Genomic DNA, 144,179 nt, shown 5'->3' with positions numbered 1-144,179 from the left:
TTTTAACTGCAATTTTCTCAGGAACTACAGAACAGATTGTCTCCATATATGCAAAAGGCACATCCCTGACTTGAGGACTACCTCGCTGCCAAATTTCAAGTAATTCTGTTCAGCCGTTCGGGCTGCACCTTCGACTAAAGGTCCTATGGGAAAATGCATGGGGAAAACGCGTTTTGGGACCCCCCTTTTTTCTCGGCCCCCGCTTGACGAATTCTCCCGAGACTTTCAGGGTAGGAGCTGAGCGGAGCGCCCCATTAGTTTTGAAAACTTCGCGAAGATTCGTCAACCGGCGCCAAAGTTATTCAAAATAGAATTTTGAGATTTCTTATGGAAACACGGTCCTAACTATAACTATCTACTGGCGACCGCCAGTAGATAATATATATATTTAGTATACTATGAATACATGTGAAAATGTGTCGGTCCACCTGTTTACCTCAGTATCACGGAAAAAATGGGTAGAACTGACGTCAGCACGCCGACGAGGTCCTCTTATGGCTCCTATACGGTGTCTCAAGCGGAGCCGTGCTATTATGACGTGGGAGAGCTCCGAAAGATTTTCCGCAGAAATATGGCACATGGGATATCCACCTAAGTGTTCAGGCTAGTCCTTTGGGAGCAACTGTTTATGTTGCCACTCCAGAAACCGAAACCAGTGATCCGAGGACTGAGGCCCTGCAGATGGCACATGAGGTGGGGAGCCCAGTCTTGTGCACCGGCGGGGCAGCGAAGTGACAAGCACCACTACCCACAAAAAAGGTAACAAGGGCACTGAATAACACAGGATCTTCTCTTTGTAACTGGCAGGAACAACAAGGTTAAAATCCCCTAGTTCCAAAATGTAGAATTAATGCTACAATGGTCTTCAAGAGGACCTGCGATGGATGCTGCCTCTGCCTTCCGTACACTGGAGGCGGCACATGGGTCACGCGGTACGGTCATACTGCGGTGGGACACACACTCGTTGACCTCTCATGGCACTGCTCAACACTTTGGGGACAAAGCTTTCCATTAGCTATGTTTTCTGATGACGTGTAGCGCCGGCCCCGTCCAACAACAGAACCCCTTTAGATCCAAACAGACTCTTCCACTCTCTCGCTGGAAGTGAAACCAGGCCACGCCAACACTTTCACAATACAACAGCAGGGAATGCAATTTTCGGTAAAAAAAAACACATTCCTTCCTCCTAAATTATCAAATAAACGACTCACTGAAGAACAGGGGCCAGCTTTGATCAGTAAACAGCCGTTACAACGACTTTTTTACTTTGCGATACCATTACAACGCATGCATTACCATGCATGCATTATACATCGCAAAGTCATTACTACGCAATTTTTTAGAACACATGGTCATCTACCACGCATGCCTTCACAACAAATTTTGTTGCAAAGGTATGTATGGTAAATGACCATGAGTTCTAAAAAAATGTAGACGATCCATGTCGTTGTAAGGAAACAGAAGCTGTTCTGTTTCCTCACATCAACGTGCACCGCCACTCAGAGACGACATGAAGCAAGAACCACGAGGTCAGAGGAAACACAAGGAGTGAGAGGTAAGGAGGATTGGGCATGGGGCTATGGTTACTTTTATAGGGTTTAGGGTAGTGCAGTGGTGTTTTGGTAGTGTAGGGGGTCATGCTGGTGGTAGTGTTTTAGGGTTTAGGGTAGTGCAGTGGTGTTTGTGTAGTGTAGGGGGTCATGCTGGGGGTAGTGTTTTAGGGTTTAGGGTGGTGCAGTGGTGTTTGTGAAGTGTAGGGGGTCATGCTGGTGGTAGTGTTTTAGGGTTTAGGATAGTGCAGTGGTGTTTGTGTAGTGTAGTGTGTCATGCTGGGGGTAGTGTGTTAGGGTTTAGGGTAGGGCAGTGCTGTTTGGGTAGTGTAGGGGTCATGCTGGGGGTAGTGTTTTAGGGTTTACGGTAGTGCAGTGGTGTTTGGGTAGTGTAGGGGGTCGTGCTGAGGGTAGATTTAGGGTTTAGGGTAGTGCAGTGGTGTTTGGGAAGTGTAGGGGTCGTGTTGGGGTAGATTTAGGGTTTAGGGTAGTGCAGTGGTGTTTGGGTATAGTAGGAAGGCGTGCAGGGGGAGTGTCTTAGGGTTTATGGTAGTGCAGTGGTGTTTGGGTAGTGTAGGGGGTCATGCTGGGGGTAGTGTTTTAGGGTTTGGGGTAGTGCACTGGTGTTTGGGTAGTGTAGAGGGTCGTGCTGGGGGTAGTGTTTCAGGGTTTAGGGTAGTGCAGTGATGTTTGTTTAGTGTAAAGGGGCCTGCTGGGGGTAGTGTTTTAGGGTTTGGGGTAGTGCAGTGGTGTTTGTGTAGTGTAGGGGGTTGTGTTTTAGGGTTGAGGGTAGTGCAGTGGTCTTTGGGTAGTGTTGGAGGCTGTGCTGGGGGTAGTGTTTTAGGGTTTATAGTAGTGTAGTGGTGTTTGGGAAGTGTAGGGGGTCGTGCTGGTGTAGTGTTTTAGGGTTTAGGGTACTGCAGTAGTGTTTGGGTAGTGTATGGGGTCGTGCAGGGGGTAGGGTTTTAGGGTTCAGGGTAGTGCAGAGGTGTTTTGGTAGTGTAGGGGGTCATGCTGGGGGTAGTGTTTTAGGGTTTAGGGTAGTGCAGCGCTGTTTGGATAGCGTAGGGGGTCATGCTGGGGGTAGTGTGTTAGGGTTTAGGGTGGTGCAGTGGTGTTTGTGAAGTGTAGGGGGTCATGCTGGTGGTAGTGTTTTAGGGTTTAGGATAGTGCAGTGGTGTTTGTGTAGTGTAGTGGGTCATGCTGGGGGTAGTGTGTTAGGGTTTAGGGTAGGGCAGTGCTGTTTGGGTAGTGTAGGGGTCATGCTGGGGGTAGTGTTTTAGGGTTTACGGTAGTGCAGTGGTGTTTGGGTAGTGTAGGGGGTCGTGCTGAGGGTAGATTTAGGGTTTAGGGTAGTGCAGTGGTGTTTGGGAAGTGTAGGGGTCGTGTTGGGGTAGATTTAGGGTTTAGGGTAGTGCAGTGGTGTTTGGGTATAGTAGGAAGGCGTGCAGGGGGAGTGTCTTAGGGTTTATGGTAGTGCAGTGGTGTTTGGGTAGTGTAGGGGGTCATGCTGGGGGTAGTGTTTTAGGGTTTGGGGTAGTGCACTGGTGTTTGGGTAGTGTAGCGGGTCGTGCTGGGGGTAGTGTTTCAGGGTTTAGGGTAGTGCAGTGATGTTTGTTTAGTGTAAAGGGGCCTGCTGGGGGTAGTGTTTTAGGGTTTGGGGTAGTGCAGTGGTGTTTGTGTAGTGTAGGGGGTTGTGTTTTAGGGTTGAGGGTAGTGCAGTGGTCTTTGGGTAGTGTTGGAGGCTGTGCTGGGGGTAGTGTTTTAGGGTTTATAGTAGTGTAGTGGTGTTTGGGAAGTGTAGGGGGTCGTGCTGGGGGTAGTGTTTTAGGGTTTAGGGTACTGCAGTAGTGTTTGGGTAGTGTAGGGGGTCGTGCAGGGGGTAGGGTTTTAGGGTTCAGGGTAGTGCAGAGGTGTTTGGGTAGTGTAGGGGGTCATGCTGGGGGTAGTGTTTTAGGGTTTAGGGTAGTGCAGCGCTGTTTGGATAGCGTAGGGGCTTTTGCTGTGGGAAGTGTTTTAGGGTTTAGGGTAGTGCAGTGGTGTTTGTGTAGTGGAGTGGGTAGTGCTGGGGGTAGTGTTTTAGGGTTTAGGGCAGTGCAGTGGTATTTGTGTAGTGTAGGGGGTCATGCTGGGGGTAGTGTTTTAGGGTTTAGGACAGTGCAGTGGTGTTTCTGTAGTGTAGGGGGTAATGCTGGGGTAGTGTTTTAGGGTTTAGGGCAGTGCAGTGGTGTTTGTGTAGTGTAGGGGGTGAAGGGAGTCGTGCTGGGGGAGTGTTTTAGGGCTTAGGGAAGTGCAGTGGTGTTTGGGTAGGGCAGGGGTTCATGCTGGGGGGTAGTTGTTTAGGGTTTAGGATAGTGAAGTGGTGTTTGGGGAGTGCATGGGGTCGTGCTGAGGGTAGATTTAGGGTTTAGGGTAGTGCATTGGTGTTTGGGTAGTGTAGGGGTTGTGCTGGGGATAGATTTAGGGTTTAGGGTAGTGCAGTGTTGTTTGGGTAGTGTAGGGAGTCGTGCTGGGGGAGTGTTTTAGGGTTTAGGGTAGTGCACTGGTGTTTGTGTAGTGTAGTGGGTTGTGCTGGGGTAGTGTTTTAGGGTTTAGGGTTGTGCAGTGGTGTTTGGGTAGTATAGGGGTCATGCTGGGGATAGTGGTTTAGGGTAGTGCAGTGGTGTTTGGGTAGTTTAGGGGGTACTGCTGGGGTTAGAGTTTTATGGTTTATGGTAGTGCAGTGGTGTTTGGGTAGTGTAGGGGGTACTGCTGGGGGTAGTGTTTTAGGGTTTAGGGTAGTGCAGTGGTGTTTGGGTAGTGTAGGGGTTACTGCTGGGGGAGTGTTTTAGGGTTTAGGGTAGTGCAGTGGTGTTTGGGCTGTGTAGGGGGTCGTGCTTAGAGTTTAGGGTAGTGCAGTGGTGTTTGTGTAGTGTAGGGGGTAGTGGTTTAGGGTTTAGGGTAGTGCAGTGGTGGTTGTTTAGTGTAGGGGGTCATGCTGGTATAGTGTTTTAGGGTTTAGGGTAGTACAGTGGTGTTTGAGTAGTGTGGCGAGTCGTGCTGGGGGAGTGTTTTATGGTTTAGGGTAGTGTCCTGGTGTTTGTGTAGTGTAGGAGGTTTTGCTGGGCGTAGTGTTTTAGGGTTTAAGGTAGTGCACTGATGTTTGTGTAGTGTAGCAGGTTGTGTTGGGGGAGTGTTTTAGGGTTCAAGGTAGTACAGTGGTGTTTGGGTAGTGTAGTGGGTCGTGCTGGGGGTAGTGTTTTAGGGTTTAGGGCAGTGCAGTGGTGTTTGTGCAGTTTAAGGGGTCGTGCTGGGGGTAGTGTTTTAGGGTTTAGGGTAGTGCAGTGGTGTTTAGGTAGTGTGGGGGTTGTGCTGGGGGTAGTGTTTTGGGGTTTAGGGTAGTGCTGTGGTGTTTGGGTAGTGTAGGGAGTCGTGCTGGGGGAGTGTTTTAGGGTTTTGGGTAGTGCAGTGGTGTTTGTGTAGTGTAGGGGGTCATGCTGGGGTAGTGTTTTAGGGTTTAGGGCAGTGCAGTGGTGTTTGTGTAGTGTAGGGGGTGAAGGGAGTCGTGCTGGGGGGAGTGTTTAGGGCTTAGGGTAGTGCAGTGGTGTTTGGGTAGTGCAGGGGTTCATGCTGGGGGTAGTGTTTTAGGGTTTAGGATAGTGAAGTGGTGTTTGGGGAGTACATGGGGTCGTGCTGAGGATAGATTTAGGGTTTAGGGTAGTGCATTGGTGTTTGGGTAGTGTAGGGGTTGTGCTGGGGATAGATTTAGGGTTTAGGGTAGTGCAGTGGTGTTTGGGTAGTGTAGGGAGTCGTGCTGGGGGAGTGTTTTAGGGTTTAGGGTAGTGCACTAGTGTTTGTGTAGTGTAGTGGGTTGTGCTGGGGGTAGTGTTTTAGGGTTTAGGGTAGTGCAGTGGTGTTTGGGTAGTATAGGGGTAATGCTGGTGATAGTGGTTTAGGGTTTAGGGTAGTGCAGTGGTGTTTGGGTAGTTTAGGGGGTACTGCTGGGGTTAGAGTTTTATGGTTTAGGGTAGTGCAGTGGTGTTTGGATAGTGTAGGGGGTACTGCTGGGGGTAGTGTTTTAGGGTATAGGGTAGTGCAGTGGTGTTTGGGTAGTGTAGGGGGTACTGCTGGGGTAGTGTTTTAGGGTTTAAGGTAGTGCAGTGGTGTTTGGGCTGTGTAGGGGGTCGTGCTGGGGGTAGTGTTTTAGAGTTTAGGGTAGTGCAGTGGTGTTTGTGTAGTGTAGGGGGTAGTGGTTTAGGGTTTAGGGTAGTGCAGTGGTGGTTGTTTAGTGTAGGGGGTCATGCTGCTATAGTGTTTTAGGGTTTAGGGTAGTGCAGTGGTGTTTGAGTAGTGTGGCGAGTCATGCTGGGGGAGTGTTTTATGGTTTAGGGTAGTTTCCTGGTGTTTGTTTAGTGTAGGAGGTTTTGCTGGGGGTTGTGTTTTAGGGTTTAAGGTAGTGCATTGATGTTTGTGTAGTGTAGCGGGTCGTGTTGGGGGAGTGTTTTAGGGTTCAAGGTAGCACAGTGGTGTTTGGGTAGTGTAGTGGGTCGTGCTGGGGGTAGTGTTTTAGGATTTAGGGCAGTGCAGTGGTGTTTGTGCAGTTTAACCCCTTCAGTGCCCATGACGAGCTGGACTCGTCATGGGCTGCGGTGGCGCTGTGCCCATGACGAGTCCAGCTCGTCATGAACTCCGCCCGCTAATACAAAGCGCGGCACTGGGCGGGGAAAGGGGCGGGCATGCAAGGGGTTAAGGGGTCGCGCTGGAGGTAGTGTTTTAGGGTTTAGGGTAGTGCAGTGGTGTTCAGGTAGTGTGGGGGTCGTGCTGGGGTAGTGTTTTGGGGTGTAGGGTAGTGCTGTGGTGTTTGGGTAGTGTAGGGAGTCGTGCTGGGGGGAGTGTTTTAGGGTTTTGGGTAGTGCAGTGGTGTTTGTGTAGTGTAGGGGGTCGTGCTGGGGTAGTGTTTTAGGGTTTAGGGAAGTGCAGTGATGTTTGGGTAGTGTAGGAGTCATGCTGGGGTAGTGGTTTAGGGTGGTGCAGTGGTGTTTGGGTAGTGTAGGAGGTACTGCTGGGGTTAGTGTTTTAAGGTTTAGGGTAGTGCAGTGGTGTTTGGGTAGTGTAGGGGATACTGCTGGGGGTAATGTTTTAGGGTTTAGGGTAGTGCAGTAATGTTTGGGTAGTGTAGGGGTACTGCTTTGGGTAGTGTTTTAGGGTTTAGAGTAGTGCAGTGGTCTTTGGGTAGTGTAGGGTGTTGTGTGGAGGTAGTGTTTTAGGGTTTAGGGTAGTGCACTGGTCTTTGTGCAGTGTAGGGGGTCGTGCTGGTTGTAGTGTTTTAGGATTTATGGTAGTGCAGGTTTGTTTGGGTAGTGTAGGGGGTCGTGTGGGGGTAGTGTTTTAGGGTTCAGGGTAGTGCAGTGGTCATTGGGTAGTGTAGGTGGTAGTGCTGGGGGTAGTGTTTTCGGGTTTAGGGTAGTTCCGTGGTGTTTATCTAGTGTAGAGGTCATGCTGGGGTAGTATTTTAGGGTTTAGGGCAGTGTAGTGGTGTTTTTGTAGTGTAGGGGGTCGTGCTGGGGGTAGTGTTTTAGGGTTTAGGGAAGAGCAGTGGTGTTTGAGTAGTGTAGGGGGTCATGCCTGGGGTAGTGTTTTAGGGTTTAGGGTAGTGCAGAGGTGTTTGTATAGTGTAGGGGTTGTGTTTTATGGTTTAGGGTAGTGCAGTGGTTGTTGGGTAGTGTAGGGGGTCATGTGGGGGAAAGTGTTTTAGGGTTTAGAGTGGTGCAGTGGTCTTTGGGTAATGTAGGGGGGTGGTGGGGGTAGATTTAGGGTTTAGGGTAGTGCAGTAGTGTTTGGGTAGTATAGGAAATGGTGCTGGGGGAGTGTTTTAGGGTGTAGGGTAGTGCAGTGGTGTTTGTGTAGTGTAGGGGGTCTCGCTGTGGGTTCTGTTTTAGGGTTTAGTGTAGTGCAGTGGTGGTTGGGTAGTTTAGGGGGTCGTGCTGGTTGTAGTGTTTTAGGATTTGGGTTAGTACAGTGGTGTTTGGGTTGTGTAGGGGGTACTGCTGGGGGTAGTGTTTTAGGGTTTAGGGTAGTGCAGTGGTGTTTGGTTAGTGTAGGGGGTACTTCTGGGGTTAGTGTTTTGGGGTTTAGGGTAGTGCAGTTGTGTTTGAGTAGTGTAGGGGGTCGAGCTGGGGGTAGTGTTTTAGGGTTTAGGGTAGAGCAGTGGTGTTTGGGTAGTGTAGGGGGTTGTGCTGGGGTAGTGTGTTAGGGTTTAAGGTAGTGTAGTGGTGTTCGGTTAGTGTGGGGGGTCGTGCTGGGGGTAGTGTTTTATGGTTTAGGGTAGTGCAGCGGTCTTTGGGTAATGTAGGGGGTCATGTGAAGGATAGTGTTTTAGGTAGTGCAGTGGTCTTTGGGTAATGTAGGGGGATGCTGGGGTAGATTTAGGGTTTAGGGTAGTGCAGTAGTGTTTGGGTAGTGTCGGGAGTGGTGCTGGGGGAGTGTTTTAGGGTTTGGGCAGTGCAGTGGTGTTTGTTTAGTGTAGGGGCTCTCGCTGTGGGTACTGTTTTAGGGTTTAGTGTAGTGCAGTGGTGTTTGGGGAATGTAGGGATCGTGCTGGTTGTAGTGTTTTAGGGTTTAGGGTAGTGATGTGGTGTTTGGGTAGTGTAGGGGGTACTGCTGGGGTAGTGTTTTTAGGTTTTAGGGTAGAGCAGTAGTGTTTGTGTAGTGTAGGCGGTACTTCTGGGGGTAGTGTTTTAGGGTTTAGGGTAGTGCAGTGGTGTTTGCTTAGTGTAGGGGTACTGCTGGGGGTAGTGTTTTGGGGTTTAAGGTAGTACAGTGGTGTTTGGGTAGTGTAGGAGGTCAGCTGGGGGTAGTGTTTTAGGGTTTAGGGTAGTGCAGTGGTGTTTGTGTAGTGTGGGAAGTGTTTTAGGGTTTAGGGCAGTGCAGTGGTTTTTGGGTAGTGTAGAGAGTTGTGCTGGGGGTGGTGTTTTAGGGTTTAGGGCAGTGCAGTGGTGTTCGGGCAGTGTAGGGGGTCATGTTGGGGGGGATTTTTTAGGGTTTAGGGCAGTGCAGTCGTGTTTGGGCAGTGTGGGGGGTCGTGCAGAGGGTGGTGTTTTAGGGTTTAGGGCAGTGCAGTGGTGTCCGGGCAGTGTGGGGGGTCGTGCTGGGGTTGGTGTTTTAGGGTTTAGGGCAGTGCAGTGGTGTTTGGGTAGTGTAGGGGGTCATGCTGGGGGTAGTGTTTTAGGGTTTGGGGTAGTGCTCTGGTGTTTAGGTAGTGTAGACGGTCGTGCTGGGGGTAGTGTTTCAGGGTTTAGGGTAGTGCAGTGATGTTTGTTTAGTGTAAAGGGGCCTGCTGGGGGTAGTGTTTTAGGGTTTAGGGTAGTGCAGTGGTGTTTGTGTAGTGTAGGGGGTTGTGTTTTAGGGTTGAGGGTAGTGCAGTGGTCTTTGGGTAGTGTAGGGGGCTGTGCTGGGGGTAGTGTTTTAGGGTTTATAGTAGTGTAGTGGTGTTTGGGAAGTGTAGGGGGTCGTGCTGGGGGTAGTGTTTTAGGGTTTAGGATAGTGCAGTAGTGTTTGGGTAGTGTAGGGGGTCATGCAGGGGGTAGTGTTTTAGGGTTTAGGGTAGTGCAGCACTGTTTGGATAGCGTAGGGGGTTGTGCTGTGGACAGTGTTTTAGGGTTTAGGGTAGTGCAGTGGTGTTTGTGTAGTGGAGTGGGTAGTGCTGGGGGTAGTGTTTTAGGGTTTAGGGCAGTGCAGTGGTATTTGTGTAGTGTAGGGGGTCGTGCTGGGGGTAGTGTTTTAGGGTTTAGGGCAGTGCAGTGGTGTTTCTGTAGTGTAGGGGGTCATGCTGGGGTAGTGTTTTAGGGTTTAGGGTAGTGCAGTGGTGTTTGTGTAGTGTAGGGGGTCATGCTGGGGGTAGATTTAGGGTTTAGGGTAGTGCAGTGGTGTTTGGGTAGTGAAGGGAGTCGTGCTGAGGGGAGTGTTTTAGGGCTTAGGGTAGTGCAGTGGTGTTTGTGTAGTGCAGGGGTTCATGCTGGGGGGTAGTGTTTTAGGGTTTAGGATAGTGAAGTGGTGTTTGGGGAGTGCATGGGGTCGTGCTGAGGGTAGATTTAGGGTTTAGGGTAGTGCATTGGTGTTTGGGTAGTGTAGGGAGTCATGCTGGGGGAGTATTTTAGGGTTTAGGGTAGTGCACTGGTGTTTGTGTAGTGTAGTGGGTTGTGCTGGGGGTAGTGTTTTAGGGTTTAGGGATAGTGCAGTGGTGTTTGGGTAGTCTAGGGGTCATGCTGGGGATAGTGGTTTAGGGTTTAGGGTAGTGCAGTGGTGTTTGGGTAGTTTAGGGGGTACTGCTGGGGTTAGAGTTTTATGGTTTAGGGTAGTGCAGTGGTGTTTGGGTAGTGTAGGGGGTACTGCTGGGGGTAGTGTTTTAGGGTTTAGGGTAGTGCAGTGGTGTTTGGGTAGTGTAGGGGGTACTGCTGGGGTAGTGTTTTAGAGTTTAGGGTAGTGCAGTGGTGTTTGTATAGTGTAGGGGGTAGTGGTTTAGGGTTTAGGGTAGTGCAGTGTTGGTTGTTTAGTGTAGGGGGGTCATGCTGGTATAGTGTTTTAGGGTTTAGGGTAGCGCAGTGGTGTTTGAGTAGTGTGGCGACTCATGCTGTGGGAGTGTTTTATGGTTTAGGGTAGTGTCCTGGTGTTTGTGTAGTGTAGGAGGTTTTGCTGGGGGTAGTGTTTTAGGGTTTAAGGTAGTGCATTGATGTTTGTGTAGTGTAGCGGGTCGTGTTGGGGGAGTGTTTTAGGGTTCAAGGTAGTACAGTGGTGTTTGGGTAGTGTAGTGGGTCGTGCTGGGGGTAGTGTTTTAGGGTTTAGGGCAGTGCAGTGGTGTTTGTGCAGTTTATGGGGTCGTGCTGGGGGTAGTGTTTTAGGGTTTAGGGTAGTGCAGTGGTGTTCATGTAGTGTGGGGGTCGTGCTGGGGGTAGTGTTTTGGGGTTTAGGGTAGCGCTGTGGTGTTTGGGTAGTGTAGGGAGTCGTGCTGGGGGAGTGTTTTAGGGTTTTGGGTAGTGCAGTGGTGTTTGTGTAGTGTAGGGGGTCGTGCTGGGGTAGTGTTTTAGGGTTTAGGGAAGTGCAGTGATGTTTGGGTAGTGTAGGGGTCATGCTGGGGGTAGTGGTTTAGGGTGGTGCAGAGGTGTTTGGGTAGTGTAGGAGGTACTGCTGGGGTTAGTGTTTTAAGGTATAGGGTAGTGCAGTGGTGTTTGGGTAGTGTAGGGGATACTGCTGGGGGTAATGTTTTAGGGTTTAGGGTAGTGCAGTAGTGTTTGGGTAGTGTAGGGGTACTGCTGTGGGTAGTGTTTTAGGGTTTAGAGTAGTGCAGTGGTCTTTGGGTAGTGTAGGGTGTCGTGTGGAGGTAGTGTTTTAGGGTTTAGGGTAGTGCACTGGTCTTTGTGCAGTGTAGGGGGTCGTGCTGGTTGTAGTGATTTAGGATTTATGGTAGTGCAGGTTTGTTTGGGTAGTGTAGGGGGTCGTGTGGGGGTAGTGTTTTATGGTTCAGGGTAGTGCAGTGGTCATTGGGTAGTATAGGTGGTAGTGCTGGGGGTAGTGTTTTAGGGTTTAGGGTAGTGCTGTGGTGTTTATCCAGTGTAGAGTTCATGCTGGGGTAGTATTTTAGGGTTTAGGGCAGTGTAGTGGTGTTTTTGTAGTGTAGGGGGTCGTGCTGGGGGTAGTGTTTTAGGGTTTAGGGAAGAGCAATGGTGTTTGAGTAGTGTAGGGGGTCGTGCCTGGGGTAGTGTTTTAGGGTTTAGGGTAGTGCAGTGGTGTTTGTGTAGTGTGGGAAGTGTTTTAGGGTTTAGGGCAGTGCAGTGGTTTTTGGGTAGTGTAGAGAGTTGTGCTGGGGGTGGTGTTTTAGGGTTTAGGGCAGTGCAGTGGTGTTCGGGCAGTGTAGGGGGTCATGTTGGGGGGGATTTTTTAGGGTTTAGGGCAGTGCAGTCGTGTTTGGGCAGTGTGGGGGGTCGTGCAGAGGGTGGTGTTTTAGGGATTAGGGCAGTGCAGTGGTGTCCGGGCAGTGTGGGGGGTCGTGCTGGGGTTGGTGTTTTAGGGTTTAGGGCAGTGCAGTGGTGTTTGGGTAGTGTAGGGGGTCATGCTGGGGGTAGTGTTTTAGGGTTTGGGGTAGTGCACTGGTGTTTAGGTAGTGTAGACGGTCGTGCTGGGGGTAGTGTTTCAGGGTTTAGGGTAGTGCAGTGATGTTTGTTTAGTGTAAAGGGGCCTGCTGGGGGTAGTGTTTTAGGGTTTAGGGTAGTGCAGTGGTGTTTGTGTAGTGTAGGGGGTTGTGTTTTAGGGTTGAGGGTAGTGCAGTGGTCTTTGGGTAGTGTAGGGGGCTGTGCTGGGGGTAGTGTTTTAGGGTTTATAGTAGTGTAGTGGTGTTTGGGAAGTGTAGGGGGTCGTGCTGGGGGTAGTGTTTTAGGGTTTAGGATAGTGCAGTAGTGTTTGGGTAGTGTAGGGGGTCATGCAGGGGGTAGTGTTTTAGGGTTTAGGGTAGTGCAGCACTGTTTGGATAGCGTAGGGGGTTGTGCTGTGGACAGTGTTTTAGGGTTTAGGGTAGTGCAGTGGTGTTTGTGTAGTGGAGTGGGTAGTGCTGGGGGTAGTGTTTTAGGGTTTAGGGCAGTGCAGTGGTATTTGTGTAGTGTAGGGGGTCGTGCTGGGGGTAGTGTTTTAGGGTTTAGGGCAGTGCAGTGGTGTTTCTGTAGTGTAGGGGGTCATGCTGGGGTAGTGTTTTAGGGTTTAGGGTAGTGCAGTGGTGTTTGTGTAGTGTAGGGGGTCATGCTGGGGGTAGATTTAGGGTTTAGGGTAGTGCAGTGGTGTTTGGTAGTGAAGGGAGTCGTGCTGAGGGGAGTGTTTTAGGGCTTAGGGTAGTGCAGTGGTGTTTGTGTAGTGCAGGGGTTCATGCTGGGGGGTAGTGTTTTAGGGTTTAGGATAGTGAAGTGGTGTTTGGGGAGTGCATGGGGTCGTGCTGAGGGTAGATTTAGGGTTTAGGGTAGTGCATTGGTGTTTGGGTAGTGTAGGGAGTCATGCTGGGGGAGTATTTTAGGGTTTAGGGTAGTGCACTGGTGTTTGTGTAGTGTAGTGGGTTGTGCTGGGGGTAGTGTTTTAGGGTTTAGGGATAGTGCAGTGGTGTTTGGGTAGTCTAGGGGTCATGCTGGGGATAGTGGTTTAGGGTTTAGGGTAGTGCAGTGGTGTTTGGGTAGTTTAGGGGGTACTGCTGGGGTTAGAGTTTTATGGTTTAGGGTAGTGCAGTGGTGTTTGGGTAGTGTAGGGGGTACTGCTGGGGGTAGTGTTTTAGGGTTTAGGGTAGTGCAGTGGTGTTTGGGTAGTGTAGGGGGTACTGCTGGGGTAGTGTTTTAGAGTTTAGGGTAGTGCAGTGGTGTTTGTATAGTGTAGGGGGTAGTGGTTTAGGGTTTAGGGTAGTGCAGTGTTGGTTGTTTAGTGTAGGGGGTCATGCTGGTATAGTGTTTTAGGGTTTAGGGTAGCGCAGTGGTGTTTGAGTAGTGTGGCGACTCATGCTGTGGGAGTGTTTTATGGTTTAGGGTAGTGTCCTGGTGTTTGTGTAGTGTAGGAGGTTTTGCTGGGGGTAGTGTTTTAGGGTTTAAGGTAGTGCATTGATGTTTGTGTAGTGTAGCGGGTCGTGTTGGGGGAGTGTTTTAGGGTTCAAGGTAGTACAGTGGTGTTTGGGTAGTGTAGTGGGTCGTGCTGGGGGTAGTGTTTTAGGGTTTAGGGCAGTGCAGTGGTGTTTGTGCAGTTTATGGGGTCGTGCTGGGGGTAGTGTTTTAGGGTTTAGGGTAGTGCAGTGGTGTTCATGTAGTGTGGGGGTCGTGCTGGGGGTAGTGTTTTGGGGTTTAGGGTAGTGCTGTGGTGTTTGGGTAGTGTAGGGAGTCGTGCTGGGGGAGTGTTTTAGGGTTTTGGGTAGTGCAGTGGTGTTTGTGTAGTGTAGGGGGTCGTGCTGGGGTAGTGTTTTAGGGTTTAGGGAAGTGCAGTGATGTTTGGGTAGTGTAGGGGTCATGCTGGGGGTAGTGGTATAGGGTGGTGCAGAGGTGTTTGGGTAGTGTAGGAGGTACTGCTGGGGTTAGTGTTTTAAGGTATAGGGTAGTGCAGTGGTGTTTGGGGTAGTGTAGGGGATACTGCTGGGGGTAATGTTTTAGGGTTTAGGGTAGTGCAGTAGTGTTTGGGTAGTGTAGGGGTACTGCTGTGGGTAGTGTTTTAGGGTTTAGAGTAGTGCAGTGGTCTTTGGGTAGTGTAGGGTGTCGTGTGGAGGTAGTGTTTTAGGGTTTAGGGTAGTGCACTGGTCTTTGTGCAGTGTAGGGGGTCGTGCTAGTTGTAGTGATTTAGGATTTATGGTAGTGCAGGTTTGTTTGGGTAGTGTAGGGGGTCGTGTGGGGGTAGTGTTTTATGGTTCAGGGTAGTGCAGTGGTCATTGGGTAGTATAGGTGGTAGTGCTGGGGGTAGTGTTTTAGGGTTTAGGGTAGTGCTGTGGTGTTTATCCAGTGTAGAGTTCATGCTGGGGTAGTATTTTAGGGTTTAGGGCAGTGTAGTGGTGTTTTTGTAGTGTAGGGGGTCGTGCTGGGGGTAGTGTTTTAGGGTTTAGGGAAGAGCAATGGTGTTTGAGTAGTGTAGGGGGTCGTGCCTGGGGTAGTGTTTTAGGGTTTAGGGTAGTGCAGAGGTGTTTGTGTAGAGTAGGGGTTGTGTTTTATGGTTTAGGGTAGTGCAGTGGTTTTTGGGTAGTGTAGGGGGTCATGTGGGGGATAGTGTTTTAGGGTTTAGAGTAGTGCAGTGGTCTTTGGGTAATGTAGGGGGGTGGTGGGGGTAGATTTAGGGTTTAGGGTAGTGCAGTAGTGTTTGGGTAGTGTAGGAAATGGTGCTGGGGGAGTGTTTTAGGGTTTAGGGTAGTGCAGTGGTGTTTGTGTAGTGTAGGAGGTCTCGCTGTGGGTTCTGTTTTAGGATTTAGTGTAGTGCAGTGGTGGTTGGGTAGTTTAGGGGGTCGTGCTGGTTGTAGTGTTTTAGGGTTTGGGTTGGTACAGTAGTGTTTGGGTTGTGTAGGGGGTACTGCTGGGGGTAGTGTTTTAGGGTTTAGGGTAGTGCAGTGGTGTTTTGTTAGTGTAGGGGGTACTTCTGGGCGTAGTGTTTTGGGGTTTAGGGTAGTGCAGTTGTGTTTGGGTAGTGTAGGGGGTTGTGCTGGGGTAGTGTGTTAGGGTTTAAGGTAGTGCAGTGGTGTTTGGTTAGTGTGGGGGGTCGTGCTGGGGGTAGTGTTTTATGGTTTAGGATAGTGCAGCGGTCTTTGGGTAATGTAGGGGGTCATGTGAGGGATAGTGTTTTAGGTAGTGCAGTGGTCTTTGGGTAATGTAGGGGGGTGCTGGGGTAGATTTAGGGTTTAGGGTAGTGCAGTAGTGTTTGGGTAGTGTCGGGAGTGGTGCTGGGGGAGTGTTTTAGGGTTTAGGGCAGTGCAGTGGTGTTTGTTTAGTGTAGGGGCTCTCGCTGTGGGTACTGTTTTAGGGTTTAGTGTAGTGCAGTGGTGTTTGGGTAGTGTAGGGGGTCGTGCTGGTTGTAGTGTTTTAGGGTTTAGGGTAGTGCTGTGGTGTTTGGGTAGTGTAGGGGGTACTGCTGGGGTAGTGTTTTAGGTTTTAGGGTAGTGCAGTGGTGTTTGTGTAGTGTAGGGGGTACTTCTGGGGGTAGTGTTTTAGGGTTTAGGGTAGTGCAGTGGTGTTTGCTTAGTGTAGGGGTACTGCTGGCGGTAGTGTTTTGGGGTTTAAGGTAGTGCAGTGGTGTTTAGGTAGAGTAGGTGGTCAGCTGGGGGTAGTGTTTTAGGGTTTGGGGTAGTGCAGTGGTGTTTGTGTAGTGTGGGAAGTGTTTTAGGGTTTAGGGCAGTGCAGTGGTGTTTGGGTAGTGTAGGGGGTTGTGCTGGGGGTGGTGTTTTAGGGTTTAGGGCAGTGCAGCGGTTTTCGGGCAGTGTAGGGGGTCGTGCTGGGGGTGATTTTTTAGGGTTTAGGGCAGTGCATTGGTGTTCGGCCAGTGTGGGGGGTCGTAAAGGGGGGTGCTGTTTTAGGGTTTAGGGCAGTGCAGTCATGTTCGGGCAGTGTGGGGGGGTCGTGCAGGGGTTGGTGTTTCAGGGTTTTGGGTAAAGGTGGGCGTAGTGGGCGTAGTGGGGCTACGTGAAGCAGTGCGTAGTGTGCCCAAATCTACGCACACTTGCGCGCTACGCGTAGCCCCACTACGCTCCACCCTCCTCCCGCCCGCCTTCCTTTTAAATCAAACTCCGCATGTAAAATAAATAAGAAGTAAAAAAACTTACCTGAAGCGCGGCGTCTCCGGGGCTCCCTCTTCCGTTTCCAACTTCTTCTGACAAATGCGCATGCGCGGACGCCCGCGCATGCGCATTTCTAAAAAAAAATGCGCATTCGCGGGCGTCCGCGCATGCACATTTGTCAGAAGAAGTTGGAAATGAGGAAGAGGAAGCCCCGGAGACGCCGCGCTTCAGGTAAGTTTCTTTACTTTTTATTTATTTTACATGCGGGGTTTGATTTAAAACGAGGGCGGGCGGGAGGCGGGTGGCGGCGGCAGGTAGCTACGCTTCGCCCTGGCGTGTGCGTAGCGCTAGCCTGCTTCGCCTACTTCAAAAACTGCGAAGCAGGCAGCGCTACGTACACTACGTGGGCGAAGCGTAGTGCAACGCCCAGGGTTAGTTTAGGCCAGTGCAGCGGTGACGGGCAGTGTGGGGGGTCATGCTGGGGGTGGTGTTTTAGGGTTTAGGGCAGTGCAGTGGTGTTTGGGCAGTGTAGGGGGTTGTGCTGGGGTGGTGTTTTAGGGTTTAGGGCAGTGCAGTGGTGTTCGGGCAGTGTGGGGGTTGTGCAGGGGGTGATTTTTTAGGGTTTAGGGCAGTGCAGTGGTGTTTGGGCAGTGTGGGGGGTCGTTCAGGGGGTGGTGTTTTAGGGTTTAGAGCAGTGCAGTGGTGTTCAGGCAGTGTGGGGGTCATGCTGGGGTGGTGTTTTTGGGTATAGGGCAATGCAGTGGTGTTTGGGCAGTGTAGGGGGTAGAGTTTCAGGGTTTAGGGCAGTGCAGTGGTGTTCAGGCAGTGTGGGGGTCGTGATGGGTGGTGTTTTAGGGTATAGGGTAGTGCAGTGGTGTTTGTGTAGTATAGGGGGTCTCGCTGTGGGTACTGTTTTAGGGTTTAGTGTAGTGCAGTGGTGGTTGGGTAGTTTAGGGGGTCGTGCTGGTTGTAGTGTTTTAGGGTTTTGGGTAGTACAGTGGTGTTTGGGTAGTGTAGGGGGTACTGCTGGGGGTAGTGTTTTAGGGTTTAGGCTAGTGTAGTGGTGTATGTGTAGTTTAGGGGGTACTGCTGAGGGTAGTGTTTTAGGGTTAAGGGTAGTGCAGTGGTGTTTGAGTAGTGTAGGAGGTCATGCTGGGGGTAGTCTTTTAGGGTTTAGGGTAGAGCATTGGTGTTTGGGTAGTGTAGAGGGTTGTGCTGGGGTAGTGTGTTAGGGTTTAGGGTAGTGCAGTGGTGTTCGGGTAGTGTGTGGGGTCGTGCTGGGGGTAGTGTTTTATGGTTTAGGGTAGTGCAGTGGTGTTTGTGAAGTGTAGGGGGTTGTGATTTAGGATTTAGGGTAGTGCAGTGGTTTTTGGGTAATGTAGGGGCTCATGTGAGGGATAGTGTTTTAGGGTTTAGGGTAGTGCAGTGGCCTTTGGGTAATGTAGGGGGGGTGCTGGGGGTAGATTTATGGTTTAGGGTAGTGCAGTAGTGTTTGGGTAGTGTATGGAGTGGTGCTGGGGAAGTGTTTTAGGGTTTAGGGTAGTGCAGTGGTGTTTGTGTAGTGTAGGGGCTCTCGCTGTGGGTACTGTTTTCGGGTTTGGTGTAGTGCAGTGGTGTTTGGGTAGTGTAGGGATCGTGCTGGTTGTAGTGTTTTAGGGTTTAGGGTAGTGCTGTGGTGTTTGGGTAGTGTAGGGGGTACTGCTGGGGCTAGTGTTTTAGAGTTTAGGGTAGTTCAGTGGTGTTTGTGTAGTGTAGGGGCTCTCGCTGTGGGTACTGTTTTAGGGTTTAGTGTAGTGCAGTGGTGTCTGGGTAGTGTAGGGATCGTGCTGGTTGTAGTGTTTTAGGGTTTAGAATAGTGATGTGGTGTGTGGGTAGTATAGGGGGTACTGCTGGGGTAGTGTTTTAGAGTTTAGGGTAGTGCAGTGGTGTTTGTGTAGTGTAGGGGGTACTGCTGGGGGTAGTGTTTTAGGGTTTAGGGTAGTGCAGTGGTGTTTGGTTAGTGTAGGGGGTACTTCTGGGGTTAGTGTTTTGGGGTTTAGGGTAGTGCAGTTGTGTTTGAGTAGTGTAGGGGGTCGAGCTGGGGGTAGTGTTTTAGGGTTTAGGGTAGAGCAGTGGTGTTTGGGTAGTGTAGGGGGTTGTGCTGGGGTAGTGTGTTAGGGTTTAAGGTAGTGTAGTGGTGTTTGGTTAGTGTGGGGGGTCGTGCTGGGGGTAGTGTTTTATGGTTTAGGGTAGTGCAGCGGTCTTTGGGTAATGTAGGGGGTCATGTGAAGGATAGTGTTTTAGGTAGTGCAGTGGTCTTTGGGTAATGTAGGGGGATGCTGGGGTAGATTTAGGGTTTAGGGTAGTGCAGTAGTGTTTGGGTAGTGTCGGGAGTGGTGCTGGGGGAGTGTTTTAGGGTTTGGGCAGTGCAGTGGTGTTTGTTTAGTGTAGGGGCTCTCGCTGTGGGTACTGTTTTAGGGTTTAGTGTAGTGCAGTGGTGTTTGGGGAATGTAGGGATCGTGCTGGTTGTAGTGTTTTAGGGTTTAGGGTAGTGATGTGGTGTTTGGGTAGTGTAGGGGGTACTGCTGGGGTAGTGTTTTTAGGTTTTAGGGTAGAGCAGTAGTGTTTGTGTAGTGTAGGCGGTACTTCTGGGGGTAGTGTTTTAGGGTTTAGGGTAGTGCAGTGGTGTTTGCTTAGTGTAGGGGTACTGCTGGGGGTAGTGTTTTGGGGTTTAAGGTAGTACAGTGGTGTTTGGGTAGTGTAGGAGGTCAGCTGGGGGTAGTGTTTTAGGGTTTAGGGTAGTGTAGTGGTGTTTGTGTAGTGTGGGAAGTGTTTTAGGGTTTAGGGCAGTGCAGTGGTTTTTGGGTAGTGTAGAGAGTTGTGCTGGGGGTGGTGTTTTAGGGTTTAGGGCAGTGCAGTGGTGTTCGGGCAGTGTAGGGGGTCATGTTGGGGGTGATTTTTTAGGGTTTAGGGCAGTGCAGTCGTATTTGGGCAGTGTGGGGGGTCGTGCAGAGGGTGGTGTTTTAGGGTTTAGGGCAGTGCAGTGGTGTCCGGGCAGTGTGGGGGGTCGTGCTGGGGTTGGTGTTTTAGGGTTTAGGGCAGTGCAGTGGTGTGTGGGTAGTGTAGGGGGTCATGCTGGGGGTAGTGTTTTAGGGTTTGGGGTAGTGCACTGGTGTTTAGGTAGTGTAGACGGTCGTGCTGGGGGTAGTGTTTCAGGGTTTAGGGTAGTGCAGTGATGTTTGTTTAGTGTAAAGGGGCCTGCTGGGGGTAGTGTTTTAGGGTTTAGGGTAGTGCAGTGGTGTTTGTGTAGTGTAGGGGGTTGTGTTTTAGGGTTGAGGGTAGTGCAGTGGTCTTTGGGTAGTGTAGGGGGCTGTGCTGGGGGTAGTGTTTTAGGGTTTATAGTAGTGTAGTGGTGTTTGGGAAGTGTAGGGGGTCGTGCTGGGGTAGTGTTTTAGGGTTTAGGATAGTGCAGTAGTGTTTGGGTAGTGTAGGGGGTCATGCAGGGGGTAGTGTTTTAGGGTTTAGGGTAGTGCAGCACTGTTTGGATAGCGTAGGGGGTTGTGCTGTGGACAGTGTTTTAGGGTTTAGGGTAGTGCAGTGGTGTTTGTGTAGTGGAGTGGGTAGTGCTGGGGGTAGTGTTTTAGGGTTTAGGGCAGTGCAGTGGTATTTGTGTAGTGTAGGGGGTCGTGCTGGGGGTAGTGTTTTAGGGTTTAGGGCAGTGCAGTGGTGTTTCTGTAGTGTAGGGGGTCATGCTGGGGTAGTGTTTTAGGGTTTAGGGTAGTGCAGTGGTGTTTGTGTAGTGTAGGGGGTCATGCTGGGGGTAGATTTAGGGTTTAGGGTAGTGCAGTGGTGTTTGGGTAGTGAAGGGAGTCGTGCTGAGGGGAGTGTTTTAGGGCTTAGGGTAGTGCAGTGGTGTTTGTGTAGTGCAGGGGTTCATGCTGGGGGGTAGTGTTTTAGGGTTTAGGATAGGGAAGTGGTGTTTGGGGAGTGCATGGGGTAGTGCTGAGGGTAGATTTAGGGTTTAGGGTAGTGCATTGGTGTTTGGGTAGTGTAGGGAGTCATGCTGGGGGAGTATTTTAGGGTTTAGGGTAGTGCACTGGTGTTTGTGTAGTGTAGTGGGTTGTGCTGGGGGTAGTGTTTTAGGGTTTAGGGATAGTGCAGTGGTGTTTGGGTAGTATAGGGGTCATGCTGGGGATAGTGGTTTAGGGTTTAGGGTAGTGCAGTGGTGTTTGGGTAGTTTAGGGGGTACTGCTGGGGTTAGAGTTTTATGGTTTAGGGTAGTGCAGTGGTGTTTGGGTAGTGTAGGGGGTACTGCTGGGGGTAGTGTTTTAGGGTTTAGGGTAGTGCAGTGGTGTTTGGGTAGTGTAGGGGGTACTGCTGGGGTAGTGTTTTAGAGTTTAGGGTAGTGCAGTGGTGTTTGTATAGTGTAGGGGGTAGTGGTTTAGGGTTTAGGGTAGTGCAGTGTTGGTTGTTTAGTGTAGGGGGTCATGCTGGTATAGTGTTTTAGGGTTTAGGGTAGCGCAGTGGTGTTTGAGTAGTGTGGCGAGTCATGCTGTGGGAGTGTTTTATGGTTTAGGGTAGTGTCCTGGTGTTTGTGTAGTGTAGGAGGTTTTGCTGGGGGTAGTGTTTTAGGGTTTAAGGTAGTGCATTGATGTTTGTGTAGTGTAGCGGGTCGTGTTGGGGGAGTGTTTTAGGGTTCAAGGTAGTACAGTGGTGTTTGGGTAGTGTAGTGGGTCGTGCTGGGGGTAGTGTTTTAGAGTTTAGGGCAGTGCAGTGGTGTTTGTGCAGTTTATGGGGTCGTGCTGGGGGTAGTGTTTTAGGGTTTAGGGTAGTGCAGTGGTGTTCAGGTAGTGTGGGGGTCGTGCTGGGGGTAGTGTTTTGGGGTTTAGGGTAGTGCTGTGGTGTTTGGGTAGTGTAGGGAGTCGTGCTGGGGGAGTGTTTTAGGGTTTTGGGTAGTGCAGTGGTGTTTGTGTAGTGTAGGGGGTCGTGCTGGGGTAGTGTTTTAGGGTTTAGGGAAGTGCAGTGATGTTTGGGTAGTGTAGGGGTCATGCTGGGGGTAGTGGTTTAGGGTGGTGCAGAGGTGTTTGGGTAGTGTAGGAGGTACTGCTGGGGTTAGTGTTTTAAGGTTTAGGGTAGTGCAGTGGTGTTTGGGTAGTGTAGGGGATACTGCTGGGGGTAATGTTTTAGGGTTTAGGGTAGTGCAGTAGTGTTTGGGTAGTGTAGGGGTACTGCTGTGGGTAGTGTTTTAGGGTTTAGAGTAGTGCAGTGGTCTTTGGGTAGTGTAGGGTGTCGTGTGGAGGTAGTGTTTTAGGGTTTAGGGTAGTGCACTGGTCTTTGTGCAGTGTAGGGGGTCGTGCTGGTTGTAGTGATTTAGGATTTATGGTAGTGCAGGTTTGTTTGGGTAGTGTAGGGGGTCGTGTGGGGGTAGTGTTTTATGGTTCAGGGTAGTGCAGTGGTCATTGGGTAGTATAGGTGGTAGTGCTGGGGGTAGTGTTTTAGGGTTTAGGGTAGTGCTGTGGTGTTTATCCAGTGTAGAGTTCATGCTGGGGTAGTATTTTAGGGTTTAGGGCAGTGTAGTGGTGTTTTTGTAGTGTAGGGGGTCGTGCTGGGGGTAGTGTTTTAGGGTTTAGGGAAGAGCAATGGTGTTTGAGTAGTGTAGGGGGTCGTGCCTGGGGTAGTGTTTTAGGGTTTAGGGTAGTGCAGAGGTGTTTGTGTAGTGTAGGGGTTGTGTTTTATGGTTTAGGGTAGTGCAGTGGTTTTTGGGTAGTGTAGGGGTCATGTGGGGGATAGTGTTTTAGGGTTTAGAGTAGTGCAGTGGTCTTTGGGTAATGTAGGGGGGTGGTGGGGGTAGATTTAGGGTTTAGGGTAGTGCAGTAGTGTTTGGGTAGTGTAGGAAATGGTGCTGGGGGAGTGTTTTAGGGTTTAGGGTAGTGCAGTGGTGTTTGTGTAGTGTAGGAGGTCTCGCTGTGGGTTCTGTTTTAGGGTTTAGTGTAGTGCAGTGGTGGTTGGGTAGTATAGGGGGTCGTGCTGGTTGTAGTGTTTTAGGGTTTGGGTTGGTACAGTAGTGTTTGGGTTGTGTAGGGGGTACTGCTGGGGGTAGTGTTTTAGGGTTTAGGGTAGTGCAGTGGTGTTTTGTTAGTGTAGGGGGTACTTCTGGGCGTAGTGTTTTGGGGTTTAGGGTAGTGCAGTTGTGTTTGAGTAGTGTAGGGGGTCGAGCTGGGGGTAGTGTTATAGGGTTTAGGGTAGAGCAGTGGTGTTTGGGTAGTGTAGGGGGTTGTGCTGGGGTAGTGTGTTAGGGTTTAAGGTAGTGCAGTGGTGTTTGGTTAGTGTGGGGGGTCATGCTGGGGGTAGTGTTTTATGGTTTAGGATAGTGCAGCGGTCTTTGGGTAATGTAGGGGGTCATGTGAGGGATAGTGTTTTAGGTAGTGCAGTGGTCTTTGGGTAATGTAGGGGGGTGCTGGGGTAGATTTAGGGTTTAGGGTAGTGCAGTAGTGTTTGGGTAGTGTCGGGAGTGGTGCTGGGGGAGTGTTTTAGGGTTTAGGGCAGTGCAGTGGTGTTTGTTTAGTGTAGGGGCTCTCGCTGTGGGTACTGTTTTAGGGTTTAGTGTAGTGCAGTGGTGTTTGGGTAGTGTAGGGGGTCGTGCTGGTTGTAGTGTTTTAGGGTTTAGGGTAGTGCTGTGGTGTTTGGGTAGTGTAGGGGGTACTGCTGGGGTAGTGTTTTAGGTTTTAGGGTAGTGCAGTGGTGTTTGTGTAGTGTAGGGGGTACTTCTGGGGGTAGTGTTTTAGGGTTTAGGGTAGTGCAGTGGTGTTTGCTTAGTGTAGGGGTACTGCTGGCGGTAGTGTTTTGGGGTTTAAGGTAGTGCAGTGGTGTTTAGGTAGAGTAGGTGGTCAGCTGGGGGTAGTGTTTTAGGGTTTGGGGTAGTGCAGTGGTGTTTGTGTAGTGTGGGAAGTGTTTTAGGGTTTAGGGCAGTGCAGTGGTGTTTGGGTAGTGTAGGGGGTTGTGCTGGGGGTGGTGTTTTAGGGTTTAGGGCAGTGCAGCGGTTTTCGGGCAGTGTAGGGGGTCGTGCTGGGGGTGATTTTTTAGGGTTTAGGGCAGTGCATTGGTGTTCGGCCAGTGTGGGGGGTCGTAAAGGGGGGTGCTGTTTTAGGGTTTAGGGCAGTGCAGTCATGTTCGGGCAGTGTGGGGGGGTCGTGCAGGGGTTGGTGTTTCAGGGTTTTGGGTAAGGGTGGGCGTAGTGGGCGTAGTGGGGCTACGTGAAGCAGTGCGTAGTGTGCCCAAATCTACGCACACTTGCGCGCTATGCGTAGCCCCACTACGCTCCACCCTCCGCCCGCCCGCCTTCCTTTTAAATCAAACCCCGCATGTAAAATAAATAAGAAGTAAAAAAACTTACCTGAAGCGCGGCGTCTCCGGGGCTCCCTCTTCCGTTTCCAACTTCTTCTGACAAATGCGCATGCAGTGCAGTGGTGTCTGGGTAGTGTAGGGATCGTGCTGGTTGTAGTGTTTTAGGGTTTAGGGTAGTGATGTGGTGTGTGGGTAGTATAGGGGGTACTGCTGGGGTAGTGTTTTAGAGTTTAGGGTAGTGCAGTGGTGTTTGTGTAGTGTAGGGGGTACTGCTGGGGGTAGTGTTTTAGGGTTTAGGGTAGTGCAGTGGTGTTTGCTTAGTGTAGGGGTACTGCTGGGGTAGTGTTTTTGGATTTAGGGTAGTGATGTGGTGTGTGGGTAGTGTAGGGGGTACTGCTGGGGTAGTGTTTTAGAGTTTAGGGTAGTGCAGTGGTGTTTGGGTAGTGTAGGAGGTCAGCTGGGGGTAGTGTTTTAGGGTTTAGGGTAGTGCAGTGGTGTTTGTGTAGTGTGGGAAGTGTTTTAGGGTTTAGGGCAGTGCAGTGGTGTTTGGGTAGTGTAGAGAGTTGTGCTGGGGGTGGTGTTTTAGGGTTTAGGGCAGTGCAATGGTGTTCGGGCAGTGTAGGGGGTCATGTTGGGGGTGATTTTTAGGGTTTAGGGCAGTGGAGTGGTGTTCAGGCAGTGTGGAGGGTCGTGAAGGTGGTGCTGTTTTAGGGTTTAGGGCAGTGCAGTCGTTTTTGGGCAGTGTGGGGGGTCATGCAGGTGGTGGTGTTTTAGGGTTTCGGGCAGTGCAGTGGTGTTCGGGCAGTGTGGGGGGGTCGTGCTGGGGGTGGTGTTTTAGGGTTTAGGGCAGTGCAGTGGTGTTCGGGCAGTGTAGGGGGTCGTGCTGGGGTGGCGTTTTAGGGTTTAGAGCAGTGCAGTGGTGTTCGGGCAGTGTGGGGGGTTGTGCAGGGGGTGATTTTATAGGGTTTAGGGCAGTGCAGTGGTGTTCGGCAGTGTGGGGGGTTGTGCAGGGGGTGGTGTTTTAGGGTTTAGGGCAGTGCAGTGGTGTTCAGGCTGTGTTGGGGTCGTGCTGGGGTGGTGTTTTAGGGTATAGGGTAGTGCAGTGGTGTTCGGGCAATGTAGGGGGTTGTGCAGGGGGTGGAGTTTTAGGTTTAAGGGCATTGCAGTGGTGTTCGGGCAGTGTAGGGGGTCGTGCAGTGGGTGGTGTTTTAGGGTTTAGGGCATTGCAGTGGTGTTCGGGCAGTGTAGGGGGTCCTGATGGGGGTGGAGTTTTAGGGTTTAGGGCAGTGCAGTGGTGTTCAGGCAGTGTATGGGGTCATGCAGGGTGTGGAGTTTTAGGGTTTAGGGCAGTGCAGTGGTGTTAGGGCAGTGTAGGGGGTTGTGCAGGGGGTGGAGCGTTAGGTTTTAGGGCATTCCAGTGGTGTTCGAGCAGTGTAGGGGTCATGAAGGGGGTGGTGTTTGAGGGTTTAGGGCAGTGCAGTGGTGTTTGGGCAGTGTAGGGGGTTATGCAGGAAGTAGTGTTTTAGGGTTTAGGGCAGTGCAGTGGTGTTTGTGTAGTGAACAGCGCATGCTCTGCATCGCTAGGCGAGACCTAAAAACCATTGTACCAAGATGGCTGCCAACACTTCCTGGATTGAAGTGTTGGCAGCCAATTAGAACCAAGCTTGTGCTTGTGTAGTTTGGTCCCGCCCAGATATATAAAGATGTTTTTCCTTTAATATCTCAAAAACTACTAAGCGGATTACGACCATTTAAAAAAAGGATGCTTTTTGAACCAAGCACTACCTTTTTGGCAAACTTGGTTTAATTCTGTTCAGCAGTTTGAGCTGTAGCCGTGTCTGAAGTTTCCCATAGGAAATTTATTTTCCAACCTCTATATTTTGAATTTCTTAGGAACTACTGATCGGATTTACACCATGTAACAAAAAAGGCTCTTTTTGAACCAAGGGCTACCTTTGAGCAAAATTTGGTATAATTCCGTTTAGCAGTTCGGGCTGTCGCCGTGTCTAAAGTTTCCTATGGAAAATAACATGGAGAAAACCACGTTTTGGGACCCCCCTTTTAACTAGGCCCCCGCTTGGCGAATCACCCCGAAACTTTCAAAACAGGTGCTGACCGGAGCGCCCCACTAGTTTTTAAACTTTCGCGATGATTCGTCAAATGACACCAAAGTTATTGGGAAACCAAAAAATGCTTTTCCTATGGAAAATAGGTTCTAACTATAACTATCTGCCAGTAGATAGTTATATATATATATATACATACCTAATGGCAGTCGCCAGAACTTCCGGACTGTAATCTCCAAGACTTGTAAGAAATTCACTTTATTCTTGGATTGATTTTTTCCAACTTTTTGACTTTTTCCTATTACATTTTTTAATACACTTCATTTGAACTATTTTCATGTAATAACTTTCTAAGTATGCTTAGGCATTTGAACTCTGTTTTCATTATTGGCCGTTACGTCTCCACACTAACCAGGGATGGATGATGTATGGCCTATGCAAATACGCTATTTACTAGCTAAATTAGCCTAAACCCGACATCCATTTTGAAACCATATCCATTCTTTGTACACACGTCTCTCTGCCTGCCTCTTATCCACGAAGCCCTTCTACACAAATTAGCTCATCCACAGCCTCTGCTCACGAGCTGGCGATCAAGTTAAAAAAACACGGCATTGTTTAGGAACTGGTTGGCACAGTGTGGTAATCGTATCCTACCTTTTTTTTCATCACTACCTATAATTTACAGTCATTCATGTCTAATAGGTATTGTTTATGTCACATGGAACTGCAATATGTAATGTGGAATTGACTGATGCAGCAACTTAGGTTTGAATACAGCAGAAGCGGTTGGAGTTTGCCTCAGCTGGATGCCTTGCTGTGGCAAACTCCAACCGCTTCTGCTGTATTCAAACCTAAGCTCCTGCATCAGTCAATTCCACATTACATGTTACAGTTCCATGTGACATAAACAATACGTATTACACATGAATGACTGTAAATTACTGGTGACTGCCAGTAGGTAATATATATATATATATATATACCTACTGGCAGTCGCCAGTAGAAAGTTATAGTTAGAACCTATTTTCCATAGGAAAAGCATTTTTTGTTTTCCCAATAACTTTGGTGTCGTTTGACGAATCATCGCGAAAGTTTCAAAACTAGTGGGGCGCTCCGGTCAGCATCTGTCTTGAAAGTTTCGGGGAGATTCGCCAAGCGGGGGCCGAGATAAAAGGGGGGGTCCCAAAACGTGTTTTCTCTATGTTAATTTCCATAGGAAACTTTAGACAAGGCTACAGATCGAACGGGTGAACGGATTTTCCCCAAATTTGGCAGGGAGAAAGGTCTTGGTCCGAAAATCATGTTTCTGTTTTTTTGGTGTAACTCCGTTCAGTAGTTTTGGACAAAATTCTGAAAATTACAGATATCGATATTTGGGAATTTTGCCTTTTGATTGGCTGAGGCGTTATGAGCACGAGCTTGCTGCTTATTGGCTGTGAGCGGTTGCAACTAGGAAGTATTGTCAGCCATTTTGTGATTTCGTTGAAGAGAGTATGGGGAAAAAAGGGCAAAAAGAGTAGGAAAGAGGAGCGTAGGAGCGCTGTGAGGTCTGTGGGGTGGTTAGGGTATGCTACACAGGGAGTGTGAAGTGATGTATTCACCCATACCAGTGTGAAAGTGCTGTTTTGCCCAGAGTGAGATGGTGCTGAGGTGAGGTGCCGGTACACTCGGGATGAAACCGTGAGCTGATTGCTGCAAACTGATATGCTCTGGGCGCTGTTGGATACTGACCGCTATAGCATAGCTGTGCAAGTGGTGTTAGTATGGGTTTAGAGTATAGCGGTGTGAACTCTGTGGGGTGGTTAGGGTGTGCTATACAGGGAGTGTGAAGTGAAGTATTCACCCCTAGCAGTGTGAAAGTGCTGTTTTGACCAGAGTGAGATGGTGCTGAGGTGAGGTGCCAGTACACTCGGGGATGAAACAGTGAGCTGATTGCTGTAAACTGATGTACTCTGGGCGCTGTAGCATACTGGCCGCTGTAGCATAGCTGTGCAAGTGGTGTTAGTATGGGTTTAGAGTATAGTGGTGTGAGCTCTGTGGGGTGGTTAGGGTGTGCTAAACAGGGAGTGTGAAGTGAAGTATTCACCCCTAGCAGTGTGAAAGTGCTGTTTTGACCAGAGTGAGATAGTGCTGAGGTGAGGTGCCAGTACACTCTGGGATGAAACCGTGAGCTGATTGCTGTAAACTGATGTGCTCTGGGCACTGTAGCATACTGGCCGCTGTAGCATAGCTATGCAAGTGGTGTTAGTATGGGTTTAGAGTATAGCGGTGTGAGCTCTGTGGGGTGGTTAGGGTGTGCTATTCAGGGTGATACAGGGAGTGTGAAGTGAAGTATTCATACCTAGCAGTGTGAAAGTGCTGTTTTGACTAGAGTGAGATGGTGCTGAGGTGAGGTGCCAGTACACTCTGGGATGAAACCGTGAGCTGACTGCTGTAAACTGATGTGATCTGGGTGCTGTAGCATACTGGCCGCTGTAGCATAGCTGTGCAAGTGGTGTTAGTATGGGTTTGGACTATAGCGGGAGTGGGAAGCAAACTACTCACCCCTACCGGTATGAAGACTCGAATGGAGTGTTTTAGCAAGCAGGAAGAAAGAAATAATTGTGAAGAATATAATGCAGAATGTTGCAATGCCACAGAAGACAAATGGTGAAATCAGGTGTGTTTAAGAAAGTGGCTGTGTGGGATAAAGCGATGGAGTCTGCAAGTTATATAAAAAGTGTCTTTAATTAAGTGCCATAAATGGACCCACTGGTGCAAGAGCTAAGGCATCCAGCTGAGGCAAACTCCATCCGCTTCTGCTGTATTCAAACCTAAGCTTCTGCATCAGTCAATTCCACATTACATGTTACAGTTCCATGTGACATAAACAATACCTATTAGACATGAATTACTGTAAATTGTAGGTAGTAATAAAAATAAAGGTAGGATATGATTACCACACTGTGCCAACCAGTTCCTAAACAATGCAGTTTTTTTTTTATCTTGATCGCCAGCTCGTGAGCAGAGGCTGTGGATGAGCTAATTTCTGTGGAAGGGCTTCGTGGATAAGAGGCAGGCAGAGAGACATGTGTACAAAGAATGGATATGGTTTCAAAATGGATGTCGGGTTTAGGCTAATTTAGCTAGTAAATAGCGTATTTGCATAGGCCATACATCATCCATCCCTGGCTAGTGTGGAGACGTAGCAGCCAATAATGAAAACTGATTTCAAGTGCCTAAGCATACTTAGAAAGTTATTATCTGAAAATAGTTCAATTGAAGTGTATTAAAAAATGTAATAGGAAAAAGTTAAAAAGTTGGAAAAAATCAATCCAAGAATAAAGTGAATTTCTTACAAGTCTTGGAGATTGCAGTCCGGAAGTTCTTCAGCAGCTTGAGATGCGTAGTGTTCCAAGAGACGATTGTTGCCATTGTGTGAGAAAAGCGAAGCGATCCAATTCATATTCTCGTAGGTACAGTAATGTTCCTCGAATGTTGGAGCAGCAATTTGAATTGGCAGGCAATCTGCGATGTTGTCGAAGGTCGCACGTTGCAGGAGATCTTTCGCAGCTGCACAGGAATCCCATTCCGCCAGGATACCTTTTTGCGTTGAATCCGCCATTGCTCCACTGCCCGAACAATCAAGTTCATGGTTTTCAAGATACTCCATTACCTGCTGGATATCGGGAGGGTTTGCTGGGATGTTGGCAAGTCATAGATCCATTTGCCAGTGGAATGGGCATATTTTGCAATAAAAAGATGGTTGCACGCAGATTGTATATGTGTAAATAAATGTCATGTTGTAGCTGGCTCCGATAATAGATAGAGGCAGGCAGCCGAAAAGTTGTTCCATTTTTTCACGGTATTGATGTAGCTTCACGTAGGGGCGTACTCTGTCGGACATGCTTGTTACCACAAGGGGCATAGCTATTTTTAACAAGCTAAAATAGTAGTAGGATGGCCACAAACAGAGCGAGAATTATAGAAAAATAAGTCTGGTATTAGATTAAAAACAGTTTGAAAGCCTGTGAGAAGGCCGGAAAAGACAATGTTAAAAAAGTGTCCCAGACCATAAATGTCAGATGTGTTGAAATTTGTGTAACAATTCACAAAGTGTAATGGGAGGTTCGTATTTAAAAGGGAGTGTATTTTACTTGAAGTTCGTGCTATCTGCAGTCGATAAATTACTTTTGGAGAAGTGAGGGACACTTCTGTTTGAAACAAAAGCGCTTTCAGTTTGCTCCATTTAAGAAAATCTGTTTTCAAAGTAGGTATTAAAGGCCAAGTTGAACTTTGGGAGTTACTTTGTGTGGGTGGGAATAGAGATTGCCAGAGGAAGTTATCCAGTTTGAAACAGTAAGGACATCTGGTATGCCAGCTCACATTGCGTAGCAGTCCATGTTATTAAGAACCAGATAACTGCTGTTAGAAAGCTGTGTAAATGTTGGTATGATTGTGGGAGTTAGCGTGCTTTTAAGAAAGCAAGCAAGATTGGGGGCAGTAAGCTTAGAAGCGTCGTGCAGTCGGACATTCTTGCAAAGTAATGAATGATTGCCATTGTGGTCCCACTTTTCACCTGTGAGAAAAACTTTGGTATCCTCTTTAAGACAGCGATATGTAAATGGGAGAAACCACTGCTCGTGAATAAATGCGCTACCTTATATAATCACATACAACATGACAAACAACATGTACGCCTTGCAGACACAACGCCACTACGTACTGTGGGAACCGTGGCTAGCCATGTATACAAACCAAACATAGCACCTCTGCCACACAATGTAGAATGCAGGGAGAGATGGGAGCAAAGTATGTGGGAAGGTGGCAAGTGATTCTCGATTATAAAAGTATACAATGCAAAGTGTTGAGGGGATGTGCCCGACAGACTTGAGTATGCAGAGGACAGACATGTACATGTCAACATACACTGATGGTCTATTGAGTGAAGTGGACAGTGGACGCAACCATGATAGTACAGTCAGTAGGGAGGATTACGAAAACATAGCGCAAACATGCCCCTCCCACCCACCCCAAATCTTTAGCGTAGTGGGCTGGCAAGACGTACGCAAGGCTAGTGTAGGGGTATGAATAAAAGGCTTGTTTCTCTGGGTGTGGCTGTCTACCGGAATGGCGAACATGTCTGTCAGGTCTACGCAGCTTACACCGCCATGAGGCTGACACTGTGAGCGAAGGTGGCTGGGGGAATAATGCTCTCAGCCTGCTGCTACCCAGAAACTGTCATGACTGCTGCGACACACATATGCCCCACAGTTCACCTTTCGACATCGTCGTATGTGAAAGAGGGCCCATCACGTGCCGGCGGAAGCTCCTGGTCCGAGGTCTGCGAGCTGGGAAGGCTCCTGAGATCAAAGCTGGCTACTGCGACACAGGCAGACAGCGCCCAGCCTGAGGCCCAGCACCGTGGAGTGCTCTGTACCAACAGAGGAACGGTGTCTTGATCCCACAATGGACGATGTTAGAACTGCATCTGAGAGTGCAGATGAAGGTACTCCTTTCGACCAGCTGTAACCAACTCTAGGTCCCAACAGTGGAATGGTGTTTTGATCCCCCAATGGACGATGTTAGAACTACATCTGAGAGGGGAGATGAAGGTACTCCCTTCGACCAGGTGCAAGCAACTCTAGGTCTTATCAATGGAACTGTGTCTTGATCCCAGAATGGACAATGTCCGATATTACCTGCTGCTTGGTTTTCACAGAACTCCCTCCATTGAGGTGCATCAGACTCTGTGCTTGCGTAGCTAACTGCTGCAGATGATTATTGGGCTTTGCTGACTGCAGTCGGTTGAGTACACCATGGTACAGCAGGTCGGAACAGTGAAACAGGGTCTTGATTCTCTGATTGAGGATGTCAGAAGTTAAAGTTTGTGATGATTTGTGTGTTCCCCCTTCGATCAGGTGCAACTAACTGCGTGCTTCCGAATCCAACGGCACGTGGCTGTGAGGCATTAATGACCACTGCCTCTGGCATACACTGCGGTCAGCAGGGCTCACAATGCAGATCGAGTGGTGATTGTTCAATTTCAGAATCCAGTAGGCAACTAACTACAACGTCTATTGAAATATACACAATAGCCTTTTAGTATACTTGCTTGAAGAAGTTTTTTAAGATGACTTATAGGTCTAGTACAATGATCAAATTCTTCTTGGTAGTGGTAAAGAACACTGAATAACAGTGTACACAGAGGACAGAAGAGATCGCAATTCAAATTGTTTTGATTTATTCATTGCAGAGTTTTGTGTAATTTATGTTGTATTTTGTAAAGAGGAAGTGAGAAAAAGTTTTCATGGAAGACTGTGCTCACTACTGCCTTCAATTTACACGGCAGACATCAGTGTTCACAATTCAGATCGAGTCGCTATTGTAGATGACGCAGTCCTGTAGGCAAAAGACATTGCTCCAGTGCACTCTGTCTGCACCACGCATACGCATCATCACAGGGTCCAGACATGGTTTTTGTTGCTTCGCGTATGGCAAACTGGTCAGCTCAAGTCAACGCCACGTGGCTGTGGGCCCTTGCTGACCACTCTCCGGCCTATATTGCAGACAGCAGTGTTTACAATTCTGATTGAGTCGCTATTGCAGATGATGTAGTTTTGTAGGCAACAGACATTGCTCCAGTGCGCTCTGTCCGCCCCACGCATACGCATCATCACAGGGTCCATACACGGGTTTTGGTGCTTCGGTAACGGCAAACAGGAGAGCTCAAGTCAACACCACATGGCTGTGTGCCCTTGCTGACCGCTCTCTGGCCTACACTGCAGACAGCAGTGTTTACAATTCAGATCGAGTCGCTTTTGCGGATGATGTAGTGTTGTAGGCAACAGACATTGCTCCTTGTACGGCCCGCCCTCAGCGCACATCATCACTGGCTGTGCACATGCTGAATGCTTTTGATGTGGCTATCTAAGTGCACTAGACCTGATGGACCCTTTATGATACAATCTTTTTGTGTATTATTTCAGATCTGCTGTCTGTATCTTAGTATACCACAAGTTATGGTTCTTTTACGATAGAATCTTTTCTGTATTATTTCACATCTAGTGTAGCACAAACTATTGACCCTTTTATTATTTAATTTCTGTGTGTGATCCAATGATTACTGTTGTAGTTGATGCTAGCAGCAATCATTCCCTGAGGGCTGGTTTACACTCACCCCACACGCATATAGCACAGACACCACTGGATATGTGACCCTGGTAATAAAAAGAAGTCGAGCGCATGTGCCCGTACCCGCTTCCACTATCTATCTGTGTCTGTGTGTTCATTATCTATGCATGATACTGCCCCTGGGCCGTACCACATTACATTGTGCTGTGGACAGCGTATGCAACCATGTTACCTCTGGCAGTGGGGAAAAGTTCTGTTATGTAGCTTTTAGATGCATGGCTATCACAGGTGGAAGGCTACTTTACAGAGCATGAATATTGATGAAGATGATGGTTGCATGTTGTGTGTAGTGTCAGATATGTGTACACAGCAAAAAGTTTTCAAAAAAGCTCTGTAAGCAGAAGAGGAGTCTCTAATCAAACGCTGTAGAGAGAATGGCTAAAATGGGTGGGGTCCTCCAACTGTTACAATGGGAAATGTTATGAACCAATCAAATGGTTTTCTTTAAGGTAACATGGCAATCGCGCACCGAGCGAGTAAGGAGGCCACACCCGACGCAATTTTGAGAAAATATTACCATAAGATAAGTTTATTACAGTTAGAAATATATAAATGTTTAAAATATTTTAGATTATCGCTTGTTCTCATATACACTTTAAACTTATTTAAAATGGCGGGAATGGCGTTCCCGTCGTGACACCATACGTCTATGACATAACACAGGGCCTGGCAGCATGCACTCATCGCATACACAACGCGCAGTGGGCGTGAGCCCATACGTACATGACGTAAGGCGCGGCTTGGTACTGCTTACCCGTTGCATACCAAAGTAGCAACTGGCACGACCACATACGTATATGATGTTACGCGGGACATGGTGCCACGAACCCGTCGGATACGAAATGCGCATCCTTTATGAGTTTAGCAATATGGCGGATAGGATTCGCGTGCTGATGGTGCTTGGTACACTACTGGTACTTCAGTTTTCTCAACAACAAAAACACTATATACCTACTTTTTTTGAAGATATAAAATATTACATATTTTTCAAATTAAAAAAAGGATAATAGAATTCCAAAATATTACAAAATATGTGAAAAAATATAGGTTTTATAAATACTAAAATATGAAATTAACATTTAAAAAACCTTAGAAATTTACTGAAAAAAACACAGGTTTTAGGGACATTATTGTTATTTGGACATTTGACTCATATAAAACCAGAGAAATTCGCCCGTTATAGTTAGTTGAGCTAACTATTACTCGCGCGCCCGCAATGCACTGGTGATGAAGTCACATATTACATCACTCATGACATGGTCAGTGACATCACTGATGACATCACTGATGACATCTCGAATGACATCACTGATGACATCATCCACCTGATAATCTGATGCACATACTATGGCCTAATATAAACTTTGATACACGCACTCTAAACTACAGACTACTATTTTTGAAACCATACACACAACAATGCCAGATACTACATACCACCCACTATTTCCTAGGTCTATACTCACATCCACTCACTTATACATGCAGTTATTCATCAATACAGTAATATAATATACACTCATATGCCTATACATACAGTCACAGTCCACTACTCATCCATAGAGTTACTCTCACACCTAGTCAGTCAAGCAACAAATCAATAACATACCCATTTACTCATGTATACAGTTATACACACCAACTGTGTTATTTATACACACACAACATCACTTATTTATGCAGATACTAACACATACTTACTGTCATATACAATCACTGATACAAGCAGACACTCTTTTATACATCCACTCTTCAAATAACTTTCTCTCACATATAGTCATTTATATACTCCAACACTCACATATACTGCCTTAAAACATATGTAGTTACTCACACATATACCAGTGAGACATTCATTCACACACCCATACAGACACTAACTCACCCATACAGCCCTTCCTAGATGTACTTTTGAATCCATACAACCAGTGAATCACCCACTCAGACATGTATGCACAGAGTCACCCAACACAAACACTCAGGCACTCATACAGATACTCAGACAACAAATCAAAAACTATATAGACACTCATGTAGCTACTCACCAACCCATGCAGCAGCTTATACACCAACTGAGACACTAATACAGACTTTCACACAGTTATGTCACTAAACCATACATTCAGTAACACATGTTCAATCACTCACTTATACAGTCAGTCACACACCTACTAAATAATCCATTCAGGGACTTGTAAATTCACTCTTTCTTCAATACACCTTGGCATAGATATATATGAAAAATATTTAAACTTTACAGAAACACACATTCACTGTATGATGTCATCAGTGATGTCATTTAAGATGTCATCAGTGATGTCATCAGTGATGTCACTGACCATGTCATGAGTGATGTTATATGTGACATCATCACCAGTGCATTGCGGGCGCGCGAGTTATAGTTAGCTCAACTAACTATAACAGGCGAATTTCTCAGGTTTTATATGAGTCAAATGTCCAATTAACTCTAACGTCCCTGAAACCTTTGGTTTTTTCAGTGAATATATGTATATATATATTACCTACTGGCGGTCGCCAGTAGGTAGTTATAGTTAGGACCCCTTTTCCATAGGAAATCCGCAACATTCTATTTTGAATAACTTTGGCGCCGGTCGATGAATCCTCGCGAATTTCTCAAAATAGGTGGGGCGCTACGCTCCGCTCCTACCCTGAAAGTCTCGGGGGGATACGTCAAGCGGGGGCTGAGATAAAAGGGGGGTCCCAAAACGCGTTTTTCCCATGCATTTTTCCATAGGACCTTTAGAACGAGCTACAGCCCGAACGGCTGAACAGAATTACTAGAAATTTGGCAGAGAGGTAGTCCCTATGTCAAGGAAGTGCCTTTTGTAGGTTTGGTGTAAATCTGTTCAGTAGATTCTGAGAAAATAGCCTTTAAATCAATATATATATCTGAGCCCGCTTACGGTACGCTTACCGTACGCTTACGGTAAGCTTACGGTACGCGTACGGTGGCGTGCGCGAGCGCGATTCTGATTGGCTGTTAGATCTTAGTAAACATTCGAATCGGCCGAAACCAGGAAGCGGCGGCCGCCATTTTGTGTGTTTCACTCAGAAAAAAAAGAGTGAAAACAAGAAAAGGGGGCAATGAGGAGAGTTACAGACCCCCTTACATTTGTGAGGGGGTCAAAGAAGGACTGTAAAGTACAAAGAAAACATTTATTGATTTTTTAAAAAAATCACGGGGTACGCGTACGGTAAGCTTACGGTAAGCGTACGGTAGAAAAAAAAATAAAAAAATAAATGAAATTCAGATTTAAGTGTTTAGATATTAGGGGGCTCTAAAAAGAGCCGTTGTGTTTATGAAATGATTTTTTAGTGGTACCTACAAGTAAGTACCGATGCAGAGTCTAAGGTTCAAGAGGAAGACTCTGTTCCCTTTATCATTGAAGTGCACACCATCTCCTCTATAAATGTCTTGCATGTCAAAACGCAAGTTGTTGTGGTAAATGGCACCCATACCATAGTCACGGAGGAAAGCAGAAACAGATTTGTTGACGTGCTTTCTTGCTTTGTCAATCTGCGGACAGAAATGATTGGACCAGTTCCATTTTTGCCTTTGGCATATGTTGGAAAACACAAAGGCAGTTTTAGGGAAAAGTGAAAACAGTTGTGCAAAGGTGTCCTTCATAAGCATTTCCAGACCTACCCCAGTCAAAGTGCCTAGGTCATTGCCACCACAGTGCACTATTATGAGGTCAGGGTGTTGGATTTGCATGAAGGATTTCACCAATGGCATCAATTGGTGCCACTTTAACCCTCTCTGACCAATCCATTTAATGTCTACATTTGGCAAAGCAAGGTCTCTCACCATATCTGTTTTCTCTGCAAACTTTTCACTCCAGAAGACATAGCTGTGCCCTACAATCCACACTGTGAACATCTTCAAAGGAGAACTGGATGCACTCAGGAGGTGTCTTTCAGTAGAATGGCAATATGAAAAGAAAGACAGTTTGGAAATGGAGGCATACATATTTTTTTCAAAACAAAAAGAACTGATTGGCTGTTTCATACCATTCTAGAATAAAAACTAGGCTGTATGTGTAAACTAATAGAAGCATGTTTTGTATTGGTACAAAAAAATGTGTTACCAAAGAACAGTACTATGGATTTGCTGTTAGGTTTGAAAAGTCAAGCACTCTTGCTCTGTGGAATTGAAACATTGTGTGGCGAACTTCTGACCTAACTCCACACAGCAGTGTTCCATGAGCTGTTGCTATGGTAGCAGGCAGAAGTCAAGTTGGGGGAAGGGTACTAGGCAGAAGTCAAGTTGGGGGCAGGGTACTTTTGGAAAAGGGTTGGTTTTCAACCAATAGAAATGTGTGATTACATTTGAAAAAAAGGGGGAAGCACTGAGATTTGAAACTTACATGTATATGTGTGGAAAAATAGAGGGAAAGTTTGCCATTATCTGGTTCTGCTGAGAGGAGAGAGGTGAACACAACAGAGATCCTGGCTCTGATAATCTGCTGTTTGAGTGTCACATTTCTTTCACAACTAACTAATTTTAAAGGTGAGTTTAGAGTTTGAGAGGGGATGTATGTGGTAACTTAAGAAATGAATAATAGAAATGGAAATTCTTTTTGTTGTAGTTGCGTTTATCATTTTCTGTTTTGGGAGAAATTTAAATGTGAGGAACATGTAAAATAATATGGAGTATGTTTTCACAATAAATTAAGGTGTACTGGAAAAAAAAAGAATAGTTTAAGGGTTTGAGGTTGGACTCAGTAATGCAAATACATTCAGCATCACTAAGGCTGGTTGCCCTTGCTGGAGTGTAGGCAGCCACCCAGGTTACACATGGAGGTGGTCTGAAAAAGAAGTTTGGACATGTGCATTTAAGAAAATCGAAAAAAGTGGTTTCATAATGTGTCAGTCTGTAAAAGTGATTTTCACTTGCCCAAAAAAAAAAGAGCAGTAAGTGTGCTTTCAAATTGGCAAAGAAATTTCGTTTTGGGACTAATGTGAAAACATGACTCTGTGTGCAGAGAGGAATTATAGGCAGAGATTTATTGCGTATTGCTCTGGTGATTTCACAGTTGCATTAGATGGAAAGGGGGAGCGACTTTTTGGGGGAAGAAGCAGACTCTTAGCACACACCCATGTGCTTGCCATGTATAATCATGCACAGTATTTACAAGCGAGTGGGGTTTTCAGGTTTCAGTCTGTAATGCAAATACATTCAGCATCACTAAGGCTGGTTGCCCTTGCTGGAGTGTAGGCAGCCACCCAGGTTACACATGGAGGTGGTCTGAAAAAGAAGTTTGGACATGTGCATTTAAGAAAATCGAAAAAAGTGGTTTCATAATGTGACAGTCTGTAAAAGTGATTTTCACTTGCCCCAAAAAAAAAGAGCAGTAAGTGTGCTTTCAAATTGGCAAAGAAATTTCGTTTTGGGACTAATGTGAAAACATGACTCTGTGTGCAGAGAGGAATTATAGGCAGAGATTTATTGCGTATTGCTCTGGTGATTTCACAGTTGCATTAGATGGAAAGGGGGAGCGATTTTTTGGGGGAAGAAGCAGACTCTTAGCACACACCCATGTGCTTGCCATGTATAATCATGCACAGTATTTACAAGCGAGTGGGGTTTTCAGGTTTCAGTCTGTAATGCAAATACATTCAGCATCACTAAGGCTGGTTGCCCTTGCTGGAGTGTAGGCAGCCACCCAGGTTACACATGGAGGTGGTCTGAAAAAGAAGTTTGGACATGTGCATTTAAGAAAATCGAAAAAAGTGGTTTCATAATGTGTCAGTCTGTAAAAGTGATTTTCACTTGCCCAAAAAAAAAAGAGCAGTAAGTGTGCTTTCAAATTGGCAAAGAAATTTCGTTTTGGGACTAATGTGAAAACATGACTCTGTGTGCAGAGAGGAATTATAGGCAGAGATTTATTGCGTATTGCTCTGGTGATTTCACAGTTGCATTAGATGGAAAGGGGAAGCGATTTTTTGGGGGAAGAAGCAGACTCTTAGCACACACCCATGTGCTTGCCATGTATAATCATGCACAGTATTTACAAGCAAGTGGGGTTTTCAGGTTTCAGTCTGTAATGCAAATACATTCAGCATCACTAAGGCTGGTTGCCCTTGCTGGAGTGTAGGCAGCCACCCAGGTTACACATGGAGGTGGTCTGAAAAAGAAGTTTGGACATGTGCATTTAAGAAAATCGAAAAAAGTGGTTTCATAATGTGACAGTCTGTAAAAGTGATTTTCACTTGCCCCAAAAAAAAAGAGCAGTAAGTGTGCTTTCAAAATGGCAAAGAAATTTCGTTTTGGGACTAATGTGAAAACATGACTCTGTGTGCAGAGAGGAATTATAGGCAGAGATTTATTGCGTATTGCTCTGGTGATTTCACAGTTGCATTAGATGGAAAGGGGGAGCAATTTTTTGGGGGAAGAAGCAGACTCTTAGCACACACCCATGTGCTTGCCATGTATAATCATGCACAGTATTTACAAGCGAGTGGGGTTTTCAGGTTTCAGTCTGTAATGCAAATACATTCAGCATCACTAAGGCTGGTTGCCCTTGCTGGAGTGTAGGCAGCCACCCAGGTTACACATGGAGGTGGTCTGAAAAAGAAGTTTGGACATGTGCATTTAAGAAAATCAAAAAAGTAGTTTCATAATGTGTCAGTCTGTAAAAGTGATTTTCACTTGCCCAAAAAAAAAAGAGCAGTAAGTGTGCTTTCAAATTGGCAAAGAAATTTCGTTTTGGGACTAATGTGAAAACATGACTCTGTGTGCAGAGAGGAATTATAGGCAGAGATTTATTGCGTATTGCTCTGGTGATTTCACAGTTGCATTAGATGGAAAGGGGGAGCGATTTTTTGGGGGAAGAAGCAGACTCTTAGCACACACCCATGTGCTTGCCATGTATAATCATGCACAGTATTTACAAGCGAGTGGGGTTTTCAGGTTTCAGTCTGTAATGCAAATACATTCAGCATCACTAAGGCTGGTTGCCCTTGCTGGAGTGTAGGCAGCCACCCAGGTTACACATGGAGGTGGTCTGAAAAAGAAGTTTGGACATGTGCATTTAAGAAAATCAAAAAAGTGGTTTCATAATGTGTCAGTCTGTAAAAGTGATTTTCACTTGCCCAAAAAAAAAAGAGCAGTAAGTGTGCTTTCAAATTGGCAAAGAAATTTCGTTTTGGGACTAATGTGAAAACATGACTCTGTGTGCAGAGAGGAATTATAGGCAGAGATTTATTGCGTATTGCTCTGGTGATTTCACAGTTGCATTAGATGGAAAGGGGGAGCGATTTTTTGGGGGAAGAAGCAGACTCTTAGCACACACCCATGTGCTTGCCATGTATAATCATGCACAGTATTTACAAGCGAGTGGGGTTTTCAGGTTTCAGTCTGTAATGCAAATACATTCAGCATCACTAAGGCTGGTTGCCCTTGCTGGAGTGTAGGCAGCCACCCAGGTTACACATGGAGGTGGTCTGAAAAAGAAGTTTGGACATGTGCATTTAAGAAAATCGAAAAAAGTGGTTTCATAATGTGTCAGTCTGTAAAAGTGATTTTCACTTGCCCAAAAAAAAAAGAGCAGTAAGTGTGCTTTCAAATTGGCAAAGAAATTTCGTTTTGGGACTAATGTGAAAACATGACTCTGTGTGCAGAGAGGAATTATAGGCAGAGATTTATTGCGTATTGCTCTGGTGATTTCACAGTTGCATTAGATGGAAAGGGGGAGCGATTTTTTGGGGGTAGAAGCAGACTCTTAGCACACACCCATGTGCTTGCCATGTATAATCATGCACAGTATTTACAAGCGAGTGGGGTTTTCAGGTTTCAGTCTGTAATGCAAATACATTCAGCATCACTAAGGCTGGTTGCCCTTGCTGGAGTGTAGCAGTCTGGACATGGGCTTTTTAAAAAATCTGAAAAGTGGTTTCATAATGTGACAGTTTGTAAAAGTGATTTTCACTTGCCCAAAAAAAAGAGCAGTTAGTGTGCATTCAAATTGGCAAAGAAATTTCGTTTTGTGACTATTGTGAAAAGAAATGTAGTAATATATTTAAATAAAATAAAGGAATTTTTTTTTAGTTTTTTTCAGGTATTGCTGAAGAGCAGTGAACAAAATTAAAGATGCCTACAAAATCCAGAGTTCAAAAAACGCAAAAAAAAAAACTATATTTGAAGACAACTAGAGGATCAAAGTTAGTAGAAGATGCTGATGTTGGAAGGAAGAAAAAATCTTCTGGTAAGCAAAAAAAAGATTTTCTAAGGAATATATTCAAAAAAAGGAAAAATGTACAAAATGTCTGTACAGGAAAGAATGATTTCAAACAAAAAGGACAAGAAAAAATTGAGAATTTAGTTAATGCAAATATACCTTCTGCAACTAAAAAGTTAAACTTAAACAGAAAAACAGCGTTTAAAGAGATACGTAGAAAAATGTTTCAGAGAAGAGTTATGTCCAATTTGATAAAGGATGTGAAGAAATATAAGCAAAAGGCTAAGTTTTTTAAGAGAAAAAAAGAAATTGAAGCCATTGCAGCAAAGGCATTAGAATTAAAAAGGAAACTATTCATTTTAATTTTGAATAGGATGCGTACATTAGACAAAATGGTTAATGTACTGAAATCACATAGCAAAAGGAAAAGAGTAGTGAACAGATCAAACTTTTGTAAAGTGTTTTTAGGAAAGTGGATGCATAGTTCAAGTAGTGAACCTTTTTTTAATGAAGAGAGCTATTTTCAAAGTAATAGTTTGCTGCATGCAGTTGACACCAGAGGTCGTTCATACGAAGTAAAAAATGGTTGCATAATGGAGAAGGAGATAATGGTTCCAAGAGATGAGGTACAAGTGATGGCAGATGAGGCAATGGGGAGACGTCCTAAAGCCCCAGTGTACACTTGGAATTGTAGTAGTATTTGCACTGTGCGTCAGGAATCTATTGACAAATTTCGAGAGTTTCTAAGAGAATATAGTAAAAAAAGTGTAAAACAGAAGATTAAGGTGCTTCAAAGTCTGGATCCATGCAGAGTGAGAGAGAATACTGGTTTGCAGGGTCATTCTCTGGCTTGTCTATCTAGAAAAGTGTGCAATAGTGTTTTCCATCATTTTAGGATGCTGGCTGTTCATCATACTGAAATGAGAAAGTTTGTGAGACGGTTGTATTTTGCCAAAAGTCCAGCAATAAAGTTAAATGAATTGAATAGGGCTCTGTTCCGAGGAACGGTATCAGATGTAGAGAAGGTTGTTGATGAAATTCAGTTTTGTTACTTTGGTCCTGAACAAAACAGTGCAGAGAAGGACACAGTAAATGAGGAAGAAGTGGAAGAGAATGTAGAACCCTCTGTAAGTAACACATTTAATGATCACATAACAAAATTTGCAATAGTCTCTAATGAAAGACCAAATTTTACTTGTATTTGTTGCCGCAGAACTCATTATAGAAAACAAACTAGGAATGTTGATCTCTACAGAAAGAGTGAAAATGAAGATAATTATAAGTGGAAGGATTTTGCCACATATATATTTCTAGAAAATTGTTTTGAATTGGGTGAAGATCAGCGTATTTGTAAATACTGTTACAACAAGTTAGAGGAAAATAGAATGCCGACCAGAGCTGTACATAATAATTTAGAATTGGATGCTATTCCTGCTGAACTTTCTGAATTAAATACATATGAGTCTATACTCATTCAATGTGTTCATCCGTTCCAGACCATAGTACGTATGGAGCCGAAAACTGGTAAATTACCTCCTTCAGATTTACTGAGAGGTTTAAAAGGTAGAGTGGTGTATTTGCCCTTGGATTTGAAAAAAAATATGGAAACTATTGATGCGGATACTTTGGAAACTGAACCATTAATTATTCTGGTTAATGGTGTACCTACAAAGAATAAGAAGATTTGGCAGGAGCTGGTAGATGTGCGGAAAGTACAAAGAGCAAATTTGTATTTGAAAAAGAATAACAAATGGTATGAATCAATTTATATAGAAGAAGAAGAAGAAGAAGATTTACAAGAAGACACAGAAACACCAACTGGACAAATTGAAAAAGTGGACAAGTCAAAGGAAGAAGAAATTTATGAACATTTTAGCATACATCCTCTTCATTCGAAAGAAGTTATGGGAGACAATATTGATCTCTTTCAGATGAAGAAAGCAAAAGGAACTCCCGTGAGTGTATGGGAGGAGAGCTTGGAAGCTCGATGTTTTCCCCAGCTGTTTCCTAAAGGAAAAGGAGGACGATACGATGAACGTCCAGAACAGATTCCAGCTTCTGAGTATCGGACTACAAGACTATATGCTGAAGATCCCAGATTTCGACAAAGTATTCCTTATTTGTTCCATCTTTTATTTGAAAGCGACTTGTCTGCACTGTCTTATGCAGTAAATCACATTTTAAAAAGTGGAGTACATTTACAAAATGTGTCTGCTAAGGATTTTATGGAGAAAGTGCAGCACCGAGATGATCATTTGGAAACACAACTGATCAATCTGATGGCTTGTCAGCGTGGGACAAATGAATATTGGTACAGACGCCATGGTGAACTAAAATGTATGTTACGGAATTTAGGAACACCAACATGGTTCCTTCCCCTAAGCTGTGCCGAGTACGCTTGGGATGATTTACTGGATTTTCTACGAGAGGCCAATTCAAACATAAAAAACATCGAATACAAGACAGCAGGAGAACTGTGCTCATTGGATCCGGTTAATGTTTGCAGATATTTCAATCATAGATTTGAGGCTATGATGTCCTTCATCTGCAATAAAAAAAATCCACCCCTTGGAGAAGTAGTGGATTTCTTTTGGAGAAAAGAGTACCAGGCAAGAGGTGCTCCTCATATTCATATGCTGTTGTGGATCAAGGATGCCCCAAAGTTTGGAACAGATACTGATGAAGCAGTGTTATCTTACATTGAAGAATATGCAACATGTGCTATACCAAAAAGCACAGAAGAGAACAAGTTAAAGGAGCAAGTTTTACGTTTCCAAAGTCATCGGTGTGGAAAATACTGTCGACGGAAATACAAGAGCAAAGAAAAATACTACACTAAATGTCGATTTGGATTTCCTAGACCTGTTCTTTCAAATGGAAGAGTAAACAGTTTTATGTCAGCTGTGAGACATACTATCACAAGAAAATCACCTAAGAATACCTACAACCTTAAAAGAAAAGAAGAATCAAAAAATATAAATGACTACAACCCAGTCATTTTATCCATGTGGAACGCTAACATGGATATACAGTATGTTGCTGACAATTCCATTGCTGTTGCTCGATATGTAACGTCTTACATTACAAAATCAGAAAAAACAGAATTGAAGGAAATGTGGGAAGAGATTTCTCACGAGAAGACTGTCAGTAAGAAGCTGTACAGTTTCAGTTTGAAGATGTTATCGCATCGAGAAATTGGATCCTACGAATGTTCAGATAGGTTATCTTCTGCAAGTCTCTACTCGAAGTCAAGAAGAATAATTTGGGCAAGTTTAGGCCTTGCAGCAATGAGAAATCGGGTACTGAAATCTGTAGGAGAAATTGAATATTTGGCCGAGAATGACCCAGAAAGTACAGATATTTTGAAATCAAACATGTTGGACACATATTATCCCAAGAGAAGTCATCATCTGGAGAACATGTGTCTCTATGAAGTGCTGCAGAACTACATTTATTCACGGAAAGCTGCAGAAGACATCAACAATGGAAAATATAAAGTCGTTGGTGAAGAAGGATGTTTGGTGAAGCAAACAAAAGGAAGTTTGATAAATCACCGGAAGCTGAGTTGCGACACTACTGACAAGAAGGAATTTTACTACTTGGCTCTTTTACAGTTGTTTAAACCATGGCGTACAGAGGATGAACTACTGGGAGAATTCCAGAGCTATGAAGATTCTTTTAATGCTTGCAAAGACAGCATACAATGCAGTACATTCTCAACTTATCTGCAAATGTTAAATGAAGAAATTGAACAGGAAACTACAATTGCAGCAGAAATAGCTAGAGATAGTTCTCAGGACAGCCAAAGTTCAGGAACACTCAGTCAAGATCCCCTAGGACAACCAATCGTTGAAAATGAAGCATCAATAGCCATGAATGAAGTGGAAACGGCTATGAATCAAGCTCAAGAAGAATTTATAGACTTAGAAAATTTGGAAAGACAACTGAATCAAGAGCAGCAACAAATTTATGAAGAGATCAAAAACAAAATTGATCACGGATTTCTACATGAAAAAAAAGAGTGCTCATGCACATCATTTTATCCAATCAGGATGTATGTAAGCGGACAAGCTGGAACTGGAAAAAGTTTCCTAATAAAAGTCATCAGAAGCTACCTAAAGCAAAAAACGGATTCTACTTTGTCTTGTGTGGTTACTGCTCCAACTGGGTTAGCAGCATATAACATAAAAGGAATCACTTTACATCGTTTGCTAATGTTACCAGTGGAGCATGAGAACAAAATACAATTCAACAAGCTAACTGGAGAAGCATCCTTGGAAGTTTCAAGAGTATTGAAGAAGATGCAAGTTCTCATTATTGATGAGGTGAGCATGGTATCAAACTTAATGCTTGCCTTTGTGCATTTAAGAATGCAGCAAATTTTGAAGACAGACTATGACATGTTATTTGGTGGAAAACACGTCATAGTTTTTGGAGATCTTTTGCAACTTACTCCAGTTAAAGGACAACCAGTGTTTAATACTGTCACACATGAAGACACGAAGAAGTCATTGGGAAGCATCGGAAATACAAATATTTGGTCCTTCTTTGAGTACAAGGAACTTACTACTAATATGAGGCAAGCAAACGATGAAGAATATGGAAGTATTCTGAAAGATATCAGGATTGGACTACTCACAGAAGTTGGCAAAAAAGCATTACAGAGTCGGCTGCTACATAATTTATTTCCAAAGGAAGAAATAGTTGCAGAGAAGATATACAAGAACATTGCAGAAAACAAAAGTGTCATCTGCTTAATGCCAACTCTACGTGAATGCTCAATATTCAATGAGGAGCTTTTGAAATTGGAAAAGGAAGAGATCAGGAAATTGGAAGCAGTGGACAAAATTGAGGATGGAAGAATTACTGTCACAGTAACAGGCAAAATGAAAAATAAATTGGACTCACTAGAGAAGAACATCTCCAAAACAGCTGGATTAGAAAAAAATCTATATGTTTGCATGAACTGTAGAGTATTTTTAAGAAGAAATTTGGATGTTGAAAAAGGTTTAGTTAATGGAGCGATGGGAAGAGTTGTGGGTTTTATTAATTATCAGAAAAAAGGAGTTGAATGTTTAAAAATAAAATTTGATCAGTTAGAAGAAGTTAAAGATATTTGTCGTTGTACAGTTCGTTTCATGCTTGTGAAAGACTTATATGTACGTAGGAAGCAGTTTCCGTTTTCTCTAGCATATGCTGTAACTATTCACAAGTCTCAAGGATTGACTGTAGATTGTGCATTTGTGAACATTGGTTCAACTGTGTTCAAAGAGGGTATGGCATATGTTGCTTTGTCACAAGTGAAAACATTATCAGGTTTATTCATGATAGACTTTGATGACTCAAAAGTTAGTGCTGATACAAACTGTGTAAAGGAGTATAATAGATTAAGAAGAAGCTATGCTCCTCATTTAGGTCAGTATCCTGTGTTAGAGAAACGTGTAGTTTCTCGTAAAAGAAAAAATGAGAATATCTGTAATGAAGATGTAGAGAAGAGGAAAAAAAAGAGGAGTGATGTAATTGTAAGCAAAAAGAAAAAGGAAAATGAAGAACAGGTTGTAGGATGTCATTTTGAAAATAGCTCTGGTGTCAACTGCTACGCAAATGTAGTGCTGAATGTTGCATTTTATCTGGAAAGTTTGCAAGAGCAGATAATAGTAAATCAGGGAAAAAGATTCTGTTCAGAGCTGACTCTCCTTTTTCAAAAGCTAAGTAAAGATAAAACTCAAATAGAAAGTGTTACTGAAATTAGAAAACTTTTAGATGTATGTTCAGGACGAACACAGTTTTCTCAAAATGTACAGCAAGACGCACAGGAATTCTTGTTGTATTTTCTTCAGGTAGTGGAAGAAGAAGGAGTTCCCATTGAAATTTTTTTTGGTCTCTCTTATAAATGGGAACATAGTTGTGAAAATTGTTATAATATATGTGGCTCTAATGTTGATAATGAAAGGTTTATTTATTTGACATTGCCAGAGAGTAAAACAGTTACTTTTGCAAAATTAGTTAAAGATGCTAATCATAGCATGAAATGTGGTGAGTGTAAATCTGACATGTTTTCAACATTAATTTTAAAGGAATACGGACAGTATGTAATTTTAATGATGCAACGATGTAGAGCTGATGGTTCAAAATTGGATACTTTAATAAAGAAGTTTACAGGACAGCAATTATCAATTTCAGGAAAAACTTTTGTAACTGTTGCAATAATTTTCCATGATGGACCTACTGTTACTTCTGGACATTACACAGTTTATCTTAAATGTGAAAAAGGCTGGACACTGTGTAATGATTCCCAATTGATTTTCAAGCAACGTTTGCCTTTTGATTTAGCAAATTCCTATCTAATCTTCCTGAAACCTAAATTTTAGACAGATTTGGCAAGATCTCGACAAAATAATTTTACCATTTTACTGGATTACCATTGCAATTTTATAGAAAAAAGATTTTTTAAATTATCATTTGGCCTAATGGAAAGATAACCAATTGTAATGTGGACTTTTTAAATTTTAAATGAAACTTTGAAAAACCAATAATTTAGAGATAATCGGTAACATCTGCACAATTTAAATTTTGGAATGTTATTGGACTGCCATTGGAAATGTTTTCAAAAAAGATTTTAAAAATTACTATTTGGCCATGCGGAAAAGTAACCAATTCTATTGTGGACTTAATAAATTATTCAAAAAATTTTCGTGAACCAAAATGTTACAGAGAATCGGTGAGATCTGGACAAATTAAACTTTAGAATTTTATTGGATTACCGTTTGAAATTTATTCCAAAAAAAAATTTAAAATTACTATTTGGCCTAAAGGAAATGGAATCAGATGTATTTTGGAGTTATTTGAGATATAATATTGTGATTATACTTCTGAAACAAACATATCAGACGGTATTTTAAAGAAATAACTATTGGTATTAGATGATATTTTTTTAGAATATTATGCATTTCTATAATGTTAAGTTTAAGTAAAAAGAGATTCTGGGCTTTTTTATTACAATCTTTGTGATTGTTATTTTTTTTTGCCCGCTGTAAAATGATGAATGCAATTGCTTTCACAATTTATAGTGAAATGCAATATATTCTGAAAACAGCAAAAATAAGGCAAAAATATTTTTGGGAAAAAAATGTAAATATGTGTAATGTATTCTAAATTGTTTTAAAAATATTAATACTTTTTTCTTTTTTTTCAGATTGATATAGAAAATTTTCGAAAACTAGAACCATTTTTAAAACTATTTTTTAAAAAAACAAATGAATAAATATTTTTTTGAGTGAGTATGGTAAGTCAATAATAATAATTGTAGTCTCTCAAGGACCTTGTAATGTGATAATTGATTTTTAGTGTTTTTTTTTAAAAATAAAAAAAAAGTACGCGCACCGTACGCGTACGGTAAAAAAAAAAAAACGTTTTTAAAAACATATGTAAAAAAAAGATGAAAGATAAGGTTGGCTCTTAAAAGAACCGTTGTGTTCATGCAGGGACAGAGGAAAGAAAGCATGGAAAAATTAGTCTCTGTGACAAGTGTGCTGATCTATTTTGTTGTTCACTAGGGAAACACTGGTCTCCCTATGACAAATTAGATCATGACAAGAGGCACATCGAATATCAACCCTCAGAAAACGAGGGTTAATTTCCAGAGGGCCAGCAGAAGGAGATGCTCCCCCCACAGATGAAGGGCTCACCTGACCTGCAGAAGAAGGAGTCAGCCCTGCAGATGATGGTCCAGGCTGAGCTGCTGTGGATGTACTTGCTTGTCTTTCTGAAGAGTTACCTCCAAAAAGATGACCATGTGTCCTTCTGTGTACATCCTGGAGGTGTCTCTTCATGGTGTGATTCCCAAAGGAATACTTCCTGTCCGGATTACCTCTAGAAAGTACACGCTGACACAGCCTGCAAGTTACTAAGGGTGCATTCACCTTTTGCTGGCCTTCAGGAAAAGTAAAATAATCCCATACATAGGAGGGCTTTTGTTTCCTCGATCTCTGCCTCAAGACAGTGCTGCTAGTGCTAGCCTCACTCTCAGAAGAGCTCTGCTGTTCTGCCATCGTATCCCAAAGACAAACCAGCTCCTTCTCCCAAGGGATCACAAGCAGAAATGAGGGGAATGGGTGTGGTGTAGGAGAGTTCTAGAACTGAAAGTAGTTTCAACCAATCAAAAGTTGTGTTTCATGATCACATGACCTACCGTACGCTTACGGTACGCTTACGGTACGCTTACGGCAAAAGTGCGCATGCGCGTAAAAAAGACACGCGCATGCGCGCATGCGCATAACAGTCACTACCTGACACTTCCGCGTAACGTGCGCGTGTAGCGTACACGCGTACGCGTCCCACGCGGAGGACGCGCGGCTACGCAAATTGCGTAACTATACGTAAACAGCGTAGATAAATTACGGACGTTGCGTAAACCGTACGCTTACCGTAAGCTTACGGTACGCGTACTAAAAAAAAATTTAAAAAAAAGGAAAAAATGTATTGCTAATAAATTTTACATGTTTATTTTATAAAATATATTAAAAAAAACATATTATAGAATTTTAAAAATTTAACCATAGTCTTTAAAAAAGGATAGAAAATTGAAATAAAAATATGTTTAAAAAAATAGAAGAAAAAAACAAAATTAGCATTTAAAAAACCTTGCAAATTCACTGAAAAAACCATGGGTTTCACACACGTTATAGTTAGGACTTAGCATTTAAAAAAACCTTAGAAATTCAGTGAAAAAACCATAGGTTTCACACACGTTATAGTTAGGAATTAGCATTTAAAAAACCTTAGAAATTCAGTGAAAAAAACCATAGGTTTCACACATGTTATAGTTAACTGGACATTTTACTCGTAAAAAACCATTGAAATTGCCCCGTTATAGTTAGTTCAGCTAACTATAACTCGCGCGCCCGCAATGCACTGCTGATGACGTCACATATTACATCACTCATGACATGGTCAGTGACATCACTCATGACATCACTGATGACATCTCAAATGACATCACTGATGACATCACTGATGACATCATCCTTGTGATAGAGTGGCAGACCTCCTCTTCCCCTAATATAACCTTTGATACACACAATCAAAAATAGAAATTAAAATTTTAAAAACAATGGACATACCAATACCAGTTACAACAACCTATACAGTAATTCTAAGATCCAAATACACATCCACTCATTCACCAACAGTCCTATACAGTCACTCATACATGTACTCACTCATCATATGTACTCATACACGTATACATCCTGTTACACAATGCCACTCATCCATAGAGGTACTCACACACATAGTTAGTCATGCTAATAAAGAATCAAACATACATTTACTTGCATATACAGTTATACACACACCACCACACTTACTTCTACGGAAACTTACACATACTTAGTCTTTTAAACAATCACTTATAGAAACACATACTTATTCATACAGGAACTCTTTCAATCTCTCACTCTCACATATACTCACATATATACACCAATAGTCACATATACTAGTTTAAAACATATGTAGTTACACATAAAGACACTATTGAGACAGTCATTCACTCACTAACACACCCATACATACACTCATCCACCCATACAGTCCTGCACACATGCTGTCTTCAACACATACAAACAGTGAGTCACTCATTCATGCACCCATGCACTACGTAATACCCCTCACCGAACCAGACACTCACACTCATACTGATACTCAAAAAACCAACTAATAACCTATTTAGACACTCATGTAGCTACACACCAACCCATGCAGCCACTTATACACAAAGTGAGAGACTGATACAGATATTTACATATTTAAACATTACTCACTAAGCCATGTATTCACCAAGATACACTTAATCAGTCAGTAATACAATCAATTTTTCAAAAACAAATCATCCATTTAGACACTTATATACCCATTTATTCTTCCATCGACCTTGAGATATACATATATAAAACATATTTAATTTTCAGAAAAACACACATTCACTGGATGATGTCATCAGTGATGTCATCAGTGATGTCATTTGAGATGTCATCAGTGATGTCATGAGTGATGTCACTGACCATGTCATGAGTGATGTAATATGTGACGTCATCAGCAGTGCATTGCGGGCGCGCGAGTTATAGTTAGCTGAACTAACTATAACGGGGCAATTTCAATGGTTTTTTACGAGTAAAATGTCCAGTTAACTATAACATGTGTGAAACCTATGGTTTTTTTCACTGAATTTCTAAGGTTTTTTAAATGCTAATTCCTAACTATAACGTGTGTGAAACCTATGGTTTTTTCACTGAATTTCTAAGGTTTTTTAAATGCTAAGTCCTAACTATAACGTGTGTGAAACCCATGGTTTTTTCAGTGAATATATATATATATATATATATATATATATATATATATATTCACTGAAAAAAACATAGGTTTCACACATGTTATAGTTAGCGGAAATTTTACTGATAAAAAACCAATGAAATTCCCCCGTTATAGTTAGTGCAGGCAACTATAACTCACGCGACCGCAATCCTCTGCTGATGCTAATACTGTATTTAGACACTTATTTGCCCATGTCTTCTTCCATACATTTTTAGCTATACATATATTACAAATATTTTTTTTTCATAAAGACACATATGTCATCAGCAGAAGATTGCGGTCGCGTGAGTTATAGTTGCCTGCACTAACTATAATGGGGGAATTTCATTGGTTTTTTATCAGTAAAATTTCCGCTAACTATAACATGTGTGAAACCTATGGTTTTTTCAGTGAATTTGCAAGGTTTTTTAAATGCTAATTCCTAACTATAACGTGTGTGAAACCTATGGTTTTTTCAGTGAATTTGTACGTTTTTTTAAATGCTAAGTTACTTTACGCCATTCGTGGCGTGCGCGCCCACTTAACGCAGTTCGTTCCGTGCGCGCACGGTGCGCTTCGCGCACCGTGCGCGCACAGTGAGCACGCGGTGCGCTTCGCGCACCGCGCGCCCACTTTACGCAGTTAGTGCCGTGCACGCACGGTTGGCACGCGGTGCGATGACAAAGCAAGAAAGCACGTCAACAAATCTGTTTCTGCTTTCCTCCGTGACTATGGTATGGGTGCCATTTACCACAACAACTTGCGTTATGACATGCAAGACATTTATAGAGGAGATGGTGTGCACTTCAATGATGAAGGGAACAGAGTCTTCCTCTTGAACCTTAGACTCTGCATCGGTACTTACTTGTAGGTACCACTAAAAAATCATTTCATAAACACAACGGCTCTTTTTAGAGCCCCCTAATATCTAAACACTTAAATCTGATTTCCATTTTTTTTTTTTTTTTTTTTCTACCGTACGCTTACCGTAAGCTTACCGTACGCGTACCCCGTGATTTTTTTTAAAATCAATAAATGTTTTCTTTGTACTTTACAGTCCTTCTTTGACCCCCTCACAAATGTAAGGGGGTCTGTAACTCTCCTCATTGCCCCCTTTTCTTGTTTTCACTCTTTTTTTTCTGAGTGAAATACACAAAATGGCGGCCGCCGCTTCCTGGTTTCGGCCGATTCGAATGTTTACTAAGATCTAAGAGCCAATCAGAATCGCGCTCGCGCACGCCACCGTACGCTTACGGTAAGCGTACGGTAAGCGTACCGTAAGCGGGCTCAGATATATATATTGATTTAAAGGCTATTTTCTCAGAATCTACTGAACAGATTTACACCAAACCTAGAAAAGGCACTTCCTTGACCTAGGGACTACCTCTCTGCCAAATTTCGAGTAATTCTGTTCAGCCGTTCGGGCTGTAGCTCGTTCTAAAGGTCCTATGGAAAAATGCATGGGGAAAACGCGTTTTGGGACCCCCCTTTTATCTCAGCCCCCGCTTGACGGATCCCCCCGAGACTTTCAGGGTAGGAGCGGAGCGTAGCGCCCCACCTATTTTGAGAAATTCGCGAGGATTCATCGACCGGCGCCAAAGTTATTCAAAATAGAATGTTGAGGTTTTCCTATGGAAAAGGGGTCCTAACTATAACTACCTACTGGCGACCGCCAGTAGGTAATATATATATATATATATATATATATATATATATATATGCACACGCAATCCGTCGCAGTACTCCACTTCCCAAGCTCTGCACAAAAGACGGTACGGACCCAAGTGTAGGTGCTAATTAATTTATTTTCTTTAAACCGGCACTGCCGCCATGACGCGTTTCGGCTTCAGAGAAGCCTTGATCACATGACGCCATGAGGTGTGACCATTGAATTTAAAGTGCCAGTGCAACAAACATGTGATTATGGGTTCATAAACATCGACAACATACTTTGGAATTTCTCAAATGTGCAAAATACAGCTTTTTTTGTGCAAATTTGGGTACATTCAAAGACATGTCTATTATATTCAAAAAACATGTTTAGACCTATTCCTCAACGATGGACATCCACAACATATTTTGACTAGTGCAAATAATGTTTCACGGATGTGCAAAATACTGCTTTTTTGTGCAAATTCGCGTTGATTCAAAAACATATCTATTATATTCATAAACACGTTTAAGTCAATTCTTCAAAAGCAGGAACATATGCATACTGCTTCTGCTAGTGCAAATTATGATTTACACATGTGCAAATTGCTGCATGTTATGTGCAAAATCGCATACATTTTAAAATCATGTCTATTAAATTCATAAACATATTAAAACCAATCCTTTATAGTTGCTGCAAACATTGCTTCAGCCCGCATTGGTCAATAATCAAAACCGTACTATGCAAGTAATGGCTTTCTTAGAGTGCAAATAACGTTCAATAAATACAACAGTATCAGTTTATATTATATTGTATCACCATTAATGGAGAGAACGTTATGGTTAAGTTAAATTCTTTTATACACTACGTTCAAGAGAAATCTTGACAAGAGTCGATTTTAACCAATACTGCAAAATTTGTTTCATGAACATTCTGGTGTAGTGGACATATCTAAAATACGATAATGCCAAGATCCAATACCGTGCCAATCAAGCCCATGTGGGCTCTCATTCTGCTTGACACATACAAATGGCCATGTATGGATTATTAATAACATTCACCAAAACTTTCCTCATTTCATGCATCATATGTGCGGTACCCATATACTCTATGCAATGCTGCTGAATAGTATATATGTCTTATGTTTTGTGAAGATTGTAATATTTTTTGTGTCCCTATACTTTTACTTAATAAACCATTGTCGAAAGACAAAATAAGTGCGTAAGTGCAATGATCCACTATATATCCACAAGTGTTAAAAACATATAGTAACTCATTTCTTCACATATAAAAAACATCATATTAAAAATTATATTGCAGAGGAGGTGGTTAACAAAATATTGTTAAATCCAGAAAACAAACTCTACAGGAAACATTATTTGTTACTTTATAAACATGTATACAGATCATTACTGGAATTGAATCCAGGATGTATTTGGTATATATATATGCAAATAGAGAGAGAGAGAGAGAGAGAGCGAAAGAGAGACGGAGAGAGAGATAGATACATATAGCTATATATAGAGATATACAAATAGATAGTTATAGTTAGGACCTATTTACCATAGGAAATCCGCAACATTCTATTTGGAATAACGTTGGCACCGATTGACGAATCTTCACAAATTTTTGCAAACTATTGGCCAGCTCTGCTCCGCTCCTACCCTGAAAGTTTCGTGGTGATTCGTCAAGCGGGGGCCGAGAAAAAATTTCCCATAGGATATGTTGTCGCAGCTACAGCCCGAACTGCTGAACGGAATTACACCAAATTTGGCAAAGAGGTAGTCCTCAGTTCAGACTCGTGCCTTTTGCTTAAATGGTGTAAATCCGTTCAGTAGTTCCTGAGAAAATTAGAGTTAAAAGTTAGTGATATCTATGGCCGGGGAGGATCCGCGGATCCTCCCCGCACCCTCCCCGAACCCTCCCGAGCACGAGCTGAATGCTAATTGGCTGCCAACAATCTGAATCAGGAAGTGTTGGCAGCCATCTTGTGCCTCTGTAGAACCGAGGCACAAGAAAGCACAAAAACAAAGACGCAAAACGCGACAAGGGGGCAGGGTAGAAACACCCTGACCCCCTAGGCCTGCCCAGGGGGTCCCACAAGGACCCCCTATTTTTAAATAGCGGGATGCGCCTAGGGTCCGCGCATTTCGCTAATGAAAAAAAAACGAAGCGCGGACGTCCGCGCTTCGTTTTTATTTAGCCCCCGGGGGGCCAAGTCCCGGGGGCAATGTGTTTATCATAATGGGGGGCCCAGAGGGGCCCCCCAGCCCCGGGGACCGCCACCACCGGGGCTTAACTGAATGTATGCGGGGGGCTCATGGCCCCCCGCATCCCCGGGGACCGCCACACCCGCCGGGGCTTGTTTTAAAAAAAATAATAAAATACCAGTGTGGGGGGGGGCTCGAGCCCCCCCCACACGCCCCGGGGACTGCCACCTCCCCGGGGCACTAAATATTTAAATAGGGGGTCAGTTACGGACCCCCAAGCCCTGGGGACCACCACCCCCGGGGCTTAAAATTAAGTGGGAGGGGGGCTGCGCGGCCCCCCTCCTGGAGCCTTGTCGTGGCCCTGGTGACCGCCACCCCCCAGGGCCGGCTCCTGCAGTGTCCCAGGTTGCCCACCCCGGGACACTGCTGTTTGCTATGGCAGGGTGGGAGCCTTGCGGCTCCCATCCTGCCATTGCAAACTGCTTTGGTATTTGGAAGAGAGAGCAGGGAACCTGCTCTCTCTTCCAAACACCAAAGACGATTGCTTTTCCACACGGGGAGCAGCATGTTAGCTGCTCCCCATGTGGAAAAGCAATGCCGGCTCCCGCAGGATGCGGGGAGCTGGCGGGGCTGTAGGGGGATTGGGGACCCCCCCACGGCCCCCAACAGAGGCCAGGCCCTGGGGTCAGTAGTGGCCTGGGAGGGGGGCCACACGGACCCCCTCCACAAAATATTTAAATAGGGGTCCGTTACGGACCCCCAAGCCCCGGGGACCACCACCCCCCGGGGCTTAAAATTAAGTGGGAGGGGGGCTGCGCGGCCCCCCTCCTGAAGCCTTGTCGTGGCCCTGGGGACCGCCACCCCCCAGGGCCGGCTCCTGCAGTGTCCCAGTGTGCTCACCCCCGGGACACTGCTGTTTGCTATGGCAGGGTGGGAGCCTCGCGGATCCCATCCTGCCATTGCAAACTGCTTTGGTATTTGGAAGAGAGAGCAGGGAACCTGCTCTCTCTTCCAAATACCAAAGACGATTGCTTTTTCACACGGGGAGTAGCATGTTAGCTGCTCCCCATGTGGAAAAGCAATGCCAGCTCCCGCAGGATGCGGGGAGCCAGCGGGGCTGTGGGGGGATTGGGACCCCCCCACGGCACCCAACAGAGGCCAGTCCCCGGTGGGTGGGATCCCCGGGGCCAGTAGTGGCCTGGGAGGGGGGGCCACGTGGCCCCCCTCCACAAAATAAATAATTAAAAAATAAAAAAAAACGGCCCCAGGGGAAGTGGTCCCCGGGGCCAAAATGGGCCACAGGAGGGGGGCTACGCAGCTCCCCTTCATAAAAAAATAAAAATAAAAATGGCCATGCCCCGGGGGATGGGGTCCCCGGGGCAAATTACGGCCTCGGGAGGGGGGCCACGTGGCCCCCTTCCCGATTTTTTTTTTTTTTAAATAAAAAAACCAAATTGGGGGCAGGCCCTGGGGGATGGGGTCCCCAGGGCCAAAAAATGAGAGACCCCCTACACAGCCCCCCTTCTTAAACGGGAGAAAAAAAATGGGATCGGGAGGAGGCCACGCCCACTCCTTTCATCACTCTGCAAATGCGCCCCCTGGCGCGTGTGCAGAGGGGGAACGAATTCCCCTTCAATACTGGGGGTCCCTGGGAGACAATTAGCCCACCAGGAACCTCCAGTATGCGCCAGGGGGCTGCATTGCAGAGAGGTGTAATGAGGCCACGCCCCTTTTTACACCTCTCTGCAATGCAGCTCCCTGGCGCTTACTAGAGGTACCTGGTGGGCTAGTTGGCCGCCAGGGGACCTCAGGAATCAAGGGGACTTAATCTCCCAACTTAAAACACGCCACGGGGTGTGTTTGCACAGTGGTGAAGGTAGGGGGCAGGGCCTGAGGTGATACTGTGCAAACACGCCCTGTGGCATGTTTTAAGTTGGGCAATTCATTCCTCTTCAATCCAGAGGTCCCCTAGGGGACAATTAGCCCATCAGGTACCTCCACTAAGCGCCACGGAGCTGCGTTGCAGAGTGTTGTAAAAAGGGGTGAGGCCTCTGAACACCTCTCTGCAACACACCTCCCTGGCACATACTGGAGGTACCTGGTGGGCTAGTTGGCCGCCAGGGGACCTCAGGATTCAAGGGGACTTAATCCCCCAACTTAAAACACCCCACGGGGTGCGTTTGCACAGTGGTGAAGGTAGGGGGCGGGGCCTGAGGTGAGATCTGTGCAAACACGCACTGTGGCGCGTTTTAAGTTGGGGAATTAATTCCTCTTCAATCCTGAGGGTCCCTGGGGACCAACTAGCCCACCAGGTACCTCCAGTAAGCACCACGGAGCTGTGTTGCAGAGTGTTGTAAAAAGGAGCGTGGCCTCTGAATACCTCTCTGCAATGCAGCTCCCTGGCGCATACTGGAGGTACTTGGTGGGCTAGTTGGCCTCCAGGGGACCACAGGTTTTAAGAGGAATTAATTCCCCAACTTAAAACGTGCCACAGGGAGTGTTTGTACAGGTCACCTCAGGCCCCTCCCCCTTCCTTCACCATTGTACAAATATTCCTCTAAAATCAGCCGAACTACGAATTCCGATTTACTCACCTGTAATCAGGAGAGAACCCAGTGCTGCATCTTTTAGCCCAGCACTGACCCTGAAAAGGAATTCTAAGCGTACTTACCAGTAACTTGTATTTCCTTCCATAGGATCCATTGTGTGGTTTTCACCAGAAAATTTTCAAAGTGTCCATTTTTTAAACGTACAAATATTCCTCTAAAATCAGTCGAACTACGAATTCCGATTTACTCACCTGTTATCAGGAGAGAACCCAGGGCTGCATCTTTTAGCCCAGCACTGACCCTGAAAAGTAATTCTAAGCGTACTTACCAGTGACTTGTATTTCCTTCCATAGGAATACATTGTGTGGTTTTCATCAGAAAAGTTTCTAAGTGTCTATTTTCACAAACTAAAAATATTCCTAAAAAATCGTCTGAATGACTTAAACACATTCTTTCAACTGTTTACAGGAGTTTGGCCAGTGCTGGATCCAGGATCCACCACTGAGTAAGAAAAAGTAACAATAACACTACTTACCTGCTAAGTGAATTTTCTGCCGTAGGATAACATTGGTGATTCTATGGGAAAAAGTTTCTAAGTGTCAACTTTTAAAATACAATAATATTCCTTAAAAATTACTCTTGTAACCAAAGCGCTTTTACTCAACTGTTTACAGGAGATGTCCAAGGACTGAATCTAGGGTCCAGTCCTGTGGTTAGAAAAGTAATCCATAAAGTAACTAATTGCATTTAAGTAGAAATTCACATTGAGCTCAATGTTGCTTTGTGTTTGAAATTGTGTTGCCCATTCCAACAAATGTAACTACTGTACTTAAAAGTCTGTTGCCTATTTGCCAAGTATTTAAACTAAAGTAATTCATTCTGAGAAAGTATATTTTGTATTGTAATGTATAATGTAATTATAATGTAATTAAAAAAAATATATCTAAATATAAATAGTTTAAAAAATGTAGTAAATCAGTCTAAAAAAAATCAGTATAACAATGAATACATTCAAAATTGACATTTACAAAACCTTTGAAATTCACTGAAAAAACCATAGGTTTCAGGCCTGATGTAGTTAGGAATTAGCATTTAAAAAACCTTTGAAATTCACTGAAAAAACCATAGGTTTCAGGGGCGTTATAGTTAGGAATTGGCATTAAAAAACCTTTGAAATTCACTGAAAAAACCATAGGTTTCAGGGGCGTTATAGTTAGCTGGACATTTCCCTCATACAAAACCCTTGAAATTCCCCCATTATAGTTAGTTCAGCTAACTATAACTCGCGCCCCCGCAATGCACTGCTGATGACGTCACATATTACATCACTCATGACATGGTCAGTGACTTCACTGATGACATCTGAAATGACATCACTCATGACATCACTGATGACATCATCCATGTGATAAAATAGTGCACCTTCTCACACCCTTTGATATACTCAATCAAAATTTCAGACGTCCATTCTCAAAACCATAGATACTCCAGTACCAATAACTACATACCCACTCATTGACTCTTAGATCTACACACACATCCACTCACTCACCTGTACAGTCACTCATACTTACAGTCACTGAGTACAGGACTATCATATGCATTTATACACCTACATAGACACTCACACACCACCAATCATCCATAGAGGTACTCTCACACTTAGTCATTCATGCAAATAATTAATCACACTCCCATTTACTCACCTATGCAGTTATACACACACAAGTTCACTTACTCATAAAAATAGTACCATGTTCTTACGCTCTTATACAATCACTGATACAAGCACACACTCATCCATACAGCCACTTTCACAATCACACACTCTCACATATACCCACTTATATACTCTTACACACATATATATTGCCTTTCACATATGTAGTTACTCACACATTTACCACTGAGATATACATTCAATCACTAACACACCCATACATACACTCACCCAACCATACAGCTGTAGAATCACCCATTCACACATGTATGCACAGAGTCACACACACGGAACCCACACAAACACTCAGGCCCCCAAACACATACTCAGACAATCAATCAATAACCCATAGAGACACTCATATAACCATGCAGCTGCTTATACACCAACAGACAGACAGATACAGACATTCACACAGTTTAGTCACTAGTCTGCAGTAAGATACGTTTAATGACTCACTTATAGAGTCAGTCACGCACCTACTAAATCATCCATTCACACACTTATACACCCACTCATTCTTCCATAGGTTCTTCCCTATATATATATCTTAAACATATTTAAAAGTTATGGAAACACACACACACTGGATGACGTCATCAGTGATGTCATCAGTGATGTCATTTCAGATGTCATCAGTGATGTCATCAGTGATGTCACTGACCATGTCATGAGTGATGTAATATGTGACATCCTCAGCAGTGCATTGCGGGGGCGCGAGTTATAGTTAGCTGAACTAACTATAACTGGGGATCTTCAAGGGTTTTGTATGCAGGAAATGTCCAGCTAACTATAACGCCCCTGAAACCTATGTTTTTTTCAGTGAATTTCAAAGGTTTTTTAACTGCCAATTCCTAACTATAATGCCCCTGAAACCTATGGTTTTTTCAGTGAATATAAATATATATATATATATGTGATCAAGACCGCCGTGTCGGTCGAAACGCGTCTGAACCGAATCCTATTTGCACCAGCATATTGTGTCCGTGTCTTTTGGCAGTACCGGCTGGTACTACGGAAGGAGGATTTGATGTACATATATACATGTATATATATATGTGATCAAGTCCCCCAGCAGGGACGAAACGCGTAATGGCTGCTACTCTGTGGATGTAACCTAAGGACATTAAAAAACTTCGATCTTTAAGGATTGTGGTCCGTGCTCTTTTTCCGTGGCTGGTGGCAGAATCGCGGAGTGTAAGAGTGCTTGCAAATATATATATATATATATATATATATATATATATATATATATATATATATATTCACTGAAAAAACCATAGGTTTCAGGGGCGTTAAAGTTAGCTGGACTTTTCACTCGTACAAAACAATTGAAATTCCCCCGTTATAGTTAGTTCAGCTAACTATAACTCGCGCGCCCGCAATGCACCGCTGATGACGTCACATATTACATCACTCATAAAAAGTCCAGCTAACTACAACACCCCTGAAACCTATGGTTCTTTCAGTGAATTTCTAAGGATTTTTAAATGCTAATTCCTAACTATAACGTGCCTGAAACCTATGGGTTTATCAGTGAATTTCGAAGGTTTTTTAAATGCTAATTTCTAACTATGCCTACAGAGATAGGACATGTGAAGAAAGAAGAAAAAACGCACAGAAAAAAAAAAAAAGAAGTGCAGAAAGAAGCAACAGAAGTCCTCAAAGATGAAGAAAAGTGCAGGAAGAAGGATAACGTGCAGAAAGAACAAACAGAAGAGCAGAAAGAAGCCTTGTTGCAAAATCATCTTGTACCCTCAACTTTTTCAGACGGATACTGGTGGTAACTGAGTCTGACTAACCAGTCCTAGAGCCAGTGCTATATTAAAAGACACTCAGAATACAGTGAAAACGCCTACATACACTAGGGAACACTATGCGTTGGGGTCCCCCTGTGATTAGCATTACCTCCTCTGTAAGCCCCTAGTATATAATATGGCAGGGGATTAAAACTACCTCTTAAAACGTGCCGCAGGGTGTGTTTGCACACGTCACCTCAGTCCCCGTTCCCTCCCCCCCCACTGTGTAAACACGCCCTGTGGCCCTTTTAAGTTGGGAGATTAAGTCCCCTTGAATCCTGAGGGTCCCTAGGGTCCAACTAGACCACTAGGTACCTCCAGTAAGCGCCACAGAGCTGCGTTGCAGAGAGGTGTAAAAAGTGGCACAGCCTGGACCACCTCTCTACAACGCAGCTCAGTGGCACTAACTGGAAGCACCTGGTGGGCTAGTTAGCCCCCAGGGTCCCTCAGGATTGAAGGGGAATTATTTCCCCAACTTAAAACGCGCCATAGGGCGTGTTTGCACACGTCACCTCAGGCCCCGTCCCCTCCCTTCCCCACTTTGTAAACACACCCTGTGGCCGTTTTTTAAGTTGGGATATTAAGTCCCCTTCAATCCTGAGGGTCCCTAGGGGCAAAATAGCCCACTAGGTATGTCCAGTAAGCTCTATTGCAGAGAGGTGTAAAAAGGGGCACGGCCTGCACCACCTCTCTGCAACGCAGAGCAGTGGCGCTTACTGGAAGCACCTGGTGGGCTAGTTGGCCCCCAGGGTCCCTCAGGATTGAAAGGGAATTATTTCCCCAACTTAAAATGCGCCACAGGGCGTGTTTGCAAACGTCACCTCAGGCCCCGTCCCCTCCCTTCACCACAGTGTAAACGTGCCCTGTGGCCGTTCTCAGTTGAGAGATTAAGTCCCCTTGAATCCTAAGGGTCCCTAGGGTCAAAGTAGCCCACTAGGTACCTCCAGTAAGCGCCACAGAGCTGTGTTGCAAAGAGGTGTAAAAAGGGGCATGTCCTCAGAACACCTGTCTGCAACGCAGCTCCCTGGCGCATACTGGAGATACCTGTTGGGCTAGTTGGCCCTCAGGGACCCTCAGTATTAAAGGGGAATTAATTCCCCAACTTACATCTGGCCAGGCGTTTGCAGAGTGCTGCAAGGAGGGGGCGTGGCCTCCGGCGCGATGCCGGTCTTTTATTTCTTTTATTTTTTTTAAGAAGGAGGGCTGTGCTCTTTTTCTAATTTATTGGCCCTGGGGACCCCATCCCCCAGGGTCAGCACCCTATATTTTTTGTTGAAAAAAATAAATGTGGCCCTCTCAAGGCCTTGATCAGCCCCGGGGGACTCCAACCCCCGGGTCACTCGCATTTTGGAGTCCAGCGTGAGGAGTACGCGTATCGGCAGCTCGACCTTTCACCTAATACAGATTTGAAATCTTTCTGCAAAGTAAAGAAAACTTAACGGAAATTGGCCTTACAGTCCCTACAGGGTTTTCTCCTCACGCCACAGAACTAGTGTGGCTTGGAATTATCGCCTCACTTCAAATCTACATATACCGATTCTTTTCAGCCATGATCAAGTCGCATGTACAACTTACTGACGCGACGAAACACATGTTCGCTTGGGAACTGCATACTGACTGAAAACATGAAGTTCTATTAAAAATAAGAAAGAAAGGAACAGAAAGAAATGGATTGATTTTTTTGTGCCTTGCATGTTACTACGTCATAAAAAATGTCAGTGATAATTTATGTGTGCTTGGGTATTTAGTGTACCCCAACCCCTGGGTCATGGCCTTTTTTTTTTAATTCTTTAGTAGGGGGGCTGCGTTGCCCCCTTCCTCAGGCCACTTATGGCAACAGGGACCCCATCCCCCGGGGCTGGCCTTTGTTTTTTATTATTTAAAAAATATATATATTTATAGAAACACCTAGGACATGCTGGACAAACCGTATGTACCTATCACCATGACGATTTCCGTGATATTCATTAAAAGGCGACTATGCATACAATGAATCCACGTGGAATGTATTTACACCGCTAGTGAATCTCTGACATGTCTGACGCCCTACCGTGCCTAATCCCAGCACCCCCGCCGGTGGGTACTCTCCAAGTAGACACCCTTGTCGTTTATTTATACAAACATGGGTAGCTATTGACCGGCACACCAAGCCATTCAAAAAGACTTCGACAAAAATTCGACCAAACTATGCAAGAAACCCCCCTCACGGTTAATAAAACACACATCTGCCGCCGGATGTGTAATACTTTTTATTTTACTCTCTGGAAAGGAGACGAACCTCACTTGAGAGTCACAGCGGGCTCCTGGCTGAGCCCAATGCTGTGTTACACCCACCAGTGCCCGCCGAGTGCCACACACCTCTGTGTTGTATTCCACCAGCTAGTGCGTATGCTATGACACTCTCTAGCCCATGTGCACTGTAACACCACCCCGTGAATATGTCATGCCACACTTGCCTTTGCACGGGTTATATTTCCCCATCTAACGTGCCTTCCTCGATACCTATGTTATAACGCACAGCGCTATGCCATACATATTACAATCTGGGATCCATATCTTTGTCACAGTGCATATGCAACGTTACACTCCCCAGCACATATTTTATATTATAACTTTAGAGACTAGTTAGGTTACACAACACTGCCCTGTGCATATTACACTCCAAGGCGCATATCGGATAGCACATGCTAGTACCTGTGCTATCTCGCGCTCTCCAATGAAGCTGTCATTGCGCACAATGTAGTGCATATTATATTTCATGCCCTGGTTCATCTTATATCACACTTTTTGGTGCATAGTTTATACCATATACTATATCTAGTTTTCATTTTCAATCGTGCTCTCAGGACTATGTTCTATATAACAATGCGTCCACCTACCCTTTTCACGGGCATTACATTTTGCGATGAGGTGGAGGGTCAGGGGTTGTTTCTGCCAAGTGAGCCCGGAGTCACAGTCACAAACGTCCTCTTCTTCCTGAATAAAAGTGAGATTATGCTGCATACTTGTTCATATTTTAAGTAGTTCGCACAGACATACATTTTAAAATCAATAAAGTTCCTAATACCCACCTTCTCTGAACAGTTAGCTTGCTGCCCCATCCACCTCCTCCCTATCCTCTGTTGTCTGAATCCATGGACTAGCATCCTCCCTCCTGCCATGCATGGTCTGATGTGCTGCCACTGCCCTCCATTTAGCATGATGTACCAGTCCACTCCTCCTGCCCTCCATTGCCCAATTCTATTGCCCATCATTGACCTTCTGCTTAGCCTCTGTGCTTAGCTTGCTGCCCTTATTCTCCTTCCCCCTGCCCTCCGATGTCTTTGTGCATGCCCCTGCTCCATCCTCTTTGCCCACAATGTTTCATGGACCTGCTACTCCTATCTACTCTGAGTGTTCTGTTGAGCTGCCACTCCCCTCCCACCTGCCTAGCATTGTCAGATGACTGTAACCTGTCCCTGCCACTTCCACCCTGCCTGTCCACATGCCATGCCACTATCCCCTTCCTCCTGTCCTCCATGGTCCATTTTACTGCTACACCCTTCTGCCCTCCCTGGTCTGTTGTGCTGCAACTGCTCCTCCTGCCTGCCCCGCGTGGTCTGTGTGAGGCCCCTTCCCCTGAACTCTCTTGTCTGTGCCCAGGTCCTGACCCTCTCTTCAATCCTCCATGGTCCTTTGTGCATGCCCCTGGACCCTCCTTCTTGCCCATCATAGCCATTGTGCTGCCACTAACCCTCCCGCTTGCCATGCATGGACTTCTGTGCTGCCATGGCCCCTCACTAATTCCCTGTGTGGTCAGCTAGCTGCCCCTGACCCCCTCCCACCTTCCCTCCATGGTCTGTGTGTATGCCATCATAGTCTCATTGTTGCTCTCCATGGTGTGTCTTGTTTCTAGTGCCCATCCTGCCTGAACTCCATGGTCATCTTGCTGCTCCTGCCCTGCCCCCTTACCCCAGCCCTCTGTTTCCATGTGCAGACCCCTATTCCCTCCCTCCTGGCTTGTCTGTTCCATTGTAATGCCCCTGATCCGTCCCTCCTGACCTTTCTGGTCTGTTATGCTGCAGCTTTCTCTCCTGTCTGTCCATTATGGTCAGCTAGCTACCATTGCCTCTTTCCCCTCTGTTGTCCATGTGCATGGTCCTGTCCCCTCCCTATTGCTTTCGATGGATTGTTGTGCTGCACTCCCGTCCCGCATGCCCTGTGTGGTGTATTGTGCTGCTGCAAACCCTGATGCCTGCCCTGTAGGGTCAGTTTGGTGCGTCTCTCCATGTCCCTCCTGTCCTCTGTTATCCGAGTCCATGTCCCTACCCCAATTCCTCCTGCCTACCATGATCCAATGTACCATACTTGCGAACATTTTAAACTTGGTAAGAGGGAGATTTTGAAAAAAAACTGGGGTATTGATTTTCCACTTTGAGTTACATTGAAAAAGAGGAGATTGTAGACAGGAGACAGATCAAATAAAGCCCATTTGAGCTAAAAACATTGGACGTTTCCTGGCTGAAACGGGTCTGTTGGCATGTATGGTTGTACTACCACTGCCTCTTCCTTCTACTCACAATGGTCTATTATATTGCCACAGCCTCTCTTGCCAGTCCTGTATTGTTGGTTTGTTGCCCCTGCACCCCTTTCCACTGCCCTCCATAGTCTGTTGTGCTGCCACTGCCCTTCCTGCCTGCCCAGTGTGGTCAAATTGTTGCCTCTGCACTCTCCTACCTGCCTTCAATTTTCAGAGTCCGTGCCCCTGACCTCTGCCTCTCAACAGTATCCCAATGAACAACTAGATTGCTAACATTCTATATTTATTACAAAAGTGTGGAACGCCTGACGTCATCTTGATGTAATCAAAACTGTAATACCAAGAGCATTTCCTTTAGAAATTACATATATGAGAGGGTCTTATTTGCATCAAAATTATGGTTAGTGCTCTAAAAAACTAAAATGAGGACATATTTTCTGAGTTTTCAAATAGCGACAAAGAACTTTTAAATTATTTGTAATCTTTCTGTTTTTTTATCCAGTTGACCACTTGATTAAATGTTGCACCTAGGGGAGAGGATGTAGTGTTACTTCCAGAGCTGCAGACTTTGCAACTAGGGAACCAGGTTGGAGTTTCTGCTTCAGCTCAACATTCTGTGATTCTGGTCAAATCACTTAATCTCCCCATGTCTACAACCAAAATGAATTTGATCTTGTGTGATGTATAAACGAATGCTCATGTAAAGCACTGCAATACCTGACAAGTCTGCACTATATAAAACTGCAAATAAACAAAAAATAAGTGTTTTGCACACTTCTGTCATTGGGATACATGTGGGCTACATCTGGGTGATATTTGTGCTGCATTTGGACTCTTTTGTCTCTGGTGGCCTTCTTGGGAGATTTATTTGTTATGAAGTTTCCTAATTTCCTCATTTACTGCAGTCTCCTCAGTAGGAAATGCTTTCAGTTTTTTACTTTCATTCCATCAAGAAGGCATTCAGATGTGTCACACATTTGCCATAAATTCTGAATGTTAGCACTCTAGTTGCTTATTAGATCACTGTAGTAAAGCTACTGCTCACCAGGGAAGTCTGCTGCTGGTATTGAAAGTGCATGTTTCAGTCTGCATGCCAGAATTTTTTAATGAAATAGAACAGGATTTGAAAAGTCACTCAAAATGTGCCCTAATTTTTCTTTCTGCAGCACTAATCACACTTTCTATGGCAAAATGAACCCCCTCATTTTGTTCCTTTTTAAATTAAATGTTTTAAGAGTAACCACTTTATTCCAATCAAGATGGCTTCAGGTGTGCCATACTTTTGTCATATTTAAGAGAGTAAGCACTCTAGTTGTTCTTAAGAACACTCTGGGACATTCTATCATTGGGCTATACTTGGGCTACATCTGGGTGATATTTGGGCCACATTTGGGCTCTTTTGTCTCTGGTGGCCATTTTGGGAGACTTATTTGTTATGAAGTTTCCTAATTTCCTCATTTACTACAGTCTCCTCAGTAGGAAATACTTTCAGTGTTTTACTTTGATTCTATCAAGAAGGCATTCATATGTGTCACACATTTGCCATAAATTCAGAATGTTAGCACTCTAGTTGCTTATTAGATCACTGTAGTAAAGCTACTGCTCACCAGGGAAGTCTGCTGCTGGTATTGAAAGTGCATGTTTCAGTCTGCATGCCAGAATTTTTTAATGAAATAGAAGAGGATTTGAGAAGTCACTCAAAATGTGCCCTAATTTGTCTTTCTGCAGCACTAATCATACTTTCTATGGCAAAATGAACGCCCTCAATTTGTTCCTTTTTAAATTAAATGTTTTAAGAGTAACCACTTTATTCCAATCAAGATGGCTTCAGGTGTGCAATATGTTTGTCATAAGTAGGACTGTTAGCGCTCTAGTTGTTCTTTAGAACACTCTGGGAAGCTGCAGTAGAACACAAAGGAATCAACTGACAGTCTCTGCCTTTGTTGGATGTACATGTTTTACTGAGAATGTCAGACTTCATTCTCACATGACTGAGAAAGATAATTTGAATTTACAGAAAATTGCTCTCAGTTTAGCTTATAGATTACCTTCCAAACCTCTGTGGGAAAAGCATGAGAACATAGATTTCTCTCAAACATGATTCATGATATCACAGCAGAAGGCTTTTTCACATGGTAAAATCACCTTAGAACACACCACAATTCCTAAAATGAGTATGGTACCATCAACAAATGATTTATAATGTAACTAAAGTCTTAAAACCTTCTATTAGCTGCAATGCTTTTTAATGAGGTGCTATCATGTATATTGGTCCCAAGATGGCTGCCAACACTTCTTGGATGAAGTACTGACAGCCAATCAGATCTCACGATGAGATGTATGGTTGGGCTCCGCCCAGATATATCTATCTTTTTAACTCTAATTTTCTCAGAAACTACTGAACGGATTTACACCATTTAAGCAAAAGGCATGAGTCTGAACTGAGGACTACCTCTTTGCCAAATTTGGTGTAATTCCGGGGTCCTATGGGAAAATGCATGGGGAAAACGCGTTTTGGGTCCCCCCTTTTTCTCGGCCACCGCTTGACGAATCACTGTGAAATTTTCAGGATAGGAGCGGACCGGAGCTGGCCAAAAGTTTGGAAAATTTCGCGAAGATTCGTCAATCGGCGCCAATGTTAGTCCAAATAGAATGTTGCGGATTTCCAATGGAAAATAGGTCCTAACTATAACTACCTACTGGCGACTGCCAGTAGGTAATATATATATATATATATATATATATATATATATATATATATATATATATTCACTTATATATATATATATTCACTGAAAAAACCATAGGTTTTAAAGACGTTATAGCTAGAAATTAGCATTTAAAAAACCTTAGAAATTCACAGGTTTCAGGCACGTCATAGTTAGTTGGACGTATCACTCATAAAAAATCAGAAACATTCGGCCGTTATAGTTAGTTCAGCTTACTATAACTGGTGCCCCTGCAATGCACTGCTGATGACATCACATATTACATCATTCATGACATGGTCAGTGACATCACTGATGACATCTCAGATGACATCACTGATGACATCACTGATGATATCATCCAGTGACTGTGTGTTTGTTTAAAGTTTAAATATATTTTATAAATATGCACAAGTGTATTGAAAAATGAGTGGGTGCCGCTCGCAGCTGACACTTGGGCTGAACTTCTACGGATTATTGCGGTGTGGGACTGCGAGGCCCAGCAGTCCACACCACCTCCAGCTGGTCACTCTTCCCGCCCCGCCTCTCTGGTGCTTTGCCCCCAACGTCACTATATATCCTGATGTTTGTTGCTGCGCGGGACGCGCGCGGGACGTGCCGGGCGAAGCCCAGGCCAAGGGCGGGCCCGTTTGAGCCCGTTCGAGACCGAAGAGACTGGGCTGGGCCACCCCCTTTGTTTGTTCATTGAGGTAATACGCTTAGTGAAAACAAAGGTTGTTCGAGGCTTGCCCCTTAACAATGGCGGGCGGAACGGGCAGGGGAAGAAGTGCAGCAGCCGGTGCTACTATGGCAGGTACACTGGACAATTTCATTGTAAGAGCTGCTACCCTTCTTGAACGTGAAATTGATCTCACAGAGCGTCGCCTTTCCCTTGACCCTGTTTCCCATAAACGTTCATCATTGGGAAAAATCGCATCGTCTGTTACACCCAAGGTTAACACTAAAATTATTGCCCTACATGACTCCATCGTTTCTGATGAAGACAGTAATAATGCGACCATCGATACAACTATGGAAAGTAGGAGCGGTAAAGAAGGGAGAAGTACCACTAGGCATCTAACTTCCAAAGTAGACCACACGATTGCTCAAACAGAAGGGGTATCCACTCGGGCACAAACACACGCTGTTACTGAGGCTACCATTTCTTCCACAGACCAAACCTTGGGAGCCAAACCGAAACAGAAGATTGCCCAGCGAGGAAAAAAGGGCAGTAAATTGAGATCAATGAATTCGAAAAACATAAAATCGTTATCCAAGAACCAACCAAGTGCTGCTGACCAATCCTTGTCTACAGTGTCTGCAGATCCAGTTATTAATCTGGATGAGGGACTTTGCTCCAAAATTGGGGAACTTCTTGCCCTTTCTACTCGCCCTATTTTGGATAGACTCAAGCTTATCGAGGAGCGTCTTAAGAAACTTGAACAAATGGCTCTGTCGAACCTTGAACTCAACCAAATGCTAAAGTCGGGATTGTCAACAGGGCCTATTGTGCAGCTTCCCTCTGGTAGTCAGGCATCTAAGGCCAAGGGGAAAACTCCCGTACCCTTGGCTCTTACTTCTGAACCTCCGAAGGGATCTCACACGGATAAAGGTGTGGATATATTACGCACTAAAATTACCCCTGATGTAAATGGCCGTACAAATCTACCTTTAAGAGAAAACACATCCCCAAGACATAATGATGTCAATGAAAATGTAAAATGTGGTACGGTTCAGAATTTTAATAGGACAGAAAATAGCTCCGTTCATAACAATAGAAGAGGTTTTTTGTTACCTAGTTTATATTTGCCGCCAGAATCCTCTGCCTATGTTATTGTATTAGCAGGGGTTCCTAGTTTGGAAAATACCGCCACTGAAACATACCACGAGCTAAAAAACAAAACAATGCACTGGTTCAATACTAACCGACCACTTCCCCCTCACATACATAGTGAAATTTTGTTTGTTCGGAGAGTCAGTTGGGTGGGCAAGGGCAGCAAAGACATATCAGGGGATTGCATTGTTGTTAATTTTAAAGATACTCAGACCGTAAAACATATTCAGCAGGAGCGGCCATTCATGCCATATACAAGAATTTGGCCACTTCCCCTTGGTTATTTTTATGGTTTCAATCCCTACCAATCAAACAATAGTACTTGGGAAAAGGTTGGGAGGGGCAAAATAGCTATTGATACTCAGAGATGCAGGTTGGCTCCAGCAGATTATGGTTGGTTAGAGGCCTTTCCGACCAAGAACAGATTTAGCGGTCTTGATATGGTTGATTGACTGTGCCCTAAATTCATTGATCTTGAATCTACACGGGAGATGATAACTGATAATAGGATCATGCAAGCTAGTGAATATAATGTATCCTCTGGCTCCCTGGCAGTTCACTTACCGATTGACCCTAAGGTCAAAGCTACAAATGTTCTTTCTATCACTGAAGATGGGGAGTTATATAATTACCTACCATCGATTGAAAGCCCAAGAGGAGCTCCTGTTACCGGGGTCTCCTCCCAAATCTCAACTGTGAGATCACTCAAAGATGCTGATAGAGTTTCTGATTTAAGACTCCTTACCTGGAATGTTGCAGGGTTGTCTGCCAGGTTAGGGGACTTAAACTGTATATCTTTCTTACAACAGTTTTCGATTATCGGCTTACAGGAATGCTGGTCAGTGGATCCCATTCATATGAATGGCTACCGTACCTTTCACACGCCAGCAATTAGTACATCAAGGGGGAGAAATAAAGGAGGTCTTTGCACTTACGTATCCAACTGTATGAAAGAAACAAATATTCTTTTTGCCCCTGTATCGGATTTTTTCCAGATTCTGACAATTATGTACGGGGGCAAACAAAATATAATTCTGATACATTTTTATAATAATATCCCAAAAGGCGAACGGATCTCGACTTTCAATGAATTACACAATACCCTCAAAAACATTGAAGGAAAACAAGCTGTTGATACTTGTGTGATCTGCATGGGTGATTTCAACTCTTATTTATGCCCACATAGCAATCTTAATATTTGCGGGTTGAGCGAGGTTACAGACGTCCCTACAGCACATTTTTCCCATACGCCTTTGGGTAATCTTTTAAACGACTTAATATTTTGCTTGGATATCGGGTTTGTTAATGAACTCTGCTCCCCCTCAGTCCCCTTTAATACCACATTTATAGGAAGGGGCTGTAAATCAGTTATTGATTTTATGCTAATATCCAAACGGTACTCTAGCCATATTCGCTCATTTGAAAGATGTGAGATAGTAATGAGTGATCATTTGCCAATCAGTATGTCTATCTCCTCCTTGGGGGGTAATAGAAAGGCTAACACTGTGGTCCAAAACCTATATAATTATAGGTTGGGTCTCGCTAGGAAGAATGGTTACACTCTAAAATGGGATAAAGTGCAACCAGTGGCTATTTTTAGAAATCAGTTAAAAGAGAGGGAATTTGACATTTGTCTTACCGAGAATGACGATCCTACTAATGTACACGACGCTTTCCTTAGTATTTCAGAGGAAGTACGTAACTTGCTTTTAAAACCTCAGAAATCAAGGGAGACTAGGTTAAAGAGGTGGTTTAACAAGGAATGTAGCAAGACTCATGCTTGTTTAATGACACAGTTAAAACGAGATCCTGGGGATAAGGCTGAAGTCAGACTTGCTAGATCTGCATATCAATGTGCACTAAAAAAGAGAAAAGTACAGATAAAACAGGAGGCATGGCAGACCTTGCAGGAAGCCTCCCAGACAAAAGATAATATTGCTTTCTGGAGAGCTGTAAATGCTCCCTTTTTTAAAGATAATTCAACAGACACAATTGAGGTAGCAATTACGGAAGAGTCATGGGTGACCTATTTTGGGGAGCCCTACCAAGCTGAAATTGCGGAAGGCTCAGAGAGGGGGCTTAATTTATCTGGACAGGATATTGCTCCATACCCAATAAATGTTGAATTCCTTTTGGAAGATGTACTGGTAGCTATTGATAAAAGTGTGGCAGGGAAGGCCCCGGGCCCCGATGGAATTCCTGTCGACATCTTCAAGGCAAATACTGATTTGTGGGCCCCGCTTTTAACAAATGTTCTAAATAGCTTTACTAAAGTAGGATTTCCTTTTACTTGGCAGGAAGCAATTGTGGTTCCTATTTTTAAAAAAGGCGACCGAAATGAGCCGAAGTGCTATAGACCGATTTCTTTATTGGACTCGCTCATGAAGATTGCCGGGAGAGTTATACTCAATAAACTGCAACTATGGGTTGAGGATAAAGGTATTCTCTCACAGTTTCAATATGGTTTTAGGGAAGGTTTGGGAACAATAGAGCAAGGTCTGAACTTAGCTCTTTTAGTAGCCAAATATGTTGAGGCCAAAAATGAAAGCCTATTTCTCACCTTTGTATATCTAAGCTCGGCTTTTGATTGCCTCAATCACAACAAACTTTGGTCAATAATGCAGGATATGGGAGTAGACCCAAACCTCCTAACTTTTATTAGGGAACTATATCGAGGGGCAGGCGCCCGGGTTCGCTATGGGGATAAGGGGGATTGTACTTCCAAATTTGCCATAGGGAAGGGTGTGAGACATGGCTGCATATTAGCTCCATTCTTGTTTAACCTATATATTAATTCGGTAGCCTCTCACCTTTTGGAAGTCAAGCAAGATTATCCCAAAATTGGAAATTCCTATATCCCCATTCTTTTATATGCAGATGATGCAGTGATCATGGCTCGGACACAAGTGGGCCTTCAGAGATCACTTAAAAACTTTTCTGACTATATGGGCAACAGGGGCCTAAAGATTAACATAAGTAAGACCTTCAATATGTGTTGCACCAAAAAGAAGAACGTCACCTGTAAAACCTTTTTATCCAATATAAAAATTGATACGGTAAATACTTTTTCTTACTTAGGTATCAACTTTGAAAAAAAGGGTTCTTGGACTGTAGCAGGCGAAACAAGAAAGTTAGCGTTCTCACGAGCAATCGGGGCACTTAAAAATGTTGCCAATATATCTAAATGCGTGTTCATGGCGTTATATGGTGCAGGGATCTGGGGGATAGCGAAAAATCACAGTATACAGTCCTGTGAGAACGCTTTCTTGCGCTATCTTCTGGCAGTGCCTGGATCCACCTCCACTTTTGTATGCCATCAAGAGCTAGGCCTACCCTATATTATGGACCTTATTAAAGTTGACCCTATTTTACTGTGGTACAAAGTATGGTCCTCTAAAGAAACAGGCCTGAATAGGGACATAATCTTGGATTGTTTAGGTCTTGAGGGGGTTTCAAAGATTTCCTGGTTCAAGTACATAAAAAAATTTTGGGTGGACATGGGTCACCAGGAATACTTTGATGCACCGGATAGCATGGCTGGGATGTCAAGGAAGAAGCTCAAGGAATTATGTTTGCCTTTCCTAGAAGTAAAAAGGTGGCAGATAGAGAAATGCAAGAGCACTGTTATGACTAATTGTTTACTTATACAAAATCAAGGTATTCAGCCATACTTGTTGCAAGTGCCCTGCTGCTATTCCCGCATGTTATTGACTCGCTTCAGGGTGGATATCCTTTTTAGATTAGTTACCTTCCCGGAGATGAATTGTTGGTCAAAATAATTAATTCCGTGCCCATGTGACCTGGTTTCTGCTCAATCCTCCCTTCATTGTATCTTCTTTTGTAAATTTTACTCAGGACCTAGGAAAGGAATTTTACTTCCTGGTTTAAGAAAGTTTGGCTTGAGACAATGTAGAATGGCACTGTTAAGATTACAAATGCTTGATGATGATTTGCTCATGTTTTCGGTGTCAACATTTCTTAAAACCATTATTAGATTTAGGACCTCAATGAACTAAGCTTCTTATTGCAATTCTTAAATTGTTATTTAAAGGTTAACTATTTATTAACTTCGATGTATTTATCTATGAAATGTTTTAAAGTGTGCTTTTATGGTTTTTGATTTTAAAATCGAATAAAGCTATTAGAACGAACGAGTGGGTGTATAAGTGTCTAGAAGAAGGATTTAGTAGGTGCATGACTGACTGTATAAGTGAGTGATTAAATGTGTCTTAGTGAATGCATAGGTTAGTGACTAAACTGTGTGAATGTCTGTATCAGTTTGTTTGTTGTTATGTAAGCTGCTGTATGGATTGGACAGTAGCGACATGAGTGTCTATATGGGCTATTAATTGGTTGCCTGAGTATTTGTATAGAAGACTGAGTGTGTGTGTGTGTGTGTGTGTGTGTGGGTGGAAGGTGTGTAACTCTGTACATAGATGTGTGAGTGATTGATTCACTGGGTGTATGGGTTCAAGAGTGCATGTGGAAACAGCTGTATGGTGGTTGAGTGTGTGTATGGGTGTGTTGGTGAGTGAATGGATGTCTCAGTGGTACATGTGTGAGAAACTGCATATGTGAAAGGCAGTGTATGTGAGAGTTGGAGTAGGTACATGACTATACATGGGAGTCAGTGATTGTGAGAGTGGTTGTATGGATGAGTGTGTACTTGTATCAGTGATTGTATAAGAGAGTAAGTATGTGTTAGTATCTGTTTGAAAAAGTGATGTGGTGTGTGTATAACTGTATAGGTCAGTAAATGGAAGTGTGATTGATTCTTTACAAGACTGACTAGGTGTGTGAGTAAATCTGGATGAGTGGTGGTGTGTTAGTGTCTGTATAGGTGTATGATTGTATATGATAGTGTTGTATTGATGAGTGACTGCATGTATGAGTGATTGTATGGGTGAATGAGTGGATGTGTGTGTAGACCTAGGAATCAGTAAGTGCGTATGTAGTAACTTGTATTGGTGTGTTGATGGTTTCGAAAATGGTAGTCTGTATTTTACAGTGGGTGTATCAAAGGTTATATTAGAGTGTGAAGATGTGCATCAGATTTTCACGTGGATGATGTCATCAGTGATGTTATCAGTGATGTCATTTGAGATGTCATCAGTGATGTCACTGACCAAGTCATGAATGATGTAATATGTGACATCATCAGCAGTGCATTGCAGGGGTGCGAGTTATAGTTAGCTGAACTAACTATAACGGACACATTTTTTTGGTTTTGTACGAGTGAAATATCCAACTAACTATAACATGCCTGAAACCTGTGGTTTTTTTTCAGTGAATTTCTAAGGTTTTTAAATGCTAATTTCTAACTATAACGTTTTTTAAACCTATGTTTTTTTCAGTGAATATATATATATATATATATATACATATATATATATATATATATATATATATATATATATATATATATATATATATATATATATATATATATATATATATATATATATATATATATATATATATATATATATTATCTACTGGCGGTCGCCAGTGAATAGTTATAGTTAGGACCGAGTTCCCATAGGAAATCTGAAAATTCTATTTTTAATAACTTTGGCGCCGGTTGACTTATCTTCGTGAAATTTTCAAAACTAATGGGGCGCTCCGCTCAGCTCCTACCCTGAAAGTCTCATGGTGATTTGTCAAGCGGGGGCTGAGAAAAAAGGGGGGTCCCAAAATGCGGTTTCCCCATGAATTTTCCCGTAGGACCTTTAGTCGAAGGTACAGCCCGAACGGCTGAACAGAATTACTTGAAATTTGGCAAAGAGGTAGTCCTGAGATCAGGCATGTGCCTTTTGCATATATGGTGTCAATCTGTTCAGTAGTTCCTGAGAAAATTGCAGTTAAAAGTACATAAATATCTATATGCACGCACCGTGCGCGCACCAAATGTCCGCAAGCGTAATTCTGATTGGTGGTTAGATGTCAGTCAACATTCCAATCGGTCGAAATCAGGAAGTGTCGGACACCATTTTGTGTGTGACAGTGAAAAAGAAAGGTTGAGAACGTGAAAAGGGGGCAGGGTAGAAAGTTCCTGACCCCCTAGCCTTTGTCAGGGGGTCCCTAAAGGACCCCGAAGGGTGAAAAAAACATTTTATTTTTTTTCAAAAAATCGCGGGGTGAGCGCACAGTGCGCGCACCGTGAAAAACCCTTAAAAAAAAAAACATTTTAAACTTTTTATACGTTTATAGAAGATATTAACTATGCTGTTCAACTTTATCCAAATAAAAAAAAAAAGAGCTGAGCCATTCCATATTACAGGATACAGTCAATCTATAACTATATACATAGGTAGTTTGTTGTAAAATTAATATATAAAAAAATATAATAATACATACATAAATTAGCATTTAAAAAACCTTACAAATTCACTAAAAAAAACATAGGTTTCACACACGTTATAGTTAGAAATTAGCATTTAAAAAACCTTGCAAATTCACTTAAAAAACCATAGGTTTCACACATGTTATAGTTAGGAATTAGCATTTAAAAAACCTTGCAAATTCACTGAAAAAACCATAGGTTTCACACATGTTATAGTTAGCTGGACATTTCACTCATAAAAAACCATTGAAATTCCCCCGTTATAGTTAGTTCAGCTAACTATAACTCGCGCAACCGCAGTCCACTGCTGATGACGTCACATATTACATCACTCATGACATGGTCAGTGACATCACTCATGACATCACTGATGACATCTCAAATGACATCACTGATGACATCACTAATAACATCATCCAGTGAATATGTGTCTTTCTGAAAAATAAATATTTTTTATATATGTATATCTAAAGGTTCATGGAAGAATAAATGGGCAAATAAGTGTCTAAATGGATGTTTTTTTTGGTAAAATTAATTGTATAACTAACTTATTAACAGTATCTTAGTGAATACAGTGATGTAATATGTGAAGTCATCAGCAGTGGATTGCGGTCCCGCGAGTTATAGTTAGCTGAACTAACTATAACGGGGGAATTTCAAAGTTTTTTTACGAGTGAAATGTTCAGCTAACTATAACATGTGTGAAACCTATGGTTTTTTCAGTGAATAAATATATATATATATTCACTGAAAAAACCATAGGTTTCACACACGTTATAGTTAGAAATTAGCATTTAAAAAACCTTGGAAATTCACTGAAAAAACCATAGGTTTCTCACATGTTATAGTTAGCTAGACATTTCACTCATAAAAAACCAATGAAATTCCCCCGTTATAGTTAGTTCAGCTAACTATAACTCGCGCTCCCGCAATCCACTGCTGATGACGTCACATATTACATCACTCATGACATTGTCAGTGACATCACTCATGACATCACTGATGACATCACAAATGACATCACTGATGACATCACTGATGACGTCATCCATGTGATAAATTACCACATCTTCTCACACCCTAATATAACCTTTGCTACACTATGGTTTTTTCAGTGAATTTGCAAGGTTTTTTAAATGCTAATTCCTAGCTATAACGTGTGTGAAACCTATGGTTTTTTCAGTGAATTTCAAAGGTTTTTTAAATGCTAATTTTTAAATGTAAAAATTGTTATATGTATTTATTTATATGCTAATTCCTAATTATAACATGTGTGAAACCTATGGTTTTTTTTGTGAATTTGTAAGGTTTTTTAAATGCTAATTTATGTATGTATTATTATATTTTTTATATATTTATTTTACAATAAACTACCTATGTATATAGTTATAGATTGACTGTATCCTGTAATATTGAGTGGCTCAGCTCTTTTTTTTTTTTAATTTGGATAAAGTTGAACAGCATAGTTAATATCTTCTATAAACTCATAAACACTTTAAATTTTTTGTTTTTTTTGTTTTAAGGGTTTTTGACCGTGCGCGCACGGTGTGCACTCCACGTGCGCATGCGTACGTCGTGCGTGCTCCATGCGCGCGTCCTCCGTACGCGCATGCACGCGTAGTCCCTACGCGTGTGCTCCGTACGCGCATGCGTGCGTGCACCATGTGCGTACGGTGCGTGCACCGGCGTGCTCCGAGTGCGCATGCGTGCATGCTCCGTGCATGCTCCGAGTGTGCATGCGTGCTCCGTGCGTGCTCCGTGCGTGCACGGTACGCGTACGGTGCGCGCACCGTGCGAGCACAGCAAGTCATGTGATTACCAAACAACACTTTTCATTGGTTCATATTAGTTTCTGTTTCAGAATCTTCAAACACCACACCCACTCCCCTCACTTTTTCTACTAATTTCCTGGGAGAAGGAGCAAAACAACCTTATTAAAAATATCTTCTAAGAACAATAACTATTTGCAATAAATAACGTCTGTAAATCTTGTTGCTTAAGCACATACACCAAAATAATATCTGTCAAATAAGTCCACAATAGAAACAGTTACCTTTCCATGAGGCCAAATGGTAATTTTTAAATTCTTTTTTGGTGAAATATCCAATGGTAATCCAATAAAATCGAAATAATGGTTTCTTCAGATGCTGCAATTTGTATCTAAAATTTTGGTTTTAGAAAAATTAAGTAGGAATTTGGTAATTCTGCAGGCAAATGTTGCTTGAAAATCAATTGCGAATCATTACACAGTGTCCAGCCTTTTTCACATTTTAGATAAACTGTGTAATGACCAGAAGTTATACAAGGTCCATCATGGAAAATTATTGCAACTGAAACAAAAGTCTTTCCTGATATTGATAATTGATTTCCTGTAAACTTCTTTATTAAAGTGTCCAATTTTGTTCCATCAGCTCTACAACGTTACATCATTAAAATTACATACTGTCCATATATCTTTAAAAATAACATTGATAACATTTCTGATTTACATTGAGAACATTCCTTGTTGTGATTTGTATCTTTAACTAATTTACTAAAAGTCACTGATTTACTCTCTGGTAATGTTAAATATATGAACCTTTCAGAATCAACATTAGAGCTGCATGTGTTCAAACAGTTTTCACAACAATGTTCCCATTTATAAGAGAGACCAAACATATTTTCTATTTCTACCCCTTCATCTTCCAGTACCATAAGCATATACATTAAGAATTCCTGTGCATCTTGCTGGACATTTTCTGTAAACTGTATACATCCAGAACATACATCTAAAAGATTTCTAACATCAGAAGCACTTTCTATTTTAGTTTTATCATTACTCAGCTTCTCATGAAAGAAACTCAGCAGAGAACAGAATCTTTTTTCATGATTTAGTATTATCTGCTCTTTTAAACTTTCAAGATAAAATACAACATTCAGCACTACATTAGCGTAGCAGTTGACACCAGAGCTATTTTCAAAATGACAACCAACAACCTCTTCAGCATTGTCCTTTTTCTTTTTGCTTGCAATCACATCAATCTCTATTTGTTCACTATTCTGTACATCCTCATTACAGATATTCTCAATTCTCCTTTTCTGACAAACAACACGTTTTTCAAACACAGGATACTGACCTAAATGAGGAGCATAGCTTCTTCTTAATCTATTATACTCCTTTACACAGTTTGCATCACCACTAACTTTTGACTCATCAAAGTCTATCATGAATAAACCAGATATTTTTTCACGCATGACAAAGCAACATATGCCATACCTTCTTTAAACACACTAGATCCAATGTTTATAAAAGCACTATCTACAGTTAATCCTTGAGATTTGTGAATAGTTACAGCATATGCTAGAGAAAACGGAAACTGCTTCCAACGTACATATAAGTCTTTCACAAGCAAGAAACGAACTGAACAACGACTAATGTCTTTAACCTCTTCAATCTGATCAAATTTTATTTTTAAAAACTCAATTCCATCTTTTTTTTGGTAATTAACAAAACCCACAACTTTACCCATAGCTCCATTTACTAAACCTTTTTCTACATCCCAATTACGTTTTAAAATTACTCGACAGTTCATACATACATAAAGATTCTTTTCTAAACCATCTGTTTTTGATATGTTTTTCTCTAGAGAATCCAATTTAGTTGTCAATTTGCTTGTCAATATAATAGCTATTCCTTCATGCTGTATTTTATCCACAGCTTCCAGTTTTATAATCTCTTCATTTTCCAATTTCAAAAGTTCTTGATTGAATATAGAGCATTCATGTAGTGTTGGCATTAAGCAGATTACAGTATTTTTTCCTGCAATTTTCTTGTATATTTTCTTTGGAACTATTTGTTCTGTTGGAAACAAATTACATAGCAATCGACTCTGTAAAGCTTTTCTGCCATGTTCTGTGAGTAGTCCAATTCAGATATCTTTGAGAATACTTGCATAATCATCATCATATGCTTGCCGCATATTGGTAATGAGTTCTTTGTACTCAAAGTATATCCAAATATTCACATTACCTATACTTCCTAACGACTTTTTCGTGTCTTCATGTGTAAGAGTATGAAATACTGGTTGTCCTTGGAGTGAGCTGCAGTAGATCCCCAAAAACTATAACATGTTTTCCTCCAAATAGCACGTCATAGTCTGTCTTTAGAATTTGCTGCATTCTTAAATGCACAAAGGCAAGCATTAAGTTTGATACCATGCTTACCTCATCAATAATGAGATCTTTCATTTTTTACAATACTCTTGAAACTTCAAAACATGCTTCTCCTGTTAGCTTGTGGTATTTGTATTGTGTTTTCATGCTCTACTGGTATCATTAGCAAACGATGGAGGGTAATTCCGTGTATGTTATATGCTGCTAACCCAGTTGGAGCAGTAACAACACAAGACAAAGTTGAATCAGTTTTTTTCTGTAGGTAGCTTCTAATTACTTTAATTAAGACACTTTTTCTAGTTCCAGCTTGTCCACTCACATACATTCTGATTGGTTCAAATGATGTGCATGAGCACTCTTTATTTTCATGTAGTAATCCATGATCAATTTGTTTTGTGACTTCCTCATAAATTTGTTGTTGTTCTTCATTCAGTTGTTGTTCCAAATTTGGTAAGTTTATTAAATCTTCCTGAGCTGGATTCATAGCTGTTTCCACTTCAGTCATGGCTATTGCAGCTTCATTTTCTACGATTGGTTGTCCTAGAGGATCTTGACTGAGCGTCCCAGAACTTTGACTGTCTTGAGAACTGTCTCTAGCACCTTCAGCTGCAATTGTTGCTTCTTGTTCAATTTCTTCATTTAACATTTGTACATAAGTTGTGAAAGTACTGCATTCTATAGTATCTTTGCATGCATTAAATGAATCTTCATAGCTTTGAAAATGTCCAAGTAATTCATCCTCTGAATGCCATGGTTTAAACAACTGTAAAAGTGCTAAGTAGTAAAATTCCTTCTTGTCAGTAGAGTCGCAACTCAGCTTTCTGTGATTAATCAAACTTCCTTTTGTTTGTTTTACCAAACATCCTTCCTCACCAATGACTTTATATTTTCCATTGTTGATGTCTTCTGTGGTATTCCGTTTAAAAATGTAGTTCTGCAGCACTTCATAGAGACACATGTTCTCAAGATGATGACTTCTCTTTGGGTAATATGTGTCCAACAGATTTGTTCTTAAAATTTCTGTACTTTCTGGTTCGTACTCTGTAAATATTCAATTTCTCGAATAGATTTCAATACCCGATTTCGCATTCCTGCAAGGCCTAAACTTACCCAAATTATTCTTCTGGATTTGGAGTACAGACTTGCAGATGATAATCTATCTGAGCATTCGTATGACCCAATTTCTCGATGCGATAACATCTTTAAACTGAAACTGTATAGCTTTTAACTGACAGTCTTCTCGTGAGAAATCACTTCCCACATTTCTTTCAATTCTGTTTTCTCAGATTTAGGGATGTAAGATGTGACATACCGAGCAACAGCAATAGAATTGTCAGCTACATACTGAATATCCATGTTAGCATTCCACATGGATAAAATGACTGGGTTGTAGTCATTTATATATTTTGACTCTTCTTTTCTTCTTAGGTTGTAGGTATTTTTAGGCGATTTTCTTGTAATAGTATGTCGCACAGCTGACATAAAACTGTTTACTCTTCCTTTTGAAACAACAGGTCGTGGAAATCTAAATCGACATGTTGTGTAGAATTTATCTTTACTCTTGTATTTTCCACACCGATGACTTTGAAAATGTAAAACTTGCTCTTTTAAGTTTTTTTCTTCTGTGCTTTTAGGTATAGCACATGTTGCATATCCTTCAATGAAAGATAAAACTGCATCATCAGAATCTCTTCCAAATTTTGGGGCATCCTTGATCCACAACAGCATATGAATATGAGGAGCACCTCTAGCTTGGTACTCTTTTCTCCAAAAGAAATCCACAACTTCTCCAAGAGGTGGATTTTTTTTATTGCAGATGAAGGACATCATAGCCTCAAATCTATGATTGAAATATCTGCAAACATTAACCGGATCCAATGAGCACAATTCTCCTGCTGTCTTGTATTGGATGTTTTCAATATTTGAATTTGCCTCTCGAAGAAAATCCAGCAAATCATCCCAAGCGTATTCAGCACAGCTTAGGGTAAGGAACCATGTAGGAGTTCCTAAATTCCGTAACATACATTTCAATTCTCCATGGCGTCTGTACCAATATTCATTAGTCCCATGCTGACAAGCCATCAGATTAATCAATTGAGATTCCAAATGATCATCTCGCTGTTGCACTTTGTTCAGAAAATACTTTGCAGACACATTATGTAGATGTACTCCAGTTCTTAAAATGTGATTTACTGCATAAGATAGTGCAGACAAGTCAATTTCAAATAAAAGATGGAACAAATAAGGAATACTTTGACAAAATCTTGGATCTTCTGCATATAATCTTGTAGTCCGATACTCAGAAGCAGGAATCTGTACTGGGCGTTCATCATATCGTCCACCTTTTCCTGTAGGAAACAGCTGGGGAAAACAACGAGCTTCCAAGCTCTCCTCCCATACACTCACGGGAGTTCCTTTTGCTTTTTTCATCTGAAACAGATGAATAGTGTTTCCCATAACTTCTTTAGAATGAAGAGGATGTATGCTGAAATGTTCATAAGTTTCTTCTTCTTTTGACTTATCCACTTTTTCAATTTGCCCAGTTGGTATTCCTGTGTCTGCTAGTAAAACTTCTTCATCTTCATCCATATAAATTGATTCATACCATTTATTATTTCTTTTCAAATATAAATTTGCTCTTTGTACTTTTCGTACATCTACCAGCTCCTGCCAAATTTTCTTATTCTTTGTAGGTACACCATTAACCAGAATAACTAATGGTTCAGTTTCCAAACTATCTGCATCAATTGTTTCAATATTTTTTTTCAAATCTAATGGCAAATAGACAACTCTTCCTTTTAAACCTCGTTGTAAATCTGAAGGAGGTAATTTACCTGTTTTGGGCTCCATACGAACTATAGTCTGAAACGGATGGACACATTGAATGCGTATAGACTCATATGTATTTAAATCAGAAAGTTCTGCGGGAATATCAACCAATTCTAAATTATTATGTACAGCTCTAGCTGGCATTTTATTTTCTTCTAACTTGTTATAACAGTATTTACAAATACGCTGATCTTCACCCAAATCAAAACAGTTTTCCAGAAATAAATATGTAGCAAAATCCTTCCACTTAGAATTATTTTCTTTTTCACTTTTTTTATAGAGATCAACATTCCTTGTTTGAGTTTTATAATGGCTTCTCCGGCAACAAATACAAGTAATATTTGGTCTTTCATTAGAGATGATAGTAAATGTTGTCATTTGATCTTCAAAAATTTTACTAACAGTGAGTTCTACATTCTCTTCCACATTTTCTTCAATAACTATGTCATTTCCTGCACTTTCTTGCTCTGGACCAAAGTAACAAAACTCAATATCCTTACAAACCTTCTTCACCTCTGATACAAATCCACGGAACAGAGCACTATTCAACTCATTTAACTTTAGTGCTGGACTTTTAGCAAAATACAATCTTCTCACACATTTTCTCATTTCAGTATGATGAACTGCCAGCATCCTAAAATGGTGAAAAACACTTTGACAAACTTTCCTAGAAAGACAAGCCAGAGAATGTCCTTGCAAACCAGTATTCTCTCTCACTCTGCAAGGATCTAGTCTTTGAAGCACCTTAATCTTCTGTTTAACACTTTTTTTACTATATTCTCTTAGAAAGTCACGTAATTTATCAATAGATTCCTGTCGTACAGTACAAATACTACTACAATTCCAAGTGTACACTGGGGCTTTAGGACGTCTCCCCATAACCTCATCAGCTAACACTTCTTCCTCATTTCTTGGAACCATTTTCTCCTTTTCCATTACACAACCATCTTTAACTTCATATGCTCGACCACTGGTGTCAACTGCATGCAGCAAACTATTACTTTGAAGATAACTCTCTTCATTAAAAAATGGTTCAGTACTTGAACTATGCTTCCATTCTCCTAAGAACACTTTACATAAGTTTTTTTTTTCACTTCTCTTTTTCTTTTGCTTTTTGACTTCATTACATTCACTAATTTATCTAATGTACGGATCCTGTTCAAAATTAAAATGAATAGTTTTCTTTTTAATTCCAAAGCCTTTGCAACAATTGATTAAATATGTTTCTTTTTCTTATAAAATTTGGCTTTCTTCCTATATTTTTTCACATCCTTTAGCAAATTGAACATCACTCTTCTCTGAAACATTTTATTTTTCTACGAATGTTTTTAAAATCTATTTTTCTTTTTAAGTCATTCTTTCTTACTTCTGATTGTACATTAGCATTTAGTATATTCTGTCGATTGTCTTGTTGTTTTCTACTTGAAACACTATTTGCAGTGGATATATTTTTTACATTTTGTCTTTGCTTGAGGATATTTTTTATAAAATCATTAGTCTGCTTACCAGAAGACTTTTTCTTTTTTCCAACATGAGGTTCTTCAACTAATTTTTGTTGTCCAGATGTCTTCAAATATAGATGTTGTTGCTGTTCTTTTCTCTTTCTTGATTTTATAGGCATCTTTAATTTATTTCAGTGTTGTTCAGCAATACCTGAAAGAAACTAAAAAAAAAATACCTTTATGTAATTTAAATATATTACTATATTTTTTATGAGCTTTTCAAATCCTATCATATGAGCTGTCCCTTTCCTACGACTGCAAGTCTTACACAATAAAAGCTACACAAAGCTACACAAATTAAATCTCTGACAACAATTCCTGGGTGCACACAGACTCATGGTGTGATTCTAGGCAGAAAACAATATTTGATTGGCAATTTCAAAGCACATTTACTACTGTGGTAGAGCAAGTGATAATTGCTGTAACAGCCTGACACATTTTCCTTATAGTTAAGAGAGGTAAAAAAGAGCACATGTCCTAACAGCTACTTGAGACCATGAGCACTTACGCATTCCTGTATGAATGTTAATAAGATACTGGAGGCCATAAGGAAAACAAAGAAAGTTGGCTCAGTTTATCAAATGACAACTAATATAATTGAAGATGATCTTTCTATAGTCGAGAACAGGTGGCAAAGGAAGTTAGATTCATCAAATATTGATATGGCCAGTTCTATTGCAATGTCCATGAAAGTACTTTTCAACGGATCCCTTCAAAGCCAACACTTTATGTCTATTTTTGATCTTTATTACTCCCCTGTTAGGATAGCTAAATGGAAGGCTGGGGGAGACTCAAGATGTAATCGTTTTGCGGAGGAGGATGCGGACTCTATTCATATGTTTTTTAGATGTAACAAACTTTCTCGCTTTATTATTGATATTGAATATTTTATCAATTATACTTTAGGTATTGTCGTTACATTGACGCCCGAATTGGTAATTTTTGGTATTCAAACTGATCAATCTGGGTTAAGACCCAGGGCTGAAGAAGCACTTCTTTTTATTTGTATGTCTGTCTTTCGGTTCTGCATTACCTCCCGCTGGACTGATAATGAACCCCCAACTTTTCATCAGTGGCAATGTAAACTATTTTACATCTATCATATTGAAATAGCTATGTATAAACTTAAGGGGATAAGGAAAAAAATGTTAGGCTTAAAAATCTGGGACCCAATCACCAACTGGATTTGATATATTATGCTTTCTTTTTTCTTTTTTTTTATTTCTCCAATATTCCTGTAGTATACCCATTATGTAAATGGTCCTGAATTTGTTTTTGCTTTCTTATATTGATTAAGCTTGACTGATTGTTGAAATAAAATCTATAAAAACATTTAAAAAAAAAAAAAAAAAAAAGAGACCATGAGCATGTGGAACCTGGGTGAGTGATTAGACTAGAGCAAAGGAAATGAGCCTTGGTGACATTGAATGTTTTAGCGTTACACACTGCTATCTGATATACCACACAGTGCTGAATACTTAGCATGGGACTGCAGGAGAAGCAACTGCTTGGGTGCTAAAAGTGTGTTTCTGGAGACTGTGTATTGTCAGGTGCAAGAGAGATCTGCATGGATGCTTCCACAACTGCATGAAGACTTCAGAGATGTATATAAGAGTACATGTATGGTAAGGGTTAATTGGAGTTTTGAACATGTAGGCACTACCTCACCCATTGCGGGAGTGGAAGGAAAATCTACGATGTTGATTTCAAATGTGTTTGCATTTGCCTTTCATTTGTGAGATAGTGATTTTTGCTGAATGCTAACCATCACAGTTCAAGAAAACAAGCTGCCCCTTTCCTACGAGTGCAAGTCTTACAGAACAACAGCAACACAAATTAAATCTCTGACAACAATTCCTGTTTGCAGACTGACTCATGGTGTGATTCTAGGCAGAAAACGGTATTTCATTGGCAACTTCAAAGTACATTTACTACTGTGGTAGAGCAAGTGATAATTACAGTAACAGCCTGACACATTTTCCTTATAGTTTAGAGAGGCAGAAAAGAGCACATGTCCTAACAGCTACTTGAGACCATGAGCATGTGGAACCTGGGTGAGTGATTAGACTAGAGCAAAGGAAATGAGCCTTGGTTACGTTGAATGTGTTAGCATTACACACTGCTATCTGATATACCACACAGTGCTGAATACTTAGCATGGGACTGCAGTAGAAGCAACTGCCTGTGTGCTAAAAGTATGTTTCTGGAGACTGTGTATTGTCAGGTGCAAGAGAGATCTGCATGGACGCTTGCACAACTGCATGAAGACTGTAGAGATGTATATAAGAGTACATGTATGGTAAGGGTTAATTGGAGTTTTGAACATGTATGAACTACCTCACCCATTGCAGGAGTGGAAGGAAAATCTACCATGTTGATTTCAAATGTGTTTGCATTTGCCTTTCATCTGTGAGATAGTGATTTGTGCTGAATGCTAGCCATCACAGTTCAAGAAAACAAGCTGCCCCTTTCCTACGAATGCAAGTCTTACAGAACCAGACCAACACAAATTCAATCTCTGACAACAATTCCTTTGTGCACACAGACTCATGGTGTGATTCTAGGCAGAAAACGATATTTGATTGGCAATTTCAAAGCACATTTACTACTGTGGTTTTGCAAGTGATAATTACTGTAACAGCCTGACACATTTTCCTTATAGTTTAGAGAGGCAGAAAAGAGCACATGTCCTAACAGCTACTTGAGACCATGAGCATGTGGAACCTGGGTGAATGATTAGACTAGAGCAAAGGAAATGAGCCTTGGTGATGTTGAATGTCTTAGCGTTACACACTACTATCTAAAATACCACACAGTGCTGAATACTTAGCATGGGAGTGCAGGAGAAGCAGCTGCCTGTGTGCTAAGAGCGTGCTTCTGGAGACTGTGTATTGTCAGGTGCAAGAGAGATCTGCATGGACGCTTGCACAACTGCATGAAGACTGCAGAGATGTATGTAAGAGTACATGTGGGGTACGGGTTAATTGGAGTTTTGAACATGTAGGATCTACCACACCCATTGCAGGAGTGTAAGGAAAATCTACAATGTTGATTTCAAATGTGTTAGCATTTGCCTCTCATTTGTGAGATATTGATTTGTGCTGAATGCTAGCCATCACAGTTCAAGAAAACAAGCTGCCCCTTTCCTACGAATGCAAGTCTTACAGAACCAGACCAACACGAATGAAATCTCTGACAACAATTCCTTTGTGCACACAGACTCATGGTGTGATTCTAGGTAGAAAACGATATTTGATTGGCAATTTCAAAGCACATTTACTACTGTGGTTTTGCAAGTGATAATTACTGTAACAGCCTGACACATTTTCCTTATAGTTTAGAGAAGCAGAAAAGAGTGCATGTCCTACCAGCTACTTGAGACCATGAGCATGTGGAACCTGGGTGAGTGATTAGACAAGAGCAAAGCAAATGAGCCTTGGTGATGTTGAATGTGTTAGCGTTACACACTGCTATCTGAAATACCACACAGTGCTGAATACTTAGCATGGGAGTGCAGGAGAAGCAGCTGCCTGTGTGCTAAGAGCGTGCTTCTGGAGACTGTGTATTGTCAGGTGCAAGAGAGATCTGCATGGACGCTTGCACAACTGCATGAAGACTGCAGAGATATATGTAAGAGTACATGTGTGGTAAGGGTTAATTGGAGTTTTGAACATGTAGGATCTACCTCACCCATTGCAGGAGTGGAAGGAAAATCTACCATGTTGATTTCAAATGTGTTTGCATTTGCCTCTCATTTGTGAGATATTGATTTGTGGTGAATGCTAGCCATCACACTTCAAGAAAACAAGCTGCCCCTTTCCTACGAATGCAAGTCTTACAGAACCAGACCAACACAAATTAAATCTCTGACAACCATTCCTTTGTGCACACAGACTCATGGTGTGATTCTAGGCAGAAAACAGTATTCCTGGGTGATACCAGTACACCTTAACTTATGGTGAAGACATACTCCATAATATCTTACAAGTTCAAGGCAGTTCAATATCTTCCAAAACATAAAATGTAAAACACAACTTTAAAACAAGAATCACATTTCTATTATTTATATCAAAATGCACCACATACATCCCCTCTCAAATTCATAACTCACCTTTAAAAGTAGTTAGTTGAGAAAGAAATGTGACACTCACACAGCAGATTATTAGAGCCAGAATCTCTGAGCTGTACACCTCTCACCAGAACCAGTAAATGGCAATCTTTCCCTCTCTTTTTTCACACATATACATGTTAACTTCAAATCACAGTGCTTCCCACATTTTTTCAAATGGAAACACACATTTCTATTGGTTGCAAATGTCAACCCTTTCCAAATGATCCCTACCCCCAACATGACTTCTGCCTGCTACCATAGCAACAGGTCATGGAACACTGGTGTGAGCAGAGAGGTCAGACGTTCAGCACACAATGTTTCTAATCCAAAGAGCAAGAGTGCTTGACTTTTCAAACCTAACAGCAAATCCAAAGTAATGCTCTGTGGGAACACATTTTTCTGAACCAATACAAAACATGCTTTTAAACATTTAAACATACAGCCTAGTTTTTAGTGTTGAATGGTCTGAAACAGCCAATGAGTTCTTTTTATTAAAAAAAAAGTATGTAAGCCTCCATTTTACAACTATCTTTCTTTTCATATTGCCATTCTACTGAAAGACACCTTCTGAGTGCATCCAGATCTCCTTGAAAGATGTTCACAGTGTGGATTGTAGGTCATAGCTATGTCTTCTGGAGTGAAAAGTATGCAGAAAAAAGAGGTATTGTGAAAGACCTTGCTTTGCCAAATGTAGACATTAAATGGATTGGTCAGAGAGGGTTAAAGTGGCACCAATTAATGCCTTTGGTGAAATCCTTTCTACATCTACCACAGCCTGACCTTATAATTGTGCACTGTGGTGGAAATGACCTAGGCACTTTAACTGGGGTAGGTCTGGAAATGCTTGTTAAGGACACCTTTGTGCAATTGATGTCACTTTTTCCACAAACTACCTTTGTATATTCTAATATATGCCAAAGGCAAAAGTGGAACTGGTCCAACCAATATTGTCCTCAGATTGACAAATCAAGAAAGCACGTCAATAAGTCTGTTTCTGCTTTCCTCAGAGACTATGGTATGGGTTCTATATACCACAACAACTTGCGTTACAACATGCAAGGCATTTATAGAGGAGACGGTGTACATTTCACAGATGAAGGCAACAGAGTCTTCCTCTTGAACTTTAGACTCTGCATCGGTACTTACTTCTCAGCACATCAAACCCACACTGATGCCAGTGTGGGATTCAATGTACAAAGCACTACTGAGGGCATCTTAGAGATGCCCCCTGACAACTAGCCTACAATCCACGTCAGGTTTGGAGGCTGCCTAGGCTGCCACACATCAGACATGTTGCTGGACCCCAGGGTGGAGAGCCCCCTGCAACAATGCACATGGTGGGCGAGGTGCTAGGTCCCCTCCCCCAGGATGGTCAGGGGAAAGCTTCAATGGCATGCTGACTCTGTGAGCTTCTCCAGGCCTCTTGCTGTACCCAGAAAACTGCCCCCAACCCCCGGTTCTGACCCCCACTCTGGCGGGAAGACTGGCCGGAAACACAAAATAAGGACAGGGGATGTGCCAGCCTGCCCATCCCAACCCTCAGGTGGGGGAGGCGAGGTGAAGCCCATCTCCGGGCGCTCTCCATCTTGAAGATGTGAAGCCCTGCACAATCAGGACTAGGCTACTGGCCCACTCCCACTGGTGAGTGGCAGGATAGTGTGTGTACCCACCCCAGGTCAGGGACCCATTGGTCCCTGCCCTGTACCTACCTGTAACGCAACTAAACCTAGTATTTAGAGGCACCCTGAACCTTCCTTCTCCAGATTCCGAAAAAGCAAAGAAGAGCAAGAAGAAAGAAACTGCCGTGCAGCTGCTAAGAAGAGGAAGAGACCAACTGCTTTGGCCCCATTCCTACCGGCCTGTCGACCCTTGAACCTGTTCCTGCCAAAGCCCAGACTCACTTGTGGCCAGCAACCTCACAAACCCCAGAGGGCCTGGCTACCTTGTGACTCTGATCATCTGGGAGTCCCATGAGCAGTAGCTCTGCTCAAAGCAAGTTTCTAACCCCTGGCATCATACCGGAACCGCAAACCCTGCACACTCTGCACTGGACAAGCCATGCCTGTGCCAGAATGGACAAAGACCCCGATGACGTCCCCCCTTGGTAACTGTGACCCCGAATCTGGCCCCCAAGGTCTCACCTCAACGCTCATGACAACGCCTGCAGCCTCAGAACCAGGGACCACCCCAACCACAATCAACAGAGGATAAGATTTACCAAGACCAAAAGTCACCCCGGCACCCGGTGCCCTGTGGCCCCCTGTGCCCGACTCCTGGGTACATACCCACCCTCCAACTACCAATTTACCTCCCAAAGTGGTGGGGGCACATGAAGAATCTTCGACCCCAAGCTTGCAGCCTTTGTTCGTCCTGAAGCTTTCCCATTGCAATCCATTGAGCGCACAAAGGGTCAAAGGCACCCTGCACCCACCCGCCCGTGTGGCCCTGGCAGTGAAACTTCTACTCCTACCTACTTCCCCATTTGCCCTGAGCAAGTGACCAAGAGCCCAGCTCCAAAAGCCGCGTGGCCTGCTAGTCAGCAGCCACCAACCAAGACCCCCCTGCTTCCCATAGGATAACATCGGGCCAAACTCACTCTGCCCCCGTCCGCCACAGTGCTGCAGAGGGTGTAACAACTGTACAAACCTGACCCTGGGGGAACCCTGAGTCTGTGGCCAGAACCTTAACTCTGCCAGTCGAGTACTTACCCAAAAGCCGATAACCCAATTTTATTCCATAGGGTAACATTGATTGGTTTCATCAGAAATTTCTTCTAAGTGTGGAGATTCTAAAAGTAAAAATATTTGCCTAAAATCAACCATGTAACAAAAACGGAAATACTCACCTGCTATTAGGAGAGATCCCACTGCTGGATCTTGGTGCCCAGCACTGACCCTGAAAAACACTCACAACCGTACTTACCAATAACAGAATTTTCTTCCATAGGAAATCATTGCCAGTTTTTCTGTTAAATTTCTTCTAAGTGTCAAGTTTTGAAATAGCAAAATATTGCCTGAAAATCACAACAGCAACTACAACGAATTTACTCACATGTTTCCAAGACCTTGCACAGGACTGAATATAGGATCCAGTCCTTGACTTAGAAAAGTAATCCTGGAAGTAATCTATTGCAAACCACTTCAAACTCACATTCAGCTCAATGTATTTTTGTGTTTGAAATTGTGTTGCCTATTGCAACAACTTGTAACTATTACCTACCAAAGTCAATTGCATATTGCAAAAGTATGTAACTAAAGCCTCGCAATCGGAGGAAGTATATTTTGATGGTTCTAAAATAAAACAAACATATATTTTTATATAAAAAACATTGGCCTAGAGTTCAGTTATTGAGTGTGTGAGACCATTTGCTGACTGAGTGTGTACAACAAATGCTTTACACTGCCTTACTGCTTGACCAAGCTACCACTTTATAGAGTAAGGTTATATCTAACTTTAACCTCTGACAAAACTCTGGTGACTCTGGACTCTGTGCACACTGTACCTATTTGGGAACAGCATATATCTAGCCACTTTCTCACAATATGCATGTGTGACAACATGTACAAGTCTGTTGCAGGACACAAGTAGTGTCACTAAGAATGATAGCAAAGCATAATCTCCTGGCATATCACCAAACACAGGACGTGTTGGTCAAAGATTGTTGTGATGTAGCACATTGCATGTCACATCTCTAAGTGTTCACAACAGATTCACATTGCTGAGGAGACCCAAGGGCACAGGTCTAACATACATACATGGAACTACAAAGTAAGCCACACTGAAGTTGAGTCCACAATACTTACTGAAGCCAAAGTGCATAGCATCAGTCAGCCCCTACCTGTGCACAAACAATGCCAAAGCAACTTCTGAGCACTGCCATGAAGTGCACACATATTGGCCAATGTGCCCATGGATGTCAGTTGAACTGCACTTAGCATATAGTCTGAATCAGTGGCAAGATTACAAGGGTGTCATCACTATGAGACAATGCGAAAGTTACAGCTGGGATGAGTGGCTATGGCACTGTTGGTACAGGGAGCAATGCAGCATGTCACCACTTGTGTGCAGCAGAACTGTATATCTGCAAACAAACATCCTCAGGTCTCAAAGCATAATTGTAATGATTAAGTGTGTCACAAAAGCAAGAAACTCAAAGTTAAGTCTGTATTCCGGACAGTGCTAATACTCCAAGACACCTGTGAGTGACCTCTATTCCAAACTCATGACTCAGTCTCATATAACTCATGTGACTCACTAACACTGTTGTGCCATGCGACGTTAACAATGGACCCACAAATGACCAACAGCATGCATGGAATGGAGATCGATTGGCCATGCCCAGGAACATGTGAGATGTTGGAGGTCACAATGAACTGTCACCCTAGTAGGCCGTAAACCCTAATTGCTAATCTATCAGACATGCAAGGTCATTGTGCTCACATCTAAGGTATCTGGCCTCAATCCATCCTGCAGAGTGACAGGTCACAACCATAGTTACACATACAATGATTACTCCAGTGATGGTATGAGTTGCACACAATGGGGCAAGCCCCACTCCCCGCATCAGCCATGATATAAGTGCAAGCAGAAATCTATAATTAACAAGATTTATTCTACAATTATATATATAAAACAACCCTGCACTAATCTATGTCCCTAACTCTAGCCCTAAACTAACTACAATTATTTATTCTAACTAAAGCTATCTTACCTAACTATTTACAAACACAGAAAATGAATAAATACATCAGCCCCACACCCAAAGATAAATGAAACCTATCCCCAGATCCTATAACATTCAATAAGTAAAAAAGTCTAAAGCTAATCCTAACTAAGCCTACACTAAAACTATGCTAAATAACACACACAACTATGACATTACACAACATAATACTAAAAGAGGGACAGTGTGGGAAGGGAGAAGAGGTAGGGGGTGAGAACAGAGGCAGTCTTCATGGCAGTCCAAGGTGGGCCCGGATCTCATGTATCTGCCGGTTTAGGTACAGAAATTCACGGCGGATGTCCTGGAGGATATTGGAGTTGCCCTGGACCATCTGTATCAGTTGGGACAGTCCAGGATCCATGGGGGCAGGTGCGGGTGCTGGTGTGGGTGCTGGTGTTGGTGCCGGTGCTGGTGCTGGTGCAGGTGGCGGCACATGGTGGAATGGCACTGGTGCGGGTGTGGTAGCAGGGGGATTGACGGGTTGGGAGCCCACACTGACACCTGAGGTTGCTGGTCTGTTGCTGCTGCCTGTCATGACGCATTCTGGCAGCGACTTCCAGGTCCCTGCCTTCTTCTCGGCCCGGTACCTCCTTGCCATCATTCTAAATCCCTTATGTACCTTACGCGCGTGGAGGTACGGTCCTTGGCGACCTCGAATCGGTGCTGTTCCTTGGGTGTCCTGTTGTCTGAGAGAAAAAAAATCTATGTCAGTTTTCTGTCCCCTACACTATGTAACCGTCCAACATGAGATCTGTATCACAAGTTAAAAACAACATGGGAGGCAACACATCCGCTTCACCCTGTTAAGTCAAGGACTGACTTGTTAAACCCAAAGTCTATGCATAATTCAATAACTACATGCTGTTGAGACTGACATGACAGTGCATGGCATGATACATGCACTGACACAACTGTAAGCTAAGGACACGCTACAAACATGGCACCATTGGACAACCGGGCTGTGGGTGACATGTACAATTGACTTCATTCGGGAGGCATAACCCCTACGTGCACAGCACAACCTTCTCCCATCCTGTGACAGACAGCTGCATCAAAAGTACAATGCACATGTGCAGCCATGTGTGTCCCCCAGGAACTGTGTGCAGTACGTCAAGTCAGTGCCAAGACAGGCAAGGGTGTATGTGTGCAGCTGTGAATAACTACCTATTGTAGTCTCACAATACATGAACAATAACAGTCCTGGGACTGCCCTACTCACACTTGTAATCATGCTACATCATGCCGCACACATGGAAACATGGTTGGGTATGAATGCTGACTGAGGCACTTACTCACTCCACCATTACTATGCAATTGGTGATAGTCATCCACTGCGAGGGGATACATCATTGACCCACAACTGCCAGTCATGCATGTGTTGTAACCCCCAATCTCACTCCATAGTAGAGATGAACACGCATGCATCAACTACGCAAACTGTTACAATGGATTACACATTGTAATGGCACCCTGGGATCATGAGGGTTGTGTAATTGTTATGGCTAATGCGTGTACACAGATATTGTTGCCGCAGGCTTGATTTGCCAATCTATGTGACATCAAATGATGCATAGCTAATGCATGGGTATGAAATATGTGTTGAGTGATGCCACCAATTGTGTCAGATGAGTTGATACACATGATCCTGATTCCAGCATGGAATGTCCACACGGAAATAGCCTGTCAACACCATTGTAGTGCACAAATATCACATCTCAATTGACGTACACATCTATGGAATGTGTTTGTGTAACACGCCATTGACAAAATTGGCTCTGAGCTACACCCTGCCACTTCTGCTTCTGTGCTATGCAGCATACCTTAGGTATCACTGTGCCAAGATGTCTGACCTTGTACGGACATAATAGCACTGCTTCATTTTGCACAATGCTACACCCACTGCATGCCCCTTGGACGATATCTACCACATGTAAGTGTGCCATCTTGACTAGGCTGCGCAAATGAACATGGGAGTAAATGCTAGTGGCCTATTGACAACACAACTGCAGTTTAAATGTATAGTTGGCAGCATTAGTTGATCGGAAATAGGCACATACTTTGACATGTGTATCAATGACTGTTGATGGACAAAGTCACAACTCTGAATGAGATGCATTGTACCCCTTTAAACTACCATATTAGACACAAATCGGAAAGGCTGAATACCTCTGCACATCATAGGCAATTGATATGCGATACACACCCATACTGCTAATCAACAACGTGTTGCCAATATTTCTTGTCACTACTCACCAGTGGCGTGTGGGTCCCGGAAACGGTCAATGTCCCCCTGGGTGATAGGTTGGCATCCATCTGTGAGAGGACAAACGCAAATAGGTGTTGTTAGCAAACCCCAGCAAACGTGACATATTCACAAATGTGAATTGTTACAGTGACAGACAATGCTACATCCCTGTGGTGTTGACTTCATGTTGGCCACATGACTGGGCCTACTCTGAATGGCATCCAGACACGAACATGTGGAAGCAGAGGCTGCACAGCCAAAACATCACTGCTGGCCGAGCTGCACATATGAGTTGTTTCACGCAATATCAAGGCACTTCATCCACACGGAGCGCAAAACAAAACCTTTTTACTCATCATTATGGACCGATCGCTGCGGCATTCAGCACTGTCTCACAAAGCCCACCAATATGCAGACTCCACAACAAAGGGATCCAAGACAAGGCCCTCAACTGGATCTGCTCCTTCCTAAACGTACATACGGTGTGGGTCAGACACCCCTCTGTTGCCTTGGAGCCTACAACAACTAGCCGTGGAGTCCCCCCCAGAGATCCTCATTCAGCCCTACAATCTTTCACATCTACATGTCTCCGCACGCCACAATCGGTATTAGTTATTTAGTTATGGACTAAACATTGTATCATAGGCATACGACTGGCAACTCTTCCTCGACACATCCAACCAACACAACTCCAGCAAACACAAGTATTGCGAAGCCATGGCAGAGCTTGCTAGATGAATGTCAAAGAGCTGCATACAAGTGAGCAACAACAAAAGATAAGTACCCATCATGCGCCAAAAGCTCCACGCATGGAATTGCACAGGCTCCTCACATGGCATTGAAAACCCACACCCCAACATGGCCAAGGCACGCAACATGTAATCCATCATGGACTCTGATGTCCAAGATAATTGCAAGATCTATCCAGTCTCATCATCGTGCGTCCACACACTCTGCCTCCTATGTCAGACACTCAAATGACTCCTACTCAAACACACATAGACACTCACGCATGCCCTGTGCAATAGCTCACCCTACTACGGCACCACAGTCCATGACAGAATTTACATGAACCACATCCACAAGCTGCAGGACATCTCAAATGCAACCACAGGACTGAGCCTCACACTGCCAGGACCCTGTCACACCTCCCACCACCTGCGCACACTCCACTGTCTCCACATTAAAGCTAGAGTCACATTCAAGATGTGCACCCAGGCTCACACAGCCATCCACAACATTGGGCGAACATACCTTAACGTACAACTCTCTTTCCATGGCACATCAAAGGACCCGAAGATCCGACCAGCTGGCCTATGCGATGTTCCCCCACCCCAGAGAGAACAGATTGTGAGTCTGCTCCTTTTCCTACCTTGCAGATATGGCCTGTGGCAAACTTCAGCTACACCTCTGGCAGGCAACGTTGCTCCCCATCTCCAAGCACTAACTCTGAACATTGCTCTTCAACAGACACACCCCTTGCTATACTTCAAAATGCAAACACCGCCACGCCCCGGCAACCCTTCCTGCTGAGTATATGCTCACATTAAGCATGTGTATTTCGGGATGTTTAACACCGGGGATCTCCATTCCTATGTGGTATTTCCAGTGGCAAACGTAATCTACGCAGTCATTGCAACGTCAATCGTCACTCCACCTTGCACTGCATGGCGCACATCAATAATGGGTATTTTGATTGACTATCCCCAACACCTTTCGTACTGTTGCACACACTGTAGTGGGAAGAGCGAGTCATGCAAATCCAAGGTCAAGGCCATCATGCGCAAGTATTGTTAGCAAGTCGCATTGCATTAACCACGTTGTTACAAGTCACGGTCTTGGGACAGCATTAAGACATCATATCTTCTTCTCACACATGTCACTCATATATGTACGTAATATTGGTTTTGAACAACAAGGGAATTGGTGCTTACCACCCTGGATGCCAGGCATGACTCCGGTGTAGTCAAGCATGTCCACCTCCCGCGCCAGCATGTCCTGTCAGCGGTGCTTCCACTGGTGTACGGTCATGTTGACCATGAAGCAGCAGAGCATCTGCACCTGCACACGCTCCCACCGCAACGTCCGCATAACCATACCATAGCCCTGGAGGATACGTCCTCCCCTCTCCAGCATCAGAGGCAGGTAGCACCGCACCAGCCACAGGAAGCCCCCTAATGCCCCCTCTGACATCCGCCCTGACCTTCCCACCGCCGGCATCTCCACACACCCCAGTTCTCACCCCAGACTACCAAAAGAAAACCCAATAATGACAATTAAGGAAAATAACCCACAAACACAACAAGACTGAGGACAGTAGACAGTAAAAAGTAAATAAAATGTGAAATAATTCAAAAATACACGTTAGACAGGACACAGCAACACAGCAACACTCCAAAATACACTCTCTACCAGCACAATCCCCAAAACACCTCCTCACTCAGCCAAAACCAACCACAATGTGCTCAAAAGGGAAAGTGAAAGTGAATGCCACACACAAGGAGACAGGAAGCAGGCATACATCACTTCTTGTGTGTTAGAGGCATTTTTTGTACAAAGCGACAAGAAACTGCACGCTAAGGGGCGGCTAATGTAGTCAGGCTGATCCTGTAATGTGTATGCGGCCCGTTTTATTAAATGCGATCAGAATCTGCACGCTATGGGGCAGCTAATGTCATGAGGCTGAATACATGCGATCAGAATCTGCACTCTAAGGGCCCGCTAATGTCCATAGGCCTACTGTAATGTGTATGCGTCCAGTTTAATGAAATGTGATCAGAATCTGCACGTTAAAGGGCAGCTAATGTCATGAGGCTGAATACATGCGACTAGAATCTGCACGCTAAGGGCCCGCTAATGTCCATAGGCCTACTGTAATGTGTATGCGTCCAGTTTAATGAAATGCGATCAGAATCTGCACACTAAGGGCCCGCTAATGTCCATAGGCTTACTGTAATGTGTATGCAGCATGTATCATAGTTTGCAATGGATTTCTTCACGCTAAGAGGCTGCTACTGGCCTGATGGTGATACAGTATTGGGGAATATGTCCAGGTATGTCCTTTTAAATGCGCAGGGGACGTATCATCGTGTTTGCGATAAGAATCTCACGGGCCAGCATTTTTATAGCAATGATGGACATTCAGGCCAAAACTCTGGTCACAGCACAATAATACAATGTGAAGATAGGTTTGCACAATGAAGGCAGACTCCATTTTAGGGCTACATATTTTTATAGAAAGGCAGGCTAATGTGGCAAACCCAGCTTGCTGGCTACATCCGGATGCCGGCCGTGCAAGCATTGTGAGCATTTGCACAGTGTTTAAGCCGCAACCCGGAGGCCGGCCGCATACCGGAAGAGCGAACAAGCCACTAAGAGCGTCTTCCATTTTCCAAAGAATAACCATGTAAAACAGACAAGTGAAACAATCAAGAACAAGGGAGAAAGACACCCCTCCCCCAATAACCCTCCCACAACCCCACCTTCTGCACTGTCTGCAGCCTACCTAGATGATAGTAAGCATACACAATATGTGTGGAAGGGAGCCCCCTCGTCACTCTACTGGGTGAGCGGCGGAGAATGATTGCCCCATTGGTGGAATGAGTCAGACCTGCAAGTACTTTGGGCATGTGACTTCCCTCATATCTCTGGACAATGAAATCACAAAGGGGAAACACAGAGTTGCAAAATCTCTCACCCTTCCCTCTGCACCCTAAGACAGACGCTCCAGAGCTAATAGGTTCCTTAGAGGTTGTAACTAGGACAGGAGTCCTGGAACTGCCACTGTACCCCACTATGCTAGGATAACCATCCTGTCTGCCAGCAACGCTGGGACTATTTGCCTATCCCTGAGGGATGTTAGTGGGAAGGCCTTCGGATGTGAGAGGCTAAGGAGAGTGTACTCCGGTGCGCCTGGCATTGCAATGTCGCACGCTGTATCTATGTTATCTAAGGACTCACCCCAATATCTCTACAATTTTGGACAATGCCAGAGTAAGTGCACAAGGGTACCAGTCATGCAGCATCCCCGACAGCAGCGATCTGGCTTGCTTTTATCCCAGACATGTAGTTGCACAGGTGTGAAACACGAATGAGAGCAAACCTTGAAGGGGGTTCCAGCCCCCGCTACACTGTGCGCAGTGTGGTGTGCGCAATACAGGATACGTTCCCATTCCTTGGCTGAAATTGGCCTCACCAGCTACATTTACCACAAAACCTGCACTTTTGTGCACTGACCACTCAGACTGGTGAAAAGGATTTTGTACAGCTCAGATATGAGGGAATGTTTGTCCTCCTTAAGCGCTAACCACTTCACATATGACATAACCAACGTCGAGTCCCATGACCCAGTGTGTTATTTGGCATTATGAATACACAACAGCAGTGGAATATTCATAATCCTGTATGGGCCGTAGATATGACTCAAGCCTTTCTAGATCAAAGATAGACCCTATGCTCTTGCAGCCCTGTTTTTGCCAGCGATGGAATATCGCTGATTCCTGATCTGGGGGCAAGTCCGGGTTATCCACGCTGTAGTTCGTCGGTGAGGGGAAAGAGGCCCACCCCTTCCATACTGCCACCCTGTCCAAGACTTTGTGGGTGGGCGCCCTAACCGGCATAGAGTACAAGCCCCAGGGCCAGTGCTTATGGGCTAGCCAGTTAGATCCAGATGTTTTTGCCCGCCACAGACTGGTCCATGAAGTTCCATTGCTTCTCCGATAGCAGCCTATTCCATTCAACTATATATCAAAGGCATGTGGCTTGTTAGTAGCCACCAATGAGGGGCAATCCCAGGCAACCTTGAATTTTCGGCCGTGTAAGCTGCACAAGTGAGAGGCAAGTCCGCATGCCCTCCCTGACAGACTTATTAATGAGGGCTTGCAATTGTGTGAGTGCACGGGGGTGGGACACCACGTGTCCAAATTGACATACATAGGTAATGCGTGGAAGACTCTACATTTTCCCTCCCGCTATGCATCGAAACCATGTGAGGCTCAGTTTTGAGCAGGCGTCCAGCACCTTATCCGTCTCATCCAACAGTGTTGAATATTTGAGCTTCACTGTACAGGCAAGAGTCGGAGACGTTGTAGACCCAGGTACTGTGTTTCCTCCTGAACCCAACAGAATGGGAATTGTTGTTCCATAGCCAACACTTCCTCAGGGGTATGCACAGACTACCTTTTATGTTCCAAGACAGTTGACACCCAAAATGGCATGTGACATTACTCATCCCCACTCATCCCCACATCTTTTGGTAATTTCACAGACATTCATTCAAAAAAGAGATGTGAATTGTAAGGGTACTACTCCCCTGGGGTGGTCTGTAGGTGATGAGTATGTGACCAGATCAATCCGACAATATGGGTGGGCATGATGTGCCCTACTCACACATGAAACTCCCAAATCGCTGTGGGGGAGTGGAAGTGCAGCTCCGCCTCAGACAAATAGCCAAATCTTGTTGTTCCACATGTAAGCATGCTGGGTGTGAGATTGTTGGAGGTTGACTTTCATCTCGTCCATGGCTTTGCTGGCGGCGTAGGTGGCAGCTCTTCCTCTGCCTTGTGATTTTTTGATCCAGATCGAGTCTGCAAGGGCAAGGTTGTCAGAGCAGCAGCTCCTCTTGGGGATGTTGAGGTTGAGTCTCTCGTGGATGTCTTTGTGACTGATGACGTGTAGTGAATTGTAGGTGTGTGTGAGTAGTTTGCGGCTTACTTTCTCCTTGTTGGTGCTACATTGGATGTTCTGTATGTGTTGCCTCTTGTGTTTGGGATGTGGGTTTCTGAAGACAGGTTTGTCTGCAGCTTTCAGGCTATCTTAGAACTTGTGTAGTGGCGTTGTGTAGTGGCGTTCTGTATCTCCCTGTGTAGATTTTGTTGCAGTGTGCTGGGGATGAGTGCGTTTGTGACAATTTTAATGCATCTTGGGGTTAGCCATTGTGATGGATTTGGTTAGATCTGTAGACAGTTGTAGCATGCAATTGCGTACATCTGGCTGGGCAGGATGATGGTGGATTTGGGATGATGCCAAACTTGCGTGCATGGTCTGTCAGTGAGGGCGGGCTCACAAGGGCAGACAACCACCAGAGGGTGTCCCATGCGGATGTGGATGGAGCGGAGATGAGGAGGTCAGTCTTCTCACAGTTGATCTTTATGCAGAGGTGTGTCATCCAATCTGCTAGTTCTGACATTCATTCCTGGGAGCTGGCTTTTGTGTCTTCTGCGTTATTCGTGAGGGGGAGGATGAGCTGTGTGTTGTCTGTTTGGGATGATATGCTTACCCCATGCTGTCTAGCAATGGCAGTGAATGGGGACATGTGCATATAGCAAAACGTGTGTCTTAGTGATGCTCCATGTGGTACTCAAGCAAGCAATCAATCAATCAAATAATTTTTCAAGCGCACTACGTACCCGCAAGGGTTTCAAGGCGCTGAGGGTGGGGAGAGGGGGGATGCTGTTGCTACTGGTCACACAGCCAGGTCTTGAGTCGTCTCCTGAAGGTTAGAAGGTCTTCAGTTTGTTATAGGTTGAGGGGGAGGGTCTTTTATGTCTTGGCAGAGCGGTGTGAGAAGGATCTGCCTCCGGCTGCGGTTCTACGGATGCGTGGGATGGTAGCCAGGGAGAGGTCTGCAGAGCGGAGTTTCCTGTTGGGTATGTAGAGTCGACTGTTGAAATAGTCTGGTCTGGTCTTGTGGAGTGCCTTGTGTGCGTGGATCCTGAGTCTGAAGGAGATTCTTTTATCGACGGGGAGCCAGTGCAGGTTCCTCAGGTGGGGGGTGATGCGTTTGCGGTGCGGGACGTCGAGGATCAGGCGTGCAGAGGCATTCTGGATTCTTTGCAGTCTGTTGATGAGCTTGGTGGTGGCTCCGGCGTGGAGTGCGTTTCCGTAGTTGAGTCTGCTGCTGACGAGGGCCTGGGTGACTGTTTTCCTTGCGTCTGTCGGGATCCATCTGTAGATCTTGTTGAGCATACAGAGGGTGTTGAAGCACGTGGAGGAGACTCCGCAGTTGTTGCCTGTGGTTTAGGAGATAGGGTTGGGTGAAGTTCCTTTGGCTTATTGCAGGGAAGACAGAGTGGATCCAGATGAGGGCTGTTCCTCGTATCCCCTTGTGTTGTGGTGGTGTCTAGCATCTGGGGTGTGGTGTGTGAGAGAGTGTTTGAGGCTGCATAGAGGTGGACTAGGATGTGTTGTCCACAATGTGACACAGGTCAAGTGGCATTCATATTTAAGCATTGTCAGCATGGTGTTCATTCTTGGTGCTGTGCTTGATACCCAAACAAGACTGGGAGTGGTCCATGATGGAGTTCTCTTCAATGTAGCCAGTCAGCTGGGTGTTTATGTGTCTCTCAGTGACTTTGTCCACCACGGGTTGCAGGGAGATGGTCAGATAGTTCATCTTGTCTGTTGGGTCATACTGACAATGAGCCGATTTCTTCAACGTAGAGACCGGTCTTGATGGTCTTCATGAAGGTGTCCAGAGATGGTGTGCATGTGAGCTCTGCTGGTGGCTCATTCAATGTCTTGGATGCATGCAGAGATATATTTTCAGAATTGGCACCATTTCACACCCACTTTTCATATTTGCCCCCAATTTAGGACCCATATTTCCGATTTGAGACCCAATTTCACACCCATTTTTCTGCTTCAACCCACAGTTCACACCCACTTCTCAGATTTGAGCAACATTCCACACCCAATTTTCTGATTTGTCCAGAAAATGTAACACCATATTAACCATGAAATTCATTATTTGGCTCTTACAAACCCATACATTTCAATCTTTAATAATAAGTACACCCTGTGAATCATGATTTACATGCTATTTGACACAACCATTGATGAATTGTTTGCCAGATTTTACTCCTTGTAAAGTCAAGTTGTGCACGATTGACACACTATTGAATCTCTGTGATGATGAAACATACACACCAGGATTTTAGTTTTTGACTCTTACTTGCAATCATTGTACAATGGTAACATTTCATAGTGATATACTGATGCAGGAAAGTAACTTGCAGACAGGGTATGTGTGTTGAGTTTGTTTATTGCCACAAACAGTTCTTGAGGTAATTTTCCATATACATGTCTTTGTTTTTGTCAGTCACAATGTGATGTGCTCAAGTGAAGTAAGTGTTTATGATCCTGTCCCTTCGGGCAATTCCGGCAGCAGTGGCTGTGGTGTGTGGGCCACCTCATTGATCTTTGTCATCATCCTGGTCATCGCCCAGTGCCGCAGGCACTTGGATCCAGGGGGCATTTGTACGGACACAAATGTTGTGCAATACACAACATGCTAGTATGATTTTGTTGACCATTTCTAGGCTGTACAGCAGTTTGCCACCTGTAATGTCCAGGCAATGGAAACGTGACTTGAGCACGCCAAATGTACGCTCCACGATACCATGTGTACGTCGATGTGCAGCATTGTACTGCCTCTGTGCCTGGGTGGTGGGGTTTCGTATTGGTGTCATCATCCACGGGCAAAGAGCATATCCTTGATCACCTATGAGATGTAATAGGGAAATGTGTACATGATTCATCAGGCATACAATGTTGGCAGTGTTGACATATTTTTCTATTGTGATTTTTGCTATTTTTAGACATAGGTTAGACATGTGTTGCTTCTGGCTATTTAGCGGCATCAATGCTGAGTACATTGCCTCAGTGTTGATCCTCCAACCCTCCTTTTTGCTGGTGTTTGCTGCACGGTTGCATAAGTGTCACTACAAGTGTACAAAATGGGAATGATACCTGCACAAAAACCACAGACACCAGGCAGCCTGGCTCTCCTAACATCTAGCCATGGCATTGATCCACACTCCTTGCAGTCACCGCCATGTGAATGTTCAAATGACATAGGCCACACATGGCACAGCTAACATTCAGAAATGCATCTCATGCTGATGGCAGACCTGTGACACCACACAAGCCATGCAATTGTATGTCCAGAGCTAAAACGGAGGAACAGACCACTGCCACCTCACCTGCAGGGCCCACTGGGGACAGTGAAGGTTTGCACACGCCATCAACAATAACTTGTGGCACAACGTAAACTTACTGGCCTGTGTCATCTGTCACTAGCAGAGCATAAGACTCACATGACACAACTTCTCAAAATCATTTTCACTATGTGGTTTATTCGACAAGATCACACTGTCCACACACTTCACCATGCTGATACACATGGCATGGCTCACCTTTGCACACTTCTTAGCATTTGTAATGGATTAGCATTTGACAGATCAATTTCAACACACAAGTAGTGACCGAATACACATCCACTTACTCATCGGGAAACCACATGACACACCATATCACAGGGTTGAGAATGAGAAATATGTGTGGCAGAGTGAGAGAGGAGATGCTACTAGACACCATCAACAGCAGCACCAACAACACTGCAGTCAACACCAATGGCGCTGTATGGTGGTTTCATGACACATTTTCGGGCATATGCATGCACATTTGCCACACTCTGCACTTCCTACAATCAAAGTGCATTGTTACAACTTTGGTCACGACAAACCTCAGAATTGACACACTGACTGTACATGTGTGAGTACTTGTGAAACGTTGGCTCACCCTAATAGGTCACCAGCAACAAGAACTGCAACATGATCATCTTCATCAACAATGCGACCACACACCGGACTGGGATACCAGTCCAGATGACTTTAATTAGGTAAATAGATGGCCAGGTACTGGGGGTTACTCTACACCATGGGTGCTCACATACTTTCTCTCTGGTCCCAAATTTGCAGTGTGGTTCGTGGCAGTGTGCCGCACGGGTGGGGGCGGGGTCAGTGGGGAAGGGGGCAGGGCTAGTGAGTAAGGGAACTGACCATGTGGTTGGACACAGGCCCCTGGTGCGGACACCATCATTCATTGAGCCACCAGACCTGGCAGACACACATCTCTCTCTCTCTTTCTCTCTCTCTCTCTCTCTCTGCCTCCCTCTCCCTGTCTCCCTTCCTCGCTTTGTCTCTACCTCCCTTGCTCTATCTCTCCCTCCCACTGTCTCCCTCCCTCGGTCGCCCTCGGTCTCCCTCCATCTGTCGCCCTCATCCCTCTGTCTCCATCCCTCTGTCTCCCTCCCTCTGTGTCTTTGCCTCTCTCTCCCTCTGTCACCTGCCCCCCTGGCAGCCTGGGCTGGGACAGCTTCCTGGGCACACAAACACAGCCACACCCCAGTACTTCACAGGTCTTTCATAGACCATTTACTTGTTAACGAGTTTTTGTTATATTTCACCTCTTGGCACACATGCATCTCTACTCTGACTATCGCTGGACTCGCACAGCCACCATGGTGCAGAGTCTCTCGAAGTCCAAACTGGTGCGGCAGTGTTTGGTGGCACTCTTATGGAATCTGCAGACATGGCACACAGGTACAATGTCTGCAAGGTCCACGGCCCAACAGGAAAGGCTTGCCAGGCCGCTGGCAGCATGTGGGCCATACAATGAGTAGCCGTGCTCTACACAGTGGAGCCTGTATACCTCATCCTCATACACAATACATCAGCATGTGCCCATGCATTTTGTGCACCCCCCCAATCAGTACCTAGGCAATGTATTTACATCCTCTCTCTTGATGGGTCAACATGATTGTGTTTTTTGTGCATGTGGTGTGTTCAGTTGGTGCTTACCAACAAGCAATGCATTTCCATATGTGCCATCCTGGGAGCGCTGGTTTATGATGCAGTGCATCATGCACCCTCCCTGGAAATTTGGCAAGAACATTTGTGAACAGTCCGCGGTGGTCCACTATTGCCTGCACATTCATTGAATGGGTGTACTTCCTGTTGCAGTATATGTGTTCACTGTCCGCAGGGGGCACAGATGGTACATGTGTGCAGTCAATTGCACCGATCACCTGTGGTAAGCCAGCAATGGCATGGAATACTTGCTGGATGGCAATCTGCTTCTGCACAGTGTTGGGGAAGTGTAGGTGCTGAGGAATCAGGCTGAGTATGCCATCCAAGACAGCGGGGAGGAAGGTTGAGAAGGGTGCCTGTGATACTCCACCGACTCTGGCTGTTGTTGGTTGGAATGTCCCAGAGGTCAAGAAGTGCAGCACAGCGAACCGTTTTGTCTGCAGAGCGATATTGGTTGTCTGCTGTGTTGGTGGCATCAGCCTGTGGGCATTGAGAGTCAGGATGTGCTGGATGGATGTCCTTTTGAGCCTGTAGTGGGCTATGACTTAATCTGGCCTTAAGTCTGTGAGGTAGACACGTCTGCGCAGTGTCCACTGTCTTCTTCGTCGCTGCATGGGTGGTGGTGGTCCTGGTTGTGGTGGCATTGGCGGTGGTTGTTGTTGTTGCTGCATTGCTGGGACTCCAATCTGCTTGATGACTATCTCCCTGGCTTCTGTGGCTGTTCTGGGGAGGCTCGAGCCAACTCTCCCTTATATACTCCCCCTTATCTCCAGTATAAGTCAAGTTTTTATCAGGTGTTAAAAACTGGATTTAGCAGGAGTTAGCGTGCGTTTTTTTGCAGCTAAGCGGTTTGGTGATATCCTTGTTAATAGTGAGCAGCTGTGTTAGCGACTTTTTTCGTGGGATTTCAGTCAGGAACGCCTACTTTGCATGTCATTAGCGTTAATTATCGCTGGCTTGAAAGGCGATAAAATTCCGGTCGCTATCGCCGGAAAAGTAACGCTAACAGGGGTTAGCGTCGCCTTGTTGATAGGGCGATAAAATTATTGCCGCTTTATCGCCGGAAACTGGCGCTAAGGCGGCGATCATTTTTTAGCGCCGCCTTGTTGATATGCCCCTGATTTCTTTCTTACACTTCCCTTTAAGCAGCATGTGCCTCAGTAGTGAGGTAATCTCTATAATGTTTGTAATGTTATCTGGAGGTCTATGGTCAAATAATTCTATAGCTTGATTCACTCCTGACACTGGAGTTGTCCCAACTGATTGGCTCAATGCCAGCTCAGGGGAGCAGTGGATTGATGCTTCAAATGCAGTTGCCCATCTCCCACACAAACATTAATGACCAAAATCAATCACAGCGTGGACCCTGCCACGAGTATTTCATTTGTGTCACACAACTCATGATATGAAGGCAAATTAGATTTATCTTCCCAGAATAGTTGTTTAATCACATGCATAGTGTGATTTTTTCACTGGAGCTTCGTGGCTCTATTTTGAGGCGGTTTGTGATCGCGTTTAAATGTGCTATAGCAAATAATTTGACATTTGAAAGTGTATTTTGAGCTCAGATGTGTCCCTAAAATGACATTTCCGGTATTTTGCGCTTCTTTCGTTTTGTACATTAAAATCGTCACAATGCAACTGACAGGGCTTTAAAGGTCAAGCAACCAATGACTGTGTCAATACTCATTAACCGCAGGGGTTGCAAAAATGCAAACACGTTATTGCTTGCAAATGTTTATGCAAGCATAGTGTGAATGGTGCTTAGAAATAATGAGGATTTGAAAGCAAGAGCATCAATAATTTTAAATGATTGTTGACAGAACATGTCAATGTTAATGGATTATTGGGAAATAACGTGACAAGATGAATACTCTTCATACATAGCATGCAATTAAGTAACCACACAACCATGGGGCCGATTTACAAGCCTCTTGCGCCGCTGGTGCGTCACTTTTTCCCATATTAAAAGTGAGGCACCGGCGGCACAAGGGGCTTGTAAATAAGCCCTATATGTTTCCAGAAAAACACATTATTCAACCTGATATTGAACCGGATCCCTCAATAAATATATAACTGAAGAACTCTTTGTATTCCATTTTTTTGAGAAAGCAGATAATTAATTGGAAAATAAAATAGAATGCAAGGAAATACTAGACTGTATGACCTCATGGAGCGAGATTATTACATATTTTGTTAAAGAACATTGGATGTGTTTTTTTAAATATTTATCAGTGTTCCAAAGGAATACATATCTAGAATAGAAGGTAAAGAAGAAAGAATGCTGGAACCTGACCTGGCCATAAATCAGACGTCTTAACATGTAATTGTTCTGTGCCAGGTGTGCAAAGATTTCATATTTGTAATACATGCACAGAACACGTATATCATTGAATGCAAAGATAAATGTGGGGCATGATAGTCAAGAGATCAGGGTTAAATCCATCGTTTTTTTGCTCACCATGCCACCCCAGTTTGGACCCAACCATATGCAAATCAGCCTTGACCCTGTTTCTCGTGTTGGCAGGGTTTCATCACTTGGTCTATCATCTCCTTGTGTTTAGTAAGCATAAGATAAGCACATGCTGACTACTAGCCCTGGGTCCCACAACTAGTCCACAAATAACTGGATCAAAATGCTTCTGCAACAATACCCTTATCTCTCTGAGACAGAGAGGTCAGCGTGGAGGTGCAGTGGCATGAATATAGGAGCATGAGGTGTCCACGGGATGAACAGCAGACATTATCACTGTCAGAGTTCAGGATCCAGGAAGAAGTGGGGGGGGGCTATAGCTTTCAACCTTGGAGCATTTCTGCTGCCTTCATTCATCCACCCACGCTCAGACTTCCTGGCCCATCCCCGATGTACCTCCAGCAATGGGAGCTGGTAGACTGGTAGAAGAAGGCCAGTACCATGTCCCCCTGGTGTTTGGGGGCATTTCGCAATAAGGGAGAGATGTCAGTAGCTGTTTCTGTAAGAATGGATCAACACTGCTAATGTTTTTCTTCTCAACATTTTCAGCATTAACCCAGCTCGTCTCAATATTGAAAGTTTTATGTGCTTTTGGTTGTCTCTGTGTTTGTCTGTGTGCACACGTTCACGAGCATCTCTCTGGGCTTCCGGGAGCAGGCGCTACAGACAGAGTGACACTTCAGTTAGATTTGCTGGTATATCAAACAGTTCCAACCCAGTAACATAAGTGTTGGTGGTAGGCAGTGCTTCCTTACGGTCCCTCATTTCTCTAAATCCCAGAGTTAAGAAAGATGTTTATCTTCCCAACCTATAAACAAATGAATGATGTAACCATGTCATCAGCCAATGGAGCACCCACAAACAACTAAATTCCTCTCTCTTTAACATAATGTAAAAGAAAGACACAGTCATATAAATTAATGGAATTTAAATAATAATCTAACGAAATATAACAGGGAAGATAACATACAACATAGCATTGTAGAAGTAAACATGAAAAAAGTTAAAGACTCCATCAGCTTATATGAAGAAAGAGATATTTAATATACATGACACGGGTTAGCTGACATTGAAACCAAGGGCCCAATTCACAAAGGTAAGGTGAGACGAAAGTCTTACTTCACAACTTTGAGTATTCACAAAAGGCATTTACTACCAAAAGTAGTAAAGTTAGATTTTCGTCTCACTTTCCAAATTGCAGAAGTTCAGCACAGTCTATTATTCCTGCGAACCACAAAAAGGCGTTACGGTACATGTCCAATAAAATTACAAGAGAACTTCTAGGCAACTATGGACTAAAACATCACATGTACATCATCAGACTGCACAGTTTACGCAATTATTAGATACAGAGCCAATCAGAAGAAGCTAATAGTGCGTGCCACCTGCATGGTACAGGGGCCTGGTGTTTGTCATCCCCAGGTGGCGAGATTGGGACAGTAGGGATTTTCCAAGACTATGCAGTAACAGGTCAGAGGTAGGCGCTTTGTCTCATCCATATATGGTGTGATAATGGTGCATAATGGTGCCTTGTTGCCGGGCTAGCATGCATTTACAAGTCACAGGTGATGTCTTTGAGCAAGCCTTGCATTGTGTATCAACATAGCTACTTCAGCACAGTACATTAGTTCACCAAGGGTCATGTATTAGTTTGTGCAGCTCTTGTCATCATCGAATATCATATAATTGTCAAGTAGTACACAAAAAGCAAGCAGGAAAAATGCCTTCCACAGCATCTCATAACAACATAACAGAGCATTTCATAATATAGCGTGACCAAACATATAACACAACAGAAAGTAGCCCACCATAATATTGCATATAACGAACATGATACATAATGTAACAGGAAGGCAAAAATCACACGTTACGCTTACTCTTATTATGCACTGTGAATGTGCACTTCCATCCTAACCATACCCCCAGGCACCAACACTCCTCCACTTCAGAAAAGTATTTGAAGGCCTACTCTTGAAGCAAAGCCCCATGACTAGCAAGCAGAGTCCTCTGAAGAGTGCTCTTATTGCTCTTACCCTCCCACCACCCATCCCTTGCCCAAGTCATCACTGCCCTACCTGTGCCCTCTGCACTGCCACTGAACTGGTTCTTACTATTATTACCTCCCCCATTGGCTCATTTGCTACTGTTGTATTCTGTTCCCTTGTCCTACCCCCCTCCGTGATCTAGGCCAATTTCCTGGCCCCCGATTATCCATATACTATATGCCGAATATGGTCCAATGATAAACTGCAGCTTGCTCTGTTTCTTCTTCAAGCTGTTTCTATCACCAGCTTCCTTTCGTATCCTCTAATTCTCCCCTCCTGCCTCCCTTCTTATTTGATATATTCCTAAACTTTATCTGCAACAAACTCCAAAGTGATGGAAAGGATTCTTCAATTCATCTCAACCTATGGTAATCTCTCAAAGCCATATTCCAGTCTATCATCTTTGCCCCCTGTGCCAAAGTAGGCAGAGACCATCTTTTGCATGATGTAGCCACCTATTTTTCCTTGCTTTTTTTTGGTGGCTGTAGAACTTGGTGTGCGTCATCCGTGCTAATCAGTGGTAAAGTGCCTGTCCTCTTCCTTTCAACATGATGAAATTAGTAAACACATAATACATACTTTACCTATCAGTCACTAGTATATGATAAATGTACAAAATATATTTAAGGCTTAAAATCTAAATGTAACTGGTGAACTGTAGCATCGAATGTGCTATCCACTACAGTGACAGTGTAAAATATTATAGTGTGTCCTGACTAAATATTAGCCTGACTAAAACAGCATTTAAACTGCAATTCAACCTTTCAAAATAAACCCGTCTGACAGCTTTATCCTTATTTTAAATAAGTCACACCTAAGTATCCCTTACTTTCCATAATGCAAGGAGCATACTATTTAAATGTAGGATGTGCAGAAATGTAATATTACAAATATCCTTACAGTGAAAATGCCCAGAAGCTACTTTCACTTTGACAAGGTTGGCAGTTCCTTTAGAAATTTGGGGTTGCAATATTAAATGAAACAATGTTATCTGCAGCAATGAAACAACTATACATGTAATTCTTGCGCTGTTTGTAATATATATTAGAAGCACAATTCATTGGTGGAGATTGATTTTTAATACATATTACAGAAAATGTATTTTTTAGAAGTTACCATTTACCAGCCCAACGCCCCTAGAGGTTAATGTCCACTAGCTTTTAGCTGCCGCCCTCTGAGTGCTGAACACTGAATGGGGTGCAAAAACTGTTCACAGAGCAGGAGACAAATGCTTGGATGTTTCTGAGGGTTGCTCCTTTCCCTGGCCAGACCTCTGGGGTTGGAACACAGGCTCTCTACAAGGGGAGAAGGGTTTCACCATCTTGGATTTAGACATGGAGGTGTACTGTGAGATTGTTTCCTATATGGCACACAGGAGATGCTGCAAATGTAGGTATAGTTACCCCTAACAACTTTAGCCCTAAAGGTTAGGGAGTCATCACCATCCTCCTCAGAACAAGACTGGACCTCTGGAAGATCAGAAGAGGACTAAACCTTCTGCCTGAGACCTAAAAGAGGTTCAAAAGACTGGACATGCTCTCCCTCTTGTACCCAAGACACGCAACTGGACTCCAAGAGTCATAAGGTAGACCTCCTATTCAAGGTACAGGGACACACAAGCTACAAGAGGACTTCCCTGCAAGTGCTCTGTTGACCAATTCTAATTAGACCTGCCTTGGACCCTGCTGGTGAGTGAGTCTTGAGCCCCATGTGCTGCTACTGAATTACTGGAACCCTGGGATGTGCCATAGTGCACTCCTCCTAACAACCTAAGAAACCTGGACTTGGAATTTGTGGGCTTCCAAGACCCCTGGAGCCCAGGGACAAACCTGCCAAACCAAAGTGACAAAGGTGTATTGCCCTGGGTGAAGATTCAGGTTTCCCCCACTTGTGGATTTTTCACAGCAGCAAATCTTATTCAGCTGAACCTCACAGACATGGTATCTGGCCTTGTGGAGCCCTCTTTGGCTACAGCCTGCAGCCTTGCCCCACTTAAGGAATCATAGCTTTAATAAAGTGACAAAGTGTATCTTCACTAATTAAAGGTGCCAAAAGTATCCGCCTTGCAACAGACCGTCCTTGGACATGAAATTTAAATTTCTCTGGATCAGAGCTTTCCTCCCAAACATCACTGGCTTCATTCCCCCTAAATGAATCCCACCAGATATATGCAAATCTGCCTTGCTCCTGATCCAATGGAAAGATTCCAGCCCTAGCTGCCGGGCCTCCGTCAGATGGGAACATAAGCAACCCCATATTTGTTTTGGCCTATTTAGGCTAGACTCAGGCCAACTTTGCATGATTTGGGCAATTTTGTTTTACACGTGTTGTGCAAAATTCCCCACATTTCGCCTTTAAATATCATTGCATTATTACACTGCATTCACAGGAAGACAGGAGCAATGAAAATGACTGAAGGGTAAACAGCTGTCATTTGTGGTACTCTGGCTTTTGATGCTATTTTGGGCACAACATGTGTCCTTTCTTCCAAATGGATGCAAGCACGTATTTTGTGTTAAATTATAGCGCTAAGTGCAACATTGATATTGCATGTAATTACATACAACTATCTGCACCTTTTCTGAAATTAAGTAAAACCAAATTATGCAAATTTTGCATACTACAAATTTAAGCCTAACGAGTGAGTTATAATTTAAGTCCTGTGGCACATTGAGTTCAAAATCCACGTTTGGACATATTGGCTCCACTTATGCCATCTACTAGAACAAACAACAAAGCGATTGGACGCGATCTTTAAATAATACAGCCACTGGGTATCACTGGGGGCTAAAGTCCAGTCCATCCTTCTTTGCCTCTTGAAGCAAAGTCCAGCCATATGCATATATCACAATTGGAATCCAAAGAACCATATCCCCATTACAGACTATTTAGTCCTCATTAGTGAGGTAAAACCTGACTCATCCAGTGTTAGATCCACAAATGGATACGTCTCTCACACTTAAGACATCCACTGCAACAAACAAAAAAGTGATGTAAGGAATGCTAGAATTAATCTCAGCCACTGACAAACTTTCAAACTGTTTTCCAGTCAACAATTTTTCTAACACCGTGGCCATGCTAGAGAGAGGCCAACTATATGCAAAGCAGCCTTGGTTCTGGTCCATACGACCAGTCTAGCCAAAACTGCTAGAACACCTCTAGACAGCAACACAGGCAAGCCCAGAGTGATATCAACCTTTGCTCACCCCAACAGGGTGGTGAAGCTTTTGCTCTATCGGTCATCAAACAAGGAATCCACATTGGGGCATCCCATTACTCTACAGAAACATACAACAAAGTGATAGAAGAAATGCTTGAATAACTTTCATTCACCGACAATTTCTTGCGGCTACATTCCCGTCCATCTTTATTCAGCCAATAGGCCACTCTGCAGCCATATGCAGATCAACCTGGTTGTTTGTTGCAATAAATGCCCAAATACCTATGCCAAGACGTGGCTTCCACTGTCACTGTCACAACTGGTTTGAGGTTCCTTAAAAAGGGATTCAAGGGATCAAACGGTATTGAAAATATAATTGTGAATGAAAACTGGAGATGACTAAAACATACACCACCAAAAAAGGCTGGTTTAACCAAAATAGCATTGAGGAGACACCAGTTCATTGAACATATGTACTGAAAGGAAAGGGGAAAAAGGCAAAAGGTCTGGGAAATAGCTGCTTACATTAAGGAGAGCCGCATTTCTCCTTTCATGGAGACATTCTATATACAACTGTCTGTCATGTTCTGCACAGCCCCTTATAAGTAAACAAGGCATTCACCGAGTATAAGATAAAACCTTTTATCTCAACAGGACACTTCAGAGCTCCAATCACAGCATTTCGGCAAGCACTTCCTTTGGTTGAGGATTCTCTATGATCACACCCTCCTCCCCCCCCCTCCCCCCGCTCAATCATCATCCAGAATCTTTGTAGCACTTTTAGAGACTGCTCTCTCCAGCAAGATGTGTTTACAGCACTGAAGGACTTGAACAGCTCAATAGATCATGTCAGAAAATTGCTGCCCTAGTTCGGAAACTGTGTCTTGGAAAAAGTAATGTATGTGAGGATGAGGAACAGTTATGCAGTGAGTCAATTTCTTTTGTAGTATACCAACAAAGTTCAAATGCAGGACTCGGTTAAACACGTGTGGAATCACGCTGCTGTTGCTCGGTGAGCCTGAATGAATCTGTAGGTCATTCCTATTCACCATTCTACGCCCATATGTTCTCCATAGTGATAAAGAGCAAGTACATAGTAGCCCCCAAATTGTCCACGAGTGATTCGTGCTCTAAATTCTGAGCTGGGACATGCAACCTGTGAACCCAATGACTTATTCATTCCCTTGAAAATCTACCTCCTGCCAAACAGCCACCACGATCTAACTTCAAATCAGTTCCAGGCAGTCTTCCTAACAATCACAGAAGCACACTCTGGCTGTATAAAAACACTGCCTGCAACATCCCATGTGTGACAAATAAATATAAGCGTGAGTATTTATTTTCATTGCTGAATGTCCAGGCTAATCTTCCAAATCAGATCATCTCTATTATTGCAAGCAATTGAAGTGTCCTCTTCAAACCAAACAAAAAACATATTGCCTCCTAGTCAGACTGTCCAAAGTTATTAGCAGAAATGTGAAATGGGTGTTAAAAAAGTGCTACAGACAGTGCATGTTTCTTCAGGTTGCTGTGGTTGAATTATGCATTCAATATCTCCAAGTCTCAGAAGTCCACAAACTGAAATAGCTAGAAGAAATCTGATTACAGATTTGAGTTTGTACAGGCAGATTTCATTTGAGAAATGATTTTGGTTCCGATTTTATTTTAAAGGCATAGGATCCAAATAAGTAATAAAGTAACAATTTTCATTAAAAGAAGCAAGCAGCTGTCAGATACCATTGCAGCATGAGCTGACTCACAGTTGGGGAACTGGGACTAATACTGCACCCAAACTTTCTTAGCAGCAAACACTCATAACTTACTCTGTAAATCCATTTGTTCAAAGCAATGTGAACTGTATAGATGGGGCAGAAGCATTCTGCGTTTTTAGGCCTCGGTTTTGATTAGCAGATGACGAGGTATAGCACTGTTTAAAATTCATAGTTCGAAATTAAAATGAGCGTTGACTAAGGTAATAGGTCTGGATGTTTTGGAGAAGCACATTCAAGAGCAATAGTAAATGTTTTGGGCTGGCAGTGAAATTGCCTTACACATTATGACACAATATTCAGGGCTAGTGCCATTTCTCCTGGCAATCATTTGTTCAACCTGAGGATAACTTTAGGAAACAAAGGTTCTCATGTGGCACAAATATACCTCTGTGATGAACTACACACTACACATATGAACTCTTTGGAGAGCTTGCATCCTGGACTTGAATTTCCCTTTCGAAGCTGTAATGGGTTTGCCAACATCCTGAGCACTCATGATGAACCAGTGTGCACTAAGGCTTTTCCCATGACTAAGAGTGGGGCACAATCATCAGAAGGGCACACCATGGCACTTTCTTGTGAAGGGAGTGACTACTGTCACCCTACTGAACCATAGAGGACTGATAGAGGTGGTAGTGAAATTATGTCAGTTGAAGGACGAGCATTTTTACCTAGATTATAAAGAAAAAAGGGAACCCTGTGAGTCAGAAGGGACCTAGGGTGCACAATACGTTGTAAGAGACAACGTTCCCTATCAAGTAAGTATAGGAAATGTTATACAGAACAACATAGAGAAGTATGTATTTAAACGAACAACCAACCAACCAAAATAAGGAAGTGCAGTGTGTAAAAGCAGGGTTGGAAATCACCAGATTTCTAAGCTTCAGGCAAGTGTGTATAAATATAGTAACTTGAACAACAATTTCCTTATTTACAGTAGCCACGATATAAAAAACATCTTGAGCACCACAGAAATCAGGGTAAAAGCAATAGGAGCCAAGACGTAATGTGTCGACAACATTTCGATCCCCACTAACGTGGGGGGATCATCATCAGGATGAATGAATAAAGCCTGAGAAGAGGCCTGTGAAAGGCCAGGAAAGCAAGGGAGGAAAGAGAAGCTGGGGTCGTTGGGAGCCAAAGAAAAAAGGTGGGGGGGAGGGGAAACAAGGGAAAAGGATGTTATTAGAGGGAGGTTTGGCGAACGATGGACATAAGGATGCAATCCCAAGGGGAAAATGTACAAGGTAAACTGTTGATTTAATAAGGATGTCCAAGAGCATACCCTATTATAAATAAGTGCTCAGTGAATACTAACCCAGGTCCGTACCTGGTGTGGGTAGATCAACAAGGTCGTGATGCTAAACATAAGGTCCTGCAAGGAATGAAATGAATGAGAGAAGAGGAGAGAGGAGTTGGCCTAACGGCTAGGACGTCCGACCTCGAATCTGGGGAACTGGGTTCGAGTCTCGGCAATGACGCTGAACATCCTGTTATTCTGGGCAAATCACTTAATCTCCCTGTGCCTAACAAAAATGAATGTGTCCTCATGTAATGCAACTGGTGCTATGTAAAGTGCTCTGATACCCGATTCGGATCAAGTTCGCGCTATATAAAACTCTGTAAAAAAATAATTAGGGTAGTCATCCCATGCGAGACAACCACCTTACAATAAGCCAAAGAGCATGTCCAAAGAGCATGTCCAATCGTAGGAGACCTGCAAAAAACATTCAATAAGGGTACTGTTATAGTTCATATCAGTACCCTAATATAGGTCCAGGGAACATCGTACACTTTCCCTACATCAGCTCCCGTTATTTCATATGAACGATCCTTATAAGGACATAACTCCAAATAAGGACAGAATGCCTTATAGGGACATCACGCCTTATAAGGACTGGACATTTTATGGACTAAACCTTTCACCTAGTACCATGCCGAGGGTGGGTTTTCCCCAATCGATATTGCTAAGACGTCATCCTTAGCACATATGAATAATTGATGAGTACACTCTCCAGGAAGTATACTTCACCTCTCTCATCGACGCACAAGGTTTAATCCCCAACGTCATCCTCATACTGAACAATGGGTAACACGCGTACATAGACTGTATAAATACAGCACCTCTTGCTATCAGAAAGCAGGAGGGAATCAAGACTTCAGAGCCGACACACTGACCAGAGACGCTGCAGCTTAGGCATGCCATTGCTCCAGCTGACGGTGGTCTGATGATCCCTTGCGGGGTATCCAGCTCAAGTCCAGGACGAAGTCCCACACTCTCACTATTCAGGTATGGGGATCCGACTAAAGCCTAGTGGGATTCTTGGCTCATAGGCTCTTAGGCTCATAGACTCTTAGGCTTAGGTTCTGTAGCACCTACTTACATTCTAGGTACACTTAGGTACATCTAGTCAGGCATCTTAAGATTAAGGACTTTATTTTATAAATGCATTTCATATTCATGTATGTGTTCATGAAGATTGAAAAATGTTAGAACAATACTATTCCTTTTTATTCACTATACTGCTGGTTCTATATCTCTGCTACTGTGTTACAGTTGTAACAGAGCACTTTTTTTACATGCGAATAACAACGGTACAATAAATTCTTATTGTAAACACGCTTGACTGCTTCTTCTATGTATCTCACTGAGAGCAAAACAAGCATCCACAAGTGACTAGGTGAAAAGCAATATATTGTTTCCACGAGTCTGAGGTTATTGTGTTCTAAGGTTGCCAAAAACTAATCTCTCTGATAACAGAAGATTCTAGTGGCACTGCGAGCTAACTAATGCAAACTATAGGCTAACATATGCGGTGGGGGTGTACGGAGTCAGTCTGCCACCAGACCCTCATTCTATGTTTTCCATGAACAGCGTAGGTCCTGCATGACAGGGTACTATTGGGACTATACTACATGGCTCCCAGCGTGGTATATTGATGGTGCACCTACTCAACAGTAGAATCTGAGTAGCCCAGTCGTGCTTCTTCTCAGAGACCCTACTTACAAAACCCAGAGACAACTGGAGTAAGTGGGAAAAACTCCGCCACAGCTGAGTAGGCGAGATATCCTATGTATTGGCTGTTGGTTAATAAAGCTTGAAAGGACACATTTCCCAAAATTGTGCATAAAACCTTTGCATAAAACCTTTTTATCTTTGTCCTTGGACAATAATTCCATGTCTTAAATAGGGGTGGGCGGAATCTGCGTAATCCCGCTACGCAAAGCTCCGCGAAATGGTAAAAAATCTCTGCGAACATGCAAAAATTCCGCAAACACGCGGAATTGCTTGTTCGCGATGCTTTTTTCCTGTTCACGATTGCTGTTTGCGTGCTGGGGGGAAATATCTCGCGAGTACGCATTTTGCGAACGTGAACAAGCAAAAAATTCCGCGAAGCCGCAGAACACAGAATTTTGGGCAATTCCGCGTTCTCTGCGGAATGCTAAATTACCCAAATTCCGCGAGCGGAACGGAATTTACCACCCAGGCCTAGTCTTAAACATGATGGCGGACGAGGAAGGAGTTTTAAACCAAGGACCTAATCAGACTGGTGAGGTCGATGCTGATACAATAGAAATTGCACCCAAAGTAAGACAAACTTTAACAGTTAACCTACTCAAACATGGGTTACAACCCAGAGGAGGTGTAGTAATATTCGTGATAGAGGCACACAAAGATTTCAAAACAGAGGTATTCTACTCATTGGTTATATGCCGATGCTGTAACAAAAACCTTTCATTATTACATACATGATGACATACCAGCGGTCTACACTTCTTTTGAGGAGCCTGATATTCAGCTTACTTTCCAGGAACATATTTTCTGGTTTAATGGCGCCGTACCCCACATAAAAATAAGAGTAAGGCTTGGTCCTTTAGGGAGTCCAGGAGCAACATGGCCAATATTAGCGACCTATGCACCACATCCAGACATTGACACAATGGCACAGGATGAACTACTTGTTCAACACAAAGAGTTGATAAAACTCTACAGAAACATAACACATTTTGTCTTAAGGATGCTCGCGATCCAACCAACAGTAATTACACCTACTGTAGCTCCAACACAGAGCTCAGGTACTAAAATTACTCCAAAAACATTACACGCGGTAATGGGCAAAGTGCCCACAAAACGTGAACCTTTCTGGGTAGTTCAGAAAATAACCCAGTTAGAAGCAGTATTCCCAAATACAACATCATTTGAAAAACAGAGAATGTTAACAATCTGTTTGCCCATGGGGATTACACCACAGTTAGAGGATCGCACCTCTTGGGCTACAGTCTTTTCTGTCATATATACCAGAACACATGGTATTCCTTTATTAGCAGTAGTACCGGATGTATTAAGACAAATACAAAACGACTATGGAGCTGAACCTGCCCTGAACTTAGGGATGAAGTTATTAAATAAGTACGATCAGGTATCAGCCATAATACTAGCTAACATTAAAGGGGAAGAAACATCAGTGGCAATCCGCCAACGCCTACGGGAGTTCTCTCCATTAGAAAAGAGAATGAACTACCTAAAATAATTGAAACTGCGTATGCAGAGTTAGGCAGGGATGGTTTGGGGAAAAAGCTTTGAAACCTCAACTTCAGGGCAGTCCTGAAAAGGACACTTTTAAACAGACACCTACTTCTTCTAAAAAGAAGTGGGATAAAAAAGAAAATTCTAAAGACAAGAGATCTCAGTCCCGAGGTAGGTCTCCTGAACAGGAGCACTCTGAAAAGAGGTAAAACCTTAGGAATAGGGACAATATTAGAAAACCTGACAGGTATCAGGATACTGATACACGTTCCATTCGGTCCTTTCAGGGACCCGAAGACAAGCTCCGAAAGAGAAGGATGGTCAGAACACAGAGTGGAGAGCACACAGTCCAGAGACAAGCAAAATCCAAAACCTCGATTTAAGAAAAAGAAAGTTGCTGGTCTGAAAATCAGACATGCCCAGACACAACTTCTGAACGGGAAATGGGCTCTGACAATCCTAGATAGCGCAGCAGAAGTAACAATAGCTCGCCTGAACCTGAAGGAATTTCTGGTGACAGCGAAGTTGAATGATTACATCATGGTGGAAACCCCAGACACCAGGGTGAGCGTCCCACATAAGTTATATGAAATAACACTCGGGCTGGAGGTGGACAAACCCAGGAAAGTAAAACCTCTTTTTTGGAAGAACTTATCATCTGGTTATGATATCCTGTTGGCCGCCTGCATTCGCTATGGAGTGCCCTAGGGGAGAAAGTATGATTTTTCCTGCAATTTCCAACTGCGTTCCCATTCACCTAAAACATGCATATGCACAGGAGTGGGCAGTAGCCCAATCTCCAGCGTTGTATAAAAATCATGCAGGGTGGGATGAGAAATTAACCTACCACTTGATCCCGTTAAAAGTTTCACCTAATGCTCTGAGGCAATATCCAATAAAGCAAGAAGCTAAAAAACAGATCATGGAGATCTTAGATCAACTTGAATACCAGGGGGCCATTTAAAAATATACCTCACCAATGAACAATCCTTTGTTTTTCCGTCTCTAAACCCAACAGTACATATTGTCTAGTATTAGATTACAGACATTTAAACTCATGCACAAAGACATTTGCTGTCCAAAATGCACACAGTGCCGCATTTATGAATAACATTGTGCACAAAAAATACAAAACCACACTTGATAACTCAAATGGATTTTTCTGTCAAAATATAGTGCCTGAAAGCAGGTATCTAACAGGCTTCAGTGCGTTAGGCTCCCAGCGACAATTCTGTTGGTTGGCACAAGGATATAAAAACAGCCCAGGGGTGTATTTTCATCAAGAGTAACAGAGTTACTTTAAAATCTTGAAGAAGAAGCGTTGTCCTACGTGGATGATATTTATCTGACTGACGATGACTTGTTGAGGCACTTGACCAGGGTAAGCACCATTATTATGGGATTTGCCGCAGAAGGCTACAAGTCCAACTTTTAAAAGTCGAAAATAGCCCACCTCAATGTCCTATTTTTGGTATATGAGTAGTCAAGTGAAGGCAAAAGTCTGGCAGCTAACTTTTTAGAAAAGTGTGCGCTGCTACAGCCTCCAAAATCATTGAAAAATTTACAATCAATACTAGGATTCATAAACTTCGGCAGGACATACATTTTAGATTACGCACAAAAGATAAAACCTTTCTATGAATTAATATAACCTGACTTTTCAGCCAAAGATTGGTCACAAGAACATACTAATATTCTTTGTTTACTCCAGAAAGACATGATTGCTTCAAAACACTTACAGGCACGCGTAAACCTACGCCACTTAGTGATCTGAATAAGTGCGGGTCAATGCGGGTACACTTATTTGACCTTTAATGAGGGAGAAACTGTACCAATTGCTTACAATACACACCTGTACCCAAATGCAGAAATGTGTTTCACTTCAACAGAAACAATCCTGACAGCCGTTCAGACTGCTGTAGCAAGAGAAAGAGCACTGGCTCAGGGGAAAGGCATCATTGTCGTGACTCCAGTACCAGCTTTTGAAGCTGTTACAAAGGCCAGCGTCCCAAATGCGAAAGCTTTACATCCTAGGTGGATACAATGGGCAAATTCTCTTACTGCAGCAGACGTTGAATACAGATTTGATCCTAGTTTAAAAACTCAGGCATTCCTGCAATATGAACAAGAACATCCTCTACCTAATGAAATCTTGCCTCTTGAACAGTATGAATATATTATCTACACTGGCGGATCTGCGCAACTGGCCATAAGAAGTAAGCGGCAATATTTTTCAGCATTTGCTAAAGGTCGCATGTGTGATGGTAAGTTCCATCCTAGTTGCACAAAAACGCAATCTCTAGGAGACTACACGGCTCATTTGGCAGAATTAAAAGCACTGATACTTGCACTCAAAAATACGGATCACGAATTCCCCACACTGATCGTGTGTGATTCTTTTTACTGTGTACAGTCGTACAATGAGTACTTAGAACATTGGGAATGAAACGGCTTTAAGTACACAAAAGGTGGCACAATAAAACACAACATGCTATGGGAACAGGTAGCAGAGTTGCAATCCGAGATACCGAGGGCTCACATGATCCATACACTGAGTCATCAACGTGATGGCATTCACGTTGAAGGGAATTCATTGGCTGATGAAGCCACAAAGGGGGCTGTACGCACAGCTTCCATATCTGCACTGACTCATTTAAAAACGAGAATAGACGGAGATATAATGGTAGCTGTCAATGCATCACACAAATGCAGCACAGCAGTACCAAAACATTTCCACTCAAATACTCCTACAAATTAGATGCATAAAACATTCCATATGCTCAGATTCCTGGAGTGGGGGATAGAGTAATACCAAATATGGATCGTAGGCAAGGTTTAATACTAGCTGCACACGAGGGTTTGTGCTCTGCGCACACAGACGTTACAGCGACTATTTCTTTACTGAAACAGCGCTATTGGTGGCCAGGGTTATCTAAGCAAACTAAAGACTATGGTGCCGATTACGATCCGGTAAAAAAAATTCGCGTACGACTCGTATCCGGTCTTTTTACCGTACGAATCGTACAAGTGCCGTACAAACTGGCAATCACGATTCGCATGGTAAAAAGCCCATACGAGTCGCATTGGGAATGATTCCCCACACGTCCTCGGGTCGGAAAATGTGTCCGACACGTCCTCGGACGATTTACCGTACAAACGTGAAAAGCGAAGTCCGACCGTGCAAGTACGATCCGTCCCGGGCGTCCGATTTTACAACCGTATGGTGAAAAGACCTTCCGCACCGAACTCCTATAGCAAACAATGGAGACGTCCAAACAGGTGCCCGGTACGCGCCGAACCCCCCCCCGGCCCCCGTACGTTCGAGTCGACCCCCCCAGCCCCCGTACGTTCGAGTCGACCCCCCCAGCCCCCGTACGTTCGCGACTCGAACGTACATGGGTGTACATACACGGGGGGGTTCGACACATACAGTTCGACATGTACTCGGGTGTACATACACGGGGGGGTTCGACACGTACAGTTCGACATGTACTCGGGTGTACATACACGGGGGGGTTCGACACGTACAGTTCGACACGTACTCGGGTGTACATACACGGGGGAGTTCGACACGTACAGTTCGACACGTACTCGGGTGTACATACACGGGGGGTTCGACACGTACAGTTCGACACGTACTCGGGTGTACATACACGGGGGGTTCGACACGTACAGTTCGACACGTACTGGGGTGTACATACACGGGGGTCGACGCGAACGTACGGGGGCTGGGGGGGTCGACTCGAACGTACGGGGGCTGGGGGGGGGTCGACTCGATCGTACGGGGGCTGGGGGGGGTACGGCGCTTACCGGGCCACCTACTCTGGTCGTTTCATGCCGTACTTCGCTTTCCGGCACTTTTTGGGTGCCGTGAAAATATTGCCATCCGGACTGCTGTCGGTTCGAATTGTACTTCCTGGGTCGTGAAACGCTGCCTGGAAGCGTCCCGACGTCACGTCACAGCATTCCCGGATCACATTCGTATGCATGTTTTCGTCGGTCGGTGTTTTTTACGATTTGTACGGAAATGGTGTTTCCGTGCGAATCGTAATTCCATGTTTGTAATGTTTTACAACCGGGTACGATTCGGACGGAGAATACGCTCCGACCGACGGTTCGTACCCGGTTTTTACCGGTTCGTAATCGACGCCAGAGTCTTGAAATGCGAGATTTGCTAACAGATGAAAGGCTCCACCATTGCACGCCCAGCACAGACGCCATTACTGAATTCAGACAAACCTCTCGCATGTGTGTACATTGACCACTGCGGCCCCTTACAAACGGACGGGGCTTACAGTTCTATTAAGGTTGGCAGTGGATTCATGCTCGAGATTCCTATGGGTTTGGCCTCAGCATTCTGCTGACGCTCGGACTGTTATAAAGATTTGCGAGTCTTTATCTGTACATACACAGTTAGCACGTTACACTCTGACCGCGGCCCTGCGTTTAGCTCTCGGGCTTACAAAGAGGCCATGGAAGGAATGGGCGTAGCATTGCGATTCTCATCTCCGTATCATCCTGAGGGAAATTATGTTGTGGAGAGAAAAAAAAACGGACCTAAAGCAATCTTTAACAGCTAGGGTATTAGGCAAGGGTGGTAGTTGGGTCACACACTTGTATGGGGTACAGCGCACATTAAATAACCAGCCAAGAAGCTCTCTAGGGGCTGTCACTCCATATGAAGTCCTTTTTGAGACATGAATGTGGGTACCTGATTTTGATTGTGAAGGCGCAGTGGTGGATGAAAAACCATTTGAAATCTATGATCGTTTGGCTGTTGTACAGGATCTAAATAAATCCAGGACAAAACAAAGCAATGTCCATCTAAAGCAGACCGCCACTGAAGAAGTCAAGGTAGTCATAGCAAGACCTGTCTGGATCCCAAAAGTCGGGGATCTGGTCAGAGAGAAAATTGCGGACAAAAAAGAATTTGGACCTTCTTACAGAAAACCTGTACCAGTCCTTGTACTACACAGAACAAGAACTGTGCTGCTCCCACCTCTTGCCGAAAAAAAGGAGAAAAGATTTGTCTCAATCGACTTAATCAAACCACACTATGTGGCCGATACTAAACAGTAGGCCTAGTGGACTCCGATGTAGCAGACGTCCTCCTCTAGCTACAATCCAAGAGTTTCAAACAGAAAGAATCATCACGTTTGAAGAGCCACCTGTAAGAAATGAAGGACTAAGCAACATTGCTATGGAACTTGTTCCACTTGAACCAAACATTCAAATTCGAAATGAAAATCAGAATAATTCACAAGTTGTAATTAGACCTAACACAGATGTCTACATCAACATGCCTCGTTGAGAGGAAAAGGACATTTTCTTTGGATCCATGCAAGCCGGAAACAATGTCAGCTAAAACACCATTCAAGCAAGAATTAAAAAACGTTCTTCTCTTTCTTCAAAAGACATTCCTGGTATCACCTTGGATTGAACTCTGGGTAATTTCTGGGATAATGTTTTTTCTTTTATGGCTAGGTTTAGTATTGACTTTTAGTATGCTTATTGTAGATCTAACCGCCGCATTTGACTGTGTGGAACATAATACATTGTGGAGTATTTTAACAAATCTTAAGGTGGACCCAGTTTTGATCCAGTTTTTAAAAGAATTATATTCAGGGGCTACAGCTAAGGTGCGCTTCGGTTCCATTGGAGAATGTACCGCTCCATTCACTGTGGATAGGGGAGTGAGACAAGGCTGTGTACTTGCGCCGTTCCTTTTTACCTTATATACTAATGCTCTTGAGCTAGAGCTTGAAGGAGCAGCGCAGAACCCCCCGTATGTTAGTAAAAGGCCAATAGTCTCCCTCCTTTATGCAGACGATGCGGTACTTATGGCCTGCACACAACTGGGCCTGCGGAAAGCACTCATTTTATATACATGTTTTATGGACAAGCTAGGTCTGAAATTAAATGCAAAAAAAACTTTTATCATGACCTGTGGGAGAGGGAGAAGTAAATGTAATAGCCTCCAAATGGGGGACATAGGGGTAGCTTCTACCAACACTTTTTCTTACCTGGGCGTTTTATTCGCAAACACAGGATCTTGGGGCCCAGTGGTAAAAAATAGGAGCTTATTATTTATGAAGTCAACTGCGGCCCTTGTTAATTTTACTAAGAAAATGGGAAAAAGGCCCCTTGAAATCCTTCTTAAAATTTTTCAAGCTAAATGTATAAGTATTGCGATTTATGGTGCGGGAGTTTGGGGTTTCTATGATGTTTCTATGATCCAACGTGTGGAAAATGCCTTTTTACGATATATTTTAGCGGTACCAGTAAGCTCCTCGGTTTTTAATTGCCATAGTGAGCTCGGTATCCCTTATGTTACGGACATTATTAAAATGCAACCTGTCCTGTTGTGGCACCGTATCTGGACAACTAGTAGTTCAGGCCTAAACAGAGCTATAATAAGGGATCCTATGAACCTGGACTACGCCAATAAGGTTGTATGGCTGGATTATGTCAAAAAAATTCTGAAGGACATAGGGCACCCAGAATTTTACTCATCTCCTGAGAAAATGTGTGCCGTCACAAGGAAGGAACTAAAACTAACTTGCCTGTCCCATTTAGAGTTGCTCAGAGTTGCTAAGGAGATGAATAAGAAGACTGTAGTACAACATCACTTGACCCTGACAACGTTTGATATTCAACCATATCTCACATGTTGTTTTGAGGGATATGATAGATATCTTTTAACCCGTTTCAGGTTTAACATTTTTCATCATCTAGTTAGCTATCCAGGTATAAATGATTGGACTAGAGAGATTTCTCCCTGTCCCTGTGATAATGTGTCACTACAATCCACAATTCATGTGACCCTGTTTTGCAAATTTTATGCACTAGAAAGGAAAAGATGGATTATCCCCTTATTAAAGCAAGCAAGCTGGCGACAATGTAAACCAGCTTTTTTATCCTTAGAATATTTAGTAGTGTACTACTAGTATGCACTATGACTGGCTTTTTGAAGAATGTATTGAGAGCTAGAAAAAGTATAAAAAATGTTTAATTACAGCATTGGAGTACACTGAAAGTTAGTTGAACTATTTGAAACTTTTTGCACTTTATGATAGATACTTGTATTTTAATGTATTTTTATCAAACTTTTGTTACTTACGTTGTTTTTATGGAAATGTAAGCTTTTGTGATTTTAAATGACTAAAATCGAATAAAGCTATATTTGATTTGATTAGTATGCTTATTATTGGACATTATCTTCAACAAGATTCCACAGAAGGTCAACATCCTCCTGTAGCCACACATATTGTCACATAGTGAACAAAGAGACTTGTCATCAGTGAACATCACAGCTGTTCCTATACCGGATAGTATAGTATGGGACAAGGTTGATTTTAACATATTCGGATCGACAGAACTTTTAAAAATTAATAATGTATTTAAAATCTCATTAAGTGATTTCATTACCTCCAGTACATTTTCTGATGATTGGGACGCTGAAACAGTTAATAACATGTTATCTGATTTGGAGAAAACTGCTGCATTTTCGTATAATGAAATGTTAGAAGGTTCGTCAGATTATGACAAATTGTACTGTTACCAACATTTTGGTCATCATTTCCTGCACAAATCCATTTCGCTTAGGAATATATTTGAATACAATCAGTGGGAACATTGCCCAACACCACCAAAAAGTAGTTCACAGACATTTGCACAAAACTTTGCATACTTTTCAGGATTTAACACCACAGATCCAGCCTCATTTTATTATAAGGTTGCACCAACATCAGCACTGAAAATCATGTTAACAAACACTATACAGATTTACTCTGCTTCCTTTCTGGCCCAATTGTCTGAAAAGGGTTTCGACCTATGGCAAGAAGAAACTGATACAATATCGATTTGGGGGTCAAGGGACTGGCAGGTCCAGGGTTCCTAGGCACTATTTATGGGGATCAAGGAGTGTTTCTTAGTTGTACCAACTGCAAGAGTGCTTTGAGCGGTTCTCTCATATGCCAAGATATCGTTTTGCACGGAGCATGTAATGGTTCAGTTTGGAATCTGTCTTGCCACATGAAAGGAACACCAGCTGTTGTGATAATGGCAGTGTTCGAGTTACTTTTGAATAGGAATTACTTGATGCTGAACGATCAAGGTTGTTGTGGCATGCTTCCAGGCATTGCATATCTGGGCACCGTGAACACCAGGGTTACTTGCTGTTTGTAAGTATTGTTTCCTCCGACAAATACAGTCAGGGAGGTGCTAGTATGGCCTTCACTGAATGTTTCGAAGATACAGTTTGATGCTTTGTGCAGAATGAAAGCCATGCTTTTACAGAAAACCGTGCCACTGACCTTCGCTCGAGAAACCTTTGAACTTCAAGTTGCAAGGACCTCGACCGAGATACAGGCGCAAATTCGAACAAACTGCCCCCTCCATTTCGTAGAAATGGTGGGACGTATCTTTGTCTGTTACGAGTGGCATTATACACCTATTTAAGACCATAGGGTCCGGATAACCTTAGCACTTTCCAGACTTTCCTCTGAGTTATTCCTAACTTCATACACTCTGTGTTTGGAATAGGCCTGGGCTAAAATTTTGTTCCGTTCGCGGAAATTGCTATAATTTGACATTTTCGCGTTCTGCAGCTTGGTGATAATTTGTTTCTTGCTCGCGCTGTAAAATAATACATTCTTGCGCGATCACCTTACCTGAATCCCTGCGTTCGCCGACAAGTTTTCTTGATCCGGTCGCGTTCTCCATGAGATGTTGTATTGTTTTTAGCCATTTGCGCTGTCTCGCGACAGTTCGCGCCCGCAGTGACGTCATACGTCACGCGATCACGTCTTTCTTCTCGCGATCGTGCACCGCGAGACAACTGAAAACAAGATGGCCGCGCCCGCGAGCAACCACATGGGTAAGTTGGCGAGCCGCAACCATGCAGAAAATCTCGCGAACATGCAGGAAAAAAACTTCCGCATCTTCGCGATTTTTCCGCGTGTTTGCGATAATTTTTAACATTTTCACGATAATTTGCGAAAGTGGATTTCGCAAATTCCGCCCACCCCTAGTTTGGAAGCATTTTTGGGGGTCTATATCTGATACTGCTCGCTGTAGCTGGAATCCTGATTATCATCTACCTGCTGCACAATGGACGGACCATCCGCCAGCGAGATTGCGAAAGCTCTCCTGGAAAGACATTACCGTGAGCGCATGATACAGCATCTCGGTGCACCTCGCCTATGAGAAGTGCTTCTTGGTTCTTATCCTTCAGACCAGTCCTTGAGGACTGCATCGTACCTCTCTTCCGATGCCTGTTCTGTGGAAGCGAATGCGAGTTGGACATCTGTCTGACACCTCTGACGGAGACGCCAGCGGAATTAGACTCCAGGCTGGAACCTTTGTGGTCCCATGCACGACTCTGTCCCCAGCGTATTCCCATCTTGACGCATGCCTTTTTTGAGGAACAGCAGGTGCCTTTCACAACTGAATTAAAATTCAGCTCCAGCATTGACACTGAGGTTTCGAATCCGGTACTGGAAGCCAACACACCAGTTGTTGGCAATGATGAATTACATCTATGCACACTTGACGTGCTATGCGAGGTATTGCAATGTTTGTCCCCTGCTGTAGCAGGCAGCGATAATGTTATGTCTCCCAGCCAGGACATCTAGTCTGAATATGGCTCATCGTGTGCTGGGAACGAATATGGTATAAGAAAAAAGTTTTACCTATGCCTCTGGTGACTTCAACACTTATTCATATGAAGTAAGATAAACGAAAATGAATACGTTTATCTAAGCAATGATTTATGCCTTTTATTTATTTTATTTTTTAAATTAATATCTTTGATCACAAAAGGAACACATAATGAACTACACGAAATACCACATTGATATTTACACAATAAAAGTGAACAACGTGAATCATGTGTTTTGACATACAATTATAAATAAACTCATAATAATCAAACATTGAAACAATCAAGTGAAATGTCACAAAAAACAATCATTATATACACAATACGAAATACAAAGTTGTCAAACAAAATGATAGATTGGACAACTAACACCCTTATATTTGGAATCAATCAAATCCCCTAAATATCAGGGACACAAGGGGGTATATTTGTGATATTTAACCCAGAAGTTAGATTCCTTTGTCTGCCTTGTAATTATTTAACCAAGGAGTTGAATTCCTTTATCTGCCGACGCGTTTCGAGTGCCGGTTAAATCAATTGCCGCACTCTCATCAGGGCTGGATTAATCTTTCTCACGAACAGACTAATTGTGAGAAAAAGGGGGGGGGGAATGGGGAAAAAAAAGAAAAAAAAAAAGAATTTACATTTTTATTAAAAAAGGCGCTTCCCAAAGCCCTAATTATTTTTCTCTCTGCCCAAGTTGGTGGTCACATACCTGCATTGTGCCGGTTAAATGTAACCATAAGCAATGTATGACACGCAGTGGTTGCCAAACTGGTTTTCAATATTGCGGGACCAAGACGATTTTTAAACAACCGCAGATCTTTAATTCTGCAAGAGAAATGTTACACGCAAAATCGCGGTGTCTGTTTGAATGAGTTTGAAACGTGACAACTAAGCACAAGTTATCTACTCACTCGGGAAGGGGGGGCCAAAGACGTGGTCCCACAGAGGAAGTGTTGTAGCAAATAACGATCCTTCATTCTCTTTAAAAGTAGTTCGTGGCTGCAAGAGCAAGAAAATGTAAGAATTTGTAAAAATCGTTTTTTGGCTAAACGCACTTGAATTAAAGTGCAAACTCTATTTTGGTCACCTAAAGAAGCTTCAAGCTCAAGATTTAAGGCTCAAGGTTTCAAATGGGGATCTGTCTCCGTTGTTGCTGGCAGCTCGCCGAGCTGATTAGCACGTCGTGTGATGGTGCATCAGTGTCACATGATGCATTCCTGACCAATCACAGGAGTAGATGATCTAATTACATTTGTGTTGACTTATGGGAGATGTAGTTTGTTGAAATCATGTGTTTCAATCCAGTTGCCCAAGGTCAAAATTTTCAATATCACAGATCGGTGATGTTTTCTGACATATCGATATTGATCCCATTTATACTTTATTAGAGAGATACAAGTCCAGAAGCTGACGACAGGACCATATATTTGATTACAGCTCATGAGTCTTCTAGGCTCTGTTTAGCTCGCTCATGCAGTTGAGGCCCTGATTGATGCTATCGAATTTCATAATTAAATATGCCTCTATCCGCAATAGAGCGGTCTCAATACATGTCGATTTTGAGTCAATCCATGCAAGAACTGTCCAACGCAGTTCATTTTCGCTGTGTTCAACAGCTAAAAAATGTTCTACCATAGGCGCTGTAAGGACTTTTCTCCTAATTCGAAATTTGTGCTGTGTAATTCTCACATTAACCTGTTGGCTTGTCTTTCCAATGTACAATTTATTGCAAGAGCATACCACTGCATAAACAACGTTCCTAGTCTTACAATTTGTAAAACTTTCATGTCTCCATTTTACTCCATTGTGTTCAAATAAACTACCTTCTATAGTAGCTGGGCAGGACACGCAGTTCCCACACTTATGGTGCCCACAAATGGGTTTTAGATTCCACTTGGTAATCAAGTCGCTCTTTGGTTTAGGGATGTAACTGTCTGCTCTTATTATCTGCTGGACAATGCTGGGATTCTTATGCATGGCGAAAATGGGTTTAGCTAAGGGATGTTCCAAACTTTCAAGCAAATGCCAGTTCCTTAAGATGATTTGTCTAAATTTGTTAGTATGGGCCCCATATGTTGTAACACATACGAGTTTGTCCATTTCTGTCTTTTCCTTTTTCTGTAACAAATTTTCCCTAGGGGTGAACCTTCCTCTTTTTATGGAATGCTTAAGAAGTTTCTTAGGGTAACCCCTCTTTTCCATTTCTTTACAGGATGACATTGCATGGTCCTCAAACTCTGCCAGATCTGTACAATTTCTCCTAATACGCAACAGCTGTCCATAGGGGAGATTCTCCTTTAGGCACTGTGGATGCGAACTTGTATAGTGAAGTATAGTGTTCCTATCTGTCTCTTTTTTGTAAAGGCTAGTTGTCAATTTTTGGTTATGGGGACATACTGCAACATCAAGGAAAGTCATCCTTGTTTTACTGGACTTGATGGAAAATTTAATATCATTATGTCTTGAATTCAACCAGTCAAAAAAATGATTCAACTCTGTATGGCTCCCCTGCCACAGGAGCCAGACGTCGTCAATATACCTCAGCCATTGATGCATATTGTTTTTAAATGGATTGTTGTTGTGTATAAATCTCTCTTCGTACTGGGCCATATACAGAACCGCCATTTCCGGCGCATAGGGACAAACCATAGCTGTACCCTTGATCTGTATAAAAAAATCACCCTCAAACTTAAAATAATTGTTTCGAAGGGATATTTCAGCCAATGTCATGATAAATGATGTGGGAACCCTGTGTGGTCTCTCCCTCAAGTCCAAGTAAAGTTCCATCACTTGGAGTGCCTCATCTTGGGGGATTTGGGTATACAGGGATGAGACATCAAATGTCACCATCATCTGTATGTCATCATCAAATGTTATTCCCTCCACTCTTGTGATGAAGTCTGTTGTATCTCTGAGATAAGATTTAACACTGGGCAAGAATGGTTTAAAAAAAAAATCGATGTATTTAGAGACTGGCTCCAAAACAGAATCACAGCCTAAAACTATCGGTCTACCTGGGGGCGTTTGGCTATTTTTATGTATTTTCGGTAGAAAATATAACACCGGAATTCTTGGTTGTTTTTTATTCAAAAATTGGAATTCTTTTGGACCCAGGAATCCTTCATCTAAACCATTTTTCGTTATTTGTGCAATCTTGCTCTGTATTTCACGAGTAGGATCTTCTCTCACCTGTCTATACCACTCGTGATTTTCAACATGAAGTTTACCCTCATTCAGATACATGGTGCGGGACCAGATCACCACTGCCCCGCCCTTATCCGCCTGCTTAATCACAATGGAGGGGTCTGCTTTTAGATCACGAATGGCTGTTAATTGGCCTCTACTAATGTTGTTTTGTACAAAGCCCTTAGTTTTTTCCAATTTAGCGATAGAGGATAACACTACTTGCTCAAAGGCATAGATTTGTTTTGGTATATTTTGAGTGGGAGTGAAGTTAGATTTCACTCTTAGGCCAGTCGTCTCTTGACTAGATGTCAGTTCAGTCCCAGCGAAATAGGATTTTAACTGGATCTTACGGCAAAAATCCAAAGCCTCTAGTTTTAGCTTTGTAAAATCGGTATGTCTCTTGGGGACAACTTTTTAACCCTAGAGACAGAATCATTTCTTCGTCTTTTGTAAGTTGTTTACTTGACAGATTAACAATAGTTGAGTTATCTAGTTTTTGTAGTACGTGCTGCGTGTTCGCATCTCCCAGGGCTGTTTGAATCGGACCCTTGACCCTCGGCCTCTGGCTAAAAAAGGCTTGTCGGGCGACCCTTGTTTAGTAAAATTACCAGGCCTTGAATCAGGTGAAGAGTCAGAAGATGAAGTATCTGAGAAACCTATAAATCGATTTTTTGATCTACCTTGGAATGTGGTTAAAGCTCTTCTTGATTCTGCCAAAGTATAGAAATCTTCTTTTAGAAAGGGATAAACCTGTTCTAATTTGAATGCTTTTGAGTCCCTCTCGAATTGGGCAGTCTTCACATTGATTGTGTTATCTTTGAAGGTTTGAATTTCCTTCTCTATCTTTTCTAGTAAGATCTTAGCTTCATCCACTGTTTGTTTATCTGAGATAGATTTAACCAGTTCCTCAATCTCTTTCTCTTCTTGGCTACACAGTCTGTGCGCAGTCTCAATGGTATGCACCATGAGATCTCGACTGCACTTAGTGTTTATACAACTAAAGCCTTTTTTGTATTCAGGGTCTTCGATAAAAATCACTGGAATATTTTTAACTTGGAGACCCCAGGGGATGGTGCCCGCCCGCAGGTGCTGTAGAAGGAAGTAACCGTGGAGTTCGGTTCTTATGTGTTTTTTATGTAGACGAGTCAGTTTGTCAGCCTCATTTTGCTGTCTTGCTGAGGCACTTAATGAAAGGGCAGAGAACGGGGAAGAAGCTATTAGATTTTGGATATGGCTTTCCGGGAAGGACAGCGTGTCCTTTTCGGACATGATTTAGTAATGGACGAGTCCACTACATATGACTTAATCGTTATTAGGTATAGGAATAGACACAAAATGTTGTCAATCCACACCCACTCGGGTAAAGACCCGCTCTTACTATTGTCATAAAAGGAGGGGTTTAGCCCAAAGGATTAGAGGGTAGGTAGGGCTAGTTATACTATATAAGGAAAAAGTTTTACCTATGCCTCTGGTGACTTCAACACTTATTCATATGAAGTAAGATAAACGAAAATTAATAAGTTTATCTAAACAATGATTTATGCCTTTTATTTATTTTATTTTTTAAATTAATATCTTTGATCACAAAAGGAACACATAATGAACTACACGAAATACCACATTGATATTTACACAATAAAAGTGAACAACGTGAATCATGTGTTTTGACATACAATTATAAATAAACTCATAATAATCAAACATTGAAACAATAAAGTGAAATGTCACAAAAAACAATCATTATACACACAATACGAAATACAAAGTTGTCAAACAAAATGATAGATTGGACAACTAACACCCTTATATTTGGAATCAATCAAATCCCCTAAATATCAGGGACACGAGGGGGTATATTTGTGATATTTATCCCAGAAGTTAGATTCCTTTGTCTGCCTTGTAATTATTTAACCAAGGAGTTGAATTCCTTTATCTGCCGACGCGTTTCGAGTGCCGGTTAAATCAATTGCCGCACTCTCATCAGGGCTGGATTAATCTTTATCACGAACAGACTAATTGTGACAAAAAGGGGGGGGAATGGGGAAAAAAAAAAAAGAATTTAAATTTTTATTCAAAAAGGCGCTTCCCAAAGCCCTAATTATTATTCTCTCTGCCCAAGTTGGTGGTCACATACCTGCATTGTGCCGGTTAAATGTAACCATAAGCAATGTATGACACGCAGTGGTTGCCAAACTGGTTTTCAATATTGCGGGACCAAGACGATTTTTAAACAACCGCAGATCTTTAATTCTGCAAGAGAAATGTTACACGCAAAATCGCGGTGCCTGTTTGAATGAGTTTGAAACGTGACAACTAAGCACAAGTTATCTACTCACTCGAGAAGGGGGGCCAAGGACGTGGTCCCACAGAGGAAGTGTTGTAGCAAATAACGATCCTTCACTCTCTTTAAAAGTAGTTCGTGGCTGCAAGAGCAAGAAAATGTAAGAATTTGTAAAAATCGTTTTTTGGCTAAACGCACTTGAATTAAAGTGCAAACTCTATTTTGGTCACCTAAAGAAGCTTCAAGCTCAAGATTTCAGGCTCAAGGTTTCAAATGGGGATCTGTCTCCATTGTTGCTGGCAGCTCGCCGAGCTGATTAGCACGTCATGTGATGGTGCATCAGTGTCACATGATGCATTCCTGACAAATCACAGGAGTAGATGATCTAATTACATTTGTGTTGACTTATGGGAGATGTAGTTTGTTGAAGTCATGTGTTTCAATCCAGTTGCCCAAGGTCAAAATTTTCAATATCACAGATCGGTGATGTTTTCTGACATATCTGACATATCGATATTGATCCCATTTATACTTTATTAGAGAGATACAAGTCCAGAAGCTGACGACAGCACCATATATTTGATTACAGCTCATGAGTCTTCTAGGCTCTGTTTAGCTCGCTCATGCAGTTGAGGCCCTGATTGATGCTATCGAATTTCATAATTAAATATGCCTCTTTCCGCAATAGAGCGGCCTCAATACATAGGGAAAATTTGTTACAGAAAAAGGAAAGACAGAAATGGACAAACTTGTATGTGTTACAACATATGGGGCCCATACTAACAAATTTAGACAAATCATCTTAAGGAACTGGCATTTGCTTGAAAGTTTGGAACATCCGTTAGCTAAACCCATTTTCGCCATGCGTAAGAATCCCAGCATTGGCCAGCAGATAATAAGAGCAGACAGTTACATCCCTGAACCAAAGAGCGACTTGATTACCAAGTGGAATCTAAAACCCATTTGTGGGCACCATAAGTGTGGGAACTGCGTGTCCTGCCCAGCTACTATAGAAGGTAGTTTACTTGAACACAATGGAGTAAAATGGAGACATGAAAGTTTTACAAATTGTAAGACTAGGAACGTTGTTTATGCAGTGGTATGCTCTTGCAATAAATTGTACATTGGAAAGACAAGCCAACAGGTTAATGTGAGAATTACACAGCACAAATCACGAATTAGGAGAAAAGTCCTTACAGCGCCTATGGTAGAACATTTTTTAGCTGTTGAACACAGCGAAAATGAACTGCGTTGGACAGTTCTTGCATGGATTGACTCAAAATCGACATGTATTGAGGCCGCTCTATTGCGGAAAGAGGCATATTTAATTATGAAATTCGATAGCATCAACCAGGGCCTCAACTGCATGAGCGAGCTAAACAGAGCCTAGAAGACTCATGAGCTGTAATCAAATAGATGGTGCTGTCGTCAGCTTCTGGACTTGTATCTCTCTAATAAAGTATAAATGGGATCAATATCGATATGTCAGAAAACATCACCGATCTATGATATTGAAAATTTTGACCTTGGGCAACTGGATTGAAACACATGACTTCAACAAACTACATCTCCCATAAGTCAACACAAATGTAATTAGATCATCTCCTCCTGTGATTGGTTCAGGAATGCATCATGTGACACTGATGCACCATCACATGACGTGCTAATTAGCTCGGCGAGCTGCCATCAACAATGGAGACAGATCCCCATTTGAAACCTTGAGCCTGAAATCTGGAGCTTAAAGCTTCTTTAGGTGAGCAAAATAGAGTTTGCACTTTAATTCAAGTGCGTTTAGCCAAAAAACGATTTTTACAAATTCTTACATTTTCTTGCTCTTGCAGCCACGAACTACTTTTAAAGAGAGTGAAGGATCGTTATTTGCTACAACACTTCCTCTGTGGGACCACGTCTTTGGCCCCCCTTCTCGAGTGAGTAGATAACTTGTGCTTAGTTGTCACATTTCAAACTCATTCAAACAGACACAGCGATTTTGCGTGTAACATTTCTCTTGCAGAATTAAAGATCTGCGGTTGTTTAAAAATCGTCTAGGTCCCGCAATATTGAAAACTAGTTTGGCAACCCCTTGCGTGTCATACATTGCTTATGGTTACATTTGACCGGCACAATGCAGGTATGTGACCACCAACTTGGGCAGAGAGAAAAATAATTAGGGCTTTGGGAAGCGCCTTTTTTATTAAATATTTTAAATCTTTTTTTTATTTTTCTTTTTTCCCCCATTGCCCCCCTTTTTGTCACAATTAGTCTGTTCGTGAGAAAGATTAATCCATCCCTGATGAGAGTGCGGCAATTGATTTAACCGGCACTCAAAACGCATCGGCAGATAAAGGAATTCAACTCCTTGGTTAAATAATTAAAAGGCAGACAAAGGAATCTAACTTATGGGTTAAATATCACAAATATACCCCCTTGTGTCCCTGATATTTAGGGGATTTGATTGATTCCAAATATAAGGGTGTTAGTTGTCCAATCTATCATTTTGTTTGACAACTTTGTATTTCGTATTGTGTATATAATGATTGTTTTTTGTGACATTTCACTTGATTGTTTCAATGTTTGATTATTATGAGTTTATTTATAATTGTATGTCAAAACACATGTTTCACGTTGTTCACTTTTATTGTGTAAATATCAATGTGGTATTTCGTGTAGTTCATTATGTGTTCCTTTTTTTACCAAAGATATTAATTTAAAAAATAAAATAAATAAAAGGCATAAATCATTGCTTAGATAAACGTATTCATTTTCGTTTATCTTACTTCATATGAATAAGTGTTGAAGTCACCAGAGGCATAGGTAAAACTTTTTTCTTAAATAGTATAACTAGCCCTACCTACCCTTTAATCCTTTGGGCTAAACCCCTCCTTTTTTGACAACGAATATGGAACATTTTCCTTCCTTTAATTTTTTTTTCTCATCTCTCACTTAAAAGAGACTCCTTTTAAATTGACATTTTCCATCTCAAAGCATGGCTTTCTATGTATGCTTACAGTAGTTCAACTTGTGTGATCGAGCTTGTTTAGAACTGTGATTTGCGGAACTTTACAACAATGTCAAACATTACCAAAGAACATTTTTCCTCATTTTTTAAACTTTTTTAAATGATTTTTTTAACGTGTTTAGAAACATTTTAAATGACTACTTGATAATTTTATGTACTGACACTGTTATAAATGTGTATTTCGAAAATGTGTATTATTATTGTTAAGTATAAGGTGGAGTGGGTGTTATATTTCATATCGGTACCCTAATATAGGTCCAGGGAACATCTTACACTTTCCCTACATCATATGATCCTTATAAGGACATAACTCCAAATAAGGACAGAATGCCTTATAGGGACATCACACCTTATAAGGACTGCAGCCTTTTATGGACTAAACCTTTCACCTAATTCCATGCCGAGGGTGGGTTTTACCCCAATCGATATTGCTAAAACGTCATCCTTAGCACATATGAAAAATTGGTTGAGTACACGCTCCAGGAGGTATACTTCACCTCTTCCATCAAGGTGTAATCCCCAACATCATCCTCATACTGAACAATGGGTAACACACGTACATAGACTGTATAAATATAGCACCTCTTGCTATCAGAAAGCTGGATGGAACCGAGACTTCAAGGCCGACACACTGACCAGAGACGCTGCAGCTCCGGCATGCCATCACTCCAGCTCAATCAATCAATCAATCAATCATGGAACTTATATCGCGCACTACTCACCCGTAAGGGTCTCAAGGCGCTTGGGGAAGGGGGTCTGCTACTGCTCGAACAGCCAGGTCTTGAGCTGTTTCCTGAAGGCCAGGTGGTCCTGGGTCATCCGCAGGTGGACGGGTAGGGAGTTCCAAGTCTTAGCTGCCAGGTAGGAGAATGACCTTCCTCCAGCGGTGGCTCTCTGGATGCGCGGGACGACGGCGAGGGCGAGGTTAGCGGAACGTAGCCGGCGGGTGGGCGTGTAGAAGGTGAGGCGGCAGTTGAGGTACCCTGGGCCTAGGTCGTGGAGGGACTTGTGTGCGTGGGTGAGGAGTCTGAACGTGATCCTCTTGTTGACCGGGAGCCAGTGCAGGTCTCTCAGGTGGCACGAGATGTGGCTGCGTCGGGGGACGTCCAGGATGAGTCGGGCGGAGGCGTTCTGAATACGCTGAAGTCTTTTCTGAAGCTTGGCCGTAGTACCGGCGTAGAGGGTGTTTCCGTAGTCTAGTCTGCTGGTGACGAGAGCGTGGGTGACCATCTTCCTGGTCTCGGTTGGGATCCATCGGAAGATCTTTCGGAGCATGCGGAGGTTGTGGAAGCAAGCTGAGGAGACGGCGTTGACTTGTCTGGTCATCGATAGGGAGGAGTCCAGTATGACGCCCAAGTTGCGTGCGTGGTCCGTCGGTTCAGGTGCGGTGCCTAGTGCCGGGGGCCACCAGGAGTCGTCCCATGCGGAGGGTGATGGTCCCAGGATGAGGACTTCTGTCTTGTCCGTGTTCAGTTTCAGGCGGCTGATGTTCATCCATTCAGCGACGTCTGTCATCCCTTCGTGCAGGCTGGCTTTGGCGGTGTCGGGGTCTCTGGTGAGGGAGAGAATTAGCTGGGTGTCATCGGCGTAGGAAATGATGTTGAGGTTGTGTTGGCGTGCGATGGCAGCGAGGGGTTTCATGTAGATGTTGAAGAGAGTGGGGCTGAGCGACGATCCTTGCGGGACGCCGCAGATGACTTCGGTGGCCTCGGAGCGGAACGGAGGGAGGCGTACTCTCTGTGTTCTGCCGGAGAGGTATGAGATGATCCATTCCAGAGCCTTCCCTTGGATGCCGGTGTCGTTGAGGCGTTGGACTAGTGTGCGGTGGCAGACAGTGTCAAATGCTGCGGAGAGGTCTAGGAGGATGAGTGCCGCTGTTTCGCCGTTGTCGAGCAGGGCTCGGATGTCGTCGGTGGCTGCGATGAGGGCGGTCTCGGTGCTGTGGTTGGCTCTGAATCCGGACTGTGATGGGTCGAGGGATCCGTTCGTCTCGAGGAAGGCTGCCAGTTGCTTGTTGACGACCTTCTCGATGACTTTGGCGGGGAAAGGAAGGAGCGAGATGGGGCGGAAGTTCTTGAGGTCAGTCGGGTCCGCTGTTGGTTTCTTCAGCAGAGCGCTGAGTTCGGCGTGCTTCCAGCTCTCCGGGAAAGTTGCTGTGTTGAAGGAGGTGTTGATGATGTCTCGGAGGTGGGGTGCGATGGTAGAGGCTGCCTTGTTGAAAACATGATGGGGGCACGGGTCGGTCGGAGATCCGGAGTGGATGGTGTTCATCATGCGTGACGTGTCTTCGGGGGTCACCTCGGTCCATGTCTGGAGGGTGGCGGCGGGGTGCGAAGGTACGACCGATGGGTGCGGGGGTGAAATGTCGAAGCTGTTGTGGATGTTGGCGATCTTGCGGTGGAAGTACGAGGCGAGGGAGTCGCAGAGGTCCTGTGAGGGAGTGATGTCGTTGTTGCCGGTGCTGGGGTTGGAGAACTCCTTGACGATGTTGAAGAGCTCCAGCTGACAGTGGTCTGACGATCCCTTGCAGGTGTACAGCTCAAGTCCAGGATAAAGTCTCACACTCTCACTATTCAGGTATGAGGTTCCGACTAAAGCCTAGTGGGATTCTCAACTCATTGGCTCATAGGCTCTTGAGCTCATAGGCTCTTAGGCCTAGACTCTGTAGCACCTACTCACATGCTAGGTACACTTAGGTACATCTAGTCAGTCATCTTAGGAGTACGCACTTTATTTTATGAATGCATTTCATATTCATGTATGTGTTCATGACTATTGAAAAATAGTAGAACAATACTATTCCTTTTTATTCACTGTACTGCTGGCTCTATATCTCTGCTACTGCGTTACAGTTGTAACAGCGCCCTTATTTTACATGAGAAGAACAATGGTACAATAAATTCTTATTGTAAAAACACTCGACTGCTTCTTCTATGTATTTCTGTAAGAGCAAAACAAGCATACACGAGTGACTGGGTGAAAAGTAGCATATTGTTTCCACGAGTCTGAGGTTATTGTGTTCTAAGGTTGACAAAAACGAATCTCTCTGATAACATAAGATTCTAGTGGCACTGCGAGCTTGCTAATGCAAACCATAGGCTAACATATGCGGCGGGTGTGAGAAGTTGGCCTGATATATGATGTCACTAATTCTAGTGTACACCTTGTATCAGTCCAAACAACCCTTATGGTGATTGGTTGTAAAGTCAACCTTATAGACCAGCTATCCTAGTGGTAGCATGGACAAGAGCAGTCTTAGGCTAAACTCTAAATGGCATGTGAAGCCAGCTGTTATACCATATGTAATCCCTTGAATACCAAATGAAAGGACACCACAACAGATATATATATAAAATAAAGTGTATTTATTCTAGTCAAACCCTCAGCACTCTTTATGAGATTCGAGGTAAGTACAACACAGTCTTATTCAAGCATACATTAAGTCACACAGGTAAGTAATACAGTTAGGCCCTAGGGGCCACGCAAACCATATACTAAGTAAGTGGTATAAGGACCACTGTCACGGAAATAGGATAGGCCTAGGCCTAGGGAATCGCTGGGGCTACACTACCCTACCAACAGTTAGGAAGTGGGAGGCCCACGGGATCCAGGGGCAGAGTGGAAACACTCACGCGTGATGCGTATAATCGATAGAAATAGTACAGTTTAGAAATAATAGGATTTAGGACACTTCTGGAGTAGCTAGGAGGTCGAGACTTGAGAACTAGACACTAGGATAGTCAATACCCTGATGAGCACCGGAGAACCCAAGTTACCTAGCCCACGGGCTGCGGGTGCATAGGTGTGAACTTGCGTCGGGTTTCGTTGTTGACTCCTATGGATGCTTGAAGGAAAGATGCTGACAGGCAGTCAGTGAAGAGTGTCCGGTGGATCCCAAGGCCGGGATCAAGAAGGAAGGATACCTGCAAGCAAAAGGGACAGACTCTGGGTCACTAGCCAGTGACCACGTGGAACCAGGAAGGAACCAGGCGATGTCGGGAGATTGCAGGTGAAGAGGTGAAGCTTGTCGCAGTAGCCACGGGTACCAGGAGACGTCGAGGACGACCAGGACCAGGAGGCGAACTGTCCCACGAAGGCTCGTGCTGTCGGCGGCGGCGATGTCGAACTAGGACTCACCAAGCCTTGGCAAGCGGAACCCACGAAGAATGGAGGACTTGCTTCTGGTGCAGACCAGGAAGGTCTGGGGTGCTTCTCTTTTACAGAGGAGCAGGAGCCAGTCTGGAGGAGCCAAACCAGCAGTGGAAAATTGAAGGTGTGTCGTCGCAAAGGTTACTAGCCACCGGGCAAGCAACCGGACAGATGCGGCAAGCAGAAAAATGCAGAAGGGCCCCACGCAGGACTCTTGGAGTGTGGGGGGGCTGATCTTCGGTGCAGATGGTGCTTGGGGTTGGGGCTTCTCAATCCCCGGTGCACAACCTCGAGGGTGCCTCAGAAGCTGCGCTGGAAGATACTTGCCACTTTTCCCAGGTAGCGGGTCCCACGTCTCTTGTCGCCTCCACGGATCTCAGCTCAGCTGTGGATGTGGATCAGGGTCGGAGAAGTCTGGAAGTCAAGGCTCTGGTCAGGCTCTGCAGTCGGTCCCTCGTAGAACTTTAGCAAAGCAAAGGGTAAGTCTCTTGATGGTGCCTGTTCGCACAGGGTGACCACTCCTTGGCCACAAGGGAGATTCTTCAGTCTTCTTCTTTCGTCGAATGTCGAATGTCGAAGGTCCAGAGTTTCTGTTCAAGTTGCAGGTTCAGGATAATCTAATCTCCTGGGGCCCAGCTACCACACTTATACTAATCTGGGGGGCTGGGTTGCCTGCTAGGTCACGCCTTATGGGTGGGACCTGGGAGGGGGGTGGTTACACCCCCTTCCCTTTGTCCAGTTTCACGCCAGCACCGGTTTGAACTGGACTATGCATGGGACACCTTGTGTGCCCCAGGCAGTGTCTAGTTTCTTTCATCCCTCCCTGCCCCAATACACTAAGGCCTGTCTGGGGTGGTGCTCGCACCTCCCAAGGCAGGAAACCTATTGTCCAAGCCTCCCGTGCCGGGATCACTCCCAGCAGCAGGAGGTCAGACTTGTGTCGTGGCAGCAGCATCCATTTTGTGATGCTGGGGCTCTGGTTAACTTTAACCGGGTAAGTAGGTTTCAACATGTCTTCTCCCTCTAGCAGGGAGGGATAATATCCTCATCACCAGAAATGGGATGGGGGTATTATTCCAAAGTGTTAGACACCTTACACGACATGTTTTGATAAAGCCAAACCATAGTTACCATAACCGTTTAAGATTATAAGGCACTTTAAGAGTATATGGTAGGCTATATAATAGTTCAGGAGATACTATCCCTATACTAGGACACGATGGTACAGTACTACTTTCACACAACAATCAATTATATTAAAAAATCTATCGGGAAAACCAGCCTGAAAACTTTTAAGTAAGTGGCTTCAGGGACCCTTATATGTAACGTTTTTCCCACGCTAACAGGGAGGGAAATTATATCTCCTTTAAATAACATCATGCTGTTTGTGTTACAGCGTAAAATAGCAAGAACAGACAACGCTCCATAACGTGACCTACTAAGAGAA

Source organism: Triturus cristatus, chromosome 5_2 (genome assembly GCF_964204655.1).
Source record: "Triturus cristatus chromosome 5_2, aTriCri1.1, whole genome shotgun sequence".
NCBI classification, from domain to species: domain Eukaryota; kingdom Metazoa; phylum Chordata; class Amphibia; order Caudata; family Salamandridae; genus Triturus; species Triturus cristatus.
The sequence above is the reverse complement of the archived record's forward strand: the minus strand, read 5'-3'. Positions refer to the sequence as shown.